This window comes from Nycticebus coucang, chromosome 12 (assembly GCF_027406575.1).
Source record: "Nycticebus coucang isolate mNycCou1 chromosome 12, mNycCou1.pri, whole genome shotgun sequence".
Classification (NCBI taxonomy): domain Eukaryota; kingdom Metazoa; phylum Chordata; class Mammalia; order Primates; family Lorisidae; genus Nycticebus; species Nycticebus coucang.
In genome coordinates, this window is record NC_069791.1 from 51,782,612 (window position 1) to 51,906,677 (window position 124,066).

At 43.0% G+C, this 124,066-nt stretch overlaps 1 protein-coding gene across 4 annotated transcripts; it reads right to left on the reverse strand.

Moving 5' to 3' along the window:
- Positions 1 to 428: 428 nt before the first annotated feature.
- On the reverse strand, positions 429 to 110,511 carry SLC2A3 (solute carrier family 2 member 3). Of its 4 annotated transcripts, none has more exons than XM_053556703.1 (11): positions 110,385 to 110,511; positions 107,845 to 107,918; positions 15,706 to 15,798; positions 14,983 to 15,143; positions 12,560 to 12,800; positions 12,117 to 12,279; positions 11,343 to 11,530; positions 8,025 to 8,129; positions 7,551 to 7,652; positions 6,166 to 6,369; positions 429 to 2,940 (listed from the first exon to the last, which is right to left on the reverse strand). In XM_053556703.1, exons 2-11 carry the CDS (start codon positions 107,863 to 107,865, stop codon positions 2,728 to 2,730), a joined length of 1,491 nt encoding a protein of 496 aa, XP_053412678.1. In that variant the 5' UTR covers positions 107,866 to 107,918; positions 110,385 to 110,511; the 3' UTR covers positions 429 to 2,727. The 4 variants fall into 4 exon arrangements, with proteins under 4 accessions (XP_053412678.1, XP_053412679.1, XP_053412682.1 ...); XM_053556704.1 differs by lacking the exon at positions 110,385 to 110,511 and adding an exon at positions 110,109 to 110,291; XM_053556707.1 differs by lacking the exon at positions 107,845 to 107,918 and having other exon boundaries at positions 110,385 to 110,474.
- Between the last annotated feature and the right edge of the window lie 13,555 nt (positions 110,512 to 124,066).

Consider the following 124,066-nt stretch of genomic DNA (forward strand, 5'->3'; position numbering starts at 1 on the left):
AAAGCAATGCATGAATGCTTTTCCATTTAATCTTTATAATAAACACATATTGTTATTTTCTACGTATGAGACACTATGAAACTTTCTCAAGGGTTACAACAGGTACTAAGTAAACCAGGATTTAAAGTTGATTTGTTACAGGCTGTACACCAGTAGCTCAGCGTTTAGGGGGCCAGCCACATACATCGGAGCTGGCGGGTTGGAATCCAGTCCAGGCCTGCCAAACAACAATGACAACTACAACCAAAAAATAGCAGAGTGTTGTGGCAGGCGCCGGTAGTCCCAGCTACTTGGGAGGCTGAGGCAAGAGAATCACTTAAGCCCAAGAGTTGGAGGTTGCTGTGAGCTGTGATGTCACAGAATTCCACTGAGGGTGACATAGTGAGACTCTGTCTCAAAAAAAAAAAAAAAAAAAGAAAAAGAAAAGAATGCACCTATGATGTCATATGTATGTCCAGAATTTTTATTTTTAAACAGAACCACCGTAACATTAATAATAGAAAATTCATACAGAAACATTCACAATCTGGTCACTGAGAAATAGGAAAACTTCCACCCTGCCTTACAGCCAACCCACAGTTTGATGAGCCAAATGTAGAGGTGCAGTTAGAGGAAAGTCACCTTTTCCAACAAAACCTCGCTCCATTGTGAACATGAGTTTTTATCCAAAGGCTCAACGACCAGAGGGAATGGTGAGAACTGAGGAGTAAAATACTGTTGCTGACAAGGTTTGTCTGAAGGGTCTGGAATATAAGCACCAAGGAGGGGAAAGGGAGCTCAAAGACATATGAAAATGGGAAAATGGGAAGAGAGGGTGAGAGTCATCAGGGTCCCATCTCCATTTATAAAAACATGACTGTTGAGGTGTCCATGACCTGTGGCAAGAGTAAACTCCTCTGTCTCCTCTAACTCTTTGAAAGGCTCCAGAGTTAGAAGCCTCTGTTTCTTATCCCCTTGAAAGAATGCCTCCCACTGCCCCTCCCTGTGTCCCCCAAAAGGCCAATGCTCTGATCTCATGTTTCCTATTTCCCTTGTCCGAATCTGGAGTGAGGCTGAGCCCTCCACTCTCAACCTCAATATTTGCAAAGTTCTTCCCCCAGTTTCCAACAGGGAAAGGAAGCCAGCTGAGTCTGAATTCTGAAGTTCTGGATGTAAATACCACCCAGCAGAGGCAGTGTTATTTAAATACGTGGAGAGGGGTGAGTTTTAATAATTCTATTCAAAAGGAGGCTATAGGAACAGAGCAAACAAATTACAACAAACTACTTCCACCCAGAGCAAAGTGACAGTGCACATACATTCATACTCTCAAGTGTGGGCTACACTGCACACTGACTCACACTACCTCACATGTGGTCTATTGGAAAGATTCCAGTCCTCTAAGGAAGGGCACGTGGCATGGTACCACAGTAACGCGGTAACACAAACAAGCATGCCACAACCCTAAAGCAAGAACATACTTAAACTAGATAATAATCGTTCAGGAAAAACCCTCTCCCAGAGCAGAGGTTACAAATTCCAAGTTAGCTATGACATTCACCCCTGAATTCCTAAACTATAGGTTAAAATAAAACAAAAACTAACACCTAAATCTTCTAAAGAACAAAATGGAGAAATATTGAACCTCTCCCAAGAACCATTTATTTTAGGTTTACCATTTGGAGGGCTCTCCCACCAGATGGGTGATGGGATTGCTTAAAAAACATTAGCCCACTACAAGGGGAAGGAGCTGTTTAGTCCAGTGGGAGGAGGCTTTCTAGAAATAATTTTCCCTTTTCTGGACTCTATCCAAAATTAAAACTCATCCACCGCCAGTAACTACAATGCCCATCTTAGTTACTCCTAGATTTCACGTAATACTACAGATAAACTATAATCTTAAAAGAAAAAAATTCCAAAGAAAATCAGTAGCTTTTTTTTTTATATATAGGCACACGGACTTGAGAAATCAAACTTAAAAGAGTTTCTATTTGAAGGACAGAAATTGTTAAGGGGCAACACACAAACCTCAGGCACCACCTCACATACCCTCCAATAGCGACCGATATTTTCCCCTAAATTCTTCCTTTCTGAATGTATCTTACCCTCTCTAGCATCAAATCTTCTCCTCTATAACCTCTTTTTCAACACCTCCCTCTCACCTCAATTTCCTAACGTTTTCATTATTTGGTAAAATTACTTTACACTTAAAAAAATAAATATTTATGTAATCAAACCAGAAGGTAAAATAAATAAAACTCAAGTTAACTTGCGTGTGAGCTGTACAGAAGTGAGGAAGGTGCTCTTATTTGATCCCCCTCTGCCTTCCACTCTTATGTACATCTCCTTCCTGGTAAGTCTGAGGTTGGGGGAATTGCAGCTTACTCTTCCTCTCCTGTGTGCCCTAGTGGGGCAATATTAGAACCTAAGGGAGGAAAAGCTGGCAAAGTTGTCATATGCCAAGTGGCCAATACCTCCTGAAATGAAGGTAGGTTCACTTGGTCTCTCCTAAACAGGAGAGAATGTCTAAGAAATGAAATATTTAAAAAGCCATTGAGAATCCAACTAACCCCAGCATCTGGGGCGCTCATGGAGTGTTCATCTGAGTGCTCATGAAGTGTGTGGGATGAGAAAGGAATCAAGTAGCAGCATTCAAAAGCAGTCCTGGGTTCATCCTGATGAGGTCTCTCCCTCAAACAGGGAGAGGTTGCTTTTCCATGTTGGGAGGGAGGTGGAAGGAGGCATGACTTAGACAGGGGTAGTAGACTGCTTAAAAGGCTGCATGCTGTTCATTTCCATGTTGGAGCCTTTCCCAGATCTATCTCCAGCTTGCCCTTCAAAGGCCCGTGTAATATCCTCAAAAGTCCTGCCACGGGTCTCAGGGACTTTGAAGAAGGTGAAGATCAAGAAGATAACGAGGAAGGTGGAGAAGATAATAAAAACGTAGGCTCCTAAATAAGACTAGTAAAAGGAAAGAAAAAAGCAAAGTTAATATAAAAATCCGGTAATTGACAAACAACCTATCACTGAAAGTGAGGGAGAAAATCTGGTTTAAACCCTTGATATCTGATCGATTCTTCATTATGTGTCAGTAACTATAAACATAGTCTCCCCTTGGGCGGCGCCTGTGGCTCAGTGAGTAGGGCACCGGCCCCATATACCGAGGGTGGCAGGTTCAAACCCAGCCCCGGCCAAACTGCAACAAAAAAATAGCCGGGCATTGTGGCGGGCGCCTGTAGTTCCAGCTGCTCAGGAGGCTGAGGCAAGAGAATCGCGTAAGCCCAAGAGTTAGAAGTTGCTGTGAGCCGTGTAACGCCACGGCACTCTACCCGAGGGCGGTACAGTGAGCTGTCTCTACAAAAATAAATAAATAAATAAATAAAATAAAATAAATAAACATAGTCTCCCGTTGTCTGTGGTTTCACAGTCTATGGTTTTAGTTACTTGTGGTCAAAAAATATCAAAGGAAAATTCCAGAATTAAACAATTCATAACTTTTGGGTCTTTTTTGAGATAGAGTCTCACTTTGTCACCCTTGATAGAGTGGTCACCCTTGATAGAGTGCTGTAACATCATAGCTTAAAGCAACCTCAAACTCGGGCTCAAGCGATCCTCTTGCCTCAGCTCCTGAGTAGCTGGGACTATAGGCGCCTACCACAACGCCCAGATATTTTTAATTTTTTTAGAGATGGGGTCTCACCTTTGCTCAAGCTGGTCTTTAATTCCTGAGTTCAGACAATCCACCTTCCTCAGCCTCCCAAACTGCATGTATAAATTGCATACCACTATGAGTAGCATAACAAAAATCCTGCACCATCTAGCCTGGAACATACTCCCTTTGTTCAGTGTATTGATGCTGTGTATGCTACCCACCTGCCAGTCACTTGGAAGCTATCCTGGTTATCAGATTGACAGACCACAAGAAAAATCATGAATATAATACAATAAAGTATTTGGAGTGGGGGAGACACATCCACATAACTTTTATTACAGTATAACTAACTGTTCTGTTTTAATCTCTTACTGTGCCTAATATAAATTAAACTTTGTTTGTTTATTTATTTATTTATTTATTTATTTGCAGTTTTTGGCTGGGGCTGGATTTGAACCAGGTGCCTTTGAGCCACAGGCACCACCCTATTTATTTATTTATTTATTCATTGGAGACAGAGTCTCACTTTGTCACCTCCATTAGAGTACCCTAGCGTCATAGCTCATAGGAATCTCAAACTCTTGGGCTCAAGTGATTCTCTTGTCTCAGACTCCCAAGTAGCTGGGATTACAGGCACCTGGCAGGTGCCTGCCACAATGCCCAGCTATTTTTAGAGACAAGGTCTCACTATGCCTCAGGCTGGTCTCAAACCTATGAGCTCAGGCAAACCACCCACCTCGACCTCCCTGAGTACTGGGAGTACAGGTGTGAGCCACCATGCCTGGCCTCTTTATTTATTTAGTTTTTGAGACAGTCTCACTCAGTCCCCCTGGGTAGAGTGCTGTGGCATCATAGCTCAGAGCAACCTCAAACTCTTGGGGGCTCATGAGATTCTCCAGCCTCAGCCTCCCAACTAGCTGGGACTCCAGGCATTGGCCATGACACCTGACTAGTTTTTAGTAGAGACAGGATCTTGATCATGCTCGGACTGGTCTCAAAATCCTGAGCTCAAGAATCCACCCACCTCAGTCTCCCAGAGTGCTAGGATTACAGGTGTGAGCCACCATGCTCAGCATAAATTAACTTTATCAGAGGTATATATTTATAAGAAAAAAGTACATGCAGGGTTCAATACTGTCCAAGACTTCAAGCATCTACCTCTGGTCTTGGAATGACATTCTTCATGGACTTGATCTGCCTTATCCTGGGGGATATGTCCCAAAACTCCCAGTGGATGCCTGGGATGTGGATAGCACCAAAGCCTGTTTTTGTCAATTGGAATGTTTCTGTTCCTGTCTTCCAGGCATACCTTTAATGACTTTTCCATCTTAACTAAGCTTCTATCATATAACATGGCCATTACTTTTGCAGTTTGATGTGTGAAAGCAAAACTAGCACAAATTTTTTCTTCCTTACAATTTTATGGACAGATGATTTAGATAGATCCTAGCAACCTCAGCTCTGGTTGTTTTTCTTTCCTTATTAAATCGAGAATTTTCACTTAAAGAAGCCCTTTATAGCTTCTTTGGCATATCTGAATTGCCAACATCCCCACTCTTGTGGTTTGGGGGCATTATGAAGTAAAATAAGGGTCACCTGGATGCAAGCACTACAATACCATGACAGCTGGTCTAAGAACCAAGATGGCTACTAAAGTGACTCACCAGGGCAGTGCCTGTGGCTCAGTGGGTAGGGCACCAGTCCCATATACTGAGGGTGTGGGTTTAAACACAGCCTCAGCCAAACTGCAACAAAAAAATACCCAGGCGTTGCAGTGGGTGCCTATAGTCCCAACTACTTGAGAGGCTGAGGCAAGAGGATCGCCTATGCCCAGGAGTTGGAGGTTGCTGTGAGCTGTGTGATGCCACAGCACTCTACCAAGGGTAGAAAGTGAGACTCTGTCTCTACAAAAAAATAAATAAATAAAGTGACTGACGAGTTGGGGATTGCAGATAGTATGGATTTGCTGGACAAAAGGATAATTCAAATCTCAGGCTAGATGAAAGAGATTTCATCAGGCTACTCAGAACAGTGCACAATTTAGCACTTATGCATTGCTTAATTCTGGAATTTTCCATTTAGTATTTCTGGACCATGGGTAACTAAAACTGTAGACAAGGGGGAACTACTGTTATTAACTACTATTATTACTACTTAATAATGCAACTATTACTGAGTTGCATTTTATTTTATTATTTTTTCTGAGACAGAGTCTCACTTTGTCACCCTCGGTAGAGTGCTGTGGCATTACAGCTCACAACAACCTCAAACTCCTGGGCTCAAGTGGTTCTCTTGCCTCGGCCTCCCAGGTAGCTAAGACTATACGTGCCCACCACAATGCCTGGCTATTTTTTTGAGACAAGGTCTCGCTCTTGCTCAGGCTGGTCTCAAACTCATGAGCTCAGGCAATCCACCCGCCTCGGCATCTCAGAGTGCTAGAATTACAGGTGTGAACCACCATGCCTAGCCCTTAAAGTGTATTTTAAACATGCTAGTTAAGTGGGTCAGTTTTAAGATAAGTTGAGTATACTTACTGCAGCAGACGGGAAGAGCAATCCAACTAAAAAGTTGGAGGTCCAGTTGGAACAACCAGCCACTGCCATTGCAGCTGGGCGGGGTCCCTGGCTGAAGAGTTCGGCCACAATAAACCAGGGGATGGGACCTGGCCCAATTTCAAAGAAGGCTACAAAGACCAAGATAGCCCCAATACAGACAAAGCTCATCCACGTATAGTGATCCTATAAGAGGAAGGAACAGAGGAAAGTTAACATTGAGGACAGTATGACCTAGAATCCACCTCCTAGATGAGTGCTAAACAAACGGCAAGCACACTTTGCCCTGTGGTACTCTGCAAGTACTAGCCTCGATGAAAAACTTTGGTCTTGGGCGGCGCCTGTGGCTCAGTCAGTAGGGCGCTGGCCCCATATACCGAGGGTGGCAGGTTCAAACCCGGCCCCGGCCAAACTGCAACCAAAAAATAGCCGGACGTTGTGGCGGGCGCCTGTAGTCCCAGCTGCTCAAGAGGCTGAGACAAGAGAATCGCTTAAGCCCAGGAGTTGGAGGTTGCTGTGAGCTGTGTGAGGCCATGGCACTCTACCGAGGGCCATAAAGTGAGACTGTCTCTACAAAAAAAAAAAAAAGAACTTTGGTCTTCTAAATCCTAGCTATGTCATCTCACATATGTCATCTTGCACTGAGACACTTCATCATCTGTAAAATGGGACCTCAATATTCTAAGAATTATATTAGATAAATTATTTTATAAGCTATAACAGTATATAAATGTAAGGATTGTGATAGTTTATCTGCTTCTGATAATAAAACTTGTCTTTCTTTTTTTTTTTTTTGCAGTTTTTGGCCAGGGCCGGGTTTGAACCCGCCACCTCCCGTATATGGGGCCAGCGTCTTACTCCTTTGAGCCACAGGCGCCCCTCCCTCCCCCCCGCTTTTTTTTATGAGACAGAGTCTACCTCTGTTGCCCAGGCTAGTGTGCATGGTCAGCCTAGCTCATAGCAACCTTAAACTCCTGGGTTCAGGGAACCTCTAGCTTTATCCTCCCAAGTAGCTGGGACTACAGGAACCTGCCACAACTTCCAGCTAATTTCTCTATTTTTATTAGAGGAGGGGTTTTGCTTTTGGCTCAGGCTGGTCTTGAACTCCTGAGCTCAAGTAATCTAGCCTTGGCTTCCCGGAGTGCTAGGATTACAGGAGCCACAGGGCCAGCCAATAAACCTGTCTTAAGAAAGCCCTGGCATCTTGTTGCTTCTGAGTTTGACTTTATTTTATTATTATTTTTTTTGTGAATTTGACTTTATTGATGATCTCCAAACTCAACAGTCCACCAGCTCTGTCACAGAGAGTCAACTCTAACCTCTCTTTTCTTCCTTCCTTTCCTTTTCTTTACTCAAAGACCACTCACCTTTAATAACAAAGAAACAGTCATGAGTATGGAACAAAAAGCCATCCCTCCAAGGCCTATCATATGTAGAGTCCTTCTTCCTGCCTTTTCCACCAGGAACAGCTAAAGGAAAAAGAATATAACATGAAACTTCTAATTTCCAGCCCATGAAAACACTGTATAAGCTACCTGAAATCTACCTCACCCATAGTAGGGTACTTGTTATAGTCAGACCTCTTCTTCTTCAATTCAAAGTGTAAAGCATCTGGTATAAGCTCTTCTATACATTCCCTCTTCCCACCCATTCCATACTTGTTTAAAGGGTGAAGACTTACACCCACTATTCAATGTATCTTTTTCCCAAAGAGGAATTAAATAACAGAAAAGTCTTAAATAATGATAGAGAGACTAAAGGTCATGCTATCCATCTTTGAACATCTGTAATAAGAATTCTTTTCTGTCCTCCTCCCCAAATTATCAAACCATTCAACTTACAGAAACTACAGTGAAGACAGTGTTAACCACACCCGCACCAATGGTGGCGTAGATTGGCTCCTGAACACCTGCATCCTTGAAGATTCCTGTTGAGTAATAGAATACCTGATAGGAAATAAAAGACACAATTTGACACAACTGTGAATACCAGTTCAACTAACTACAAAAAATAAACTTACAAGTCTTAGGAGGTGGGCTGGGCACAGTGACTCTATCACCACTCCACCAAGGGTGACAAACTGAGACTCTGTCTCAAAAAAAAAAAAAAAAAAAAATTGTCTGGATGTGGTTTTCATGCTTGTAGTCCCAGCTACTTGGGAGGCTGAGAGGGCAAAATCACTTGAGCACAGGAGTTCAAGATTGCAGTAAGCTATTATGGTGCCAGTCTCCAGCCTGAGTGACAGGTTAACTTCTGTCTCTTAAAAAAACATAGACTTACGCCAGGCGAGGTGGGTTATGCCTATAATCCCAGCACTTGGGAGGCTGAGGAAGGGGGTTGCCTGAACTCACAGGTTTGTCTGAGATCAAACTGAGCAAGAGCGAGACCCCGTCTCTAAAAAATAGCTGGGCACTGTGGTGGGCGCCTGTAGTCCCAGTTACCTGGGAGGCTGGGGCAAGAGAATCGCTTGACCCCAAGAGTCTCAGGTTGCTGTAAGCTAAGATGGCACGGCACTCTACCAAGGGTGACAAAGGGAGACTCTGTCTCAAAAAAAAAAAGAAAAGACTCAGACCTCAAGGTAACAAGGTAACATTATCTAGATCACCCAGGTTCAGTTTATCTCATCCAGAATATCTGCCTCCACAGCAACATTATCAGTGTTTTTGATGAATATATAACTCTACATTGAGATTTACCTTCTCAAAAAACAAGTCTTCAAATTTCTATACAAGTTTCTAAGATAGAAACTATGTATATTGATACTTTCTAAAATAAGATTACAGCTGTACTTTTGAAACAGAGAATTATACAATCATTCTCATTGAAAACTGATGCTCAAGAGTGAATTAAAATTATTAAAAAAAATCTCCGTAATATTTTATGATGACATGTACCTTGTAGGACATCTGGTGAGTTAAAAATCAGCCACGTGGCTCAGTGCCCACAGCACAGTGGTTAGGGCGCCAGCCACATGCACCGAGGCTGATGGGTTTGAACCCGGCAGGGGCCAGCCAAAACAACAACTGCAACAACAACAAAAATAGCCGAGTGTTGTGGCGGGTGCCTATAGTTCTAGCTACTTGGGAACTTGAGGCAAGAGAATCACTCAAGCCCAGAGTTTGAGTTTGCTGTGAGCTGTGATACCACAGCTCTCTACCGAGTGCAACATAATGAGACTCTGCCTCAAAAAAAAAAAAAAGTCAGCCATGTATAGGTATGCCAATTCTCTTCCTTATCAAAACATCTACACATCTCAGGCAAACCTATTTTTTTTGAGATAGTTTGCTCTGTCTCCATAGATAGAGTGCTGTGGCACCTTAGCTAACAGCAACCTCAAACTCTTGGGCTTGAGCAATCCTCTTGCCTCAGCCTCCTGAGTACTTGGGACTACAGGCACCCATCACATGTCTGGCTAGTTTTTCTATTTTTAAGTACAGATGGAGTCTCATTCTTGTTCAGGCTGGTCTGGCAACTCCTGAGCTCAAGCAATCCACGATTTGGCCTCTTTGAGTGCTAGTATTACAGACATGAGCCACCACATGGCCACCACTCCTGGCCTCAGGCAAACTTCTTATGGTAAATTACTTTGCTATCTAGTACCAACAAGTTTAACAAGCTAACCCCTATATCATTTCACTTCAAAGCCATTTACTCTCCTCGCTAAACCCTATCCAACCTCTTACCTGTCCGCCATTAAAGGAAATTAGAAAACTATCCAACCTCTTACCTGTCCGCCATTAAAGGAAATTAGAAAACACAAGTAGGCTGGAAAAGTGATTTCTATGCCTGCTGTGCATCACTTTTTTTTTTTCCTTTTGAGACAGGGTCTAAATCCGTTGCCTAGTTCACAGCAACCTCAAAATCCTGAGTTCAAGTGATCCTCCTACCTCAGCCTCCCAAGTAGCTGGGACTACAGGTACCCACAACACCCCGCGAATGTTTCTGTTTTTGGTAGAAATGGGTTCTTCTTTTTGTTCAGGCTGGGTCTTGAACTCCTAAGCTCTTCAGCTCAAGTGATCTTTTTGTCTTAGCCTCCCAGAGTGCTAGGATTACAAGTGTGAGCACCACTGTGCCCAGTTTGTTTTCCAGGCCCCTTATAGGAGCCTTCTTTCCCTTCTCTTCCTTCCTTTCTTTTTTTGGAGACAGATTCTGTGCCCTTGAGTAGAGTACCATGGCGTCAGCCTAGCTCACAGCAACCTCAAACTCTTGGACTCAGGCTGGCCTTGAACTTGTGAGGTCATGCAATCCACCTGCCTCGGCCTTCCAAGTGCTGGAATTATAGGCATGAGTCGGTGTGCTCGGCCTTTAAACTAATTTTAGACTGTAAAGTCCTGGGGAAAAGTCAAGGCAAGTAAAATGTAAGACTTAGGTTGTATGGCCTACATTATGATTGATGAGAGCATATAAGATTAGAGTTAAAAAGGACTGAAAATAAAAGAGTGGTTAAAAAAAGAAGTAATGAAAATATGAGAACAAATGTTAACATACATAAATTCCAAGACTAAGGGTGATTTAAATTTTTCCTTTTATTCACTTTTTCATTTTCATAGTAAAATATGTACTATAGCTATAATTTTAAGAAAAGGAAAACAGGACGGCACCTGTGGTTCAAGGGAGTAGGGCACCAGCCCATACGCCAGAGGTGGCGGGTTCAAACCCAGCCCCGGCCAAAAACTGCAAAAAAAAAAAAATGAAAAGAAAAACAATACCAGGCGTGGTGGCTCGCACCTATAATCCCAGCACTCTGGGAGGCCGAGGCAGGTGGATTGCCTGAGCTCACAGGTTCCAGACCAGCCTGAGCCAGAGTGAGACCCTGTCTCTAAAAAATAGCAGGGCACTGTGGCGGGCACCTGTAGTCCTAGCCACTTGGGAGGCTGAGGCGAGAGGCTTGAGCCCAAGAGTTTGAGGTTGCTATGAGCTATGATACCATGGCACTCTATCAAGGGCAGCAAAGAGAGACTGTTTCAGAAAAAAAAAAGAAGAAAAGCAAAGAAAAACTTATATAATCAATACTTTCTGAGTGGCTGCTATGTGCCAAGCGATTTGAGGGACTTTGGACTCTGTATATACAAGGTGAGCATAACGAATGCCACTCACTTCTGGTGAATGCTTTAAGTGAAATACTATGGGATGCCCATGACCCCAAAGTAGATACTCACAGCATTGATTCCAGAGAGTTGCTGAGACAGCTGCAGCACAATGGAAATCATGATGGGCTGCCGGTAGTTGGGGGCTCTAAAGAGCTCTAGTACTGTGACTCGCTTCTCTTGTGCCATCCTGGCACTCTCATCTTTCATCTCCTGCATGTCCTGGGACACATCCTGGGTGCCCCACAACTGCTGGAGAGCTGGTGAAAAGAACAAAGAGGAAAAGATAAAGGTAATGTGCCACCCCAAATTCATTTTTCCTATAAGAAGCTGGGAAGATGGCTCGGGGCCCGTAGCACAGTGGTTTCGGCCCCGGCCACATACACCAAGGCTGGTGGGTTCGAACCCGGCCCGGGCAAGCTAAACAACAACAACTGCAACAACGCGAACAAAAAAACAGCCGGGCGTTGTGGTGGGCACCTGTGGTCCTAGCTACTTGGGAGGCTGAGGCAAGAGAATCACTTAAGCCCAAGAGTTTGAGGTTGCTGTGAGCAATGATGGTACAGCATTCTGCCGAGGGTGACAAACTAAGACTTCGTCTTAAAAAAGAAAAGAAAAGAAAGCTGGGAAGAAACCACACAAGATGTGGTGATCAGTGAACATCTGCACTTGTACTTGTCTTCTACCTCGTTCTTTGGGGTTGAAAGTTCAATTCAAGAGTCATCAGAAAACTCTCTACTTGGCTCTGAGGGGCAGGGAAAGTGAATGACAAAAAATAGATACAATACCCTCAATCCTTAAACCACAACCCTGAAATTCCTATAGTGAAGTATGGAAGATACTCACTCTCCTTAGCCTTTTCTTCTTCCTTTCGATTAATGAGCAAGAATCTAGGACTTTCAGGGCAAAATGGAAGAGCTACACTTTGTAGGACAGCTGGAATGATGGTAAAGCCTAATAGCACAGGCCATAACTCTTCAGATCCCAAGATGACTTCCAGACCAAAAATCTAGGGACCAGACAATGATAATGGTATTAAAACCCACACTCCATAAGCCACAAGTTCATTTAAAAAAAAAGTTAATGAAAATCATCCCTTTTTTTACTATAGGAAAAGATAAACAGATTGTGCTTCTTTTCCTTTCTCTATCCTGTCCGCTGCTTTATCTGTAAGCTATAGTAACAATATCTGAAACTTTTACATGTGATGGAATAATGCTTTACCCATGTTAACTCTTTTAATGAGCACTGAAACTAATACTCATTAAGCATGAGAAATTCTAGAGTACCTGGGCTATCAGGATCCCGATGACAATGCCCAGCTGATTAAGAGTACCAAAGGCACCCCGTAGGGCAGTAGGAGAGATCTCTCCAATGTACATGGGGACAAAACCAGTGCAGAGTCCGCAGAAGAGGCCAATAATCAATCGGCCCAGGATCAGCATTTCAAACGATTCAGCTAATTTACAGAACCCCATGAAGCAGCCACCAGCAATGGCCAACAGGTTGACAATAAGCATTGAGTTGCGCCTGTAATGGTTAATCAAACACAAAGTGAGGTTAGTGAAATGATAAGATCTCATTGTATCCTTTTCTTTCTTCATTATTCTGCTCTTTTTGGCTCCTATCTTCTCCTCTTTTGGTGTAACTTTTCCTTTTCACTTTCTATTATCAGAACATTTCTAGTTGGGAGGATCACTGAGTCCAAGAACATAAAAAGACCTTTGTCTCTTTAAAAAATAACAATAATAGGTTCAGTGCCCATAGCACCGTGGTTATAGTGCTGGGCACATGCACCAAGACTGGTAGGTTCAAATCCAGCCTGGGCCAGCTAAACAGTGACAACTGCAACAACAAAAAAAAATAGCTGGGCATTGTGGCGGGCTCCTAGAGTCCCAGCTACTTGGGAGGTTGAGGCAAGAGAATTGCTTGAGCCCAAGAGTTTGAGGTTGCTGGTAACACAGTGAGACTCTGTCAAAAAAATAAATAAATAAACAAATAACAATAATAATAAACATTATGAAATAAAATAGGTTGCCTTATTAATTTTTAAATTGAATTCCTTTTACATTTCTACAACATCTAATTGCGAACTAAATGGTTTCTTCATCTGTCATTACTGAAAGGGATATTCTATCCTCCAAAATATATTAATAAGCTAGTATAGAATGAGAAAATTCAGTTTTCTTTTTTGGGGAAAAAAATTCAATGCAAGGCTGGGCGTGGCAGCTCATGCCTGTAATCCTAGCACTTTGGGAGGCCAAGTGAGGGAAGATTGCCTCAGCCCAGAAATTTGAGCTTGCAGTGAGCTATGATGACTCTACTGCACTCTGACCCAGGTGACAGAGACAGTGTCTCGGAAAAAAAAAAGGGGGTTGGCGCCTGTAGCTCAAAGGAGTAGGGCGCCGGCCCCATATGCCACAGGTGGCGGTTCAAACCAAGCCCCGACCAAAAACTGCAAAAAATAAATCAGGCTGGGTGCAGCGGCTCAAGCCTAGTAGGAGACCAAGGTCAGAGGATTCGTTGAACTCATCACAAGTTCGAGACCAGTCTGAGCAACAGTAAGACCTCCATCTCTACTGAAAATAGAAAAATGAGCTGGGCATTGTGGTGGTGGGTGCCTGTAGTCTATCCTGGGCAACAGAGTAAGACTCTGTCTCAATATAAAAAAAGAAGAAGATAGCCGGGCGTTGTGGTGGGCGCCTGTAGTCCCAGCTACTCAGGAGGCAGAGGCAAGAGAATCGCTTGGGCCCAGGAGTTGGAGGTTGCTGTGAGCTGGGTGAGGCCACAGCACTCTACCAAGGGCCATAGGGTGAGACTCTGTCTCTACAAAAAAAAAAAAAAAAAGAAGAAGAATTCAATTTAATTATTTGGCCATTAGTCACATTTGCCATAGATCAAGAATTAGAAAAATATTTCCTACTAATCCTATGTAAAATAATGAAAACATTTCTATGAAACCCCAGGATCTTTTAGAAAAGTAAACAACTTTAGACCTTATATATGAACTATGTTTCTGGGAAACTCCACAGTTAAGCTTACTAGAAAATAACTCTGGGCCAGGTGAAGGGGCTTACACCTGTAATCCTAGCATTCTGGGAGGATTAAAACAACCCGGTGGATTGTTTAAGCTCGGGAGTTTGAAACCAGTTTGAGCAAGATCAAGACCCTGACTCTAAAAATAGAAAAACTAGCCAAGGGGGCGGCGCCTGTGGTTCAAGGCCGTAGGGCGCCGGTCCCATATGCCGGAGGTGGTGGGTTCAAACCCAGCCCCGGCCAAAAAAAGAAAAACTAGCCAAGCATAGTGGTGCATGCCTGCAGTACCAGCTACTTGGGAGGCTGAGGTAAGAGGATTGCTCAAGTCCAAGAGTTTGAGGTTGCTATGAGCTATGATGCCAAGGCACTTTACCCATGGTCTCACTCTGTCCTCCCAAAAACACCAAATAAACAAACAAACAAAAACCTCTGAACTAGCCTAAGCTGGACTGAAAAGGCCAGTCATTCACTTCTACCATACCGAGGTTGGTAGAAGCTATGTACAGTAATTGGGCTCCAAGAAAGAGTAGTCATACTCAGGGCTAGTTGGACTAGGTTTCCCTTGATTCAAATCTGAAGTGTTCTCTCAAATGCACCATCAATCAATCAACCTCCCTGCCCTAACTCTCTATATTGTCTTCAATGCAACCAGCACAGCCCACTTTCTGGTCAATACCTGCCAAAGCGGTTGACAAATAGTCCAACGGAAAAGGAGCCAATCATACCACCAACAGAGAAAATGGCCACAGACAAGGACCAGAGGGATGTGAGCAACTCCTTCGAAGGAACATTGTCTAGCCTCTCTTCCAAAGTGTAATTGAGAAAGTCCTTTATGATCTGCAACATAAAACGGTTGGTGGGAGGATAGACTGTTAACCATTGGATGAGAACAAAAGATATTAGGAATCATTTCCTTCCTAAAAGAAGAACTTTACCTTTACTTTATAGGTAGAGGATCAAAGGCATGACTAGAGGGGGATAGAAGGGACAGATGACATATTGGAGTTAATATTACTATCTTCAAAGGCCAGTTTTTATTTAATCTTGAAAACCCCAGTAGGTGGCAGCACTGATGTTCACTGTCTACCATTGCCCTTTCCTAAGAGAACCCCCTTCTTTGTAACTAGCCCTTAAAGAATAATATGGGAAGTGTACCACAGTGAGGAGAGGAGAGTGGGGGAGAGGAAGAACAGGTAAGATCTAGAGTACAGCAAGCAAACGGGCCTTCTGCTTGCATTAAATGACTCCACTAGATTTCCCCACCAATATTCTCTCCCTCTTCCATCTTAGCCAGGCTGGATATAAAGTTTGTCTTTCATTCTGAATTCTTGAAATCCTACTTAAATGAAAGGAATAACGTCCCTATTCCAAATTCTAACTATCATTGCCTAGCACTTACCATTTCAGGAGCATTGATGACTCCAGTGTTGTAGCCAAACTGGAAAGAGCCAATTGTAGCAATAGCAATGGCGAAGATCAGAGATGGAGTGACCTGAGGAGAGGGCAGAACAGGGAGGAGAGAAGAAGCACTCCTTAAAACTTTGATTGAGGGTGCCTGTGGCTTAGTGGTTAGGGAGCTGGCCACATGCTCCAGGGCTGGTGGGTTCGAACCCAGTCCAGCCAGAACACAGCCCAGCCTGGGCCTGCTAAACAAACAAACAAAAATAGCCAGGCGTTGTGGCAAGAGCCTGTAGTCCTAGCTACTCAGGAGGCTGAGGCAAGAGAATCACTTGAGCCCAAGAGTTTGAGGTTGCTGTGAGCTATGACCGCAGCTCAATTTACAATCGTCAAAATGTGGAAACAGCCTAAATGCCCACCAACCCAGGAATGGATTAACAAGCTGTGGTATATGTATACCATGGAATACTATTCAGCTATTAAAAAAAATGGAGACTTTACATCCTTCGTATTAACCTGGATGAAGTGGAAGACATTATTCTTAGTAAAGCATCACAAGAACGGAGAAGCATGAATCCTATGTACTCAATTTTGATATGAGGACAATTTATGACAATTAAGGTTGGGGGGGAGGAAAAGCAGAAAGAGGGACGGGGGGGGGAGGGGGGTGGGGCCTTGGTGTGTGTCACACTTTATGGGGACAAGACATGATTGCAAGAGGGACTTTACCTAACAATTGCAATCAGTGTAACCTGGCTTATTGTACCCTCAATGAATCCCCAACAATAAAAAAAAAAAAATTAATTAAAAGAAAAAAAAACTTTGATGATTACCTCTCATTGATTATGGAGCTATATTAGAGAATTTGACCTATGAGTGATATGAAATGGACAAAAATCTAATGACACTTAGGTAATGAATGAGAAACACAAAGGTATAGGTTATACTGAAGAACTTATCTGGACATAAGAATCTGGGTCAACCTGGGAAAAGTTGTAAGAAAATTAGGGAAGGGAGAAGTTAAGAGAAAAGGGATAGTCATTTTGGAAATTTTTAAAAACCTATATGAGGATAAAGGTAAGCATAGGACTGTGAGCAAGAACTGGGAGGGCAGAGGCAAAGACAGCCTTAGGGAACATTCCTAAGAACTGATTGTTTCACAAACAGCTACATCCAGTGTACCTCAGACTCACAAAAGCAGGGCTGGTAGTGGTGGTAACTGTTGTCTTTGAGTCTTTTTCTCTCTCCACCCACACTACGTTCTAGCGGCATTTGAAAGTCTTCCCATTTTCTGAATAACGTTAGATATAATCCCAAACCAACATCTAGGAAACATTTCTTAGTGGAGGGGGATCAAAAAGTCGTCTCTTTCAGCCTGAGCTAGAGCGAGACCCTGTCTCTATAAATAGCCGGGTGTTGTGGCGGGCGCCTGTAGTCCCAGCTACTCCGGAGGCTGAGACAAGAGAATCACTTGAGCCCAAGAGTTTAGAGATTGCTGTGAGCTATGACGCCACCACACTCTACCGAGGGCGACAAAGTGAGACTCTGTCTCAAAAACAAAAACAAAACAGAAAGTCATCTCTTACCTTGCTGTGAATAATTGAAAGAGGCAAATGGGCATTACTTTAGATTTTCACCTTGGGGCACCTCACTTTCCATCCCTGAGAACATAATCTATGGCCTCTCATTCCCTTCAGCCTTTCCTATCACAGACTCCTTTCGTGTCAGCCAGTGTAGCAGGCCAGGAGCTTCAACTGGGGAGCTGACCTCGCCTACTCCGTCCAGCCGAGGCCTCGCAGTCCCACCTAAGTATCAGCACTACAGAAAGTCCTGCCAGTATAAAGCTCTTCCGGCTAAATTCTTTTTCTTTTTAGTAAAAAAAAAAAAAAAAATATTCATTCTACTTTCATCATTCACATCTTGGAGGGCCTTTTACTCTTCAGTCCCATTTTTCCCCCATCCATTCTCTTATTTCCCTTTATTTTCAAACAAATTTATCCTGGTGAAAATGCATGTCTCCCTCCAAAGACTGTATATACAAGACACAAAAGTATATTAACACATCCTGCACTCAAAAGAATAACCACAACAGGAAGAAAAACTGGCACCCACGGCATCCTATAGGATTTAGAACAGATGGCAGGACAATGACCTGCACCCCAAACATCCCCAGTCCTTTCAAGGTCTAATGCTTCCAGAGAAGTCTACATGGCCATGGCGCCCACACTTGTAATCTACACAACCAAGCAGCCCCTGATCCTCTGAACACTCACTCGGTCGCCTCCTGTCCTCAATAGCGTATAGTTTACATAAAATAAATCTGAGAAGCAAACTCAACTTCTCCAGGTGACTTCCCTACAATAACGAGGTGAATGGCATTGGGATAAATCCTTCATTGAATATGGCATTCAAAGAGAACTAGTGAAACCACAGCACTGCAGGCTGAAGAAATGCAAAGGCCTTGAGATGGCCGGGTGACTCAGGAGAAAATAGAACGAGGCAATCGCCATTAAAATGTGCCTTTCTGAGCGTACCCCAAACAAGCAAAAATAACCAGTAATTATAACATTCTTACCTTTTGTGTCCCCATGGCCCTAACCTAGTTCCTTTCAAATCTTCAAGAAAGATTTGGGAGTGGGATTCCAGAGACACCTCTTCCAGCCAACAAAACCTTCAAAATGTCCTTGCGGGGAGCAAGTTTCCCTCAGGTCCTCAGAATCGCTCGGAAACGCACGCTCACCATTACAGCATCTCTGGCCCCGGCTGCTCTCCCGCTAGTTATAATCTCAGCAAAGGGTGGAGCCTGCAAGGGCGACAAGCCCCCAGCCCCACCCCACACCCGCCCCCAATAATCTCGTGACCTCTCGGAATTTTGTGTTATCAGAATTCAGAACACCCCTCCCTCCCTGCCCCTCAACCAGCAGGCAATAACGCCCCCCCCTTTAAAAACCACATCCTGTCACTCTCCACCAACCCCTTTTTAAAAGCTCATCCTTTACTTCTTCCCTCTTCGACTGCAGCTACAACCTCTTAGTTTCACAGATAAAATGCTACCAGAAAAGCCTTGAGGGAGGGCAAATACACTACTTTTTGCTTTTGCGTCGGTTCGGGATTGATTAAATCTGCTTTTTAAAAGGCAAAGTCTAGTGAGTGCTACCTACCATCAAAGATGCAAGGTTGTTTAAGGAATGTTAGCAGGAACGATTCATAATCCTATGAATTCACAGCGGCTTTTTTATTCTAGGTAGAGTTCGAAGGGGGAAGAACTTGGCTAGTTTTTGGCTCTACTAGTCTTTTGATTAGCATAATATCGCCTGGGGGAAAGGACACCCGATTTTCCAGGAGCCAGACTAACTCGCCCAGCGGCAGGAAGGAGAAGATCAACTGTCTATGGGATACAACCCAAATTCCTCTTTGGCATTCACCATACCTCCCACTCTGAATACCGCATGACTGTGCCACCAGTCTCAGGCTTAGAGAAATGCAATAAATTTCCAATTCAATTAAACAGGTATTTACTGAGCACTCCCTACATAACAGATACTCTCCAAGAAGTCAGTGATTCTCCAGTGAACTAAAGTTTTGAACCATAAGGAATTTATAGTGTTTCTCTTCTTCCACTTAAAACATGAAGGGATTGGGTCGGTGCCTGTGGCTCAAGCCGCTAAGGCGCCAGCCACATACACCTGAGCTGGCGGGTTGGAATCCAGCCTGGCCGCCAAACAACAACGACGGTTGCAACCAAAAAAAAAAAAATAGCCGGGCGTTGTGGCAGGCACCTGTAGTCCCAGCTACTTGGGAGGGGGAAGCAGGAGAATCGCTTGAACCCAGGAGTTAGAGGTTGCTGTGAGCTGTGATGCCACCGCACTCTACCCAGGGTGACAGCTTGAGGCTCTGTCTCAAAAAAGAAAAAAAAAAAAAAAAGAAATAAAGGAAGAGAGCAACTGATTCTCACACAACTAAGAAGGATCATTAATATCCTATTGGTTATGGACTATGAGTTTCTTGAAAGAAAAATGTGAGATACCTTACCTAATTACTAAATCATGGAAGAAAATGGAACAAGGTCAGTAGAAAAACATAGTAAGAAAAATGAGAACTGAGGAAATGAAGGATAATGAGGGCAAGAGAGAAGTGGCTCCAGTGTGAGAGTAAACAAAGCAAAACAATGTGGTTTGTGTTTAAACAGTTGGGTAATTGGGAGATAATATCAAGGCTTTGTTAGAGGAAAAATATCAACTGTTGTCCCATTCCTTAATGTCCAACCCTGGAGTGGGGCGGGGCGAAGGAAGCTCAATAAACACATAAATTTTTCTCCACAGTGAGTTCGAGGAACTAATTTTCCTTGCATGGGTGTCCAATCTGTGGCCTGTGGGCCGCATGCTCGTATTGTAAGGACTTTTTTTGCTTATTTGTGGTGTTGGATATCATGAAAATCATGCACAGACTTTTTTTTGCTCATCGGCTTTCATTAGTTTTTGTGTATTTACTGTGTGACCCAAGATAAATTTTCTTTTTCTAATGTGCAGTAGAGAAAGTAAAAAGGTTGGACACCCCTGCTAGGTTTTGCTTGAGAGTATAGAATCCAAATTGATACTACTGAAACAAACCAGATTACTTACCTTGTCTCTTTTCCTTAAATGAAGGTATTTTCTAAACCTGATCTGATGACACTTCCCCTCCTCCATCTCACTCTCCCCTTCTAGGAAACACAGAGCCAGAGGTCCCTTTAGTACCAGAGCAACTGGATTTAGCAGCCAAGCCAAAAGAAAAAAATCACACAGGGCAATAGAAAGGTAATGCAAGCACATCACGTTACATTTTCTAGTAGCTACACAAAAATTCTAAAAGAAGAAAAACTAATTTTAATAATTATTTTATTTAATCCAGTATATCCAAAATAATATCATTTCTGCATGGACTCAATGTAAAAATTATTAAAATAGTTTACTTTCTTTTTTTGTGCTAAGTCTTTGTAACACAGTAAATTTTTAGGTTGAGGTGATATGTAGTCTTACCAAAACAACATAGTTGTATTTAACAGAAAAATATTTTAAGCTGCATCAATTTTATCTTTTTTGGAGATGGAGTTTCACCCTGTTCTCCCAGGCTAGAGTGCCATAGCATTATGTCTCACAGCACCTCAAATTCTTTGAGCTCAGGCAATCTTCTTGCCTTAGCCACTGGACTAGCTGGGACTATAGGCTTGGGCCACAATGCCCTGGGTAGTTTTTCTCTTTTTAGTAAAGACCGAGTCTTTCACTCTTGCTCAAGCTAGTCTCCAACTCCTGAGCTCAAGCAATCCACCAGCCTCAGCTTCCAGAGTGCTAGGATTATAAGCATGAGGCATTGCACCCGGCCTAAACTGCATCAATTTTAACGTTTATTTATTTAGAGTCTCACTTCATCACCCTGGGTGGTGTGCCAGGGCGTCATAGCTTACAGCAACCTCACACTCTTGGGGCTTAAGCGATGCTCCTGCCTTAGTCTCAAGAGTAGCTGGGACTACAGGTGCCCTCCAAGATGCCCAGCTATTTTTCTATTTTTAGTACAGACCAGATCTTTATCTTGCTCAGGCTGATCTTGAACTCAAGCTCACACCTGTAATCTTAGCATTGTGGGAGGCTGAGGTAGGTGGATTTTTAGAGATAGGAGTTCAAGCCTGAGCAAGAAAGAGACCCTGTCTCTGTTAATAATAGAAAAACTAGCCTAGCGGGTGGCGCCTGTGGCTCAGTCAGTAAGGCGCCGGCCCCATATACCGAGGGTGGCGGGTTCAAACCCAGCCCCGGCCAAACTGCAACCAAAAAATAGCCGGGCGTTGTGGCGGGGGCCTGTAGTCCCAGCTATTTGGGAGGCTGAGGCAAGAGAATCGCCTAAGCCCAGGAGTTGGAGGTTGCTGTGAGCTGTGTGAGGCCACGGCACTCTACCAAGGGCCATAAAGTGAGACTCTGTCTCTACAAAAAAAAAAAAAAAAAAAGAAAAACTAGCCTAGCACGACTGCAGTTTCCTGTAGTCCCAGCTACTGGGGAAGCTGAGGCAGGAGGATCCCTTGAGCCCAAGAGTTTAAGGTTGCTGCCATAACGCCATGGCACTCTACCCAGGACAACAGAGTGAGAGTCTGTCTCTAAATAAATAAATAAAGTGTGGGCAGCGCCTGTGGCTCAAGGAGTAGGGCACCGGTCCCATATGCCGGAGGTGGCGGGTTCAAACCCAGCCCCAGGCAAAACCCACAAAAAAAAAAAATAAATAAATAAAAAATAAAGTGTGTTGAACTTATTGAGAAAAACACTCATATCAGAAGCTCCCAACACAGTGGTTCTCAACCTTCCTAATGCAGCAATGTATTTTCATCGTTAAAAAGGGGTTGTGGGGCCGCGCCTGTGGCTCAGTCGGTAAGGCGCCAGCCCCATATACCGAGGGTGACGGGTTCAAACCCGGCCCCGGCCAAACTGCAACCAAAAAATAGCCGGACGTTGTGGCGGGCGCCTGTGGTCCCAGCTACTCGGGAGGCTGAGGCAAGAGAATCGCTTAAGCCCAGGAGTTGGAGGTTGCTGTGAGCCGTGTGAGGCCATGGCACTCTACCGAGGGCCATAAAAGTGAGACTCTGTCTCTACAAAAAAAAAAAAATAAATAAAATAAAAAGGGGTTGTGTTGGGTGGTGCCTGTGGCTCAATAAGTAGGGTGCCGGCCCCATATACCGAGGGTGGTGAGTTCAAACCCAGCCCTGGCCAAACTGCAACAACAAAAAAATTAAAATAAATAAAATAAACTTAATTAAAAAGGGGTCGTGACCCACAGGTTGAGAACCACTGTCCTAACAGAAACCAGTTCAGCACTGGCCTTGTTCCCACAGTAACAGAGATGGTCAAGTTAAATTAATTCTTACCCTGGGCAATATAGAATGGTTGCTCAAGGAAACTATTTGTTGATGTATTTGGGAGATTGGTTAATGGGGTCTTTGGGAGTTTGGGAAAAACTGGGTGTAGTCACAGTCATAGCTCTGGTCAGCAATCATGACAACAGTAAATATGCCAGGGGGGAACAGCAAGGCCTGGTGGTCGAGTCATTCAACTCCTTATGACATCTTCCTCTATTTTTACTGAAAACAAAAGGAGGAAATGTGATAGTACATTTCAAAATAGAAGATGTGGGGAAGGAATGTTATGAAATTTACACTTAATAGTTTAATGCAGGTCTGCTTAGAAGAAAGGGAATGAACAGAGTACTTATCTGAGCTCTTTCAGTCCCAAATCAGAAGGTAAATCTCAATCCTAGCTTCATTCAACTTTGTGAGATGGATGTTTGTTAGTTTGATGACCAAGTAGAAAACAAACAAAAAGGGGGCCAGGCGAGGTGGTTCACACCTGTAATCCTAATGCTCTGGGACTCTGAGGTGGGTGGATTACTTGAGCTCAAGAGTTCCAGACCAGCCTGAGCAAGAGTGAGACCCTATCTCTAAAAAATAGCTGGGTGGCAGTGCCCATAGCTCAATGGGTAGGGCCTCCTACACTGAGGCTGGCGGGTTCCAACCTGGCACAGACCAGCTAAAAAATGACAACTGCAACAACAAAACAAAAATAGCTGGGTGTTGTGGCAGCCCCTATAGTCCCAGCTACTTGGGAGGCTGAGGCAGGAGGATCCCTTGAGACCAAGAGTTTGAGGCTGTTCTGAGTTATGATACTACAGCACTTTATTGAGGGCAGCAAAGTGAGACTCTGTCTTAAAAACAAAGACAAAACAAAAAATCCTAAAGTTAGGGAATACAGGGCTTTTTTTTTGAGACAGTCTCAAGCTGTCGCCCTGGGTAGGATTACAGGGTGTCACAGCTCACAGCAGCCTCAAACTCTTGGGCTTAAGCGATCCTCTTGCCTCAGCCTCCCAGTCAGACCCCATTAACCAATCTCCCAAACACATCAACAAATAGTTTCCTTGAGTACAGGCGCACACCACGGTGCCCGCCACAACACCCAGCTATTTTTTGGTTATAGTATCATTGTTGTTTGGTGGGCCTGGGCTGGATTCGAACCCACCAGCTCTGGTGTATGTGGCTGGTGCCCTGGCCACTTGAGCTATAGGCACCAAGCCGGGAATACAGCGTTTTGAACACATTGAGACAAAGAGAAGAAAAACTGTCTTTCATAAAATAACATAAATGGTATTTCAAAGTACACAAGAAAGCTAATGACTGCTCTAAGACTTTGCTTGCATTCATAATATTTATTCCTCATAAAGAACAACGTTTTTGGCTCGGCGCCTATAGCTCAGCGCCTAGGGCGCCAGCCACAAACACCAGGGCTGGCGGGTTTTAACTCAGTCCAGGCCTGCCAAACAACAATGGCAAATACAACAACAACAAAAAAATAGCTAGGCGTTGTGGTGGGCACCTGTAGTCCCAGCAATTTGGGAGGCTGAGGCAAGAGAATTGCTTAAGCTCAAGAGTTGGAGATTGCTGTGAGCTGTGATGCCACAGCCCTCTACCAAAGGTGACATAGTAAGACTCTGTCTCAAAAAAAAAAAAAAAAACTTTGGTTAAAGCCTGTTATTTTTAAATCTTTATTGTGTTAGCTATAGGCAGAGTTCACTTTGAATCTGAGGACACTGTAGAAAGAAGTCCTCAGGGTGAAGAAAGAAAAATTTGAGAAATGTTGATTTTCCCGTCTAAACTGGGTTTAAACCATTCATCATTTCTATTGATCCTGAAGGGCCTAATCCCAGCCCTCAGGCCCTTATCACTTTCTAAGGGGTCTTCTCTCCGATTTATTCTTCAAAAACTAGCCTGTTCCACACAAGGAATGCCAGATAAATTATTCTAAACCAAAATTCTAACCATAACAACTTCTTTTCTTTAATTTCAGATTAATATGAGGGTACAAATGATTAGGTCCCCATCTTTGCATTTGCTAGGTAAAGTCCCTGTTTTAGTCATAACAATTTCTAACTCAAATGTCTTCAATGAGTATTGAATAAAAGTCTAGATCAGTTCTGTCCCTTAAAAATACAATGTAAGTGACATATGTAATTAAAATTTTTCCAGTAGCCAACATTATAAAAGCTAAAAGAAATGGGTTAATTTTAATATATCTTTTTTTTTTTTTTAGACAGAGTTTCACTTTGTCGCCCTTGGTAGAGTGCCAGGGCATCATAGTTCACAGCAATCTCAAACTCTTGGGCTCTGGTGATTTTTCTTGCCTCAGCCTCCATAGTAGCTGGGACCACAGGTGGCCACCACAATGCCTGGCTATTTTTAGAGATGGGGTCTCACTCTTGCTCAGGCTGGTCTCGAACTTGTGAGCTCAGACAATCCACCTGCCTTAGCCTCCCAGAGTGCTCGGATTACAGGCGTGAACCACCAAGCCTGGCCTAATATATCTACTGTAACTAATATACTTCCAAATTCTTATTTCAACAAGTAATATAAAAAATTATTAATGAAATATTTTATTCTTTTTTTATATTAGGGCTTCAAAATCCAACATGTATTTTATATACTTAAAGCATGTCTTTTTTTTTTTTTGCAGTTTTTGGCTGGGGCTGGGTTTGAACCTGCCACCTCCAGTATATGGGGCCAGCACCCTACTCCTTTGAGCCACAGGTGCCCCCCTTAAAGCATATCTTAATTGAGAAACTAAGTTTATAATGGATCAAGGTGAATCGTAGTCTTATTAAAACAATAATGCTGTGTTTAATAAAAATATCTTACACTGCTTCCATTTTTTTCTTACACTACTATATTGCCCTACCACCACACTGCTTCATTGTTGAATATGAACTTAAATGAGGCTGAGTGCGGTGGCTCATGCCTGCAATCCTAGCATTATTTGAGGCAAAGATGGGTGGATTGCCTCAGCTCAGGAATTCAAGACCAGCCTGAGCAGAAGTGACACCCTGTCTCTAAAAATAGCTGGGTGTTTTGGAGGTCACCTGTAGTCCCAGCTACTCGGGAAGCTGAGGCAAGAGAATGGCTTGAGCCCAAGAGTTTGAAGTTGCTATGAGCTACGATACCATGGCACTCTACCAAGGGCAACATGGTGAGACTCTGTCTCACAAACAAAAAAATCTATTTCATTCTAGTTTGCACAAATCCTTTCCATTCTTTAAGCTTTAATTATAATGTAAAATCCTCCTGGACGAAGGAAATACACTTGAAGATTATAAATATTTATGATACTCCATTTTATCTTGAATTTGAGGCACCTTGGTTGGAACTCTGTGGAAGCATGATCTGCTTAGTTGTTTTGGTAGGACCCAGGATAGAACAGGTTCCCAACACATATTAGTTGAATCAATAGATGGTTGTATGCAGAAGCTATAGAAGTATGTGGAGTAGGGCGCCAGTCCCATATACCGAGGGTAGTGGGTTCGAACCTGGCCCCAGCCAAACTGCACCTGTAGTCCCAGCTACTTAGGAGGCTGAAGCAAGAGAATCGCCTAAGCCCAAGAGCTGGAGGTTGCTGTGAGCTGTGATGCCACAGCACTCTACCAAGGGCAACAAAGTGAACTCTGTCTCTTAAAAAAAAGAAGTATGTGGAAGATGCAAGGGTGATGGAAAAGCTGATGAAGACCTCTCAGGAGGACACAGGGTCCAGACAATGGAACACCACTAGGAACGCCTTAAAATTAGGTTTTTTTTTTTTTAAGGCAGAGTCTCAACTCAGTTGATCTGGGTAAAGTGCAATGGTATCATAGCTCACAGCAACCTCAAACTCTTGGGCTTAAGCAATTCTCTTGCCTCAGCCTCCCAAGTAGCTGGGACTACAGGCACCCACCACAACACCTGGCTATTTTTGTTCTTGGTGTTGCAGTTGTCATTGTTGTTTTAGCTGGCCTCGGGCCGGGTTCAAACCCACTAGCCTTGGTGTATGTGGGCAGTGCCCTACTTACTGAGCTATGGGTGCCACCCAAGTTTTCCTATTTTTAGTGGAGACAGCTCTCACTCTTGTTCAGACTGGTGTTGAACTCCTGAGCTCAAGCAATCCACCAACCTAGGCCTCCCAGAGTGCTAGGATTACAGGCATGAGCCACTGTTTCCCGGCTCCAGCTTCAACTTTTTTTTTCTTTTCTTTATTTATTTTTTACATATACATGTGTTTATTAGGTTTCCACTTTTTGCCTTCACTCCAGCTTCAACTTTTAACTGAAACATCATCTCTCCTCTGGAAAACTGATTTTTCACAATCTTTTAAGAGCAGGGATTTTGTGTTTTCTGTCTGTTCCCAGCAGCTTCACATAGTGCTAGATAGTGAATAAACAGCTGAATGATATGTCGACCTAAAGGAAGAAACTGAGACAAAATCAACTTAGGTGGAGAGTTTATTTGGACCAATGTTGAGGACTGAAGTCCAGAAAACACTAGGAAGGACTCCAGAGAAGAAAGGAGAAGCTGAAGTTTTTAAAGAGATAAGGACACTCAGGAGATCGGTGATTATAAAAGTTGCTTTTCAGGAATTCCCATTGGTTTACAGAAATAAGACTGATCAGTGATTGGCAATATATACATTGCTGAACTAGAGGGTATGAGTTATGGTGTCCAGATTATGGCATTGTTAGGTTCACTTTTTTCTTTTCTTTTTTTAGAGACAGGGTCTTGTTACATTGCTCTATATCAAGCGATTCTCCTGTCTCAGTCTGCCAAGTAGGCTAGGACAACAGGCATGTACCACCAACTCATGTTAGGTTAATTTATAGCAGTTAGTGGTGATAATGTAGAGTCCACACAGGAGGCCACTTCAAAATGATTACTTGACTCAAAGGAGGTGGGACGTGACTGTAGTTTCATTTCAACTGGGACTGATAATTTAAAGGGGCTCGAATTCCTCAGATAAAAAGTTTCTTTTCTTTCTTAGAACAAATGAACAAACTAAAACTTATCAACACTTGAGTTCCCACTGCAGCGTTGGCTTAGGAAGGTCATAGAGTCATACTTCTAGGTAACGCAGACAGGACAAGGCTGGCAGTGGAAGCAAGGTGAGTGAGTTCATTATTCCATAACCATGTATATGGGGTTTTTTTTACTCTATTCTACATGTTATTATTGAATACATAATAATAGTACTACTAAAAACTCAAACCACAAACTCATCATGCTCATAATTGACATATTAAAAATCATTCCAAGTAGAATGATGATTACCAGAGACTCAGAATGGGAGATAAAGGAATGGGTAATTGAGTATAGCGACATTAGACAAAATGAACAGGATCTAATATTTGATAGCACAACAGGGTGAATATTATAGTTGACGATAAGTCAATTCGTATTTAAGAATAATTAAAACTGTGGAACTGGAATGTTTACAAAACAAACTAATGATAAATGCTTGAGGTAGTGAATAACCCAGTTGACTGATTTGATTGTTACACATTGTATGCCTATATCAAACATCACATGTACCTCATAAATATATACTACTATTACGTACCCATAATAATTAAAAATAAGACATTTTTGCCAGACCCAGTCTAATTAGACCCACACCTCTAATTCCAGCACTCTGGGAGGCCAAGGTAGGCAGATCACCTGAGCTCACCAGTTTTAGACCAGCTCGAGCTAGAGTGAGACCCCGTCTCTAAAAAACATCCAGGGGTTGTGGCGGGTGCCTGTAGTCTCAGCTGCTTGAGAGGCTGAGGCAAGAGAATCGCTTGAGCCCAAGAGTCTGAGGTTGCTTTGAGCTATGACACCACGGCACTCTGGGGATGGGGAGCCACAAAGTGAGACTCCTGTCTCAAAAAAAAAAAAAGACATTTTAAAAAAGAAATAAAATCATTCCACGTGGTCTGAAACTGGGACAAAACATTGAAATCAGAGTTCCCTTGGAAAATATGGATATCTAGTCATTGTATAATATAGTTTTCTCATCAACTGGGTAATTTTTTTTTTTTTTTTGTAGAGACATAGTCTCACTTTACAGCCCTCGGTAGAGTGCCGTGGCCTCACACAGCTCACAGCAACCTCCAACTCCTGGGCTTAAGCGATTCTCTTGCCTCAGACTCCTGAGTAGCTGGGACTACAGGCGCCCACCACAACGCCCAGCTATTTTTTGGTTGCAGTTCAGCTGGGGCCGGGTTTGAACCCGTCACCCTCGGTATATGGGGCCGGCGCCTTACTGACAGGCGCAGCCCAACTGGGTAATTTTTAAATTTTTAAAATTTGTAAGTGCTAGCACATAGAAAAGTTTACTAGTTCCTGAATTAATTATAGAGCATAAAAACAATCTGTGGGTGGCCCCTGTGGCTCAGTGGGTAGGGCGCCAACCCCATATACCGAGGGTGGTGGGTTCAAACCTGGCCCCAGCCAAACTGCAACAAAAAAATAGCCAGGCATTGTGGTGGGTGCCTGTAGTCCCAGCTACTGGAAGGCTGAGGCAAGAGAATTGCCTAAGCCCAGGAGTTGGAGGTTGCTGTAAGCTGTGTGACACTACAGCACTCTACTGAGGGAGATAAAGTGAGACTGTGCCTCTGCAAAACAAACAAAAAACAATCTGCATCTTTTCTTATGATAAATTGCAGTAGGACTTCAAATCTGCCAGCCATAAGTCCTTTCATTTTATAATAGCCATCTGTGTCACTCATAGGCCTTAAAACATGGTAATTGCACAAGTAGAGACCCCATCTCTGCTCTGTCATATATGTATTGCCTAAGCAATCCTCCTCCAAGCCCCCTCCCTCTCCCTCTTTCTTGAATTTAATTATATTTTTCTCTAGAATGGGCCTGTAGTTGTTGATCACTAGTTTCAGAGTACTGAGTACATGGAATGCTTGCTTTTCCATTCTTTACTTTACTTTCCATTCTTTACTAAGTAAGATACTTTACTTAGGAGAATGTTCTCCAAGTCCTTCCAGGTGAATACAAAAGATACAAAATCTCCATCTTTTTTATGTCTGAATGGTATTCCATGGTATACATATACCACATTCAGGGGTTGATGGACACTTGAGATGTTTCCCAACATCTTTGTATTGGTGAATTGAGCTACTATAAACATTTGAGTGCAAATGTCCTTATAGTAAAATAGTTTTTTTTTCTTCTAGGTAGATTCCTAGTAGTGGGATTGTGGGATCAAATGGGAGGTCTATTTTTAGTTTTTTGAGGAGTCTCCATACTTCTTTCCAAAAAGGCTGTTCTAGTTTGCAATCCCAACAACAGTGCATAAGTGTACCCCTCTCTCCACAGCTCCTCAGCCAGCATCTACAGTTTTGGGACCTTGTGATGTGGCCTATTCATACTGGTGGTAGATGATATCTCAAAGTGGTTTTGATTTGCATTTCTCTGATACTGAGGGACGATGAGCATTTTTTCATGTGTTTTTTAGCCAGGCATCTGTCTTCTTGGGAAAAAGGTATGTTTGTGTTGCTTGCCCATTGATTTATGGGGCTGTTTGTTCTTTCTTAATGATTTGCTTGAGTTCTTTGTATATTCTGATCACTAGCCCTTCCTCTGATTTATATAATGCAAATATCTTTCCCCCTTCTGAAGGTTGTCTATTTGCTTTTTTTTTTTTTTTGTAGAGACAGAGTCTCACTTTATGGCCCTCGGTAGAGTGCCGTGGCCTCACACAGCTCACAGCAACCTCCAACTCCTGGGGCTTAAGCGATTCTCTTGCCTCAGCCTCCCAAGTAGCTGGGACTACAGGCGCCCGCCACAACGCCCGGCTATTTTTTTGGTTGCAGTTTGGCCGGGGCCAGGTTTGAACCTGCCACCCTCGGTATATGGGGCCGGCACCTTACCGACTGAGCCACAGGCGCCGCCCTATTTGCTTTTTTTTTTTTTTTTTTTTTGTAGAGACAGAGTCTCACTGTACCGCCCTCGGGTAGAGTGCCGTGGCATCACACGGCTCACAGCAACCTCTAACTCTTGGGCTTACGCGATTCTCTTGCCTCAGCCTCCCAAGCAGCTGGGACTACAGGCGCCCACCACAACGCCCAGCTATTTTTCTGTTGCAGTTTGGCCGGGGCTGGGTCTGAACCCGCCACCCTCGGCATATGGGGCCGGCACCTTACTCACTGAGCCACAGGCGCCGCCCATATTTGCTTTTTTTTTTTTTTTTTGTAGAGACAGAGTCTCACTTTATGGCCCTTGGTAGAGTGCCGTGGCCTCACCCAGCTCACAGCAACCTCCAACTCCTGGACCGGAGCGATTCTCTTGCCTCAGCCTCCCGAGTAGCTGGGACTACAGGCGCTCACCACAATGCCCGGCTATTTTTTGGTTGCAGTTTTGGCCGGGGCGGGGTTTGAACCAGCCACCCTCGGTATATGGGGCCAGCGCCCTACCAACTGAGCCACAGGCGCCGCCCAATATTTGCTTTTTTTTTTTGAGACAGAGTCTCAAGCTGTTGCCCTGGGTAGAGTGCAATGGCATCACAGCTCACAGCAACCTCAAAACTCTTGGGCTTAAGCGATTCTCTTGCCTCAGCCTCCCAAGTAGCTGGGACTACAGGTGCCCGCTACAACGCCCAGCTATGTTTTTATTGTTGTTGCCATTGTTGTTTTAGCTGGTCCAGGCTGGTTTCGAACCCTCCATCCTCCAGTGTATGTGGCCAGCGCCCTACCCACTGAACAGTGGCTCCACCCCATTTGCTTTGTTGATTGTGCCTTAGCTAGGCAGAAGCTTTTAAATTTAATCAGATCCCACTTATTTATTTTTGTTGTTGCTGCAGTTGCCAATGGGATCTTCTTCATGAATTCATTCCAAGAGTGATACCATTAAGAGTTTTCCCCATACTTTGCTCTAGTGTTTTTTCTTTCTTTTTTTTTTTTTTTATTATTAAATCATAGCTGTGTACATTAATGCGATCATGGGGCACCATACACTGGTTTTATAGACCGTTTGACACATTTTCATCATACTGTTAACATAGCCTTCCTGGCATTTTCTTAGTTACTGTGTTAAGACCTTTACATTCTACATTTACTAAGTTTCACATATACCCTTGTAAGATGCACTGCAGTCCTCTAGTGTTTTTATCATTTCATGTCTTTGATTTAAATCTTTTATCCAGCATGAGTTAGTTTTTCTAAGTGGTGACAGCGTGAGTCCAGTTTTAGTCTTTTACATGTAGCTGTTTAGTTTTTCCAGCACCATTTATTAAGTAAGGATTCTTTCCTCCAGAGTATGCTTTTGTTTGGTTTGTCCAAGATTAAATGGTAATATGGACTAGTTTCATTTCTATGTTCTTGATTCTGTTCCATATTATTTATTTTCTTTAAAGACTCAGGGTCTCACTCTGTTGCCCAGCTGGAGAACAGTGACATGATCATAGCTTGCTGTGATCTCTAATTCTTGGGCTCAAGAGATCCTCCCACCTCACCTCCTAATGAGTTGGGACTACTGGTGCATACCACTGTGCCCGCTTTTTGAATTTTTTTTTTTTTTTGAGACAGAGTCTCAACTTTGTCACCCTTAGGAGAGTGTTGTGGCATCATAGCTCACAGCAACCTCAAACTTCTGGGCTTAAGCAATTCTCTTGCCTCAGCCTCCCAAGTAGCTGAGACTACAGGCGCCCGCCACAACGCCTGGCTATTGTTTATTTATTTATTTTTGAGACAGAGTCTCACTTTGTTGCTCTTGATAGAGTGCCGTGGCATCATAGTTCACAGCAACCTCAAACTCTTGGGCTCTTGCCTCAATCTCCCGAGTAGCTGGGACTACAGATGCCCATCATTAACATCCAGCTATTTTTATAGACGGGGGCTTGCTCTGGCTCAGCCTGGTCTCAAACACGTGAGACCAGGCAATCCACCTATCTTGGCTTCCCAAATGCTAGGATTACAGGCATGAGCCACCGCACCTGGCCTCCTTCTTAATTTTTTTTGTAGAGACCAGGTATGTTATTTTATTTATTAATATTAATAGTATTAGTCTCTAATACCAGGATCTGTGGTGAGCTCTCATTCACAGAGTGGGGTAGCAATAGTGAATTTTTGGGATAACAACATATTTGTATTATTGGAGATTCACTCTTATACTCTTGTATCTCCAATATCTTTCCTTTTTCTTTTTTTTTTTAGAGACAAAGTCTCACTTTATTGCCCTCAGTAGAGTGCTGTGGCGTCACACAGCTCACAGCAACCTCTAACTCCTGGGCTTAGGCGATTCTCTTGCCTCAGCCTCCTGAGTAGCTGGGATTACAGGCGCCCGCCACAATACAGGGCTATTTTGTTGCAGTTTGGCCGGGGCTGGGTTTGAACCCACCACCCCTGGTATATGGGGCCAGGGCCCTACCCACTTAGCCACAGGCGCCGCCCTCCATTATCTTTTCCAACCTTCTGACTCCTGCTTATACTTCAATAACTATCATCTCCTCTTCTTTGTGAAAAACTATCCCAGAAAAATGTAAGATCTGATTTCTTTTGTGACACCATCTATTTCAAACATATCCATAATATAGTACTTATTAAATCCCATGACAATATTTTCTTACTTCTCCAAACTATGAACACTCTTAGGACAGAGGATTGAATTTACCTATCTCTAGATCAGTGGTTCTCAACCTTCCTAGTGCCGCAATCCTTTAATACAGTTTCTGTGGGTCACGACCCACAGGTTGAGAACCGCTGCTCTAGAGCCACAATGCCTAATAAATAGGTGATCAAAACACATCTAATTAGCCAGGCATGATGACTCACACCTGTAATCCTACCATTCTGGGAGGTTGAGGCAGGTGGATTGCCTGAACTCAGGAATTTGAGACCAGTTGAGCAAGAGCAAGATTCCTTCCCTCTCTCTCTCTCTTTTTTAAAGCCAAGGATGAAACAAAGTTTACTGAGGAAGAGAAAGGTTCACAGAGTAAGAGCAAGGTATAGAGCAAGGTACATTCAGTGAAAGGGCGAATTTCTTTTTTTTTTTTTTTTTTTTGTAGAGACAGAGTCTCACTTTATGGCCCTCAGTAGAGTGCCGTGGCCTCACACAGCTCACAGCAACCTCCAACTCCTGGCTTAAGCGATTCTCTTGCCTCAGCCTCACCGAGTAGCTGGGACTACAGGCGCCCGCCACAACGCCCGGCTATTTTTTGGTTGCAGTTTGGCCGGGGCCGGGTTTGAACCTGCCACCCTCGGTATATGGGGCCGGCGCCCTACCGACTGAGCCACAGGCGCTGCCCGAAAGGGTAAATTTCTATTTTAGAGATGGAATCTCTTCACCTCTTTGCCTACTTGCTTTGGTAATGGGGGAAGCAAGTAGGCAAAGAGGTGAAGAGACTCCATCCCTAAAAATAGCCAGGCGAGGGCGGCGCCTGTGGCTCAGCGGGTAGGGCGCTGGCCCCATATGCCGAGGGTGGCGGGTTCAAACCCAGCCCCGGCCAAACTGCAACAAAAAAATAGCCGGGCGTTGTGGCGGGCGCCTGTAGTCCCAGCTACTTGGGAGGCTGAGTCAAGAGAATCGCCTAAGCCCAAGGATTTGGAGGTTGCTGTGAGCTGTGTAACGCCACTGCACTCTACCGAGGGCGATAAGGTGAGACTCTGTCTCTACAAAAAAAAAAAAAAAAAAATAGCCAGGCGATATGGCAGGCACCTGCAATCCTAGCACTCTGGGAAGCCAAGGCCTGTGGATTGCTGAGCTCAGAGGTTTGAGACAATCCTGAGCAAGAGCAAGATCTCTAAAAATAGCTGGGCATTGTGGGGAGTGCCTGTAGTCCCAGCTACTTGGGAGGCTGAGGCAAAAGAATCACTTGAGCCCAAGGTTGCTGTGAGCTGTGGATGCCATAGCACTCTATCCAGGGCAATAGAGTGAGCCTCTGTTTCACAAAAGAAAAAAAAAAGACACATCTAATTAGCTGAATAAAATGTGTCCAAAATATTGGACTGTTGAATATCTAAATACGTTATACCTAATTAGATAACATGACTATAGAAAAATTTATTAATAAAGGTCACGAGTTACATAAATCTAAAAAAGGACCTTAATTAAGTGAATTCTTTTTTTTTTTTTTTTTGTAGAGACAGAGTCTCACCGTACCGCCCTCGGGTAGAGTGCCGTGGCGTCACACGCTCACAGCAACCTCTAACTCCTGGGCTTCCGCGATTCTCTTGCCTCAGCCTCCCTAGTAGCTGGGACTACAGGCGCCTGCCACAACGCCCGGCTATTTTTTTTTTGTTGTTGTTTTGCAGTTTGACAGGGGCTGGGTTTGAACCCGCCACCCTCGGCATGTGGGGCCGGCGCCCTACTCGCTGAGCCACAGGCGCCGCCCTAAGTGAATTCTTTTTTTTTTCTTGAGACAGAGTCTCAAGCTGTTGCCCTGGGTAGAGTGATGTGGCATCACAGCTCACGGCAACCTCAAACTTTGGGTTTAAGTGATTCTTGCCTCAGCTCCCAAGTAGCTGGGACTACAGGTGCCTGCACAATGCCTGGCTATTTTTTGTGTTGTTGCAGTTGTCGTTGTTGTTTTAGCTGGCCTGGGCCAGGTTCAAACCTGCCAGCCTTGGTGTATGTGGCCTAAGCCCTACCCACTGAGCTACGGGCATTGCTGACAAATAAGTAAATGAATTCTTTTAGCGATGTTGATGGATGGAATATGATAACCCAATAAGAAGATCCAGTTTTCTTTATTTCTCAAGCATTGTTCCTTACTATTCACAAGTATCCTACCACCTTAAAGTTTTATTTTTTTATTTTTCTGAGGCAGAGCCTGAGTCTCTCACCCTGAGTAGAGTGCCATGACATTATAGCTGACAGCGACCTCAAACTCTTGGGCTCTAACAATCTTCTTGCCTCAGCCTCCTGAATAGCTGAGACCACAGTCACCTGCCACAATGCCTGGCTAGTTAGTGTTTCTATTTTTGGTAGAGACAGGTTGGTTTGAGCTCCTGAGCTCAAGCAGTCCACTCGCCTCAGACTCCCAAAGTACTAGGATCACAGGCATGAGCCACCATGCTTGCTTTAAAGCTTTATTTTATTTTATTTTTTTTTTGGTTTTTGGCTGGGGCTAGGTTTGAACCCACCACCTCTGGCATATGGGACTGGCGCCCTACTCCTTGAGCCACTGGCGCCACCCTTAAAGCTTTATTTTTAATTAGGAAAGTATAAAGCTAATCAGTCTTTTTTTTTTTAGAGACAGAGTCTCACTCTGTCACCCTCGGTAGAGTGCCATGGTGTCACAGCTCACAGCAATCTCCAGCTCTTGGGCTTAGGCGATTCTCATGCCGTAGCCTCCCCGAGTAAGCTGGGACTACAGGCGTCCACCACAATGCCCAGCTATTTTTTGTTGCAGTTTGGCTGGGGCCGGTGCCCTAGTCACTGAGCCACAGGCGCTGCCCAAAGCTAATCAGTCTTTATCTGTTTTCTCCAACCATCATCTCTGAAGTTCTGTCTGATCAGATCAATTCTCTGCTTGACTTATTTTTTTAAAACACTCTAGTAATAGTCTATAGCTAGTTAGTAATACAGAAGTCCTAGGTTATGATGAGGTAGGTTCTATAGGTTTGTTCTTAAGTTGACTTTGTATCTAAGATGGAATAGGCACATTTACCTATTACCTCTAATAGCCACTGTTCATAAGTACAAGTTGTACATAAGTCAGATGTTTGTACCTCAGGGACTTACAGTAATAGTCTTCATTCATAAGTGGGAGTTGTGCATAAGTTGGATGTTTGTAACTTGGGGACTACTTGTATTTGGTAAGCACATACTGCTAAGGGTTTGTTATACTTAGTTCTTTAATTTTTAATGCTATAAGGCTACATATATATATTTTTGAGACAGTGTCTCACTTTGTCACCCTTGGTAGAGTGTCATGGCATCATAGCTCACAGCAACCTCAAACTCCTGGGCTTACGTGATTCTTCTTGCCTCAGCCTCCGAGTAGCTAGGACTATAGGTGCCTACCACAGCATCCAGCTAATTTTAGAGATGAGGTCTTGCTTTGGCTCAGGCTGGTCTCAAACCTGTGAACTCAGGCAATCACCCACCTCAACCTCCCAAGTGCTGGGATTATAGGCATGACCTACAGTTCCTGGCTTTTTTTTTTTTTTTTCAGACAGAGTCTCACTCTGTTGTCTTGGAGATAGAGAGCCATGGCATCAGGCTCAAACTCCTGAGTTCCAGTGATCCTCCTGCCTCAGCCTCCAGAGTACCTGGACTACAAGGGTGCACTACACGCCTGGCTAATTTTTCTAATTTTAGTAGAGATGCTCTTGCTCAGGCTGGTCTCGAACTCTTGAGCTCAAGCAATCCTCCTGCCTTGGGATCCAAAGTGCTAGGATTAAAGACATGAGCCACTGTGCCTGGCTATCTTCTTAATCTTAAATAGATGACTTGGAATGTGTGGTTTTGATCAATAACTTTAAGTCTGTTGTCAATTTCAAAGTGGATATTTAAAAATATATTTAGCGTAAACAATTTATCACCATGCCTATACTATTGTGTATTTAAGAGACAGAGGGAGGGAGTCTCACTATGTTGCCCAAGCTGGTCTGGAATTCCTGGGCTCATGCAATCCTTCTGCCTCAGCCTCTAGAGTTGCTGGAATACAGTCATTAGCCCCTGTACCTGTCTATGTCCTTATTTAATACTGTCTCTTGGCTTGATGCCTGCAGCACAGTGGTTTCGGTGCCGGCCATGTACACCAAAGTGGCAGGTTCAACCTGCCCTGGCTAGCTAAACAACAATAACAACTGCAACAACAACAACAACAACAACAAATAGTTGGGTGTTGTGGCAGGTGCCTGTAGTCCCAGCTACTTGGGAGGCTGAGGCAAGAGAATGGCTTAAGCCCAAGAGTTTGAGGTTGCTGTGACCTGTGATGCCATGGCACTCTACCGAGGGCCACATAGTAAGACTGTCTCAAAAAAAAATACTGTCTCCTTAGGAACTTCATTTCATGCTTTTAAGTCTGCTTGTCAATTTCAATTAATTACTTATATAGTTTTGAATTAAGTACTTTTTTTGTTTTGTTTTTTGAGACACAGTCTCACTTTGTTGGCCTTGGTAGAGTGCCATGGCCGTCACAGCTCACAGCAACCTCAAACTCCTGGGCTTAAGCCATTCTCTGCTCAGCCTCCCAAGTAGCTGGGGACTACAGCACCCAAGGCACCCAATAAAAAATCACCCCATACACACAAACTCCTGGCTATTTTTTGTTTTTAGCTGGCCCGGGGCTGATTCGAACCTGCCAGCCTTGGTTTTTGTGGTTGTGCTGTAACCACTGTGCTATGGGCGCCGAGCCTGATTAAGTACTTTTTAATAGTTGTCAGAGATTAAATTGATTCTACCATGCTATAGTATCATGTAAGTAGTACATACAGTTAATAGTATGTAAGAAAATGCTCTTTAAAAATATCTAGAAAAGATCAGTAAGTCATTTTGCCCACATAGTTGACAAAGAAGATCTAAGGGAAAAGGAAGAAGCAAGTTACCAAAAGGGGGAAGTGTCTATGTCACAATTCAAATACAAAAAACCACTACTGTATACAAAAGCATCCCACAATTCAGCCCCACACTTTCCCCAACCTATGTTTGCCAAACGAATTCTGAAAGACTGGCAGCACAAAGAAAAAATCTCTTTGTGTTATAGATTCTCTCCAGTTTTTCATAACTGATTTGCTTCCAGGATTAGAGAAACAAGTGACACTTTCCTTGCAGAGCATCTCAGTGCTTCCCGAAATGAGCACTTATCCTAAAGCAGAAGCTCCATCTCTGACATCTTCTTCCCTTACTGATCACAGCTGCCAGTTACCTTGGGTGGGGCTGGCACAGAGGTTCTTCTTACTCATTGTATATCCTGTTTAACACCAGCAGGATGTAAAAGATAAGAGATCCTCTGAGACTAGGCATTATTACTTTATCAAGTACCTCTTATTATCAACACTAGAAAGAACAGATAGGAGAGAGAATTATTACAGTTTTGTGTAGTTGACTAAGCAGAGAATCTTAAGCCAAAAGAGTAAAATCTGAGGCCCAGCTCTGGAATATGAACTAGATTTCAGAAATTTGAACAAATCATTTAACTTCTCTATATCTCAATTTCTGTATTTAAATTAGAGGTCATAATACCCACCCCATGGAATTACTGGGAAAATTAAATGAGACAATGTTAGTAGAATAAAAGAGCTAATAAACTCTAAAGCCCAAGTGAACATTCATTCATTCATTCATTTTAGTCATTTATGCATTTTTCATCAACTGTTTATTGAATACCTCCTATATGCTAGATACAGTTCTAGGTGCAGAAAATAAAATGTCAGTAGAACAAAGTCTCTACCCTCATAGAGCTTAAATTTTAATATGGAAGATATATGTAATGTTTCACTTTATGTGTCAACTTAGCTGGACCACAGTGCCCAGATACTTGGTCAAAAATTATTCTAAATGTTTATGTGAGGGTATTCTGGGTAAGATATTTATTTACTTATTTATATATGGCAAGCATGAAACAAAGTTCATTGAGAAAGAGAAAAATAGGTTTATAGGGTAAGAGAGTTTATAAAGCAGGATACATTTGCCACAGACAGTGAATGGGTCTCCATTGCCAAGGCAAGCAGGCAAAGAGGATATAACATTTATATTTAAGCCAGGCATGGTGGCTCATACCTGTAATTCTAGCACTCTGGGAGGCTGAAGTGGGTAGATCACCTGAGCTCAGGAGTTCAAGACCAGCCTGAGCAAGAGTGACACCCTGTCTCTAAAAATACTTGAGCATTGTGGCAGACTTCTGTAGTCCCAGCTACTTGGGAGACAGAGGCAAGAGGCTTGAGCCCAAGAGTTTGAGGTTGCTGTGAGCTATGATGCCATAGAACTCTACCTAGGTTGACTGAATGAGACTCTGTCTCAAAAAAAAAAAGAAAGAAAGAAAAAGAAAGATTGTTGTTAGGAATATGGACATCAAAGATGATTCTGGTGAGTTCTCAGATGGAAATGAGGAACATGTTATTGGAAACTGGAAGAAAGGTCTTTTTTTGTTTGTTTGTTTGTTTGTAGAGACAGAGTTTCACTTTATTGCCCTTGGTAGAGTGCCGTGGCATCACACAGCTCACAGCAACCTCCAACTCCTGGGGTTAGGCAATTCTCTTGCCTCAGCCTCCTGAGTAGATGGGACTACAGGTGCCCACCACAACGCCCGGCTATCTTTTTGTTGCAGTTTGGCCGGGGCTGGGTTTGAACCCATCACCCTCAGTATATGGGGCAGTGCCTTACCCATTGAGCCACAGGCGCTGCCCAGAAAGGGCATTCTTATTGGCTCAATATCACTCCAGTGTTTTATGGAAAGAACTTGTTTATGGACAAGTGCAGTGGCTCACTCCTGTAATTGTAGCACTTTGGGAGGCCAAGGTAAGAGGATCACTTGAGGCCTGGAGTTTGAGAAAGTCCAGGGTAATTACAGGGAGACTCCCATCTCTACAAAATAATAATAATAACAATAACAACAATAATAGAAAACCTGGTGGTAATGCAATGGATACTTAGCTGAGACAATTTCTTTTTTTTTTTTTTTGTAGAGACAGAGTCTCACTTTACCGCCCTTGGGTAGAGTGCCATGGCATCACACGGCTCACAGCAACCTCTAACTCTTGGGCTTATGCGATTCTCTTGCCTCAGCCTCCCGAGCAGCTGGAACTACAGGCACCCGCCACAAAGCCCGGCTATTTTTTTTTTGTTGCTGCAGTTTGGCTGGGGCTGGGTTTAAACCCGCCACCCTCGGCATATGAGGCCGGCGCCCTACTCACTGAGCCACAGGTGCCGCCCGAGCTGAGGCAATTTCTAAGCAAAATGTTGAGGGTATGGCCTAGATTCTCCTGGTACTTATAGTAAAATATAAGAGGAAGGAGATAAATTTAAAGCTGGATTATTAAGCAAAACAGAATCAGAAATCAAAGATTTGGAAAATTCTTGGTCAATACATATCACAAAAAACACGTGTTTTGGGGGAGAGCATCAAGCAAGTGGTTGGAAAATCATTTGATAAAGATACAATGAGTGGGCATGGCACGGTGGCTCATGCCTTATAATCCTAGCACTCTGGGAGGCCAAGGTGGGTGTATTGCTTGAGCTCAGAAGTTCGAGACCAGCCTGAGTAAAAGCTAGAGCACATCTCTACTAAAAATAGAAAAACTGAAGCTGGGACAGTGGTTCACGCCTGTAATCCCAGCACTTGGGAGGCCAAGTTGGGTGGATTGCCTGAGCTCACGCTATCGAGACCAGCCTGAGCAAGTGTGAGATCCGGGCTCTAAAATATAGCTGGGAGTTGTGGCAGACACCTGTAGTCCCAGCTACTTAGCATGCTGAGACAAGAGAATCACTTGAGCCTAAGACTATGAGATTGCTGTGAGCTATGACACCATAGTACTCTACTGAGGGTGATAAAGTGAGACTCAGTCTCAATAAAAAAAAAAAAAAAGAAAAAAAGAAAAGAAAAAAAGTAAAACTGAGGCAAGAGGATCGCATGAGCCCAAGAGTTGGATGTTGCTGTCGGCTATGATGCCACGGCATTCTATTCAGGGTGACAGCTTGAGAGTCTGTCTCAAAAGTTAAAAAAAAGATATAATGGGTGAAACTCATGGATTTAATCAGCCATCTCAGCATAAGTCAGGAATAGAAATGGGATTATAAAAGAAGCAGCATTGCCAGCTTGGATTAAAAGAGACAGAGATAGGACAAAATGAAAGAAGGCTGATAGACTTCTGGGATTCTACAGGATGGGGCAATATAGGTATTGGGCTAAGAATATGCTCTATCTTTCAAGGAAATAGAAAGATGATTATAAAGTGAGTCACAATTAGCAGGGCTGCCACAGACCCAGGGGCAAGGCTGTCCCTTCCTCAGTTTCAGTGGGGTCACCACACAGGGGGAAGGGGAAGAGGATGATGCTGCACCACACTGGGCCTGGAGGGCGGATCATTCAACCAAAACAATTTTTCTTCTTTTTTTTTCTTTGAGACAGTCTCACTTTGCTGCCCTTGGTAGAGTGTACTGGCGTCATAGCTCACAGCAACCTCAAATTCTTGGGCTTAAGATTCTCTTGCCTCAGCCTCCCAGGTAGCTGGGATTACAGGTGTCCACCACAATGACTGGCTGTTTTTACAGACAGGTCTCACTCTTGCTCAGGCTGGTCTTGAACTTGTGAGCTCAGGCAATCCACTGGCGTTGGCCTCCCAGAGTGTTAGGATTACAGGTGTGAGCCACTGCACCCAGCCTCAAAACAATTATTCTTGAGCCTTAAAATCTAATGAAAGAAACACTGATTCTTGGATATGATACCAAAAGTACAGGCAACAAAAGCAAAAATATATAAATGGAATTACATAGAACTTACAAACTTTTGCATTTCAAAAACTATAACCAAGAGTGTGGTGCCTGTGGCTCAGTGAGTAGGGCACCAGCCCCATATACCGAGGGTGGCGGGTTTGAACCCGGCTCCGGCCAAACTGCAACAAAAAATAGCCACGTGTTGTGACGGTCGCCTGTAGTCCCAGCTACTCAGGAGGTTGAGGCAAGAGAATTGCCTAAGCCCAGGAGTTGGAGGTTGCTATAAGCTGTGATGCCACAGCACTCTACTGAGGGCAATAAAGTGAGACTCTGTCTTTAAAAGAAAAAAAAAAGGGGCAGCACCTGTGGTTCAAAGGAGTCAGGAGCTGGAGGTGGCAGGTTCAAAAAACCCAGCCCCAGGCAAAAACTGAATTAAAAATATATATATATATACATATATTTATATATATATATATAACATAGGCTGTAGGCTGTATTGTTATATATATAACCAAGAAAAAGAAAATACAGCCTACAGAATGGGAGAGATATTTACAAATCATATATCTGAGAGGGGCTTAATAGTCAGAACATATAAAAAACTTCTATAGTGTAACAACAAAAAATCAAATAACCCAATTAAAATGTCAATCAAAGGACTCGATAGACATTTCCTTAAAGATGATACACAACTGGCCAACAAACATATAAAAAATGCTCAACATCATTGATAATGAGAAATGCAAGTCAAGGATGGGCCTGCTGGCTCACACATATAATCCAGCACTGTGAGAGGCTGAGAGGCAGGTGGATCACCTGAGCTCAGGAGTTTGAGACCAGCCTCAGCATGAGCCCCATCACTATTAAAACTAGAAAAATTAGAAGGCCAGGCGTGGTGGCTCACCCCTGTAATCCCAGCACTCTGGGAGGCCCAGGCGGGTGGATAGCTTAAGCTCATGAGTTGGGAGACCAGACTGAGCAAAAGCGAGACCCTGTCTCTACTAAAATAGAAAAACTGAGGCAAGGCTCTGGGCCTGTAACCCAGTGGTTACAGCGCCGCCGCATGCACGATGGCTGGTGGGTTCGAACTCGGTCCAGGCCAGCTAAACCAATAATGACAACTGCAGCAGACAAAAAAAAAAAAAAAAAAAAAAATAGCAGGGCATTGTGGCGGGCACCTGTAGTCTCAGCTACTTGGGAGGCTGAGGCAAGAAAATCACGTAAGCCCAAGAGTTTGAGGTTGCTGTCAGCTGTGACGCCATGGCATCCTACCATAGGGCAACATAGTGAGACTCGGTCTCAAAAAAATAAAAAAAGAAAGAAAGAAAAAGAAAAACTGAGGCAAGAGGATCACTTAAGCCCAAGAGTTGGAGGTTGCTGTGAGCTATGATGCCATAGCACTCTACCCTGGGCAATAGCTTGATACCCTGTCTAAAAGAAAAAGAAAAAGAAAGAGAGAAAAATTAGCTGGGCGTGGTGGTGCAGAACTACCACTCAGCTATTTGGGAGGCTAAGGCAAGAGGATCGCTCAAGCCCAGGAGGTTGAGATTGCTGTGAGCTATGATGCCATAGCACTCTACTCAGGGTGACAAAGTGAGACTCAAAAAAAAGCAGGCAGCATCTGTAGCTCAAAGGAGTAGGGCCCCAGCCCCATATGCCAGAGGTGGCAGGTTCAAACCTAGCCCTGGCCAAAAACTGCAAGAAAAAAAAAAAAGAGAGAGAGAGAGAAAGAAATGCAAAACCACAACGAGATATCTCATACCTGTTAGAATATCTACTGTCTAAAAAAAACCTAACAGAAAATAAGTATTGATGAGAATGTGGAAAAGGAAGAAATTGATACCTCTGTGCACTTGTTAGTGGGATTGTAAAATGATACAACTGCTACGGAACTGTATAGAGGTTCCTCAAAAAAATTAAAAATAGAATTACCATATGATCCAGCCATCCCACTTCTGGGTATATTTTCAGAGAATTAAAGCAGAGTTTAAAGAGATACTTACACATTCATTATTGTGGCAGCACTAGTCACAATAGCCAAGAGGTGAAAACTACCTAAATGTCCACTGACTCACGAATGGATAAACAAACTATGGTGTATACATATAATGGAATATTTTTCAGCCTAAAAAAAGGAGGGAAATCCTATTTCATGCTGCAACATGGCTGAACCTTGAGGGTGTTATACTAAGTGAAATAAGCCAGTCACAAAAAGACAAATACTGTATGATTCCACATATTATAAGGTATCTAAAGTACTCAAATGCATAGAAACAGAAAGTAGAATGTTGGTTACCAGGGACTGGGAAAGGGGGAAAAGAAGAGATATTTACGAGGTAGAGTTTCAGATTTGCTAAATGTGAACATACTTAACACTACGGAATTGTTCATCTAAAAATAATGTATTAACTTGATTTTGAGTGATAATTATTTCACAATATGCATGTGCATACCTCAAATATATATAGTGATATTTGTCAATTATACCTCAATAAAGCTGAGAAAAATAAAAATAAAAATGTCTGTAATAGAATAAATGTAAGATAAAAAAATGAAGTATTAAAAAAATGGGTTAAGATGCAGCTGGGTGTGGAAGCTGGCACCTGTAATCTTAGTACTCTGGGAGGCCAAAGCAGGAGGATCACTTAACTTAGGAATTTGAGACCAGCCTGAACAAGAATGATACCCTGTCTCTACTAAAAAATAGAAAAATTGGGCGGCGCCTGTGGCTCAAGGAGTAGGGCGCAGGTCCCATACGCCGGAGGTGGTGGGTTTGAACCTAGCCCCGGCCAAAAACCAAAAAAAAAAAAAAAAAATAGAAAAATTAGCTGGGCATGGTGGTGGGTACCTGTAGTCCCAGCTAATCAGGAGGCTGAGGCAGGAGGATTGCTTGAGTCCAGGAATTTGAGGTTGCTGTGAGCTAGGTTGACGCCATAGCACTCTAGCCTGGGCAACTGAGCAAAACTCTGTCCAAAAAACAAAACAAAACAAAACAAAAAGGTCGGGTGATGCCTGTGGCTCAAAGGGGTAGAGCGCAGTCCCCATATGCCCAAGGTTGTGGGTTCAAACCCAGCCCCGCCCAAAACCGCAAAACAAAAAAACAAAAGTAAGATGGTAATCATTTTTACATTATATGTCTTTTTTACCACAGTTAAAAAACAAAAGAGACTAATGGATTTTGCCTTGCTAGAATTCTGGACTTTCTTGGAAGACAGCCACTCTTTTTTTTTTTGGAGACAGAGTCTCACTTTGTCGCCCTCAGTAGGTGCTGTAACGTCACAGCTCACAGCAACCTCCAGCTCTTGGGCTTAGGCGATTCTCTTGCCTCAGCCTCCCGAGTAGCTGAGACTACAGGTGCCTGCCACAACGTCTGGCTATTATTTTGTTGCCGTTTTGCTGGGGCGGGTTTGAAACCGCCAACCTCGGTATATGGGGTGGGTGCCTACTCACTGAGTCACAGGTGCTGTCTGGAAGACAGCCACTCCTAACTCACTTACTTCCATCTTTTCAGATGGAAATGTCTATTCTCTGTCTGCCCTAGCATTATATTTTTGAAGCACACAACTTGTCTGTTTCCCAGGTTTCCAACTGGAAAAAAATTTTTGTCTCAGTATTAATCATACCCCGAGTCTCAGCCATACCTGATTTAGATGACATTCAGATGAGGCTTTGGGTTTGGAATTGAGGTTGGATTGGGTTAGGACTTTGTGGGCTGCTGGCTTAAGGAGAAAGTATTTTTTATTTTTTTAATTTCTCTCCATACTTTTTTATTTTTATTTATTTATTTTTTTGTGGTTTTTGGCTGGGGCTGGGTTTGAACCCGCCCCTCTGGCATATGGGACCAGCGCCCTACCCTTTGAGCCACAGGCGCCTCCCAGGAGAAAGTATTTTGTACATGAGAAAGATGTGAATTTTGGGGGACCAGAGGGCAAAGTGTTGTGGACTGAATTGTGTCCTAAAATTTAGATGTTTAAGCCTCGACCTCCACTATCTTAGAGTATGATTGCATTTGGAGATAGGACTTTTGAAGAGAGAATTAAGGTTAAATGAAATCATAAGGGTATCCTTATAAAAAGAGGAAGAGGCATCAGGCAAGTGAACAAAGGCCACGTGAGGACACAGTGAGGAGGCAACTATCTGTATGCCTCAGAGGTCTCAGGAGAAACCCAACCCAGCCAGCACCTTGATCTTAGAGGTCCGGCTTCCAGAACTACGAGAAAACAAATTTCTCTTGTTTAAGCCACCTGTCTGTGGTATTGTGTTATGGCAGCCTTAGCAGACTAACACAACAGACAATAACCAAATGTTTAACGTCAAGTAATGCTAATGGGGAGCACTTTGAAGAATAATATAGCAAGGTAAGGTGCTAAGAAGTTGGGGGTGGGGAATGTTATTTAAGATAGGTTATTTAAGATAGGTTGCTCTCTCAGTACAGATGACACTTGAACAGAAATATGGGGAAGCAAGGCTTGAGGATATTTGTGAGAACAGTTTTTCAAACAGAAGGCATTTCAAATGCAAATACACCAAGAGGAGGATTCCTGGTTGGCAGAAGGCTCATTTGACAGGAGTGGAGTGAAGCAGGGACGGAGTGGTAGGAGAAATGATGTTGGTGTGATGTCTAGGAGTCTGATCAGGCAGCGCATTGTAAGCAATGGTGAATGTTCTGGGTTTTATTTATTTATTTATTGCAGTTTTGGGGCGTGGCCTGGTTTGAACCCACACCTCCGGTATATGGGGCCAGCACCCTACTCCTTTGAGCCACAGGCGCCGCCCTATTTATTTATGTTTTTATACATTTATTTGAGATAGAATTTCACTATGTCGCCCTCGGTAGAGTGCCGTGGCTTCACAGCTCACCGCAATTTCAAACTCTTGGGCTTAAGCAATTCTCTTGCCCTAGCCTCCCAAATAGCTAGGACTGCAGGCACTGGCCACAACGCCCGGCTAATTGTTGCAGTTGGCATTTAGCTGGCCTGAGCGGGGTTAGAACCCGCCAGCCTTGGTGTATGTGGCTGTGCCCTACCCACTGAGCTATGGGCGCCGCCTGGATTATATTTTAAATATGATAAAAAGCCAGGAAGCTACAAAGCCTTTTTAGGTTTTTGAGAAAAGGCATAACATTAGTTGATTTGTGAATTTTTAAATAGTATTTGTTAGTCAGTGGAGACGCTGAAGGAGAGTGTTAGGATTTGAATAAGTGTTACCTCAAAAGTTCATGTTGAAAACTTATCTTCATGGTGGAAATATTATGATATGGGGCTTTTGGGGAAGTGATTAAGTCATGAGGGCTCTTCTTTCATGAATGGATTAATGCCATTATAAAAGAGGCTTCAGAGGGGGTTTGCTATTGCTTTGTTTGTTTGTTTGTTTCAGTTTTTGGCCAGGGCCGGGTTTGAACCTGCCATCTCTGGTATATGGGGCTGGCGCCCTACTCCTTGAGCCACAGGCACTGCCCATGGCGTTTTTTTTTTTTTTTCCTTCTACCCTATAAGACACAGAGATCATTATCTCTAGAGGATACAGCAGTGACGTATGGAAGCAAAGAGAGCGGCCCTCCTCTGACACCAAACCTACAGGCACCTTGATTTCCAGCTTCTCAGTCCCCAGAACTGTGAGAAATAAATTTCTATTACTTACAAATTATCCAAGGCCAGGAATGGTGGCTCACATCTGTAATCCTAGCACTCTGGGAGGCCAAAATGGGTGGATTGCTTGAGCTCAGGAGTTTGAGACCCCATCTCTAGAAACTAGCTGAGCATTGTGGTGGGTGCTTGTAGTCCTAGCTGCTCTGGAGGAGGAGGCAAGAGGATTGATTGCTTGAGCCTAGGGGTTTGAGGCTGCTATGAGCTATAACTTTACCATGGGCAACAAAGTGAGACTCTGTCTTAAAAACAAACAAAAAACTAAATTATCCAGTCTGTTGTATTTTGTTATAGCAGCACAAATGAACAAAGACAAAGAGCCGAGGTAGACGCATAGAGACCAGATAGGAGGCTGCTGGTCCAGGTAAGAAATAGCAGGGGCTTAGACCAAGGTCTTAGTGAGTTGTTGAAATATATTTTCAGAGTAGAGCCAATAAGACTAGCTGATAGTCTAAGTGTTGGGCATTAGAAGAAATAAAGGAGTTAGGAATGATCCTAATGGTTTGACTTGAGCATCTGGAAAACTGGAGTTGAAATTTACCATAATTAGCCGTGCTCCATGGCTCACACTGTAATCCTAGCACTCTGGGAAGCTGAGGCAGATGAATTGCCTGAGCTCACGGGTTGGAGACCAGTCTGAGCAAGAGTGAGACCCCATCTCTAAAAAATAGCCAGGCGTTGTGGCAGGCGCCCGTAGTCCTAGCTACTTGGGAGGCGGAGGCAAGAGAACTGCCTAAGCCCAAGTGCTGGAGGTTGCTGTGAGCTGTAATACCACAGCACTCTACCGAGGGCGATATACTGAAACTCTGTCTCAGAAAATAAAAAAAATAAAAAATTACCACAATTAGGAAAGTGGAGAGAGGTTTGAGGGGTCAAATCAAGAGTTTTGTTTTAGATGTGCTAATTCTGAGATATTGTTAGGATATATGTTAATAATAGTCGAATGCTCTTTCATCCCCAGATTCTGGGAACATAAAGATTTAAAAAAAAAAAGATCCCTGCCTTTAAGGTCTCATAGTGGGGAAGGAGATGGAAAGAGACATAAACAAGTGCTTTGCTTTGTTTTTTTCATTAATATCTTTTATTTTAAGGGAGCAGTTTTAGGTTTATAGAAAGATTGAACAGAAAGTACATGGAGTTCCCATACACTCCCTTTCTTCCCCATCATCGGCATCTTGCATTAGTGTGGTACATCTGTTACAGTTGATGAGCTAGTGTTGATACACTGTTATAACTGAAGTCCATAGTTTATATTAGGTTCATTCTTTGTGCTGTACATTCTATGGGTTTTGATAAATGTATAAAGACATATCCACAATTACAGTATCATACAGAATAGCTTCACTCCTCCAAAAATTCCATGTTTTACCCTTCCTTCCCTCCCTCTACAACCCCTGGAAACCACTGATTTTTTTTTTTTTTTTTTGAGACCAAGTCTCACTGTGTGGTGAGTAGAGTGCTATGATGTTATAGCTCACAGTAACCTCAAACTCTTGGGCTCAAGTGATCCTCTTGCCTCAGCCTCCTGAGTAACTGGGACTATAGGCACCATCCATGATGCCCAGCTAGTTTTTCTATTTTTAGTAGAGACAGGGTCTCGATCTTACTCAGGCTAGTCTAGAACTCCAGTGCTCAAGCAATCCCCCCACCTCGGCCTCCCAGAGTGCTAGGATTATTGGTATGAGCCACCGCTCCCAGCCCACTGATCCATTTATTATCTCCATGGTTTGCCTTTTCCAGAATATCATACAATTGGAATCACACATGTTTCAGGTCCCTCCATGTCTTTGTGTGACTTGATAGCTCATTTCTTCTTATCAATGGAATGAAGTGATATTCCATTATATAGGTGTGTCACAGTTTATACATTTGCCTATTAAAAGGCATCTTGGTTGCTTCTAAGTTTCAGCAATTATGAATAAAGCTATTATAAACATTCATGTGCTGGTTTTCTTTCTTTGAGACATTCTCACTCTGTTGCTGTAGATAGGGTGCTGTGGTGTCATAATAGCTCACAGCAACCTCAAATTCTTGGTCTCAAGTCATCCTCTTGCCTCATCCTCCTGAATAGCTGGGATTACAGGGGCCCATGGCGATGCCCAGATAGTTTATCATGTTTAGTAAAAATGGGTCTTGATCTTGCGCAGGCTGGTCTCGAACTCCTGAGGTCAAGAGATCTACCTACCTTGGCCTCCCACAATGCTAAGATTACAGATATGAGCCACTGGGCCCAGCCTATGTGCAGATTTTCAGGTGATAAAATACCAAGCAAGGTGATCGCTAGATCACAGACAAAGCTTTTTTAAAAATGTCAATTCTTATACAAATGTCAATAGGGAATACAGAGTGTTGTTTGCATGATATAAAGTGGGTTATTTGAGTTCCTTAAACTTACTCCAGCAATGCTGTAAAACTATAAATGTTCTTCCTTTTTTGGACAGCTACGAGATGGACACTCTCATCAAGATACTCCTGCTTGGCTCACTGACAGGAAAACTGCTACACAATGACTGAAGTGCTCTCAGGCTGATTCACATCCACCCTTTCAAAAAACCACATGCCAGGGCTGCACCTGTGGCTCAGTGAGTAGGGCGCCAGCCCCATATGCCGAGGGTGGCGGGTTCAAACCCAGCCCCGGCCAAACTGCAACAAAAAAATAGCCGGGTGTTGTGGTGGGCACCTGTAGTCCCAGCTGCTCGGGAGGCTGAGGCAAGAGAATCGCGTAAGCCCAAGAGTTAGAGGTTGCTGTGAGCCGTGTGACGCCACGGCACTCTACCGAGGGCGGTACAGTGAGACTCTGTCTCTACAAAAAAAAAAAAAAAAAAAAACAAACCAAAAAACCCCGCATGCCAGTCTGTGGACACTTTTCAATGTAATGTTTCATAATTAAACGTCTATGTTTTTTTTTTAGACGTCTATGTTTTTTTAACAGGGCTCTTCCTTAATTTTGTTGACCCTTCAGCCACCCCAGAGTTTAATGTCCCAGAAAATATTCATGATACAGACCAGAGGCTGAGGCAGGAGAATTGGTTGAATTTGAGACTGTAGAGAGCGATCTATGATTGTGTTAAAAAAAAAAAAAAAGGTACAAAAGGAAAAAAAAGGACATGTAAACACACACATTAAGTTCTCTGGGGAAAAAGATTAAAGCTCCAAGGTTGTGGGTTATTAACAAGAGGTTTTCAGATGGAGTAGGCAAATACATACATAACCCTCCCCCCAAGTAAATGCAAATGTTGTATTTCAGTGTACTTTTTTTTTTTCTCGGGAGGGAGGCCCACAATCTTTTTTATTACAGTCTCAGAGAACAGCAGGGTGGCCAACCATTGAAAGAGGTAGGAAGGGGGAGGAGAAGAATCCATGCCTCCTGGGTCATCACAGGACCCACACTATGGAAACTCCAAGTGGGGGCTGCTCCCACAGCAGTTCCCTCCCCACTTTTAGGGACTGGCTGAGCTCCAGGTGGAGTCACAAAGGGTAAGCTCTTTTCAAGCCAGAGGCTCCAATTCTTTCCAGGCAAAAAAAGGTTAAAAGCAAGTGGTCCTCTCTGAGTGTAAGAATAATTGTGCCCCATTAGAGTACTTAAGCAAAAAGTACTACAATCCTCAGAACTAGAGACTAAAATTCTTCATTCACCTTCATTGTTTCAAGCGCTCACTGGAATATTTAGCAATTGCCTTTAGCAGCTCAAAGAGAAAGATGTGAAGCAGCAGAGGCGAAGCTCTCTTAGGCTCTGAGAATCACGTACTCATATTCTCTTTATCAAACCTTCCATACTACATGCATTTAACAAATTTTATCCAGTGCCCATTATGGGCTATATGATGTTCTAGACATTGTTTATTAGTAGTAAAAATATAATTTGATGCCTATTCTACCATATATGCTTCATTTACAAGCACCAATTAATCTTTCTATGTAGTGAGAAATCGGCTTTCTTAACTTACACATCTTTTTCACAAATAACAGGCTGCCGACCTTCTTACTTTCAGCCTCCAGTAGGACCGGACAGTCACAGAAATATTTGGATGAGGCGGGCCCAGGAACCAAAGAACCTCTTCCCGTCTGTGCCTACCCGGTAGGTTAGCCCCGCCTGCCTGCATTTGTAAGAGGCTGCGTAAGCGAGTGCAGACGTGAGCTGTAGACCGTCCAGAATCTCCAAAGTGACCAGCTCCATCACTCAAAGCCTCCCTCTTCTTTATTCTTCTACTTCTCTCTTCCACCTCCTCCTCCTAAGGAATTTATTTTCATGTTGATGCTACCTAGGGATACAGACAATATCTTTACCTCCCTCATTGTCCTATTTTCCTTCATCCTCTTTGGTTCACTTTCTCTATTTGGAATGATGGAATGCACTCATGGGAGTGCAGAATCCTGAGAACTTCTTGCATGGCTTGATGCAAATTTACTAAATGAGTATGTATCTATCTAAAAAATGGGTGCAGGCTGGCGTGGAGGCTCCCGCCTGTAAATCCTAGCGCTGGTGAGGCTGAGGCAGGTGGATTGCTTGAGTCCATGAGTTTGAGACCAGCCTGAGCAAAAGCAAGACCCCGTCTGTATTAAAAATAGAAAAACTGAGACAAGAGGATTGCTTGAACCCAAGTTGGAGGTTGAACACATCAGTAAGAGGAAGAAAGACAAATGGCCTGATAAATCCCCAGTAGATATTGATCAGTGTTCATTTATTTATACTGATCTACAATGTTGCCAGACCCAATTTTATAATAGACAGTGGGAGTGCTCTTGCAGATGAGGGAACAGAAGCACAGTAGGCTGAATGACTTTCCCAAGACCACAAAATGTAAGTGGCAGAGCTAAGACTGAATATTTCAGAGAAGAGTATTTCTGTTATGATTTGTTTGACCTCCTAATATATAATTGGAGAATCTTTGGAGAATGTCAATTTACATCCTTAAAAAGAATGTGGAGTGAGGAAATGGATATTTAAACTTTAATCCATGACTTGCAATAACTTCCATATCTCTGAGCATATATTCAGCCATGAATTAAATGGATATTTGTATTATTTTTTAATGCGACACTTGCTGTATACCAGGCACTATGAACTGGTAGGGGAACTCTATTCCCTGTTTGCATGGAGCTTAAATTCTAGCAGTTGGAATTATGTATTAATTTTTTACTTTATTTATTTTTTAATTTTTTCTGCAGTTTTTGCCGGGGTGGGGTTTGAACCCACCACCTTCAGTATATGGGGCCAGCGCCCTACTCTTTTGAGCCACAGGCGCCGCCCCTAATTTTTTACTTTTCATTTCTCTCTCTTTTTTTTTTTTTTGTAGAGACAGAGTCTCACTGTACAGCCCTCGGTAGAGTGCCGTGGCTTCACACGGCTCACAGCAACCTCTAACTCTTGGGCTTACGTGATTCTCTTGCCTCAGCCTCCTGAGTAGCTGGGACTACAGTCGCCCGCCACAACGCCCAGCTATTTTTTTGTTGCAGTTTGGCCGGGGCTGGGTTTGAACCCACCATCCTTGGCATATGGGGCCGGCGCCCTACTCACTGAGCCACAGGTGCGGCCTCATTTCTCTCTTTTTTTTTTTTTTTTGTAGAGACAGAGTTTCACTTTATTGCCCTCGGTAGAGTGCCGTGGCATCACACAGCTCACAGCAACCTCCAACTCCTGGGCTTAGGCAATTCTCTTGCCTCAGCCTCCCGAGCAGCTGGGATTACAGGCGCCCGGCTATTTTTTTTTTTGTTGTTGTTGCAGTTTGGCCAGGGCTGGGTTTGAACCCGCCACCCTTGGTATATGGGGCCGGCGCCCTGCTCACTGAGCCACAGGCGCTGCCCGTCATTTCTCTTTTTAAAAAAATTATTTTAAAGCAAGTGGCAAGCACACAGATTGTGAAGCCACATGTTCCAGATTTCAATCTTAGCTCTGCCACTTACATTGTGTGGTCTTGGCAAAGTCATTCAGTCTCCTGTGCTTCTGTTTCCTTGTCTGTAAAATGAAGGTTATAATAGAATCTACTTTACGAGATTTGTTAATAGATTAAAGTAAATACGTTAATATGTATAAAGTACTTAAAATAGTGCCTGGTATACAGCAAGTGACACATTAAGTTTCACATTAAAAAATAAAACAAACATCCATTTAATTCATGGCTGAATATATGTTCAGAGATAACGGAAGTTATTACAAGTCATGGATTAAAGTTTAAATATCCATTTCCTCACTCCATATTCTTTTTAAGGATCTAAATTGATATTCTCCAAAGATTCTCCAATTACATATCAGGAGGGCAAACAAATTATCACAGAAATATTCTTCTCTGTAGTGATAGTAATAGTAGGTACTTGATAAATTAGAGCTGTTATTCAGTGTCAGTTTCTTATGTTACCTCATTTACAATTTACAGCTATATTTTACATTTGGTATTACCATCCTTATTTACCCCAAGAAATCTAGAAGTAATTTGTTCAAGGACTCACAATTTGGGGCAGAACTAGTTGTCTGACTCTACTGCACTATATTCCTATAGATTAAAAGAAAGATATAGTCACTTAAGTTTATGAGAAAAGTATCAGGGATAGCCAGAGTTTCCCCATCTCTAACCACAGCCCCTTTATCCTTAGAAATGAGGCCTAGTTTTGCTCCCTTCTTAAGTAGCTTATCATAAACAGGAAGCATGGCTTGGGTGCAAGAAATCTGGAGGCTGATGATAAGTGGCTGTTAAAGGGCTGTAGGAAAAAGGAGGCATCCTCCCTCACTGGTTCAGTAAAGACCCTATTCTTAGGCTCTATACAGAAGACCCTTATAGGTGAAGGGAAGAGGAGAATGGTAGGCAGGGAGACTTGGGGGAGGGGAGAGCTTTTGCTACTTATCAGTGTTCTCTGTACCAATGAGAAATATCAAAGAGAAAAAAGGGTGAGTGCCCTTTGCAGAGTTGATTACCTTTCTATTCATTTAGACCAAAGGTCGACAAACTATGGCACTGGGTCCAAATCCAGTCCAACACCTGTTTTTTTAACAACTCATGAACTAAGTATTGTTTTTTGTTATTCGTTTGTTTGATTTTGAGACAGTCTCATTTTGTCGCCCTCCCCCTTCCCCCCACCCAGAATGCCATGGAGTCATTGAAGTCACAGCTCACAGCAACCTCAGACTCCTGGGCTCAAGCGATTTTCTTCCCTCAGCCTAAGTAGCTGGGACTACAGGTGCCTGCCACAACGCCCGGCTAATTTTTGGTTGTAGTTGTCATAGTTGTTTGGCAGGCCTGGGCTGGGTTTGCCTGCCAACTCCAGGTGTATGTGGCTGGCGCCCTAGTCGCTAAACTACAGGGAAATGAGATACTGTCAATAGCTGCTTTTGCACCATAATGGCAGATTCGGTAGTTACTGCAAAGAGTGTGTGGCCCCCAAAGCCAAAAACATTTGAAGTTTGACTTTTTTTTTTTGAGACAGATTCTCACTGTGTCACAGTCGTAGAGTACTGTGGCGTCTCAGCTCACAGTAACCTCAAACTCTTGGGCTCAAGCGACTCTCTTGCCTCCGCCTCCCAAGTAGCTGCGACTACAGGCGCCCGCCACAACGCCCGGCTATTTTTTTGTAGCAGCTATCTTTGTTTGTTTACTGGCCCAGGCTGGGTTCGAATCCGCCAGGCTGGGTGTATGTGGCTGGCGCCCTACCCACTAGACTATGGGGGCCGCCTGACTTTTTTCAAGACAGTCTCACTTTGTCACCCTTGGTACAGAATCACGGCGTCATAGCTCACAGCAACCTCCAACTCTTGTGCTCAAGCGATTCTCTTGCCTCAGTCTCCGGAGTAGCTGGGATTACGGGCGCCCACCACAATGCCTGGCCATTTTTAGAGATGGGATCTCGCTCTTGTTCAGGCTAGTCTTGAACCTGTGAGCTCAGTAAATTCACCTGCCTCAGCCTCCCAGAGTGCAAAATAAACTATGTGTGAACCTTGCTTTTTCTCCATTTCTCCATACAATTCTTCTCTTATTGGACCCTTCAATTATTCTTACTGCCTTTGCATTCCCAGTCTTGCCATACCTTTTTCAGAGTCTTGTTTAGTTTAAAATAGTCCTTGCTTTTTCTGGGTGCTAGCTCCGTCCACCTTTGCCTGCAGCAGTACGCACAGGCTCTCCCTTACTCCAGTCATTTTATTCTAAGCCCTCCCTATATATTTGCATTTCCATCCTTTTCATTTCACTCTCTCCCTCCGTCCAATTTAGCCCAACTTAGCCCGAGGTAGAGAACAGGAGCAGATACTGAAGAAAAATGTTGGGCAGCCACGTGGTCGGGGAGGAGCAGAGCGAAAGCAGCAGCGGGCCGGGCTCTGGGCTGGGGCTGGACCGCGCCCGGATGCGAGCGCGGGCGCCGTGCCAGGCAGCACGTCCTCGCCGCCGGGAAGCCGCGCTCGCCGCCCCTCCGCGGCGCGGGATGCGGGGCGGGGCCGGGGGCGCGCCCGCCCCGGATGGGCTAGACCCCGTTGCAAGTTTCAGGAATCCTCTGACTCTCTGGGGAGCTGCGAAGGTTATACAAAGATGTTGCCTTAAAGGCAGATGTTTTGTTCTGGGCAGCTAATCCTCAGAGGTCCCTCTCAGCGTCACACCACCGGTCCTGTCTCAGTCCCCGGTCCCTCTTTCTCACTGACAATAGTGCCTTTGTAGCGGGTCTTTCTTCCACTCCCACCCCCCGCCCCGCCTTTCTTTTTCTTTTCCACATTTCACAGTCCACATTGCTTCGTATCTTTACGAACACTTTCCCCTCGTAATGTCCCTGCAGCAAGTTGATTGTTGTTTGTAAGGTCTATTTTATTTATGTATAAAACGTATACAATAAAATTTGCACATTTTAGGTGTACAGGTCTATGACTTCCGGGAGACGCGCACACCCATGTAACAATCAGCATATAAATTTCTTCTCAGAAAATTCCCTCAGTACCCTGGTTTTTGCTGTAGTTACTCTTTCGTTTTTCAGTCATACTTTTCATACGTTTTTTTCCCTCATACATCCACTATTTCCATATATTGGCAAATATTTGTTAAATAACTTGTAAGAACTAAACAATAAGAAACTAGGGCAACTAGCTTAATGAGACGCATACTTTTGCAGTCCCTCCACCGACAGTTTTTGTTTTTTAAATTTGGGCCGGGTGCTGTGGCTCACGCCTGTAATCCCAGCACTCGGGGAGGCCAAGGCAGGCAGACTGAGCCCAGAGACCGGCCTGAGCAAAAGACGCCTCTCCCCCACAATAGCTGGGAGTTGTGGTGAGTGCCTGTAGACCCAGCTACTCCAGAGGCTGAGGCAAGAGATCACTTGAGCCCAAGAGTTTGAGGTTGCTTCTGTGAGCTGTGATGCTACAGCACTCTACCAAGGGCAACAAAGTGAGATTCTGTCTGAAAAAAGAAAATTAGGTGCAGATGGACCTTAGCACAGGAATATTAAAGACAATGGCCAAGAAAGAAATTAAGAGGGCAGAAGTCCAGAAATGTATTTCACATGGCCAGCTAAAAACAAAGCAGACCAGTTAGGACTAATCTTAAGAAGATAAACATTTCGAATGATAAAAACATTAACAAAATGAATAAAGCTTTTGTAAATATACAAAGGGAAAGTCTCATAATATACAAAAAGCACACTTTTCAAAAGGCCTTTCTCTTGAATCTATGCAGAAAGAATTGATTTCTCAGCAGGGTCATGAAAGCCAAACCAGTTAATGTTGATGAAGCTACAAGATTAATGGGTCAGTTTTAATACAGTAGTGATGCATCTAATTCCCTCAAAAGACCAATAATTATCTTAGACAATTAAAAACAATTTATTTTTTTATTTGTTTTTGTAGAGACAAAGTTTCACTTTATTGCCCTCGGTAGAGTGCCGTGGTGTCACACTGCTCACAGCAACCTCCAACTCCTGGGCTTAGGCGATTCTCCTGCCTCAGCCTCCTGAGTAGCTGGGACTATAGGCACCCGCCACAAAGCCCAGGTATTTTTTTGTTGCAGTTCGGCTGGGGCTGGGTTGGAACCTGCCACCCTCGGTATATGGGGCCGGCGCCGTACCCACTGAGCTGCAGGCGCCACCCCTAAAAACATTTTTAATTAAAAGACTCTCCCCTTCTCTTCCCTGTATTTAGCTTATACATTTCTGATAATCCCTAACCCTCACCTTTTTAAACCCTTAGACAACTTGGTCAACTGACTCACTGATCCTTCCTGAAAAAATTGTTTTCTTTGTTTACGTTTTCCTGAGGAAGGCTGAAGGCACATGAAACACATCATACTCAGAGTTTACCAAGTAAAAAGTTGGTGAGGAAATTCTCTTTTTTTTTGTTAGGAAAAAGAATTTCCTGGCAACCTGGGAGGGGCATGCTCTAACGAGAGTGAGGGGAAAGCTGCAGGCACTATTTCCTGGATAAAGGCTATTGAAAGACTCCTTGGGCAGCAGACAGGATGTGAACCCTTGGAATAGACTCATAAAAGAAAATGTCAGCCCAGATCATTGAGGTTTTTTTTTTTTTTTTTTGAGACAGAGTCTTACTTTATCTCCCTCTGTAGAGTGCATCACAGCTCACAGCAGCCTCCAACTCCTGGGCTTAGGCCATTCTCTTGCCTCCACCTCCCCATTGCTGGGACTATAGGCGCCTACCACAACACCTGGCTAGTTTTCTTTGTTGCAGTTTGGCCAGGGCCTGGTTCGAATCTGCCCACTGGCACCCTACCCACTGAGCAATAGGTGCCACCTCCCACCCCCCACCCCATCTTTGAGATTAAGAGACGTATTAGAAAGGATGGGAAAGTTGGCTACTGAAGAGAGTTGAAGAAAATTTGAAGACCTTCTCCTCCCCAAAGGCATAGTCAAAAATCAACCTAAGAAAGGTAAGAGGAATGAGAAACAAAGATGAAAATAAGAAAAGAGGAAAAAAAAACCCAAACAACCCAACGCAGATTTTTTGCAATGTTAATGTAAACCTGGTCCTCTTCCTGAACCAGTGACACAACACGGGGTTTCCACTTCTCTTTACTGCCATGTTGCTCAAGTCTAGAAACTGATATATGATTGTCAACTCTGAATAAGGACATGACCTCTAAATTCATTCATCAGAAGTTCAAATTAGAAAACTGAACCTCAGGCAGCGCCTGTGGCTCAAGGAGTAGGGCACCGGTCCCATATGCCGGAGAGGTAGTAGGTTCATAACCTAGCTCCGGCCAAAAACCACAAAAAACAAACAACAACAACAAAAAAAACTGAACCTCTTTAATAGTGCTGAAGCTGGCAGAATTGAAAATTTCAAGAAAAATGATTTGTCTTGTAGGGGTGTTAGAATTGAAAGTAAGTTTTTTTATTTTATTCCTGTCTTTTATTTTTCTTTTTTTCTTTCTTTTTTGACAGAGTCTCACTTTGCCACCCTTGGCAGAGTGTCATGGTGTCATAGCTCACAGCAACCTCAAACTCTTGGGTTCAAGTGATTCTCTTACCTCAGCCTTCTGAGTAGCTGGGATTACACGTACCCGCCACAAACCCCAGCTATTTTTATTTATTTATTTTCTTTTTCTTTTTTTTTTGGCCGGGGCTAGGTTTGAACCTGCCACCTCCGGCATATGGGACCGGCACCCTACTCCTTGAGCCACAGGCGCCGCCCTCTTTTTTTATTTTTTAAACAGAGCCTTAAGCCCTAAGCTGGGTAGAGTGCCATGGCATCACAGCTCACAGCAACTTCCAGCTCCTGGGCTTAAGCAATTCTCTTGCCTCAGCCTCCCAAGTAGCTGGGACTACAGGCGCTTGCCACAACGTCCGGCTATTTTTTGGTTGTAGTTGTCGTTGTTGTTTGGCCAACGGGGGCTGGATTCGAACCCGCCAGCTCTGGTGTATGTGGCTGGCACCTTAGCTGCTTGAGCTATAAGTGCCAAGCCAACCCCAGCTACTTTTAGAGACTGGGTCTCCGTCTTCTTTAGAATGGTCTCAAACTCCTGAGCTCAAGCAATCTACCTGCTTAGGCTTCGCAGAGTGCTAGGATTACAGGTGTGAGCCACCTGGCCCAGCCTGTTACTTTTCTTTTCTTTTTTTTTTTTTTTTTTGTGGTTTTTGGCCAGGGCTGGGTTTGAACCCGCCACCTCCAGCATATGGGACTGGCGCCCTACTCCTTGAGCCACAGGCACCACCCTTTCTTTTCTATTGAAGTACACATAACAGTAAAGCAAGTAAAAATACACTAATCTTGGGCGGCGCCTGTGGGTCAAGGAGTAGGGCGCCGGTCCCGTATGCCAGAGGTGGCGGGTTCAAACCTAGCCCTGGCCAAAAACCAAAAAAAAAAAAATAAAATAAAAAAATAAATAAAATAAAAAAAATACACTAATCTTAAATCTATACCTGGGTAAATATTTCCATCTATATTCATCTTTATAACTATTACCTCATCAAGATCTAGAATACTTGTAGCTCCCCAAAAGGTTTCCTTGTGCTAGTTCCAGTCTATAGCCTCCTTCCCCAGAGGGCACCACTATACTGACTCTGTGATCAATGGATTCTGTTATTCTTTTGGGGGGGGGGCTTAGAAGTTTGAGACCAGCCTGAGCAAAAAGCAAGACCCCTGTCTCTACTAAAAATAGAAAAACTGATGTAAGAGGATTGCTTGAGTCCAAGAGTTGGAAGTTGCTGTGAGCTGTGATGTCACACACTCTACACAGGATGACAGCTTGAGACTTTTTGTATAAATTAATTAATTAATTAGTGTGGTCTTTGCTTTAAACCTTTATGTATAAAACTGTGATTTTGGAAATGGAAAAACGGAACAGTCTTAGAGAGGCTACTCTCACTGTTCTCCACAATCACTGAACTTCTGACAAAGTTTGGTGGACCTATCCCCATCTCTGCATATTGGCTGACAGTGACAGGCAGCTCAACTCTCTTCATTTGGTAATATCACTGCTCCACTTGACTAGCCTTAAAAAACAAAAGAGGGAAAAGAAAGAAAGAAAAAGAAACTATACATGTATAAGAATGATGAAACCTAGAAACAGAGAGAAAGAATGGTTAATATAGATCACAGGGAAGGGGAAAACAGATGACAGGTTAACATACAACAGACAGGGTTTGGTGGCCAGGTGAGGTGACTCATGCCTGTAATCGTAGCACTCTGCAAGGCTGAGGCAGATGGACTGCTTGAGTTCAGAAGTTTAAGACCAGCCTAAGTAAGAGTGAGAGACCCCCGTCTCTGAAAAATAAAAAAAACTAGCCAGGCATTTGGTCAGGTGCCTGTAGTCCCAGCTACTTGGGAGGCTGAGTCAGTCTCACTATGTCGCTGTTGAAAGAGTGCTATGACATCACAGCTCATGGCAACCTCTAACTCTTGGGCTTAAGCAATTCTCTTACCTTAGCCTCCCAAGCAGCTGGGACCACAGGCACCCGCCACAACACCCGGCTATTTTTTTGATTCAGTTGTCAATGTTGATTAGCAGACCTGGGCTGGGTTCGAATCTGCCTGTCTCAGAGTATGTGGCCAGCACCCTAACCACTGAGCTACAGGTGCCGCTGAGCCCAAGAGTTTGCGGTTGGTGTGGGCTATGATACCGCGGCATTCTACCCTGGGCAACAGAGTGAGACTCTGTCTCAAAAAAAAAAGAAAGAAAAAAAGAAATGAAAAGAAAGGATTTGCTAAATGAGTTTAGCCAGCAGGGAGTGGATTTAGACTTGCAATTTGTGTTCCCTTGGGTTTTTGTGGTAACTTGACTGTTATCAATCTACATTGTTTGTCTGTACTCTATTCCAGTAATAAATTCAAAAGGTTACCCTCCAACTTCAATCCAGTTTCTCTTTGCCCATCTAGTCTTCCTCCCTCATTTCCTTCCCTCATTCTTCCCCATAGAGAAACTGCTATGGGGATGGCACTGTCATAGATGACGATAGAAAGAAGCAATGACAGAAGCAGAATGGGAAAGAGTGCAGAAAGAAAAATAAAAGATTAAGGCAAAAATAATAGGCACAGATATAGGTAAGAATTGAGATGGTCAAAAGAACTACACAAGCGAGAAAATGTGATCAATAAATTTACTTACAGAAATGGATGGAGGCAAAAAAGGAAAAAAAAAAAAAGAAATGGTTGGAGGCCTTGCCCACAGTTACGAGGAAGAGAGTAGAAGAACCAAGGCAGCAGACAAGGCAACAACTCAAGTACGTGAAATATCTGTAGAAACACAGGAGACAGACCCTGTCAGATTATGAACCAGATCACATGGGATTCTGCAGAAAGCAGCTGCGGATCTTGGCTGAGACAGAAACATTTCCAAGGAAGTGTTTACCCTCATCTGTCTCCCGGAGTTACTTCTGTTTCCAAGGAAGGGAGGTTACAAAGAGGATACCTTCACTTCTATACTGTTTCTACTTCCTTTTCTTGTCTGTGGTCTTCTTTTATGAAACATTACATTGAAAAGTGTCCACAGACTGGCATGCGTTTTTTTTTTTTTTGTAGAGACAGAGTCTCACTGTACCGCCCTCGGGTAGAGTGCCGTGGCGTCACACGGCTCACAGCAACCTCTAACTCTTGGGCTTACGCGATTCTCTTGCCTCAGCCTCCCGAGCAGCTGGGACTACAGGCGCCCACCACAATGCCCGGCTATTTTTTTGTTGTTGCAGTTTGGCCAGGGCTGGGTTTGAACCCGCCACCCTCGGCATATGGGGCCGGCGCCCTACTCACTGAGCCACAGGCGCCACCCATTGTCTGTGGTCTTCTGACAGGCATGGAAGGGAACCTCCCCAAGACAACCAAAAACTAGGAATTTTTCCCTTAGATATGACCCCAGGTCTCGACTGTTCTCCTTCTATCACTTCAGTGTTTTTATGGCAAAATTTTTATAATTCCCTTTCTTGTTCTTTTCCTCTTTTTCCATTTTCCCTAGTTTGTAAGTGACCAACTTAAAGTTCCTCGTGTCTGTTCTATTCTTTTTTCAGTCTCTTCTTTTACCTAAAGTCATCCTTATCCCCCATATCCTAGCCAGAAGTTTTGCTTCTTTTAATTCCATCCTCTATTTTCACCCATCAGTTGAGTTTTTTTTTTTTTAACTTTTTTCTTTTTTTTTCTTATGAGACAGTCTCACTCCACTGCCGTGGCATTTGAGTGTGCGTTAGCCTAACTCACACGCCTGAGCTCAAGTGATTCTCTTGCCTCAGCTTTCCCAATAGCTGAGACCATAGGCACCTGCCACATCATCTGGTTAAATTTTTTTTCTTTTTGATACAGAGTCTTATTATGTCACCCTTGGTACAGTGCCATGGCATCACAGCTCACAGCAACCTGTAACTCTTGGGCGTAAGCAATTCTCTTGCCTTAGTCTCCCAAGTAGCTGGGACTACAGGCACCTGCCACAACATCTGGCTACTTTTTTTTTTTATTGCTGCAGTTATCATTGTTGTTTAGCAGCCCCGGGCCAGGTTTGAACCTGCCTGGCTTGTTATATGTGGCTGGTGTCCTAACCACTGAGTACGGGCGCAGAGCCCAATTTCTGTTTTTCTTTTTAAAATTTTCTTTCTTTCTTTATTTTTTTTCTGAGATAGAGTCTCACTCTGTCACCATGGGTAGAGTGCTATGGCATCCTAGCTCACAGTAATCTCAAACACTTGGGCTCAAGCAATCACCAGCCTCCCAAGTAGCTGGGCCTATAAACACGCACAGCAATGCCAGGCTAGGCTTTTTTTTTCTTTTCTTTCCTTTTTTGCAGTTTTTGGGCCAGGTCTGGGTTTGAACCTGCCACCTCTGGCATATGGGGCCAGTGCCCTACTCCTCTGAGCCACAGGCACTGCCCATAGGCTTTTCTATTTTTGTAGAGACGGAATCTCACTCTTGCTCAGGCTGGTCTTGAACACCTGAGCTCAGGTGATCCACCTGCCTCAGCCTCCCAGGATTGAGGAGGTGTAAGGATCGCACTGCTAGGATTACAGGTGTAAGCCATTACCGGCCTCATTAGTTGAGTTCTTGGAGTTTTCAATCTTTCGACAAAGTAACATCTTAATAAAAACAGTAAGAAACAATTGTTTTCAAAATTCAGGAAGATTTGAATACTATTTTTTTTTTTTTTGAGACAGAGTCTTACTTTGTCACCCTGGGTAGAGTGCCCTGGCATCATAGTTCACAGCAACCTCAAACTCTTGGGCTCAAGTGATTCTCTTGTCTCAGCCTCCCAAGTAGCTAGGACTACAGGCACTACAGGCACCCACCACAACACCCGGCTATTTTTTAGAGACAGGGTTTTGCTCTTGCTTGGGCTGGCCTGGAACCCATGAGCTCAGGCAATCCACCCGCTTTGGCCTCCCAGAGTGCTAGGATTACAACGTGTGAAACATCACGCCTGGCCCAATTTGAATAAATTAAAAAAAATTTTTAAAGGCAATGTTGAATACATTAAAACATATGCATACATGATATATCAAGAAAGCTTACAAAATGCATAGCACTCTGCTGAACATAGGAAACCTGAAGTCCCTGTCCACAAATTATAATCTGGTCATGGAAGGGACAAGATAAAAAATGCTGAAAAAAGCCAGAGTCAAGAGATTTTATGTATGTGGGGTCAATCCAGAAAGGCTTCTTGAAGTTCATATTTGGAATGGATCTTGAAAGATGGGTAGGGGCTCGGTGCCTGTTGCTCAGTGGCTAGGGCACCAGCCACATACACCAGAGCTGACAAGCTTGAATCCAGCCCCGGCCTGCTGAACAACAATAACAACTACAACCAAAAAATAGCTGGGAGTTGTGCCAGGCACCTGTATTCCCAGCTACTTGGGGGCTGAGGCAAGAGAATCTCTTAAGCCCAAGAGTTTGAGGTTGCTGTGACACCATGGCACTCTACCAAGGGTGACATAGTGAGACTCTCAAAAAAAAACAAAAGAAAGGCCAGGCATGGTGGCTCACGCCTGTGGTCCCAGCGCTGTGGGAGGCCGAGGCAGGTGGATTGCCTGAGCTCAGAGGTTTGAGACCAGTATGAACAGCAGTGAGCCAGAGTAAGACCCCGTCTCTACTAACATCAAGAACATCGCCAGAGGAAGAAGAAAATGAACAACAAAAAAGAGTAGTTCAAACGAAGAAGAATGAAAAAGGAAGTTGAAATTAAATAAATAAATAAATAAATAAAAAAGAAAAATGGGTAGGTTAAGGGATAGGAGATGAGAATCAGAGAGGGACATTTCAGAAAGGTGGAATGGCCTGGGCAAATGCATGGTGGTAAGAAGTTTGTAGGAAAGGTTGGGGAATAGTTCTTAGTAGCATTTAACTGAGGAATAAGGAAGGCACTTATAGGATTCTTGTAAAAGATAAATAATGGGGTGGGGTGTGAGGGGGTAAGCAAGTCTAGACTATCCTGCAGCAGTCTTTGAATACCAATGGTGTTAATTTGAATGTAGGTCCTCAGGTGAGGAATGAAGTAAAATCTTATCGCATTTTTTCTTTTTGATAGTACCCACATGCTACTTATATTCCAGATATGTCAAATGTGTCACTTTTATCTTAAATGCTTTGCCTCAGTTAAAATGGTTTCTCCTTGGTCTGTGCTTTTTCTAATCTCACCTTTCCATTGCTTCTCTCAACCCCTACCCTGAACCGCAATTTGGTTGCTTCAGAAAGCTTTTTGGATAGAAACCAACTTGGTACAATGGAGGAAAGTGTTTTCTGCAAATAATCTTCTCTCACTTCCATTTTTGGAACAAAGACAAGGTTGAAAGTTAGAAAACTAAGGTATCAGCATGGACTGTGGTATTGACTTGTTATGTTACAGACTGTGCTAAAGTTTTTGTTAAGTCATTGAACCTGTGTCTCAGTTCGCTGATGCTAAAAGGCAATCTTATAGCCATAAGAGAGGGGCTATTTTATTCTCTGCAATCTTAAAGGTTCTATGGACACACTGCCCGTACAATTATGTGATGATTCATACATGTAAAGCCATCATTACCTCTTGACAGAAAGGTGAAAAATTAAATAAATGTTTCAGCTATTAATGAGGCATTCACTTACCATTCCTCTTTAATGTACATATTTGCAATTTCCAGATTTTTGGAACCTTTCCCTGGTTCATATATGTGTTTTGTACAGAGAGACATAATCAAATATTTGCTTTGACTGATGGAATGACCCTCTAGCTCTAAACATAAAGGTACTGGGGAGAGATTATTTTTGCCACTAGCTTCTGACTGGTAATAATGTTGGAGTTTGAAAAATTAGAAGCATTTGCAAACAGCTGCCTACTTGTTTCTAGCTGAGGCTGAGGAAAAACTTTATTTCTCCCCTGTTGTCTTCTACTCTCCATCAGATCTAACTCCTTTCATGTAGCCTGAGAATGAAACTATTTACTTCTGTCTCATTAGTTCCTCTTTGATCTTGACAGCTGCAGTCAATACAAAGAGATAGAACAGCCCCAGGAAAGGACTCGCACGTTCCCACCGTGGAGAACGAGGAGGACGTGGAGGACGTGCAGTGAACAGCATTATTCTTCGCACCCCACAGCTCTACCTCCAGTGCACCAGTCAGGACAGTGACTTATGCTCGCACCTCTCTCACCAACAAGTAGCCAACATTACCAGTACAGCCACATGCCACAATAGCTGCATGCCTCACGGGCCCCTGAAAGATAAGGGAACAGAGCTTGTGGCTTGTGGTATTTACCTAGTTTTAAGAAAAGCAGGATTGTTTACCATCTCCTTACAACCAAAATAAATGAATACAAAATATAGGGAAGAGAAACTAAAGGCCAGAAAGGACAATACGATAGGTGAGAGTATAATTTTGCTTTAAATAACAGCATGTGGAAATAATGTCCAAAAATCATGGAGACTGGGAGAGATGACAGAAAAATGAAAACGTTTTTTAAGTGGGAAAAAAGTTTTCTACTAAATTCTAGAAAGATGATTAACAGACAATTGATGGAATAAAAGGAGAGAGCAGTGATTAGTTGGAAGCAGTATTTGTTATGTTTATAGTGTCAAACCTTTTCCAATAAGGTTAATAAAATACCATAATTCAGGGTTTCTATATCTAGGTATTACTTAAATTTGGGGGCTGCTAATTCTTTGTTGAAGGAGCCTGTCTCCTACAGGTAGAATGTTCAGCAGAATCCCTGGCCTCTACCCACTAGATGCCAGTATGTTTTTTGCCACAGTAATGACAATAAAAATATCTCCAGAAATTGCCAAATATCCCTGGGAAGCAAACTCACTGCTGGCTGAGAACAACTGCCTTAAACACAGAGCACTTTGATTTTGGCAAGGCATCTGAGAAAATTTCTAATGGGATCCTTGTGGAAAAGGCTAAAATACCTCACCCATCTAAAACTCAACTATTTGGAAACGATTTTATTTTATTTATTTTATTATTTTATTTTTACCCTGGATAGAGTGCCGTGGTGTCATCATAGCTCACAGCAATCTCAAACTCCTGGGTTACAGAGATCCTTTTGCCTCATCCTCCCGAGTAGCCGGAACTATAGGAGACTGCCATAATGCTCAGCTAGTTTTTCTATCTTTTTTTTTTTTTTTTAGTAGAGACAGGGTCTCACTCTGCTCAGGCTGGTTTCGAACACCTCAGCTGAGGCATCCTTTGTCTATGTCTCCCAAAGTGCTAGGATTACAGGCGTAAACCACCGTGCTCAGCCAACTCACTTATTTTAAAAAGGTTCTCTCACTAGAGTACAAAGTTCTATTCATAGGAGGGTTCCTTTGGCTCCTCTCAGGAACCACATACTCTCTTTTTTAAGTTATGACAAAATATCCCAAACATACAAAGCAAAAGGTTAACATCTGATGCAGAGCTTAAGTTGGTTACTTTTTTCTTAATTTTTTTTTTCTTTTTTGTTGTCCTCTAGGCCAGAAGGTTATTTAATTTCCAAATACAACAGATTAGAAAGTTAGAAACAATAGTGTATCACAGGTAGAGACTCTGACACGCTAATGACAACAAGAAAGAAAACAGTTACATTATAAAAGGTGAGTGTATTTCTGAAACAGCAAATCTGAGGGATAACAGTCCTACATTTTGTGTGTGATAGTCGGCTCATGTTAGCCCTTGGCTTCCTGCCCTAACATTGATATGGTCAGGGTGATGATGTGTCTGAGAACAGAGTCCTGAGAAACAGCTGAGGAAAACTAGGATTAAGTTTAGCTTAGACAATAAGAGATGTGGGATGAGTGACGCCTGTGGCTCAATAAGTAGAGTGCCGGCTCCATATCCCAAGGGTGGCGGGTTCAAACCTGGCCCTGGCCAAACTGCAACAAAAAAACAGCCGGGTGTTGTGGCGGGCGCCTGTAGTCCCAGCTACTCAGGAGGTTGAGGCAAGAGAATCGCCTAAGCTCAAGAGCTAGAGGTTGCTGTGAGCTGTGATGCCATAGCACTCTACCGAGGGTGACAAAGTGAGACTCTGTCTCTAATAAATAAATAAATAAATAAATAAAAACTCAGTGTCTTAAGACATTTTTATGTCATTCATTATGTTGTGATTCATAGATTTGTGATGGTTTCAGCTGGATGGCTCTACTCTGCTTCACAGGGCATTAGGTGGGTGACTTGCCTAGAGCTGGAGGATCTGTGTCCAAGGTAGCTCATTCACATGACTATCAAATTACCTTTGTGTCACAGTCCAACTTGGCTCCCTGGCAGCTTTGTTTTGTTTGTTTGTTTTTGGCCAGGGCTGGGTTTGAACTCGCCACCTCCGGCATCTGGGACCGGCACCCTACTCCTTGAGCCACAGGCGCCCTCACTGGCAGCTTTATCACATCCACCTCTACTTCTCCACATCTAGGGCTCTTTGCTAGGAATTACTACAGGAGGTGTTGGGGGATAGGGGAGCAAAGGGTGGTGACAATAGTGGCTTCTCCCACAAGGGCCTCTTTGTGTAGCATTGCAGCTGGGTTCTAAGAGAGTTTCAAAAGCCTGGAGCACAAGCTACAAGGCTTCTTATAAACTACGAAGACCTAAGTTTTATAAGTATTATACCACCAATTCTACCACATTATATCTGTATTAATCAACAAACTCTGGGTATGGTGGCTTACTCCTGTAATCCTAGTACTGTGGAAGGCTGAGGCAGGTAGATCAGGAGTTTGAGACCAGCCGGAGCAAGAGTGAGACTCTGTCTCTAAAAAATAGCCGGGTGTTATGGCAGGCGCCTATAATCCCAGTTACTCCAGAGACTGAGGCAAGAGGATTTCTTGAGCCCAAGTGTTTGAGGTTGCTGTGAGCTAGGCTGGTGCCATGGCCCTCTACCGGGGGTGACAAAGTGAGACGCTGGAAAGTCAAGGGAAGGGGAGGAGATGGGAAGGAACGGGAAGGAAGAAAAGAAAAGAAAGTCACTAAAGCAGGTGCTGACTCAAGGGGATGCTTGACTTTACCTCCCAATAGTTGAAGAACCGAAGATTTTGTCATCTTTAATATACCCATAGAAGCCAATCAGATTGGAAATTTGAATGCAGTTGATAAATAACCAATTTTAAAATGTATGCTATGTTGTAAAGAAGATGGGGCAGGAAAAAAAAAATGAAACATAGGCCATGGAGAGTTTATTATGATTTCTTTTCTTTCTTTCTTTCGTTCCTTTTTTTTTTTTTTTTTTTTGAGAGTCTCACTACAGGTGCCTGGCTAGTTTTTCTACTTTTATCAGAGACAGGGTCTCACTCTTGCCCAGAGTGATCTCCAACTCCTGAGCTCAAGCAATCCTCCACCTAGGCCTCCCAGAGTGCTAGGATTATAGGCATGAGCCAAACACTTGGCCTATTATGGAGTTTCAAAACAGGGACATTTTAAGGTGTGTCTATTCTGGTTCTATTCTTTTTATCTGACTGTTTCTGAGAGCCCTGATGGTAGAGAAGAGATCATAGCTATGTGTTCTGCATTAGAATAAATACTCTTCTTAATTTATTAATACTACTAATTTTTTCCTCAGTCAATAAAATTTTAAGAGAAAATCTATAGTTCAATAATCAATTACTTATGGAGGGTTAAATGCAGGAAATATGACATCTCTTTAAAGAAGCACTACTCAGGCTCGGCGCCTGTGGCTCAAGCAGCTAAGGCACCAGCCACATACACCTGAGCTGGCGGGTTCGAATCCAGCCCAGGGCCCGCCAAACAACAATGATGGCTGCAACCAAAACATAGCCGGGCATTGTGGCGGGCGCCTGTAGTCCCAGCTACTTGCGAGGCAGAGGCAGGAGACTCACTTGAGCCCAGGAGTTGGAGGTTGCTGTGAGCTGTGATGCCAAGGCACTCTACCCAGAGTGACAGCTTGAGGCTCTGTCTCAAAAAAAAAAAAAAAAAAGAAGCACTACTCAACATGAGTATGAAGAAAATATTGCATCCACAGGGACAAACCTTTTTCCAGCCTTTGAAACTCCAATCCCATCCTCATTCCCCCATCACCCAGATGACCAGACCGTATGCTTCTACAGAAAGTAGTTTTGTTAACTTTTTTTTTAGAGACAGAGTCTCAAGCTGTCGCCCTGGGTAGAGTGCTGTGGCGTCACAGATCACAGCAACCTCAGACTCTTGGGCTCCAGCGATTCTCTTGCCTCAGCCTCCCAAATAGCTGGGACTACAGATGCCTGCCACAACGCCTGGCTATTTTTTTTTTTTTTTTTGTTGTTGTTGTTGTTGTCATTCTTGTTTAGCAGGTCCAGGCTGGGCTCAAACCCACCAGCCTTGGTGTATGTGGCTGGTGCCCTAACCATTGAGCTATGGGCACCAAGCCTAGTTTTGTTAACTTTTATTCCTTAACTTTAATCTAGTCATCCTGCAGTCCTTTCTGTTTTAGAAGTTTCTGTCCTCCCCTCCCCAGCTTTTTATCCCATCTATGCTCCAGGACATTATTGTACCCATTATTTCCATTTCTACCTAAATCTCTCACTTTCTGTTGGTCCTTTTCCTGCTGTGATGGGACTGTAAAGGATCCCCATCCTGAAATACTCTCAGTCTTCTCATGTTTCTGCTTCCCATAAAGTCTCTGTCCTTCACTCTCAAATTCCTTCAAAAAGTGAGCTACACTGACTGCTTCCATTTCTTTCCCTTCCGTTCAGCAGCAACATATTTCAGGATATGTAGTGATTCAGACAGAAGTTCAGACTCCTATTAGAAAATTATATACTAGGGCAGTGCCTGTAGCTCAGTGGATAGGGCGCTGGCCCCATATACCGGAGGTGGCGGGTTCAAATCCGGCCCCGGTCAAAAACTGCAAAAAAAAAAAAGGAAATTATATACCAGCTGCTAATAATGTTTTTAGTATGACTGGAATTATTCATTTTATTGAAACCATGATGATCCACCTGTGAAAGCACCCTTGTGTGAAAGCATGATTTCTACGAAGAAAATTGTCATTCCCATATCTGGAGAAAAGAGGTGAGTCCACACAAAAAACTCTAGAACTCTTAAATATATGTGTAAGCAAATTGGACATTGCTACCTTAGACTCTGAGTTTAGATGAGTGAGGACCTTCCAAGAGGTACAAGGTGAAGCCTGGCCTCTGACAAATGGCAGTAGGCCAAGAACTTCTCAGGGAGGCAATCCTGTAGAGAACATTCTCACTAAAAGAGAAATATCTATTACTTGTAACTCTTGTGACATTCTGTTTTCTTCTTTTATCACCTAGTTTTTTTTTTTTTTGAGACAGAGTTTCACTTTGTCGCCCTTGGTAAAGTGCCATGGTGTCATAACTCAAAGCAACCTCAAACTCTTGGGCTCAAGCAATCCTCTTGCCTCAGCCTCCTGAGTAGCTGGAACTACAGGCACAAGGTGGGGCTAGTTTTTTTTTTTTAGAGATAAGGTCTTGCTTTTGCTCAGGCTGGTCTTGAACTCCTGAGCTCAAGCAATCCACTTGCCTTGGCCTCCCAGAGTGCTAGGATTACAGGCCATGAGTCTTCAATCTTGTTACAACATTCCAGGCTTAGCTATATTACATACTAGAATACTGAGCTACATTTAAAGTTAAAGATAAGCACTCTGTCCTCCTCTTTTCCTTAGGCTACCAAGATGGTAGTTATGGTTTTCAGTGATAATTTCCCATGCCTTTTGTTGGAAGGTTCAAGCATGCTTCCCCACATTCCACTGCAACCTTTCTATCAAAGCTTTAGTTGCAAAGGACATCTGAAGGAAACTGAAATATTTCACCCTAAAACATCCTTCTTTGACATATTTAGAGATGGCATGTTTTGAGATGGCCTCTGCAGAGGGCCTGCAGACAGAAGTAGCCCCGCAAAGCTGTCTTCTGTTGGGGAGTTTTGCATTTGTAGAGAATCTGCATTGATACAGCCAAGTTTTTTTCTGAGGCCTTCCCTTGTCCAGATGTAGAGAAGATTAACTGAGAGTCTCACATCTTAAAGATCTAAAATAAACATTTACCACCTATTCTTTCTGAGGGGCTACTACCTGTTAAGTTTCATGTATATACTAAGTCTACCTTGGCAATACAAATCTTTTTCTCTTCCTCCTATTACGTATCTTCCCACTGTAAACTGTTTTTGACTGCTGAGTGCCTCCATTCTTTCTGTAACCTCAGGATAGCATATAAACTTCTGTACTGCACTGAGAGGTTGAAGCAATCATTTCATGATTTTCTCTCTGTGTATAGTAATAAATTTGTATGTCATCTTTCTTATTAATCTACATTTTTGGGTGGCGCCTGTGGCTCAAAGGAGTAGGGTGCCAGCCCCATATGCTGGAGGTGGTGAGTTCAAACCCAGCCCCTGCCAAAAAAACTGCAAAAAAAAAAAAAAAATCTACATTTTTATCAGCTTATTTTTCAGTTAGCCTTCAGAGGGCAAAGAAGTAAATTTCCTTTGTTCTCTACACATCAATGAGCTAATTGCAAAACTAGTAACCTGCTAGACTATTATCTAATTCCATCTCTCATTATCATTTACACTATTAATAGGCCCCTATCCCAAATTCTTAGGGCTTCCACACCATTCTCTATGTGTTCTTCAACTTCTTTAACTCCTGATTCTAGGCCAGGCACAGTGGCTCACGCCTGTAATCTCAGCACTTGGGAGGCCGAGGTGGGAGGATTGCCTGAGCTCACGGGTTTGAGGTGGGAGGATTGCCTGAGCTCACGGGTTTGAGACAGAGCGAGACCCCATCTCTAAAAAAAATAGCCAGGTGTTGTGGCGGGCACCTGTAGTTGCAGCTACTTGGGAGACTGAGGCAAGAGGATTGCTTGAGTCCAAGAGTTTGAGGTTGCTGTGAGCTATGACACCACAGTACTCCACCAATTGTGACAAAGTGAAACTCTGTCTAAAAAAAAAAAAAAGGGTGGCGCCTGTGGCTCAAGGAGTAGGGCACTGGTTCCATATGCTGGAGGTGGCGGGTTTAAACCCAGCCCTGGCCAAAAACCACAAAAAAAAAAAAAAAAAAAAAAAAAAACCCAACAACTCCTAATTCTATTTATCTTTCATTGGTTCTTCTTCCTCAATGACTCTTAAATGTTGAGTTCATCTTTGGCCAGATTCTCAGTGGTCTCAATTTCTCCCATAGAAGGAAAATCCTAAATCTATAGTTTTGACCTTAAACTTTCTTTTGAATTCCAGACCAAAATTATAATTGCCAGCCATAAATCTTAATCTGGATATCCTGTAAGCACCTCAAACATAAACATAACATGCCCCAAACTGATCTTCCAGTGTTTTTTGTTGTTGTTGTTGTTGTTTTGCGGTTTTGGCTGGGGCTGGGCTTGAACCTGCCATCCCCAATATTTGGGGCTGGTGCCCTACTCCTTGAGCCACAGGCGCCGCCCCTTCCAAAGTTTTTCTGGTATTTCTTCTTCAATTGATTTGCCCACTTTTGTTAATGGCATTACTAGTTACTAAACTTCCTAAACTAAAACCTGTACTTCTTTGTGTAAAATTTCAAAATATTAATGGAGAACAAATGTTTTTATTACGTGAATTCATTGTATGCAGTCAGGGCTTTACCTGATAGGTTAAGTTTTTATTCCTCATCCCCCCATGTAACCTCCCTCTTCTTGTCCTTTAATGTCTCTTTGTGCCCATGTGTACCCATCTTTTGGCTCCCAGTTGTTAGTGAGATCACGTGGTGTTTGTTTCTCCATTCCTGAGATACTTCATGTTGCTGTGAAAGACACTGTTTCATTTCTTTTTGTGGCTGAGTAGTATTCCATGGTATTTATGTGTGTGTATATATACACACATCACATTGATGGGATTTTAGGTTGATTCCATGCTTTGCAACTGTGAATTGTGCTACAATAAACATTTTAGTGCAGGTGTGTTTTTGATAAAATAACCTCTTTTCCTTTAAGTAGATACCCAGCAGTGGGATTAGTGGATCAAATGGTAGGTCTACTTTTATTTCTTTGAGGAATCCCTGTACTGTTTTTCATAAAGATTGTACTGACTTGCAGTCCCACCTCAGTGTATAAGCATTCTTTTTTCTCTGCATCCAACACTAGCACCTATTGTTTTTTGAGTTTTTAATAATGCTCATTCAGAAAGGAGCATAGTAGTAACTCATTTTGGTTTCATTTTATTTTATGGTTTTTTTTTTTTGAGACAGAGTCTCAAGCTGTGGCCCTGGGTAGAGTGCTGTAGCGTCATAGCTCACAGCAACCTCCAACTCTTGGGCTCAAGCGATCCTCTTGCCTCAGCCTCCCTAGTAGCTGGGACTACAGGCGCCCACCACAGTGCCTGGCTATTTTTTGGTTGCGGTTGTCATTGCTGTTTAGCAGACCCCAGTGGGGCTCGAACCCGCCAGCCTCAGTGTATGTGGCTGGTGCCCTACTCACTGAGCTACGGGCATCAAGCCTGCTTGAATTCTTTGTAATAAAATCTATAATTCTTTTAATCTCCTATCTCCTTCACTTTCTAGCTGTCAAATCCTCTCAAGTTTGCTATCAAGTTTTATTACACACCGGACTAGTTAATGAAAGATCAAATTTTGTTTTGAAAATGGTGTTGTGACAAGTGGATATCTACAAGCATAAGAATGAAGTTGGGTCCTTCCTCATACCATCATAAAAGTTAATTCAACATGTATCACAGATCTAAATGTAAGTCATTGGGACCTTGGGTTAGACAAAACTTTGTTTTGATATGACATCAAAAGCATAAACAACAAAAGAAAAGTCAAGTCATTAAAGTTAAAAACTTGAGGGTGGGCGCAGTGATTCATGCCTGTAATCCTAACACTCTGGGAGGCCAAGGTGGAATTGCTTGAGCTCACGGGTTCAAGACCTGCGTGAGCCAGAGTAAGACCTCATCTCTAAAAACAGCCAGGTGTTGTATTGGGCACCTGTAGTCCCAGCTACCTGGGAGGCTGAGGCAAGAGAATCGCTTGAGCCCAAGAGTTGGAGGTTGCTGTGAGCTATGATGCCACAGCACTCTACTAGGGTGACAAAGTGAGACTCTGTCTCAAGAAATATATATATATACATCTATATATGTATACATAGCCTATAGCATTAAAAACTAAAGAACTAAGTATAACAAATCCTAAGGCAAGAAGATCACGTGAGGCCAAGAATTTGAGGTTGCTGTGAGCTGTGACGTCACAGCATTCTACCAAGGGTGACATAGTGAGACTGTCTAAAAAAAAAAACAAAAAAACAGGGCGGCTCCTGTGGCTCAGTCGGTAGGGCACCGGCCCCATATACCCAGGGTGACGGGTTCAAACCTGGCCCCGGCCAAACTGCAACCAAAAAATAACCGGGTGTTGTGGCGGGTGCCTGTGGTCCCAGCTACTTGGGAGGCTGAGGCAGGAGAATCGCTGAAGCCCAGGAGTTGGAGGTTGCTGTGAGCCGTGTGAGGCCACGGCACTCTACCGAGGGCCGTAAGGTGAAACTCTGTCTCTACAAAAAAAAAAAAAAAAAAAAAAAAAAACTGAGCCAAGGCAATGCTTGAGCCTGAGAGTTGAGGTTGCTATGAGCTATGATGCCAGTGCACTCTACTTAGGGCGCCAGAGTGAGACTCTGGGGATAGAATATCTTCTTCAAAATATGTTTGTGAAAATCTTCTCCCAGGATAGGAAATCTGGGCCCTTCCACACTAGAGAGGAGGAATGAAGAAGAAGGGAAATTGGAGATGCTACTATCGTCAAAGCATGAGTAATTGTCTGCTGATGAAGATCCCCAGACTGCCAATGCCTCCTCAACTCTCGGGAGCTAGTATACAAAGTATGGTACAAAGGAATATACAAGTGGTCTTTGCTTTATAAAAGGATATTTGGGGCAGCGCCTGTGGCTTAAGGAGTAGGGTGCTGGTCCCATATGCCGGAGGTGGCGGGTTCAAACCTAGCCCCAGCCAAAACACACACACACACACACACACACAAAAGGATATTTGTAGGCTCAGCGCTGTAGCACAATGGTTAGGGTACCGGCCACATGCACCGGTGCTGGTGGGTTTGAACTGGCCAGGGCCTACTAAACAACAACAACTACAACAAAAAAATAGCTGGGTGTTGTGGCAGGCATGCGTAGTACCAGTTATTTGGGAGGCTGAGGCAAGAGAATCACTTAAGCCCAAGAGTTGCTGTGGGCTATGATGGCACAGCACTCTACCAAGGGCAACAAAATGAGACTCTTATCTCAAAAAAAGAATGTTTCAATAGCTCAAAACTGGAAATAATGTATTTATCAGTAGATGAATGGATTAATGTGGTATATCATAAGTAGAATGCTGGTCAGCAATAACAAGGAATGAACTAATGATACACACCACATAATAATCACAGACACTATGCTAAGCGGAAAATAAAATCTTAGCACAAAAGAATACATGCTATATGACTCCACATAAAGGTTAAGAACAACAGAATTGGCTGGGCCAAGGCAATTGCTTGAGCCCAAAAGTCAAGGTTGCTGTGAGCTACGATGCCAGGGTACTCTACTCAGAGCACCAGAGTGAAAGGCTCTGTCTCAAAAAAAAAAAAAAAAAAAAGAAATACTATGTTACTAAAAAGAATGAAATGTAGCTATATATATTGATTTGAAAACATCTAGGTATATATTTCTTGTATTTTTAAAAAATTTAAACTTTTTTTTTTTTTTTTTTACAGATAGGGTCTTGCTGTATTGTCCAGGTTGGTCTTGAACTTCTGGCCTCAAGTGATCGTCCTGCCTCCCCCTCTCTAAGTGCTGGAATTACAGATGTGAGTCATCACACACAGCCACTATTTCTTATATATTTTTAAAATTTACATATATTCACTGAAAAAAATTCAAAATGATGCAGATGTAAAAATTAAAAAATTAAAGACATTCACAGAATTCCTATTTAAACTGAAGTTTAACCATGGTTAAAAACTTTGGGTGTATGTATACACATATATTAGCACATGTACATATATACATAATAGGTGAATATGTGCATACACTCTACACTTGTATACATACATTATTTTACAAAATGGCATTCATCATATAAATACATGTATCATTTCAGCATTCTGTTATTTATTTTTCATCTAACAATATATCATGGACATTCTTTTATATCTGTACATTCATATATGCTGCACAGTGATCCATAATATAGTAGAGGACATCATAATTTATTGTCCATTTAGGTTGCTCTGCTGTTACAAATAATGCTGCAATAAACATCATTGTGCCATTATCATTTCTGAGGGTATTTTGTAGGAAAACTTTGGAGATATGAAATTCCTGGTTCAAAGGTACACGTATTTTAAATTTCAAAAACGATTGCTTGCCTGTAATCCCAGCAGTCCGGTTGGCTGAGGCAGGTGGATTTTTTTTTTTTTTTTTTTATTGTTGGGGATTCATTGAGGGTACAATAAGCCAGGTGGCAAGTGGATTTTTTAGAGACGGGGGTCTCGAGAGACCAACCTGAGTAGAGTGAAACCCTCATCTCTAAAAATATAGCCTACTTTGGAGGCTGAGGCAAGAGGCATCATTTGAACCCAAGAGTTTGAGGTTGCTGTGAGCTGTGATGTCACTTCACTCTACAGAGGGTGACAAAGTGAGACTATCCAAAAAAAAAAGAATAGCTAGATTGCCCTCACTAAAAGTACTAGTTTTTATTCCCACAAATTATATAGAGTGCTTTTCTTGGTTATATCTCCACCAAAATTGAATATTAATCATTCTTTTCCATTTTCCTTTTTTCTTTCTCTCGCTCTCTTTTTTTTTTTTTTTTTTTGAGAGTCTTGGGTGGCTCCTGTGGCTCAGTGGGTAGGGCGCGCCAGCCCCATATACCGAGGGTGACAGGTTTAAACCCAGCCCCGGCCAAACTGCAACAACAACAAAATAGCTGAGGGCAGCTCCTGTGGCTCAAAGGAGTAGGGCGCCGGCCCCATATGCCAGAGGTGGAGGGTTCAAACGCAGCCCCAGCTAAAAACTACAAAAAAAAAAAAATCTGGGCATTGTGGCTGGCACCTGTATTCTCAGTTTACTCTGGAGGCTGAGGTAAGAGAATCGCCTAAGCCCAGGAGTTAGAGGTTGCTATGAGCTGTGTGACGCTACGGCACTCTACTGAGGTTGAGGGCGATAAAGTGAGACTCTGTCTCTACGGAAAAAAAAAAAAGAGAGAGAGAAAGAGTCTCACTCTGTCACCTCAGGTAGGGTGCCTGGGCATAATAGCTCACAGCAACCTCAAACTCTTGGGCTCAAGAGATTCTTTTGCTTCAGCCTTCCAAGTAGCTGGGACTATAAGCTCTTGCCACAAAGCCTGGCTCGTTTTTCTGCTTTTAAGAGAAATGAGGTCTTGCTCTTGCTCAGGCTAGTCTTCAACTCTTGAGCTCAATTGACCCAACCACCTTGGCCTCCCAGAGTGCTGGAGATTACAGGCATGAATTAACACATCCAGCCTCTTTTTATTTTTATTTTATTTTATTTATTTATTTTTGAGACATAGTCTCAAGCTATTGCCCTGGGAGAATTACCATGGCGTCAGAGCTCACAGCAACCTCCAACTCTTGGGGTCCAGCGATCCTCTTGCTTCACTTTTTCTATTTTTAGTAGAGATGGGGTCTCAGTTTTTGCTCAGGCTGGTCTCGAACTTGTGAGCTGAAGCAATCCACCCACCTCGGTCTCCCAGAGTGCTAGGATTACAGGTGTGAGCCACCATGCCCAGCCTATTTATTTCTTTATTGAGACAGAGTCTCACTTTGTTGCTCTCTGTAGAGTGCTGTAACATCATAGCTCACAGTAATCTCTCTCTCTCTCTCTCTCTTTTTTCATTTTATTTATTTATTTTTGCAGTTTTTGGCCAGGGCCAGGTTTGAACTGGCCACCTCCAGTATATGGGGCCGGTGCCATACTCCTTGAGCCACAGGAGCCACCCTTTAAATTTCTCTCTTTCTTTTTCTTCTTCTTTTTTTTTTTTTGCAGTTTTTGGCCAGGGCTGGGTTTGAACCTGCCACCTCCGGTATATGGGGCCAGCGCCCTACTCCTTTGAGCCATAGGAGCTGGCCCAGCTCACAGCAATCTCCAACTCTCAGGCTCAAGCGATCCTCCTGCTTCAGGCTCCCAAGTAGCTGGGAGTATAAGCCAGCATCTTTTTAATTTTTCTAATGTCATAGGTGAAATCGAATATCATTTCTATGTTATAATTAGTGAAATAGAGTATATTCACATATGGTCATATATTTGTTGTGGTTTATGATATTTGCCTCCTCATACAAGATACTCATTACTTTAAAAAAGGCTACGGCCTAAAAAAAAAAGGCTGTCTGTCTGACGTTGTGGCAGATGTCTGTAAGTCTGACGTTGTGGCAGATGCCTGTAAGTCCCAGCTACTTGGGAGGTTGAGGCAAGAGGATCACTTGAGCCCAAGCGTTTGAGGTGGCTGTGAGCTATGACACTACAGCACTTTACAGCCCAAGAGTTTGAGGTTGCTGTGAGCTGTGATGTCACTGCATTCTACTGAGGGTGACAAAAATGCGACTCTGTCTCAATTAAAAAAAAGAAAAGTTGGCAGCACCCGTAGCTCAGTGGGTAGGGTGCCGGCCACATATACCAAGGCTGGTGGGTTTGAACCGGCCTGGGCCAGCTAAACAACAATGACAACTGCAACAAAAAAAATAGCTGGGTATGTGGTGGGCACCTGTAGTCCCAGCTACTTGGGAGGCTGAGGCAAGAGGATCACATGAGCCCAACAGTCTGAGGTGACTGTGAGTTATGACGCCACAGCACTCTACCCAAGGCAACAGAGTGAGAGTCTGTCTCAAAAAAAGTAAAAACTAAAAAAACAAACAAACAAAACACTTTTAAAATAAATAAAATATAACTTTTATAAATAAATAAAAGGCAGTAGCGAAAGTGTTTAGAGTCATCTCATTCCTCTAAATTAATGAACTGTATAGAAACACACATGCACTTGTATACAGGAAAAAAATAGAGAAGTATACCAAACTGTTAACAGTGATTAACTAGAGTGAGTAGGACTATAGAAGTTTTTCTTTCTTTCTTTCTTTTTTTTTTGAAGCTATTTTTAGAGATGGGGGTCTTTAATCTGGTCTCAAACTCCTGACCTCAAGAAATCCACCTGCCTCACCCTCCCAGAGTGCTAGGATTACAGGTATGAGTCACCATGCCCAGCCAGCATGCTTTGTTTTTTTTTTTTTTTTTGGTTATGTTTATTTATTTATTTATTTATTTTTTGTTTTTGGCCGGGGCTGGGTTTGAACCCGCCACCTCCGGCATATGGGACCAGCGCCCTACTCCTTGAGCCACAGGCGCCGCCCCATGCTTTGTTTTATAGTAAAATATAACATTGTGTGAAAAATATGCTTAAACACAGAAAGGATTATATCACTGTTGTGCTCAAAAGTCTTCCATGGCTTGCCGCCAACAGAATAAAATTCATAATGATTAATATAGCACTCAGGGCTTTACATAATTTATCTTAATTTCCATTTATTCACTATCTAATCTGGTTAACACCAAACTACCTCTGCATTTTTTCTTGTGATTGCCTCTGCTTGAAATATGTTATTTACCTTTCCTGCCTGTTGACACACTCTTCAAGGTCCAGCTCCAATGTCCCTCTGTTCTTGCTCTTTCTAACTCTCAGAAACAATCATGCTTTCCTGCGTGTTTTTACAATACCTTTTTCTTACACTCTATTGGAGAGGAAAGCAAAGGAGACTTCTACCACTCATAAACTCCTGTAGGGGACATTGCAGATGTAATAGGATTGTGCTTCTGACTGAATGCACATCAGAATTTATATGATTGGTATTCCTCAGATCTGGGCAGTGCATGGGGGATGTGTAAGAGAGACACATAATTTAGGCAGGAGGTAGGGGTATGGTAGTGTATGTTGAGAAAGACTTGAAGATTCAGTAGCAATTACTCTGACAAAGTAAGAGGGAGGGAGATCAGATAAAATAATGTTCTAAGTTGAGGGTAAGGGCTTGCAGGACAGAATATGGCGTATTTGTGATCCTACAAGAATTTTAGGACAGCTGTGGGTGCAGAGTGTCAAGGCATGACAGAAGGCCAGAGGGTAAACAGGGATCCTATCATAGTGGCCAAGCATACCAAGATCACCAGGTCAAGGATTTCAGAGTACCACAGAGAGCTAATAAGGTTAAACACAGTAACAACGTAATCAGATTCAAATTTTAGAAAGATCATTGACTAAACTATGGAAATTAGCAAGGAGGCTGTTACATTTAGGGATGATGATGACTTCCCAGTACTCAGGTAGTGGCAGTGGGCTCAGAATATCGGGTACCAAAAGCACTAAAAAATATATCTAATGCACAACTCAGTTTTCTAGTAAACTTTCTGGAGAGGCAGATTTTATGATTTCTTGTATGATTTTGTTTTTTCTCAACAAAGATGGGAAAAATAAACCATAGACGTAGTTATGACAAAACAAGAAAAGTTACACAGAACCTGACCTTGGAGTATTCATTCAATGAACATTTAATGATCAACTACTATATAGTGGGCCTTCTTGGCACTATTCTTTTTTAGGATACATCCTATTTTTATGACTTAAAGTCACCAATAAGTTTCTAGATATGTGCTATTTGGTCACGGTGGCCCTCCTTAGAGAAGGGAGCAAGTCCTTTAGAAAATTTTTCAGCTAACTTAAGTTTGTTTATCCAGAACAGAAGCAAGGGTATGTATTCATTAGAAGACTGGGTGTTGACTAACTTGGCATTTGTTCCTTCCTCTTTAGCATTCTTGACCTTGAATTCTACGTAGTCTTAGAAGAATAACTTGCTGTCTATCCCCTGCAAGAAACTTGTTCCTTTCCCTCCTTTTCTCCCATGTTGGAATGAGCTATTGTTTTCTAGGCGTGTCATAATTTTCACCACAGGGGTTTCTCCGCATCTGGGGCATGTTTATATTCATCTCTAATTGATCCATATCATTTTTCCTCTCCTGCTTAGGTTTTATCACCTCCACTTTGGAGTCATAGATAAGACTTTAATACCTAAGAAAAACAGGAGAGGTATGTAAGAAGGAGCATAGGCAAGACAAAGGGAAAAGTGAGGTAGGTGGACAACCCCCACACAGTAGATACCAGAATCCATGTCTACAAAGCCCACTCATTGGAGTTAGGTTCTGGGAACTCTAGGAATTAGATAATATCCAAGGTCCTTTCTAATTCTAAAATTCCATAATTCTCATTACAAGCTATCATCAACATGTCTATTCATTGGTTGATTTGTAAAAATAAGTAAACATTCTTTTTTTCTTTTTGAGATAGAATCTCACTCTGTTGCCCCAGGCTAGAATGCCCTGACATTAGCCTACCAGCTCATAGTAACCTCAACTACTGAGTTCAAATGATCCTCTTGCCTCAGCGTCACAAGTAGCTGAGACCACAGGCACCTGACACAAGGCCCAGCTAAATTTTCTATTTTTAGGAAAGACAGGGTCTCTTGCTCAGGCTGCTCTGGAACTCATGATCTCAAGTGATCCTCCCCTATCTGCCTCTACGTCTCAGAGTTCTAGGATTATAGGAGTAAACCACCGCCCCCAGCCAACAATTCATAATTAAAATTAGGATTAAGAATCAAGTTGGAGGGTGGCGTCTGTGGTTCAGTGGATAGGGTGCCTGCCCCATATACCAAGGGTGGCAGGTTCAAACCCAGCCCCGGCCAAACTGCAACAAAAAAAATAGCCAGGCATTGTGGTGGGTGCCTGTAGTCCCAGCTACTCGGGAGGCTGAGGCAAGAGAATCGCCTAAGCCCAGGAGTTGGAGGCTGCTGTGAGCTGTGACGCACTCCACCAAGGGCGATGAAGTATGACTCTGTCTCTAAAAAAAAATAAAAAAAAAAAGAATCAAATTGGATAGCTAATGCCTGCAATCCCAGCAATCAAGGAGGTAGAGGGGACAGGTTTGCTTGATATTAGGAGTTCAAGACTAGCCTGGGAACCGTGGAGAGAGTTCCTTGCTACAAAAAAATTTAAAACTTAGCCAAGTAGGGCAGCAGCTGTGGCTCAAAGGAGTAGGGCGCCGGCCCCATATGCCGGAGATGGAGGGTTCAAACTCAGCCCCGGCCAAAAACTGCAAAAAAAAAAAAACTTAGCCAAGTGTGGTGGCTCATGCCTGTAGTCCCAGCTACTTAGGAGGCTGAGGCAGGAGGATCACTTGCTGCAGGAGTTTGAGGTTGCAATGAGCTATGATGACACCATTGCACTCTAGCCCCAGCAAAGAGTGAGACCCTGTCTCAAAAATAAAAGAAAAAATTGGTTGAGGACTTGAGACTCATATATAAATCTAGAAACAGTAGAAGTTAAATTTATGGGATTTATCCTACAGGTTCTTCAGCAGATTCCTGGAAAAGCTATTCAAAAGAGAGGCTCTTTGTGGCTCAATCCAAACATCATCAGTAAGACAAGAGAGCATTAGCTAGGCAATTTAAGTTGTGTAATGTGTTTTGAAGAAAAATAACTTCTTAACGTGATACATAAAAGAAACAGGTAGGGTTGACAGATGTAGCAAAAAACAAACAATTTTATCTGCTGTAATCATCCTAACAACCTATGGGGTAGAACAGAACTTTAGCAACATCTGTTTGAGATTGCCAGATAAAATAGTTTTTAGTATAAGTATGAGTCAAACATTATGTGGGGCCAATTTAAGCTTTAAAAAGTATTCACTGTTTTTATGAAATTCAAATTTTAACTAGATATTTTGTTTGCACAGGATGAAGCACAATTGGGAAAGAAAATCTGCTAATGGACATTGAAAAAGTCATAAATTAGGCAGTTTGGTCATAAAATAATATCCCTTAGCACAAATAATTGGCTTTACATTGTGCAGTTTTGCGGGGTAAATAGAAGCTGAAATATAGCTGGCAATCCACTGGCTAGACTGCTCCTCAGCCAGAGGAAGGGGCACCATTTTCTTTTCACAAGAGCACCATTAGCAGAAAATGCATTTTCCCAGAGAAATACCTTTTTTTTTTTGAAACAGAGTCTTACTTTGTAGCGCTCAGTAGAGTATAGTGGCATAAGAGCTCACAGCAACCTCAAAATCTTGGGCTTAAGTGATTCTCTTACCTCAGCCTCCCAAGTAGTGGGGACTACAGGCGTCCACCACAACACCTGGCTATTTTTAGAGATGAGGTCTTGATCTGGCTCAGGCTAGTCTCGAACTCGTGACCTCAGCCAATCCACTTACCTAGGCCTCCCAGAGTACTAGGAGGAATACCTTTTCCTAACTTGCACAAAAGTACTGGGAAGGTAATCATAGACTCTGAGAGCATGTATACCATATATTAGACAGCAGAAATCAATCCCTGGAAGCTATTTAAAAATAAAAAAATTTTTTTTTTTAGTTGCAAACTTAAAAATGCGTAAATATTGGGCGGCGCCTGTGGCTCAGTGAGTAGGGCGTCGCGCCCCATATGGGGGTGGCGGGTTCAAACCCAGCCCCGGACAAACAGCAACAAAAAAAAAATAGCCGGGTGTTGTGGCGGGCGCCTGTAGTCCCAGCTGCTGGGGAGGCTGAGGCAAGAGCATCGTGTAAGCCCAAGGGTTAGAGGTTGCTGTGAGCCGTGTGATGCCACGGCACTCTAACCGAGGGCGGTACAGTGAGACTCTGTCTCTACAAAAAAAAAAAAAAAAGCGTAAATATTGTATATAATCTTTGGAAATTATTTTGGGAGCAAACATAAACAAGCAAAAAAAAAAAAAAGAACATCATTGCTCCTATCTTTCTTATTGTTGCCCAGTGCTTATTCCTCCCCTTACAATGGTCCCCAACCTTTTGGACACCAGGATGAATTTCACAGAAGATAATTTTTCCAGGCACGAGGGTGGTGGGGGCAGGCGGAGATGGTTTCAGGATGATTCAAGCACATTACTTCTCCACCTCGGATCATCAGCCATTAGATTCTCATACAGAGCATGCAACCTAGATCCCCTGAGCAAGAAGTTTACAGTAGGGTTGGAGCTGCTATGGAATTGAATGCCTCCGCTGATCTGACAGGAGACAGGTCTCAGGTGGTGAGCAGTGATGCAATGCACAAGCAATGGGGAGTGGCTATAAATATAGGTGAAGTTTCACTTGCTTGCTTGCCTCTCATCTCCTGCTGTGCAGCCTGGTTCCTAACAAGCCACAGTTCACCAAAGAGCAGTACCAGGCCACGGTGTGGAGGCTGGAAATCTCAGCCTTACCTTGCAAGCCTCTTCCTTTCTCTTTGATTCTTTTATCCTCTTCTAAAACAACTGATAATCAATTTAATTTATTAAATAGCTGGCTGGGTGCAGTGGCTCACACCTATAATCTTATCACCCTGTGAGGCCACCACAGGAGGACTGCTTGAGGTCAGTTCAAGATAGCCTGAGCAATAGCGAGAACCCTGTCTCTACAAAAAATAAGGGAAAAAAGCCCAGATGTGATGGTGCAGGTCTATGGTTTTAGCTACTAGGGAGGCTGACCCAGGAGGATCACCTGAGCCCAAGAGTTTGAGGTTGTAGTAAGCTATGATGGTGCCACTGCACTCTAGCCCAGGCCACAAAGTGAGTTAGTTGCAAAAATAAATAAATAAATAAATAAATAAAGTTGATTTAAGCATCTGCAGTGGTGATCAGTCTCAACTTATGGCTCCATACTGAAGAAAGCAATCTGTTTAACAATCTAAGTCTGTGCAAGTCGGTGAGTCACTTGTACATTTTAGTCTGAAAATAATCCTAAATCCTAGAATCTTCACAAGGCATTTTTCCTGTAGTGATTCTCATTTTTTTTTTTTTTTTTTTGAGACAGAGTCTCACTTTGTCGCCCCAGTAAAATGCTGTGGCATCATAGCTCACAGGCTTAAGTGATTCTTTTGTCTCAGTCTCCCAAGTAACTAGGATTATGGGCACAACACCCGGCTATTTTTAGAGATGGGGTCTCACTCTGGCTCAGGCTGTTCTCAGACTCTTGAGCTCAGGCCATCCACCTGCCTCAGCCTCCCAGAGTGCTGGGATCACAGGCCTGAGCCACCAGGCCTGGCCTTTGATTCTCAGATTCATTATTATTTTTTTTTTTTCTAATTCTCAGATTCTTGATAGGCATCTCAACTGGTCCTTGACTGTGAGACTTTCCTTTGTGCCTTTGATTAAGTCAGCACACACATTCTCCAAGGAGTTTACATTGTGTCTGGTTAGTATAATCCTAATAAGGTAAATTGTCACCTCTGGTCCAAGGTTTTTTTCAGTGACTTTCAAAGGCCTGGCTGCCAGGCATGGTCCAGACCACCTATTAGTCAGGAAGACACAGGGTCTCCCTCCAAGAGCCTGCCTCTGCTTCTAAGACCTCATCATACCTCACCCTGACACCAGCTGCCTTTCCTTTCATCCAACCTCTGATCTTTTCCCTAAATGTTCCCAAATTTGTTCTTCTCTCCCTGGGACTTTGCCTCTTCAAGCCTAACTAGATACACCAATCCACATGCCACTGGCTTCACTTCAGTTATACCTATGTTAATTCTCATTTCCAGTTTTTCTCTAGGGCCATATAAACAGCCTGACCCAGGAGTGGGGTTGCCACAAAGATATACACTGCCATCTGGTGGCCTGCTGCTAACAGATCAGGCAACAGCAAGGATCCTGTTAACACCATGGTAACAGACCATGGTAACAGGCTCAGGAGGTGGATTCCCAAAAAGCACCAGACGTGGGTGGAAAATGACAGACAGCTCCTTCTTTGGTAATAGCTTTTTCTCTGCCTAGAATTATCTTTCCAAATCGATTTTTCTCAAAATTCTTTTCATTTTTTAAAGTCCAGCACAAATGCCACTTTTTCCAGGATGCCCTTCCTGATCTTTCAAATTAAAGTATCCCACTCATCTGAAAGAACTGCAGAGTAGGTTCTTTTTTTTTTTTTTTGCACAGTAGGTTCTGCATTTCATTTATAACTCTTATGGTACTCCTCATTGTCGATTCCAGACTGTTTCTCATTACATCGTCCCTCAAAAACTTAGCTCCTTTGAAGTATGTGCCATTAGGGTACTGTAATCATTGGCTGATCTCCAGGGTCACTTCCCCCTCATTCTGGGAAGATTTAAAAACCTGAGTCATTCTCTTCACTTACGCCACTCCTATAGTCATGCCACTCCTATAGTCATCATTCCTGGTGACTCTATCATCCCTGGAGACCATTTATCCACTATGCCAGCCTCTCAGCTGCTTGTCCACTCATTTCCAGTCACCTTCTTTTCCAGCCCACCTCAGTCACTTATTCCTATGGTAACACCCTAGGACTGGTCATTAATAATGAATGTACCCCTTCCAAAATTTCTACTTCTTATATCTTATACTGACTATCACTTCCTCTTCAAAAGTTTCTCTCTCTTCCCCCCCACCCCCTTTTTTTTTTTTTTTTTTAGGCAGAGTCTTTGTTGCCCTGGGTAGAGTACTGTGGCATCATTGTAGCTTACAGCAATCTCTTGGGCTTAAGGGATACTCCTGCCTCAATCTCCCCAGTAGCAGGAATTATAGGCATCTGCCATGCTGCCTGGCTAGTTTTTCTATTTGTAGTAGAGACAGGATATCGCTCTTGCTCAGGTTGGTCTAGAACTCCTGAGCTCAAGCAATCCACCTACCTTGGCCTAGGATTACAGGTGTTAGTGACAGTGCCTAGCTCTAAAAGTTTTTGATAGAAACAGAATCTCTAAACTATTAGCCATTGTTCACTGACATCTGTTTTTACATTCCACATCACCGAATTTACATTGATTCATTCCTCTAAACCAGGAGTCCTCAAACTGCGGCCTGCGGGCCACATGAAGTGGTGTGAATTGTATTTGTTCCTGTTTTGTTTTTTACTTCAAAATAAGATATGTGCAGTGTGCACAGGAATTTGTTCATAGTTTTTTTTTTTTAAACTATAGTCCGGCCCTCCAAAGGTCTGAGGGACAGTGAATTGGCCCCCTGTTTAAAAAGTTTGAGGATGCCTGCTCTAAACACTTCCTCACATAAACTGGCAACTCCTGAGCACCTCTTTCCCTAATGTCACATTTCCTGGATAAAACCCCAAGCCTTAACTAAATCCGGCTCTACTAACTCTGCTTGCCTGTACTCACTAGCATAATACACAACTGAATCATTTTATCACAAGGACCATTTACACTAGAATGTTTATTGCAGCTCAGTTTACAATCACCAGGATGTAGAAATAGCACATGTGTTCTTCAACACATGAATGGATAAACTATGGTATATGTAGACCATGGAATACTATTCAGCCATAAAGAAAGATGGAGACTTTACATGTTTGATATTTACCTGAAAGGATTTAGAGAACATCTTCCTAAGTATCACAAGAATGAAAAAGCAAAGGCCAGGCACAGTGGCTCATGCCTATAATCTTATCACCTTGGGAGGCCCAAGTGGGTGGATTGCTTGAGCTCAGGAGTTTGAGACCAGCTTGACCAAGAGCAAGACCCCATCTCTACGAAAAATAGACAAACTTGCTGGGTGTTGTGGTGGGCACGTATAGTCCTAGCTACTCAGGAGGCTGAGGCAAGAGGATCACTCAAACACAAGAGTTGGCAGTCCTCTATCCAGGGCTGCAGAGAGAGGCTCTGTTTCCAAAAAGAAAAAAAAAAAAAAAACAAGCATTCAATGTAGTCAATACTAATATGAAACAAGTAGATGAACAACTATAGGCCCTCATGAAAGAAAAACAAATCCAAGAAGAAGGGAGAAGGAAGGAGAGGGATTGGTTGCTCTCATTTAACAGGCACAATCTAGGGTATATGGCACACTTCCTGGGGGAAGGGCCCTACTACAACTTGGACTTTACCTAACAAATGCAAACAATGTAACCTAACCATATGTACCCTACCCTTATATTAATCCTAAATAAAAAAATATATAAAAAATAAATACAGATAACTGAAGAAAAATCCAAAACCATGCTAACTGATCTTATGTTAAAATTAGCATACAATCTTTTTTTTTCTTTTTTATTGAGACAGGCTCTCACTTTGTCACCCTCGGTAGAGTGCTGTGGTGTCATAGCTCATAGCAACCTCAAACTCTTGGGCTCAAGTGATCCTCTTGCCTCCGCCTCCCAACTAGCTGCCACAGCTTGCTGGGCTATTTTTAGAGACCGGGTCTTGCTCTAGCTCAGGCTGGTCTCCAGCTCTTGAGCTCAGGCAATTCACTCTCCTCAGCCTCCCAGTGCTGGGATTACAGGCTTGAGCTATCTCGCCCCACCTTGGATACAATCTTAAATGAGCTTTAAGCTCTGCTCTGCAAAGCTTTGTTTTCCAAATCAATTCACTTCCTATTACCCAAAACATTTCACACCTTTTCCTTTCTACTATATTTCCATCTCCAAGATTTTTTCTTCCTTTTTCACTCTCAGCTGATAATCTCATTTATATTTCATTGAAAAAAATATAAGCAAAAGAAGAAAGAAATTCCTCATCTTCCTACTTCACTACCAAATATGCTATTTTAACTGTATCAGTATCCATACTCAGTAGCCATACCACGTTAGAATGAATTGTTTCCTGTTGCCATCTCCTAAGTCCAGCCCCTTCACTAGAGAACTAGATCTTTTCCCGTTACCTACTTTTTCCTACTTTAAAAATTTTTTTTGAGACAGAGTCGCACTTTGTTGCCCTTGGTGACACAGGTTGCCCTCACAGCTCACAGCAACCTCAGACTTTGGACTCAAGCAATTCTCTTGCCTCAGCCTCCCGAGTAGCTGGGACTAAAGGGAGCTTGCCATTTTTTAGAGATGGGGTTTCACTCTTGCTCCAGCTGGTCTTGAACCCGTGGCCAATCCCTCGCCTTGGCCTCCCAGAGTGCTAGGATTACAGGTGTGAGCTACTGTGCCCACCCTCTTCCTTACTTTTGTCCTGAAAAATATTTTCTTTCTTTTCTACTAGATCCATACCAATATCTTATGACATGACTTTCTCTTATGATAAACACTCAAAAAAGTAGATACTTCTGGGATGGCTAGAACCTAGAGGAGAATCTTACAATACCTATAAAATTCTGTTTCTTAAGCAGAGTAGTGGATATCAAAGAGTTTATTTAAAAAAAAAAAACTTTGCCTTGGGCGGCACCTGTGGCTCAGTGGGTAAGGAGCCAGCCACATACACTGAACCTGGCCCGGGCCAGCTAGAACAACAACTGCAACAACGATAACAAAAAAAAATAGCTGGGCGTTGAGGCAGGTGCCTGTAGTCCCAGCTACTTGGGAGGCTGAGGCAAGAGAATCACTTAAGCCCAAGAGTTCGAGGTTGCTGTGAACTGTGACGCCATGGTTTTCTACCCAGGGCCCCAGCTTGAGACTGTCTCAAAAAAAAAAAAATCTTGGCCAGTGCAATGGCTTATGCCTGTAATCCCAGCACCTTGGAGGCCAAAGAGGGAGGATCATTTGAAGCCCGAAGTTCACCTGGCCAACAAAGTGAGACCCCCATCTCTTTATAAATTAAAAAAAATTACAGTTGGCCACGGGGGCTCACGCCTGTAATCCCAGCACTCTGGCAGGCCGAGGCAGGTGGATTGCTTGAACTCAGGAGTTTGAGACCAGCCTGAGCAAGAATGAGACTTGGTCTCTAAAAAGAGCCAGGCATTGTGGCAGGTGCCTATAGTCCCAGATACTTGGGAGGCTGAGGGAAGAGGATCGCTTGAGTCCAAGACTTAGAGGTTGCTGTGAGCTATGATGCCATTGCACTCTACTCTGGGGGACAAAGTGAGACTCTATTCAAAATAAATAAATAGGCTGGGCGACCGTAACTCAGTGGTTAGGATGCCGGCCATATGCTCCGGGGCTGGTGGGTTTGAACCTGGCCTGGGCCTGCTAAACAAACAAGAAAAAAATAGCCGGGCATTGTGGGGTGGTATCTGTAGTCCCAGCTACTAGGGAGGCTGAGGGAAGAGGATTTCTTGACCCCAAGAGTTTAAGGTTGTTGTGAGCTGTGATGCATGGCACTCTACCAAGGGCAGCATAGTGAGATTCTGTCTCAAAAAGATATAAATAAATAAATAAATAAATAAAAATTAGCCAGGCATGATGGTAGACACCTGTAGTCCTAGCTACTCAAGAGGCTGATGAAGGAGGATTCCCTGAGGTCAGCAGTTAAACGCTACAGTGAGGTATGATTGTGCCACTGGACTGTAGCCTGAGTGACTGAATGCCATCTTGTTTTAAAAATAAATAAATACACAAATGAAAATTTAAAAATTCTTGGCTCGGCGCCTGTAGCTCAAGCGGCTAAGGTACCAGCCACATACACCTGAGCTGGTGGGTTCAAATCCAGCCAAACAATGCTTGGGCCTGCCAAATGACAACTATACAACAACTATAACCAAAAAAATAGCCGGGCGTTGTGGCAGGCGCCTGTAGTCCCAGCTAGTTGGGAGGCTGAGGCAAGAGAATCACTTAAGCCTAGGAGTTGGAGGTTGCTGTGAGCTTTGATGCCACAGCACTCTACCCAGGGCGACAGCTTGAGGCTCTGTCTCAAAAAAATAAAAATTCTTATGACATATATATTCTTTCCTAGATATTAAAGAAATAATTCTTATCCTATTCTTATACCTCTCTTAATATGAGTACCCAATATCTGTGCCCCCTTTTATTTATTTATTTGAGACAGAGTTTTACTCTGTTGTCCCAGGCTAGAGTGCTGTGGTGTAATAGCTCAAAGCAACCTCAAACTCCTGGGCTCAAGCAATCCTTTTGCCTCAGCCTCCCAAATAGCTGGAACTATAGGCATGCAACCCCATGTCCAGCTAATTTTTCTATTTTTATTTTATTTTATTTATTTACTTATTTATTTATTTATTTTGAGATAGAGTCTCACTATATCACCCTCAGTAGAGTGCTGTGTTGTCACAGCTCACAGCAACCTCACACTTGTGGGCTTAAGCGATTCTCTTGCCTTAGTCTCCCGAGTAGGAGAGGGTAGCCTGGGACTACAGGTGCCCGCCACAATGCCTGGCTATTTTTTGGTTGCAGTTGTCATTATTGTTTTAGCAAGCTCGGGCCAGGTTTGAACCTGCCAGCTTCAGTGTATGTGGCTGGCACCCTACTCACTGAGCTAAGGACGCCAAGCCAATTTTCCTATTTGTAGTAAGGAGCAAGTCTTGCTCTTGTTAAAGCTGGTCTTGAACTCCTCAGCTCAAGCAATTCACCCGCCTTGGCTTCCCAAAGTTCTAGGATTACAGGGATGAACCATTGTGCCAGATCTGTGCTGCCTTTTAATGCAAAATTTCTCCGTTTCCCTAGATCATTCTCTATTAAACACACACCAGTAAGACTTTTTCCCCTCCTCCCTATTTGAACCACTCCTGTAAAGGTCATCACCAAACTCTACCTTACCAAATCCAATGGCCAATTCTCTACTCAAAAAATCTGACAAAACTGATCATTTCCTCCTTGTTCAAATAAATTTCTTCACTTAGCTTTTAATGCACCAATCTGTCCTGGTTCCTACTTCATCAAAACATTTGTAAATGCTGGCGTGTCCTCAAGTTTCCATCTTCAAAACTCTTTTCTTGGACATTCACTCCCTTGCTTATCACTTCCAGGAACAGTTTTAAATATCCATATCAAACCTCAGGCTCCAACTTGGACCTGGTCTCAGCCATAGACTCAGACGTCTCCAGCTGTACAGCTAATAGGAATCTCAGCTAAAGAGCGTTCCAGGCTCCTGATCTAATCCTCCACTCTGCTGTTCTTTCTCCAGTTCTCCCACCACAATTGCTTAAATCAAAAACAGAGGTACTAGCGTTGATTTCTGTGTTATATTCTCAGTCTATGCCCAATTCATTAACAAGCCTTGCCTGCTGAATCTGACTGCTTGTCCTTCCCCTGTTACCAACACACTTGCCCAAGTCACCACCATTATCTCTACCCTCGGTTCCTAGGATAGCCAATAACTGATCTCTCGGCTTCTGTGTTTGCACCAGTACTGTGTTCTCCAAACAACAGCTCTTAAAAACAAACATGATTGTATTTCTTGCCTGGTCAAAAGCCCTTCTGTGGTCTTGCATCATATTTTGAATCAAAAGTTAAGCACCTCATCATGGACTACTAGATGCTTACATGACCTTGGTCTAGGCTGCCTCCCCAACCTCATTCCCTACAACTCTTTCTCTTGATGTACCTACCATACTGCCTCCTTGCTGTCATTTAGTCTTAATAGGCAAACTATAGTCTGTGGGCCCAATGCAGTCTGTTTCCCACCTTTTTATTTTGAGATAGTTGTAGTCATATGCACTCGTAGGAAATAATACAGAATTCTCAAATACTGTTCACCCCGTTTGCCCTAACAGCTGCATCCTGTATAATATAGTATAATACTATAACCAGGAAACTGATATTGATATAATCCACCCACATCATTCAGATTTTACCAGTTTTATGCACACTTGTGTGTATGTGTATGTTATTTAGTTCTGTGCAATTTTATTACAAGTATAGATTCATATGACCACTATCACAGTCAAAACACAGAACAGTTCCATCAGAAGGATCTATCACGCTTCCTTTATAGCCAGTTGTCTCTCCACCAGTCCCAACCATTGGCAACCACTAACTTGTCCTCCATTGCCATAATTTTGCCATTTTACAAATATTATATAAGTGGGGTGATATGGCATCAAATCTTTTGAGATTACCTCTTTTCAATGAGCATAATTTCCTGAAATTTGATAAGAATTAAGGATAAAGGCTCAGTGCCTGTGGCTCAAGCGGTTAAGGGGCCAGCCGCATACACCTGGTTAGAATCCAGCCCGGGCCCGCCAAACAACAGTGATGGCTGCAACCAAAAAATAGTTGGGCATTGTGGCGGGCGCCTGTAGTCCCAGCTACTTGGGAGGCGGAGGCAGGAGAATCGCTTCAGCCCAGGAGTTGGAGGTTGCTGTGAGCTGTGATGCCACAGCACTCTACCCAGGGCAACAGCTTGAGGCTCTGTCTCAAAAAAAAAAAAAAGAATTAAGGATAAAGCTTAAACGTGTTTGTTCCTGTTATTACTGGAAGTTAGAAACAATGATTTTACTATTGATAAGGCCATTTTGACATAGATACAAATGGCCAGGAAAAACCATCCAATTGCCTTTCCTGTCTCAGTACGTCCTAGGCCCTATTTCTTCTCCCAATTTAGCTTTCTTTCGGTTGTCAAATACTATGAATTTATCATGTAGTAGGCATGAAAGGTAATCTTCCACATTCCTCTTCCTTATACTTCCTAATTCCCTAAATGAATTTAGCTTGCTTATGTTAATTTTTTTCCTTTTTTTGGAGATAAGAGTCTCACTTCGCCCGCCTATGTCTAGAGTGCCGTTGCATCATAGGTCACAGCAACCTCAAACTGTTAGGCTCAAGTGATCCTCTCCCCTCAACCTGCCAAGTAGCGGGGACTACAGGCGTCCACCACAACACCCGGCTGTTTTTTAGGGATGAGGTCTTGCTCTTGCTTATGGTGGTCTCGAATTCCTGAACTCATGCAGTCAACCCACCTCAGCCTCCCAGAGTGCTAGGATTATAGACGTGAGCCATAGTGCCTGCCCACTTATATTAATTTTTAGCTGAAAAGAAAAAAAGTTTCTGTATTAAAAAAAAAAAGAAGTATAGAAATCAAGAAGTATTAGGACAGGCTCAGCGCCTATAGCACAGTGGTTATGGTGCTGGCCATAAACACAGAAGCTGGCAGGTTTGAACCCGGCCAGGGCTAGTTAAACAACAATGACAACCACAACCAAAAAATAGCTGGGCATTGTGGCGGGCGCCTGTAGTCCCAGCTACTTGAGAGGCTGAACAAGAGAATCACTTAAGCCCAAGAGTTGGAGGTTGCTGTGAGCTGTGACACCACAGCACTCTACCAAGGGTGACATAGTGACACTCTGTCTAAAAAAAAAAGTATTAGGAGAAAAAGATGATAGTATGAGAATAATAACCTATATTATCAATTGCCCACTGGATTTTTTTTTTTTTTTTTTTTTGAGACAGAGTCTCACTTTGTCACCCTTGGTAAAGTGCCAGGGCCTCATAGCTCACAGCAACCTCAAATTCTTGGAGTCAAAAGATCCTCTTGCCTCATCCTCCCAAGTATCTGGGACTACAGAAGCCCACCACCATACCTACCTATCTTTAGAGACAGAGTCTCACTCTGACTCAGGCTGGTCTCAAACTCCTGAGCTCAAGCAATCCACCTGTCTCCGCCTCCCAGAGTGCTAAGATTACAGGCATGAGCCACCTCACCTGGCATGCCCATTGGGATTTTAGTTCTGGTCAAGAAGGGATCAGGAAGGAGTACAGAGTTTAAAACAAAGCTAAAAACATCCTTGTTCCCTAGCTGTTTGCAATTTCTCAGCTTAGTGTGTTGGAGAATAACTCCAAGTAAATTGATAGATAAATATTACTTATACAAATCATGTTTTTTTTGAGACAGAGCCTCAAGCTGTCCCCCTGGGTAGAGTGCCATGGCATCACAGCTCACAGCAACCTCAAACTCCTGGGCTCAAGCTATTCTCCTGCCTCTGCCTCTCAAGTAGCTGGGACTATAGGCTCCCACCACAATGCGTGGCTATTTTGGGGTTGCAGCCATCATTGTTGTTTGGCAGGCCCTGGCTGGATTTGAACCCGCCAGCTCAGGTGTATCTGGCTGGTGCCTTAGCTGCTTGAGCCACAGGCACCAAGCCAGACATACTGTTCTTTTTATTCATGTATCCTTCCTCTAACAAAACAATTTACAGGGTAATAAGTAGCATCGTTGCTGGAAAGATCTAGTAGTTCTCTGTGACTCATTTATCCCCTCAAATATTTCTTAAGTATCTATTACATAACACACTATTGGTGCCTCAGACAGCCCTGACTGAGCTTACACTCTAATGAAGGAAGTGATAAACTCCAAGAAGAAAAATAAAACTTAAGTAAGGGGATAGAAAATGGTGGAATTGTAGCAGGAGAGGAGTTTGTTTACTCTAAATATAAGTGTACTTCAGAGGTATTGCAGTTTCAGTCCAGGCCATCACAATGAAGCAACTATTGCAATAAAGCGAATCATACAGGCTCAGTGCCTATAGCTCAAGCCACAACGCATATACCAGAGCTGGCGGGTTTGAATCCGGCCCAGGCCTGCAAAACAACAATGACAACTACAACCAAAAAATAGCCAGGCACTGTGGTGGGCACCTGTAGCTCCAGCTACTTGGGAGGCTCAGGCAAGAGAATCACTTAAGCCCAGGAGTTGGAGGTTGCTGTGAGCTGTGATGCCATGGCACTCTACCCAGGGCAACAGGTTGAGGCTCTGTCTCAAAAAAAAAAGTGAATCACATAATTTGTTTAGTTTTCCAGTATATATAAAAGTTATGTTTACACTAGTTTATTAAGTGTGCCCTAACATTATGTCAAAAAAATTTATACACCTTGATTCAAAAATACTTTATTGCTAAAAAATGCTAACAATCATCTGAGCCTTCGACAAGTTATAATCTTTTTCCTAGTGCAGGGTCTTGCCCGGATGTTGATGGCTACTGGACTGATCAGGGTGGTGGTTACTGAAGACTGGAGCAACTGTGACAGTTTTCCTTAAAAATAAGGCGACATGGCTCGGCACCTGTGGCTCATTGGCTAGGACGCCAGCCACATACATCGGAGCTGGTGGGTTCGAACCAAAAAATAGCCAGGTGTTATGGCAGGTGCCTGTAGTCCCAGCTACTTGGGAGGCTGAGGTAAGAAAATCTTAAGCCCAAGAGTTTGAGGTTGCTGTGAGCTGTGACACCACAGCACTCCACCAAGGGCAACATAGAGAGACTCTGTCTCAAAACATATATATAAATAAATAAAATAAGGCAACAATAATGTTTTGCCACATTGATTGACCATTCTTTTTGAGAAAGATTTCTCTGTAGTACCTATGATGGTGTTTGATAGCATTTTACCCACAGAAAACCTCTCAAAATTGGAGTCAGTCCTCTCAAACCCTATTGATTTATCAAATATGTTTATGTAGGAGGTGGAGCAAGATGGCGGCCGAGTAACAGCTTCCCTGCAACTGGGCACGGTGAGTCTGGGGAGATAAGACTCCAGGCATCTCTGGCTGGTGGGATCTGCCTATAATCATCCCTTTGAGGATACATGGAGTCAGCAAGGGACTTCTGGACCCCAAGAAGAGGAAAAAAACAGTGGAAAACTGGCAAGTGGTTGTGTGTGTTCGATCAACCTAATCCCGCCGGCAGGCATAAATACAAGCAGCAGTGAGACCGCAAACTGGAAAGGCCTTACCTGTGAACTGTTTCAGTGTTTTTGGACTTGGCACTCAGTTGAACTGCCCTGGGGAGAGCTTGAGCAGGAGTGCAGAGAACTTTGGGCATTGTCTAGGGCCCCAGACTGAGCCGCTGAGCCAGACGGAGCTAATAGTGTTTGGCTGTGGGCCACAGGGAGCCATTGTGAGAGAATTGCCCCAGCAAGCTCCACCCTCAGGGTTGCAGAGCAAGGATCGGCTGGGAGCTAGTAACCTAGTGACAGAGCAGCCTAGAGGTGGGGGCTGAGCTGCCTTACAGCCTTAACCCTCAGGGGCAGAGTGAGACCGGTTTTGGCACACTGGAGCCTCAGGCTGTTGCCCTGGGTAGAGTGCCGTGGCGTCACAGCTCATAGCAACCTCAAACTCCTGGGCTTGGCCCCACCCAGACCTCCATAAGAGCTGTGTTGCGACTCCCGACCCCTGACCCGTGCCCGCTGGGCCTCCACATGCCCTAACTAGGAACTGTGGGAGCTGTGCAACCCTGCGTCCTCCTTCGTGTACCCTCCCTGCCCCCACACTAGCCCACTCGTCTGGCCAGGGACTCTGGTACCTGCGTGCCCCCGGGAGCCCTCCCTGCCTCTGCACAGAGCTCTTCTCCTGGCCAGAGACTGCTGGAGCCTTGGGCACTCTGTGCTAAAGTCACTGGGCGCCAGGCACTCCCAGAACCATGTGCACCACCTCCTGCCCTGTTGCTGGATCCGGGTGTGTCACACTCCGGAGCTGCTTCCACAACCAGAACTCCCTGGCTGGGGAAGCCCCAGAGGAACTACACAGGGTCATTCCCTACAAAAATACAGCAACAGTAGAGTGATCCCGTTGGGGTCTAATCTTGGAGAGACACCTCCCCAACTCTGAGGACGGCCAGAGGCAACGGTGAAAAACAATCATGAGGTGAAATCAACAGAAAAACTCTGGCAATATGAATAATCAGAGTAGATCAACTCCCCCAAGGATCAATGGGGCAGACACAGCACAAGATCTCATGCACAAACAAATAGCTGAAATGTCAGAAATCGAATTCAGAATCTGGATAGAAAATGAGATGGAATTAGAATTCCAAGCAGTAACCCAAAAGATATCTCAAGAATTCAATGACAAAATGACCAAAGATTTTGCCACATTGAGATAAGAAGTTGCAGCCCTCAAAGATCTGAGAAAAACAATAACAGAATGGAGCAAGCAGAAGAAAGAATTTCTGACATTGAAGACAAAGCTTTCGAATGCTCCCAAACTCTCAAAGAGGAAGAGAAATGGAGGACAAAAACAGATCACTCTCTCAGAGAGCTCTGGGATAATTTGAAGAAAACCAATATTCGTCTTATAGGGATCCCTGAAAGCGACAAAGTGGCTTCACAAGGCACAGAGTCTCTTCTCCATGAGATTATGAAGGAGAACTTTCCAGACATGCCAAGAGATTCTGAAATTCAGATAGCAGACAGTCAGAACTCCAGCACAACTCAACCCAAATAAGACATCCCCCAGACACATCACAATCAATTTCACTAAGGTTAATATGGAGAAAATTCTGAAAGCAGCCAGATGAAAGAAAACCATCACCTTCAAGGGTAAGAATATTAGAATAACTGCAGATCTCTCTGCTGAAACCTTTCAAGCTAGAAGAGGATGGTCATCGACTTTTAATCTCCTAAAACAAAATAACTTTCAACCCAGGATCCTGTACCCAGCTAAACTGAGTTTCATTTGTGATGGAGAAATTAAATACTTCAATGACATTCACATGTTGAAGAAATTTGCCATAACTAAACCAGCTCTCCAGGATATTCTCAGACCTATCCCCCATAAAGACCAGCGTAATCCTCCACCACAAAAGTAAACCCACCCAGAAAATTTTGATCAAATTCCACCTTCCACAGTCGCAAAAGGATGAAAAATGTCCACCGGACTCTCGAAAGGCTTATCAATATTCTCAATTAATGTGAATGGTTTAAATTGTCCTCTAAAGAGGTACAGGTTGGCTGACTGGATACAAAAACTCAAGCCAGATATTTGCTGCATACGAGAATTGCATCTTACATTAAAAGACAAATATAGACTCAAGGTGAAGGGATGGTCCTCTATACTCCAGGCAAATGGAAAGCAGAAAAAAGCAGGCGTTGCAATCTTATTCGTAGACACAATAGGCTTTAAACCAACTGAAATAAGGAAGGATAAGGATAACAAATACTTCATATTTGTTAAAGGTAATACTCAATTTGATGAGATTTCAATTATTAATATTTATGCACCCAACCAGAATGCACCTCAATTTATAAGAGAAACTCTAACGGACATGAGCAACTTGATTTCCTCCAGTTCCATAGTAGTTGGAGATTTTAACACCCCTTTAACAGTGCTGGATAGATCCTCCAAAAAGAAGCTAAGCAAAAAAATTTTAGATTTAAACTTAACCATTCAACTTCTGGACTTAACAGACATCTAAGGAACATTTCATCCCAACAAAACTGAATACACATTCTTCTCATCAGCCCACGGAACATACTCCAAAATCGACCACATCCTAGGCCACAAATCTAACCTCAGCAAATTTTAAAAAACAGAAATTATTCCTTGCATCCTCTCAGACCTTCATAGAATAAAAGTTGAACTCAATAACAACAGGAACCTACATACCCGTACAAAAACATGGAAGCTAAACAACCTTATGCTGAAGGATAGATGGGCTGTAGATGAGATTAAGAAGGAAATCACCAAATTTTTGAAACAAAACAACAATCAAGACATGAATTACCAGAACCTCTAGGATCCTGCAAAGGCAGTCCTAAGAGGGAAATTTATAGCACCGCAAGCTTTCCTCAAGAAAACAGAAAGAGAGGAAGTTAATAACTTAATGGGAAATCTCAAGCAACTGGAAAAGGAAGAACACTCCAACCCTAAACCCAGCAGAAGAAAAGAAATAACCAAAATCAGAGCAGAATTAAATGAAATTGAAAACAAAAGAATTATACAACAGATCAATAAATCCAAAAGTTGATTTTTTGAAAAGATCAATAAAATAGATAAACCTTTGGCCAACCTAACCAGAAAAAAAAGAATAAAATCTCTAATTTCATCAATCAGAAATGGTAACAATGAAATAACAACAGACCCCTCAGAAATTCAAAAAATCCTTAACAAATACTACAAGAAATTCTACTCTCAGAAATATGAAGATCTGAAAGAAATCAACTAATACCTGGAAGTATGCCACCTACCAAGACTTAGCCAGAATGAAGTGGAAAAGTTGAACAGGCCTATATCAAGTTCTGAAATAGCATCAACTATACAAAATCTCCCTAAAAAGAAAAGCCGAGGACCAGATGGCTTTATGTCAGAATTCTATCAAACCTTTAAAGAAAAACTAGTACCTATATTACTAAACTGCTTCCAAAATATAGAAAAAGAAGGAATATTACCCAACACATTCTACGAAGCAAACATCACCTTAATCCCCAAACCAGGGAAGGACCCAACAAGAAGAGAAAATTATAGACCAATATCACTAATGAATATTGATGCTAAAATACTCAATAAGATCCTAACAAACAAAATCCAACAACACATCAAAAAAATTATACACCACAACCAAGTGGGATTTATCTCAGGGTCTCAAGGCTGGTTCAATATGCGTAAATCTAGAAATGTAATTCAGCAAATAAACAAACTAAAAAATAAGGACCGTATGATTCCTTCAATTGATGCAGAAAAAGCTTTTAATAATATCCAGCATCCCTTCATGATCAGAACACTTAAGAAAATTGGTATAGAAGGGACATTTCTTAAACTAATAGAGGCCAACTACAGCAAACCCACAGCCAATATCTTATTGAGTGAAATCAATTTCACTTAGATCAGGAACCAGGCAAGGTTGCCCATAGTCTCCATTGCTCTTTAACATTGTAATGGAAGTTTTAGCCATTGCAATTAGGGAAGAAAAGGCGATCAAGGGTATCCACATAGGGTCAGAAGAGATCAAATTTTCACTCTTCGCAGATGATATGATCATATATCTGGAAAACACTAGGGATTCTACTAAAAAACTTTGAGAAGTGATCAAGGAATACAGCAATGTCTCAGGCTACAAAATCAACACCCATAAATCTGTAGCCTTTATATATACCAACAATAACCAAGCCAAAAAAAAACAGTCAAACACTCTATTCCTTTCTTTTTCTTTTCTTTTTTTTTTTTTTTTGCAGTTTTGGCTGGGGCTGCATTTGAACCCACTACCTCCGGCATATGGGGCTGGCACCCTACTCCTTTGAGCCACAGGCGCCACCTGACTCTATTTCTTTCACAGTAGGGCCAAAGAAGATGAAATATTTGGAAGTATACCTAACAAAGGACGTGAAAGATCTCTACAAAGAGAACTATGAAACTTTAAGAAAAGAAATAGCTGAAGACGTTAACAAATGGAAAAACATACCATGCTCATGGCTGGGAAGAATCAACATTGTTAAAATGTCTATACTACCCAAAGCAATATATAATTTTAATGCAATTCCTATTAAAGCTCCATTGTCATATTTTAAAGATCTTGAATAAATAATACTTCGTTTTATATGGAATCATAAAAAACCTCGAATAGCCAAAACATTACTCAGCAATAAAAACACAGCAGGAGGAATCACGCTACCAGACCTGAGACTGTACTATAAATCGATAGTGATCAAAACAGCATGGTATTGGCACAAAAGCAGAGAAGTAGATGTCTGGAACAGAATAGAGAACCAAGAGATAAATCCAGCTACTTACCGTTATTTGATCTTTGACAAGCCAATTAAAAACATTCAGTGGGGAAAAGATTCCCTATTTAACAAATGGTGCTGGGTGAACTGGCTGGCATCCTGTAGAAGACTGAAACTGGACCCACATCTTTTACCATTAACTAAGATAGACTCTCACTGAATAAAAGATTTAAACTTAAGACATGAAACTATAAAACTACTTGAAGAAAGTGCAGGGAAAACTCTTGAAGGAATCAGCCTGGGTGAATATTTTATGAGGAGGACTCCCCAGGCAATTGAAGCAGTATCAAAAATACATGACTGGGACCTGATCAAACTAAAAAGCTTCTGCACAGCCAAGAACATAGTGAGTAAAGCAAGCAGACAGCCCTCAGAATGGGAGAAAATATTTGCAGGTTATACCTCCGATAAAGGTCTAATAACCAGAATCCACAGAGAACTCAAATGTATTAACAAGAAAAGAACATGTGATCCCATCTCAGGGTGGGTAAGGGACTTGAAGAGAAACTTCTCTAATGTAGACAGATGCACGATCTACAAACACATGAAAAAAAGCTCATCATTCTTAATCATCAGAGAAATGCAAATCAAAACTACTTTGAGATATCACCTAACCCTAGTAAGAGTAGCCCACATAACAAAATCCCAAAACCAGAGATGTTGGTGTGGATGTGGAGAAAAGGGCACACTTCTACACTGTTAGTGGGAATGCACACTAATACGTTCCTTCTGGAAGGATGTTTGGAGAATTCTTAGAGACCTAACAACAGACCTGCCATTCGATCCTATAATTCCTTTACTAGGTTTATACTCAGAAGACCAAAAATCACAATATAACAAAGACATCTGTACCAGAATGTTTATTGCAGCCCAATTCATAATTGCTAAGTCATGGAAGAAGCCCAAGTGCCCATCGACTCACGAATGGACTAGCAAATTGTGGTTCATGTATACCATGGAATATTATGCAGCCTTAAAGAAAGATGGAGACTTTACCTCCTTCATGTTTACATGGATGGAGCTGGAACATATTCTTCTTAGCAAAGTATCTCAGGAATGGAAGAAAAAGTATCCAATGTACTCAGCCCTACTATGAAGCTAAATTATAGCTTTCACATGAAGACTATAAACCAACTATAGCCCAAGATTATGAGGAAAGGGCCAAGGAAGGGGAAGGGAGGGGGGAGTGGAGGGGGGAGGGAGGGTAATGAGCGCTGCCACACCTATGGTGCATCTTAGAATGGGTATAGGCGAAACTTACTAAAGACAGAATATAAATGTCTACATACAATAACTAAGAAAATGCCATGAAGGCTACGTTGAACAATTTGATGAGAATATTTCAGATTGTGTATGAAACCAGCACATTGTACCCCTTGATTGCACTAATGTACACAGCTATGGTTTAACAATAAGAAAAAAATAAATTACAAAAAAAAATATGTTTATGTAATATTCTAAATATTGTGTTGTAATTTTTACAGTGTTCACAATATCTTCACCAGGAGTAGATTGTATCTCAAGAAACTACTTTCTTTGCTTATCCATAAGAAGCAACTCCTCATTTGTTAACGTTTTATCATGAGATTATACCAATTCAGTCCTATCTTTAGACTCCACTTCTAATTCTAGTTCTCTTTATTCATTTTATTTATTTTATTTTTTTGAGACAGGGTTTCGGTTTTGTCCCAGGATTACAGGCGTGAGCCTCTGTGCCCTGTCTTAATTCTAGTTATCTTAATATTTCTACTGCATCTGCAGTTACTTCCTCCACTGACATCTTGTATCCCTCAAATTTATCTATGAAAGTTGAAATCAACTTCTTCCACACTCTTGTTATTGTTGATATTTTGACCTCTTCCCATGAATCATGAATGTTCATAATGGTATCAAGAATGGTGAATTCTGTCCAGAGGTTTTCAATTTACTTTGCCCAGATCTATCCAAGGAATCACTGTCTATTGCAGCGATAGCCATATGAAATATATTTCTTAAATAATAAGACTTGAAAGTTAAAATGACTCCTTGATCCATGGGTCACAGAATGGGTGTTGTGTTAGTAGGTATGAGAACAACATTAATCTTTTTATGCATCTCCATCAAAGCTCTTAGGTGTCTAGGTGCATTGTTGATGAGCAGTAATATTTTGAAAGAAATCTTTTTTTCTGAGCAGTAGTTCTCAACAGTGGGCTTAAAATATTAACAAAATCATTCATGAACAGATGTGCTGTCATCCAGGCTTTATTTTTCCATTTATAGGTCACAGGCAGAGTAAATTTAATGTAATGGCTAAAGGCCTTAGGATTTTTGGACCGATAAATGAATACTGGCTTCAACTTAAAGTCACCAACTGCATTAGCCCCTACCAGAGAGTCAGCATGTCTTTTAAAGTCTTGAAGCCAGGCACTGGCTTCTAGCTATGATAAAGTCCTAAATAGCATCTTTCTCCAACAGAAGGCTGTTTCATCTACACTGAAAATGGTTTAGTGTGGCCACCTTCATCCACCGTCTTTTGCCAGGTCTTCTGGATAACTTGCTGCAGCTTCTGCAATACATCAGCAATGGCTGCTTCACCTTGCACTTTTTCCTTAAACCTCATGAACCAATTGCTAGCTTCTAACTTTTATTCTGCAGCTTCCTCACCTCTCTCAGGCTTCATAAAATAAAGTTAGGGCCTTGCTGAGGATTAGGCTTTGGCTTAAGGGAACGTGGGGGTTCGTTTCATCTACCCAGACTACTAAAACTTTCTCCATATCAGCAGTAAGTCTGTTTTGCTTTCCTATTATTTGTGTTTTTATTAGAGTATCACTTTTAATTTCCCTCAAGAACTATTCCTTTGCATTCATGACTTGGGTAACTGGTTCAAGTGGCCTACCGTTCAACCTATCTGCCTTTCCTTACCAAACATAATCATTTCTACCTTTTGATTTAAAGTGAGAAACATGGCCTGGTGCTGTGGCTCACACCTGTAGTCTTAATACTCTAGGAGGACAACCTGGATGGATTGCTTGAGCTTAGGAGTTTGAGACAAGATTGAGCAAGTGGGAGACCCTATCTCTACTAAGAACAGAAAAATTAGCCAGGGCGTTTTGGTAGGTGCCTGTAGTCCCACTACTTGGGAGGCTGAGGCAGGAAGATCACTCAGCCCAGGAGTTCGAAGTTGCCGTGAGCTAGGCTGACACCTTAGTATTCCAGCCTGGGGTGACAGAGTGAGACTCTGTCTAAAAATAAATAAATAAAATAAAATAAAATAAAATACTGACCAGGTGCAGTGGGTCACCCCTGTAATCCTAGCACTCTGGAAGGCTGAGGCAGGTGAATTGCTTGAGCTCAGGAGTTTGAGACCTGCCTGAGCAGGAGTGATAACTCGTCTCTAAAAATAGCCAGGCATTGTGGTGGGTGCCGGTAGTCCCAACTACTTGGGAGGCTGAGACAACAGAATCATTTGAGCCTAGGAGTTTGAGGTTGAGGTAAGCTATGATAGGAGGGCACTCTACCCAGGGTGACAGAGTAAGACTCTGTCTCTAAATAAATAAATAAATAAAAAAATAAAAATAACGTGCTAAGGCAGAGCAATTGCTTCCCTTCCCCCAGCTTAGCTTCCCTAAGTATAACTATTACAATGTTTGAGAGTTTGAGGGGCCAGCCATCTGAGACGTCAGTGAATTCCCAGAACACAAGGTGTATGATCACATGTGTAAACCCCTGACTTCAGGCGATATACAATTTAATCACAAGATGCCTATCCTACCCCCACCCCATTCCAGAGGTTCTTATACTTAATACCTTTTTTTTTTTTTTGGAGACAGAGTCTCACAGTCGCCCTGTATAGAGTGCCCTGGCGTCTTAGATCACAGCAACCTGAAACTCTTGGGCTCAGGCTCCCAAGTAGCTGGGACTACAGACGCCCACCACATGCCCAGCTAGTTTTTTCTATTTTTAGTAGACAGGGTCTCACTCTTGTGCTTAGGCTGGTCTTAAACTCCTGAGCTCAAGCAATCCACCAGCCTTGGCCTCCAAGAGTGCTAGGATTACAGGTGTAAGCCACCATGCCCTGCCTTATACTTAATACTTTTTGTGGATCTTTGTCACAATGTTCAAGTAATATGACTCAGTTACACGCCATTTTTGTTTTTTTTTTTTTTTTGAGACAGAGTCTCACTTTGTCACCCTCAGTGCCGTGGCATCACAGCTCACAGCAACCTCCAGTTCTTGGGCTAGGGCGATTCTCTTGCCTCAGCCTCCCGAGTATCTGGGACCACAGGTGCCCGCAACATGCCCGGCTATTTTTTTTTTTTTTTTTCAGTTTTTGGCCAGGGCTGGGTTTGAACCCACCACCTCTGGCATATGGGGCCCGGCGCCCTATCCTTTGAGCCACAGGCGCTGCTCCCAGCTATTTTTGTTCCAGTTGCCACTGCTGTTTTAGCTGGCCAGGGCTGGGTTCGAACCTGCCACCTTCAGTATATGGGGCTGGTGCCCTTACCCAATGAGCCATAGGCACTGCCCAGTTACACGCTATTGTCCACTCTATAAGAATAGTAACTTTTTTTTTTTAAAGATAGTGTCTCGTATTATTGCCCAGACTGAAGTACAGTGGTGTGATCAGAGCTCACAGCAACCTCAAACTCTTGGGCTCAAGTAATCCCCCTGCCTCAGCCTCCCAAGTAGCTGGGACTACAGGCACACGCCACCACACCTGGCTAACTTTTTTATTTTTAGTAGATATATGGTCTTGCTCTTGCTTAGGCTGGTCTCAAATTCCTGAGTTCAAGTTATCCTCCCACCTCAGCTTCCCAGAGTGCTAGGATTATAGGCAAGAGCCCCTGTGCTGAGCCACAAGAATAGTCATTATAATTGTACACATTCATATACTATAGAACCTTCATAGTTGACCAAATCCCTACATTGACCACCTCCTTAAGTTGACCTAATTTTCAAAGATTGGACATGTACCACATTTATGTATCAGTATAGTAGTCCTAGTTCCTTATGTTGACACCTCCATATGTTGACCAGTTTGTTATAGTCCCTTGGGTGGTCAACTTACAGATGTATTGCTCGACATTATTCTTTGTTTTTTTTTTTTAGAGACAGAGTGTCACTATGTCACCCTTGGTAGAGTGCTGTGGCATCACAGCTCACAGCAACCTCCAACTCCTGGGCTTAGATGATTCTCTTGCCTCAGCCTCCCGAGTAGCTGGGACTACAGGCACCTGCCACAATGCCTGGCTATTTTTTTTTGTTGCAGTTTGGCCAGGGCCGGGTTTGAACCCACCACCCCTGGTATATGGGGCCAGTGCCCTACTCACTGAGCCACAGGCACCACAGAGCTTCACATTTTTCTTCACATCAATATAGCGATGACTCTTTTTAAGGAGATCCCCTCAAAACCAGGGGTATATAATTTTTAGTAAGCTTGTTTGCAATTATAATGCTGAATATGAATATTATTGTTATTAACTTTTTAAGAAAAAGATAGGGGTCTTACTATATTCCAGGCTGGATTGAAACTCCTGGGCTCAAAGGATCCTTCTGCCTTAGCCTCTCGAATAGCTGGGGTGCGCCACAGCACCCCAATTCACCATGAATACTTTATTATTCTTAATGTTTTTGATAATATTAAAGCACAAAATGCCACAAATGGTATTTATTAATTATGAATAAAAAGAATTTGGGAATATACCAAATCTATTCTTAGCATCAATCTCTCCCATGACCACATATGTATGTTGCACATTATCAAGACAAGAAAAGACTAGCAAGATAAGTATTGTGATCATCAATATAACCATGACAGACCAACTTGATATCTGACATCGGTTCTTTTTTTTTCTTTTTGTTGCAATTTTTGGCAGAGGCTGGGTTTGAACCTGCCACCTCCAGCATTTGGGGCCGGTGCCCTACTCCGTTGAGCCACAGGTGCCACCCCTGACATTGGTTCTTAATACTCACATTGTGTTTGTCGCTCTCCATCTTTCGTCTATACTAAGAATTGACTCTCCAATTCCTCTTCAAGATACTGCTTCCTGTAAATTGCAATTGGCTAGTTATTTATTCACTTCATCTACTGAAGTTCCTTGAGGGAAGAGGCCCTGTGATTTAGCCCCTGGACAACATGCACTCTAGTAAATACTTATGAAAGGAAGAGAAACCTCATACAACCCCCTTCTACAGATGCCTTTTTTTGTTTTTGAGACAGAGTCTTACTTTGATTCTCTTGGTAGAGTGCCATGGCGTCATAGCTCACAGCAATGTCAAACTCTTGGGCTCAAGTGATCCTCTATGCCTCAGATTTTCATATTTAGTAGAGACCGGGTCTTAGTCTTGCTCAGGCTGGTCTCAAACTCATGAGCTCAAGCAATCCACCTGCCTTGGCCTCCCAGAGTACTAGGATTACAGGCATGAGCCACCTTGCCAGGCCAACTGCTGTCTTAAGTTAACTAATTTCTGGGGTCTTCACAAAGCTCTTTCTACTTTTATAGTAGCCAGTGGGAAGAATTTTGCCAAGTTAAGTGTACTGGGGAGAGAAAAGGGTAAAGCAGCTAAATACAATAAAAACAGGTCTTTATATTTTGAGTCATTTCTCTGTCACCAACTAGCAGTTTTCTCATCTGCAAAATGAGTGGAGATTGGACTAGGTGATCTTGCTGTCATAAAATTCTGTGACTTAATGTGGCTTACCTTGCCATACAAAAAGTAAAATATTTGAAACAAGCCGTCTCCTTATAGCTTCACCTTCTCCTAAACTGCTTCAACGAGCTGCAGTAAAATAAAAATATCATGATTTTGCTCAACTGGTTACCAAGTCTGAATCTGTTTCTTCTACCAGCTCTCCTGATTTGGATGGATAGTTCTGAAAATTAGCTGAGATAGAATATGTTGAAGCACTAGTATTATTTCTTGAGCTTATTAGGAGGAGGAGAAGAATTAGGACAGATTGTCCCTCCAACTATTCCTCCTTTTACCTTTTCCTCCTCCATTCTGTTACCTTCCCCACTCCCAGTCTCGTCTTTCTTTGTTCCAAAGAACAAACTAGTCCAAAGAAAGAACTGTGGGCTAGTTCTTTTCTGGTTCATTTGGGGAAAAACAATAAAGAAAAACAAAATGAAACTGCCTCACAATTCTTTTAATTCAAAGAAATATACTTTTCTTAAAAAATGAGGTACTGGCTCAGCACCTGTGTCTCAAGCGGCTAAGGTACCAGCCACATACACCTAAGCTGGCAGGTTCAAATCCAGCCAGGGCCCGCCAAACATCAATAACGGCTGCAACCAAAAAATAGCTGGGCATTGTGGAGGGTGCCTGTAGTCCCAGCTACTTGGGAGGCAGAGGCAGGAGAATTGCTTGAGCCCAGGAGTTTGAGGTTGCTGTGAGCTGTGATGCCACAGCATTTTATCCAGGGCGACAGCATGAGGCTCTGTCTCAAAAAAAAAAAAAAAAAAAAAAATGAGGTACTATTCATTTTTGTGTGAAATTAACTCAGATGAGCTCTTCTTGAAAACCAATGGAAATTCTAAATTTAGTGTATTAAACTGAGACCAAACTAATAACAGTGTTTTGCCAAGGGTACTGGCCTTACTCTCTTTCTGCCACACTTCACAAATAAAGCATGGAATAAACGCAATGAATGCATGAACGATCCACAGTTTCCTAAGAAACTTCCAATTTTCATCTTGCAAAAATCTACAAAGCCAATCTCATCTACATAGTACTTAAACTAGAAGACTTCTTTCAAGGCCAATACAGGTCCTACCTCCTTAGTCCAGTTCCCTCCTTGAGGGCTCCCTCATTCCTGTCAGTTTTCTAGTCCAAAGACAATTCCTCATAAAGACCTTCTCAGAGTTCCCCCACCCAAACTTGATATACAGCCCCCTCCCCATTTCCTAGCCCTCCTGTATGCTTTTTCTTGAGATTAATCACTGTCCAGGCATTTTCTTATGTATCTTAAAGCCCCTTATATTCTGTCTCTTCCCTAGAATACAGGGGCCAGGAGGGCAAGGTCTTTGTCTGTCTTATTTACTGTGGGATCCCTGTATCTAAGAGGGGTCCAGGACATAGTAGTTGCTCAGTAAATAGCAGATATCCTCTTCAAACTCCAAGGCTACAGTTTCTCCAGATCCTTAAGACCCCTTCTCCCTCAGCCCAGCCCAATCCTGAGTAACCTCCGCCCTCCACCCGGCCCCAACTTCGATGCAGGCACATCACTGCTCACCCACCTCCCAGACCCGGCGACTGCGGTTGGGCCCTGCGGCTTCGCTCAACCGCCCATCTTCTGGGCCACCCGTGCCGCGGCGGTGCTCCCAGGCCGCCACTGCGCCCGGAGTCTGGGGGACCACGCCACCGCGCTTCTGCCCGCCACGCTGCGCAGCCGTTAGGACCCCCACGCTGCCTCGAAATGCCAAGGATTCTACTTTGAATGATCCGTTGAACATGGTGGTAAAACGTTTGACTCTGTTAATCCGGCTCCCTCCATAAGTGAAACAGGCACTCACCTACGGTCCGAGCAGGCGTCCCCGATCACGGTTCTGGCCACCTGGCCCCCGTCCTACTTTTCAATTACACACCACACAGGCCAGCGGGGGCAGCCGCCTGGGGTCCCTGCGGGCGCCCCCTCAGGCGTCTGCTACTGTCCTACCAAAGAGGGGCGGAGGTGGGCAGGGGAGGAGGAGCGGTTAGAGGGGGATGACAGTTTACGGGGAAACAGTTCTGGGCCCCACCATCTTTAACGCCACTGTTAAGAGGGTGTTAACATTTCTGCTTTAAGAGATACCCGCGCCCCTCATCGCCTCCTACCCGGGAGGCAGTGCCCCTGATATCACAGCCGGCGGCCCAAGGCTGGGCTGGTGAGAGGCTGAGGGCGCTGTCTGCTAGTTTTTTCGGACTCAGTAGCTCTTGTTTGATGAAAAGCCCTGCGAAGTCTTTCTGTTCAACTCCTGTAAAGTTTGGGGGTAAAGTCATAAGATTGTCCCTGCTGCCTTGTTAGTGCTGTCCAGGGGAGGGCCCCTACAGACAGAGCACGGGATATTTTGGAGAGGTTGTGATCCCCCTCCCCCACACACACCACAGAAGACTTAACTCGGAATTACTTGCAGAGGCAGCATGATGGCATGGCCTTTAGTAATAGTAAAATGTTGAGTCAATAGCTGACAAGGTTTTAAAAAAGATCTACTTTGCCCTTTTCAAAAGAGGCTGACCTAGTGAACAGAAACCCGAGAAAAGGTGTGGGACTGAATTGGTCATCAGGGAACATAAAATTAAAACCACATGAGATAGCAGGACACTCAAACCAGAAAGGCTAAAATAAAGGGCGGAGGTGAGACGGTGAGGAGGAGGAAGAAAGAAAAAGAGAATAGAATGCCAGGGAGGACAAGGGTGGACTGCTTGAGCTCACAGGTTCAAGACCAACCTAAGCAAGAGGGAGATCTCTGTCTCTAAAACATACCTGGGAGTTGTAGCGGGTGCCTGTAGTCCCAGCTACTTGGGAGTCTGAAGCAAGTGAATTGTTTGAACCCAGGGGTTTGAGGTTGCTGTGAGCTATGAGGCGTCCGTACTTTACCCAGGATGACAAAGTGAAGCTCTGTCTCCAAAAAAAAAAGAGAGAGAGAGAATGCCAAACATGGGAGGGAATGTGGAACATCCAGAACTATCACAGATTGTTAATGGGGCTATAAACTGATAAATTATTACAACCACTTTGAAAACTGTTTGGCAGTACCTATTAGAACATATGCTGCCCTATGACCCAACAATCTGATTCCCAGGTATATATACTGAACAGAAATGAATATGTGTTCATAAAAAAAGAATAATAATAATAATAAGTAGTAGTAGTAGTAGTAATAGTACTAGAATGTTTATTTGAGCAGCATTCATAATAGATCCAAGATATAAATAATCCAAATGTCTATTAGCAGGAGAATGAATAAATGCATTGTGGACTATGCACATAATGGAATAGTATACAGCAATGAAAGCAAATGCATTGCATGCAATGGTCTGGTCAAGCGTCACAAATATAAAATTGAAAGAAATCAGGTGCAAAAGAGGACACATTGAATGATTCCATTTATATAAAGGTCAAAAACAGGCAAAACTAATCTATGGTGTGGTAAGTCTAGATTGTGGCCACCATTTGGGAGTTTGTGAGAGGGAAAGGATACAAGTGCTTCTGGGATGTGTTCTGTGATTTGGCTTGGATACTTGTTCATTTTGTAAAAACAGTCATGCAACTGAACATTTTTCTGAACGTGTTTTACTTAAAAAAGTTTTGGGTTTTTTTTGTTTTTGAAACAGAGTCTCACTTTGTCGCCCTCGATAGAGTGCTGTAGTGTCACAGCTCACAGCAACCTCCAACTCTTGGGCTTAGGTGATTCTCTTGCCTCAGTCTCCTGAGTAGCTGGGACTATAGGCGCCCACCACAAAGCCCTGCTATTTTTTTTGTTGCAGTTTGGCCGAGGCCAGGTTCAAACCCGCCACCCTCAGTAAATGGGGCTGGAGCCCTACCCACTGAGCCACAGGCACCACTCGCTGAAAAAGTTTTTTATGTTTGGGCAGTGCCTGTGGCTCAGAGGAGTAGGGTGCCGGCCCCATATGCTGGAGGTGGCAGGTTCAAGCCCAGCCCCAGCCAAAAACTGCAAAGAAAAAAGAAAAGTTTTTCGTATTTTTAATTTGTTTTATTTTTTCTGAGACAGAGTTTCACTATGTCGCTCTCTGTACAGTGTTGTGGCGTCACAGCTCACAGCAACCTCAAACTCTTAATCACTTAAGTGATTCTCTTGCCTCAGCTTCCCAAGTAGCTGGGACTAAGGCGCCCACCACAACGCCCGGCTATTTTTGTTGTTGTTCTCGTTGTTGTTTAGCAGGCCCGGGCTGGGCTAGGTTTGAACCCACCAGCCCTGGAACATGTGGCCGGCACCCTAACCACTGAGCTACAGGTGCCAAGCCTTAAAAAGTTTTTTAATTATGAAAAAAATACCTGAAGTGTTAATGTGTGCAAGTTTCCCTCAATTCAATTCAACATGCATTTGTTTAGTAATCATTATAGGAAGCTCTGGTAGGTATTGTGGAGACCTAGAAAGATAGCTCTGCCTTCCAGGAGTAGGAGCTGGCATAAAAATAAAAGCCATAGAGAATAGTCTTTGATCCTATGCTAATTGTTGGAGAAGTCCAAAATACTTACCTTGGAAGAAGAAAGTTGGAAAAAAAAGAGTATGGGCCAGGCTCAGTGGCTCATGCCTGTAATCCTAGCACTCTGGGAGGCTGAGGCAGGTGGATGCCTGAGCTCAGGAGTTCAAGACCAGCTGAGCAACCGTGAAACACCCCCCTCCCCAGCATTGTGTCAGGCACCTGTAGTCTCAACTACTTGGGGGGCTGAAGCAAGAGGATTGCTTGAGCCCAAGAGTTTGACATCGCTGTGAGCTGTGATAATCACTGCACTCTGTTGAGAGCAACAAAGTGAGACTCTGTCTCAAAAAAAAAAGAAAGAAAGAAAAAGAAAAAAAATAGTATGAAGCTAAGCAGAATTCCTGAGTTACAAGGAGTCTTAAGATCTTCATAAGCTCTTGTGGGCTGGTGGGTAGGGTGATCAACTGTTTCCTAGAGCTGAGAGTTTTCTCAGGATGTGGGGACTTTTAGATAGTCCTGGGCATGGTTAGTCACCCTTGTAGGGATTGAGCCTGATTCCTCTTTGAAATTTGTTGAAATGTCTAACATAAAATCCAGCATATAAGAGATGCTCAACAATCTCCATAGATATTTGTTAAAATGAAATGGTAGGCTCAATGCCTGTAGCTCAAGTGGCTAAGGCGCCAGGCATATACACCAGAGCTGAAGGGTTTGAATCCACCTGAGCCCGCCAAACAACAAAGACAACCACAACCAAAAATAAATAAATAAGTAAATAAATAAGTTAAAAAAAAAACCAGAAATGGTAACAGAAACAAAGGCACTCATTCTGGTGATGCCAGTCATTTTGGGGGGCCAGGGAATAGTTAGATATACAGATTAGGACCTGGTTGGAGGGGGCCTTGAACACCAGACTGAATAGTATGAATTATATTTTATTGAAAATTGGTAGCCATAGAATGCTTTTGAACAGGAGTGACATTAAAAAACAAACTAACAAAAAAACCCCTTGGTCACTTGTTAAACCTGGGTCTTTGAATGGTATAACTTAGCATACGTAGAATCTACAAGCTGAAGGCTAGGTAAAAGACCATTATAAGAGTCTAGAAAAATACAATAGACTTTTAGAATTTTTTTTAAGACAGAGCCTCAAGTTGTCACCCTGGGTAGAGTGCCATAGCATCACAGCTCACAGCAACCTCCAACTCCTTGGCTTAAGCGATTTTCTTGCCTCAGCCTCCCAAGTAGCTGGGACTACAGGCACCGAGCCAGACTTTTAGAATTGTAAGGGAACTAAGAAGTCCTCTAATCTAATGCTTTTTCTTACTTTTTTTTTTGGACGGGGCTGGGTTTGAACCCACCACCTCCGGCATGTGGGACCAGCGCCCTACTCCTTGAGCCACAGGCACCACCCCCTTTTTCTTACTTTTTAATTAACCAATTTCATTATATTTTAGAAACTGTGCTTCCAAACCTTTTCTTCTTTCTTCCTAAATGTTAATATTTATTTGTAGTTTTAATTTTAGTTTGTAACCAATGAAGGCCTAGTTAATATTTATTTGTAGTTTTAATTTTAGTTTGTAACCAATGAATAAGGTAGTAAAGTACCTTATTCAAGATTGTTCAGCAAGGCTTAAGCAGGGCTGGGCAAGAAGCTAAACTTCCTCCCTGGTAAGGCAGTGATGTGGTACTACCTCAGTGGTTGCAAAGCCTGACATCCTGGAACAAAGTGTTTCCAGAGAAAGCAAAGGACAAAGTAATATTTTTCTGGATGTTAAATTTATTCATTTTTTAAATTCTAAGACTATAGTCTTCCTACCTTTTTAGTGTTAAAAATGTTAATTCTGGGGTGGCGCCTGTGGCTCAGTGAGTAGGGTGCCGGCCCCATATGCCGAGGGTAGCGGGTTCAAACCCAGCCCCGGCCAAACGGCAACAAAAAAATAGCCGGGCGTTGTGGTGGGCACCTGTAGTCCCAGCTACTCGGGAGGCTGAGGCAGGAGAATCGCGTAAGCCCAAGAGTTGGGGGTTGCTGTGAGCCGTGTGACGCCACGGCACTCTACCCGAGGGCGGTACAGTGAGACTCTGTCTCCACAAAAAAAAAAAAAAGAAAAAAAATGTTAATTCTGGGCGGGATTCGGTAGCTCACCCCTGTAATTCTAGCCCCCGGGAAGCTGAGGCAGGTGGATTGCTTGAGCTCACAGATCCAAGATCAGTAAAAAGCAAGACCCCATCTCTACTAAAAAAAAAGAAAAAAAACTGAGGCAAGAGTTGGAGGTGGCTGTGAGCCACTCTACCCTGGCCGACAGCTTGAGACTCTGTCTCAAAAAAAAAGAAAAGTTAATTCTTTTTATGAACTGATGAACACTATGACTGTAGTTTGCAAATGTCTTTACGTGACAATATAAAAAAAAAGCATGCTCTTCTTTATTTCCCCACTAGTTTATAAAGTAAAAGCGTCTAGAACAGACTTTTGCTCCATTCTTGTGCTGCTCCTGGCTCAGAATCCTTTTCTTTCATTCTACTTGTTACCAAGGGGATCTTTTAATTTATTTATTTTTATTGTTGGGGATCCATTGAGGATACAAAGAACAAGGTTACATTGATTGCATTTGTTAGGTAAAGTCCATCTTATAATTGTGTCCTGCCCCCCAAATGTATGTCATACACCGTGACTCCCAGCCCTCCCTCCCTCTCTTCGCTTTCCCCTTCCCTCACCCCCACGGTGTACGAGTTCATTAATTGTCCTTATATCAGAATTGAGTATATAGGATTTTTTTTTTTTTTGAGACAGAGTCTCACTATGTCACCCTTGGTAGACTGCCACGGTGTCATAGCTCACAGCAACCTCAAACTCTTGGGCTTAAGCGTTCTCCTGCCTCAGGCTCTCAAGAAGCTGAGACAACAGGTGCCTGCCACAAAGCCCAGGTATTTGTTTGTTGCAGTTGTCATTGTTGTTTAGCAGGCCCAGGCTGGGTTCGAACCCGCCAGCTCTGGTCTATATGGATGGCGCTCTAGCCACTGAGCTATAGGCGCTGAGCCAGTATATAGGATTCTCTTGCTTCTTCATTCTTGTGATGCTTTACTAAGAATAATGTGTTCCACACTTTTACACTGCTGTAAACTAATAACTGCAAACTAATACAACCTTTTTGGAAGGAAGTATGGAGAACCCTCAAAGAATTCAAGCTAGACCTCCTATTTGATCCTGCAATCCCATTACTGGGCATTTACCCAGAAGAAAAATAAATCCTTTTGCCAGAAGGACAATTGCACTAGACTGTTTATTGCAACTCAATTTACAATTGCCAAAATGTGGAAACAGCCTAAATGCCCACCAATCCAGGAACAGATTAACAAGCTGTGGTATATGTATACCATGGAATACTATTCAGACATTAAAAAGATGGAGACTTTACATCTTTTATATTAACCTAGATGGAAGTAGAACACATTCTTTTTTTTTTTTTTTTGTAGTTTTTGGCCAGGGCCAGGCTTGAACCTGCCACCCCCAGTATAGGGGGTCATCGCCCTACTCCTTGAGCCACAGGCACCACCCCTACATTTTTCTTCTTCTTCTTTTTTTTTTTTTTTGTAGAGACAGAGTCTCACTTTATGGCCCTCGGTAGAGTGCCGTGGCCTCCCACAGCTCACAGCAACCTCCAACTCCTGGGCTTAAGCGATTCTCTTGCCTCAGCCTCCTGAGTAGCTGGGACTACAGGTGCCCGCCACAACGCCCGGCTATTTTTTGATTGCAGTTTGGCTGGGGCCGGGTTTGAACCCGCCACCCTTGGTATATCGGGCCAGCGCCTTACCGACTGAGCCACAGGCGCCGCCTCTTCTTCTTCTTTATTTTTATTTTATTTTAGTTTTTTATTGTTGAGGATTCATTGAGGATACAAGAAACCAGGTCACACGGATTGCATTTGTTAGGTAAAGTCCCTCCTATAATTGTGTCCTGCCCCACAAAAGTGTGGCACACAACAAAACCCTCTATCCCCCTCCCTTCTTCCCTCTCTCTGCTCTTCCTTTTCTCCACCCCACTCCCTCCTTCTCTCTCTCTGCTCACCCCTTCCCCCTCCCCCACCATGTACTAGGTCATTAATTGTCCTCATATCAACATTGAATACATAGGATTTGTGCTTCTCCCTTGTGATGCTTTACTAAGAATAATGTGTTCCACTTCCATCAAAGTTAATACGAAAGATGGGAGGTCAAATGGGAGGTCTAGCTTGAGTTCTTTAAGGGTTCTCCATACTTCCTTCCAAAAGGGTTGTATTAGTTTGCAGTCCCACCAGCAGTATAAAAAGTGCTCCCTTCTCTCCACATCCACGCCATATTCTGCAGTTTTGAGATTTTGTGATGTGGGACATTCTCACTGGGGTTAGATGGTATCTCAGGGTGGTTTTGATTTGCATTTCTTTAACAATTAGGAATGATGAGCATTTTTTCATTTTTTTAAGACAATGTGGGATTTATTAGATAGTTGATGAACATTTTTTCATATGTTTGATAGCCATTCATCTGTATTTTTTAGAGAAGCTTCTATTCATCTCTCTTGCCCATTCATATAAGGGATTCTTGGCTTTTCTTCATGTTAATTTGAGTTCTCTATAGTTCCTAGTTATCAAGCTTTTGTCCATTCAAAATATGCAAATATTGGGCAGCGCCTGTGGCTCAGTGAGTAGGGTGCCGGCCCCATATGCCAAGGGTGGCTGGTTCAAACCCAGCCCCGGCCAAACTGCAACAAAAAAATAGCCGGGTGCTGTGGCGGGCACCTGTAGTCCCAGCTACTCGGGAGGCTGAGGCAAGAGAATCGCTTAAGCCCAGGAGCTGGAGGTTGCTGTGAGCTGTGTGATGCCACGGCACTCTACCAAGGGGCATAAAGTGAGACTCTGTCTCTACAAAAAAAAAAAAAACAAAATATGCAAATATACTTTTCCATTGTGTAGGTTGTTTATTTGCTTTGGTTTTTGTCTCCTTAGCTGTACCAAAGCTTTTCAGTTTAATTAAGTCCCATTTGTTTATTTTTGTTGTTGCTGCAATTGCCATGGAAGTCTTCATAAAGTCTTTCCCCAGGGCAGTGTCTTCAAGTGTTTTGACCATACTTTCTTTGAGGATTTTTATCATTTCATGCCTTAAATTTAGGAATCTTTTTATTTTTATTTTATTTTATTTTTTTCTGAGACAGAGTCTCCCACTGTTACCCTGGGAAGAGTGTCCTGGCTTCTTAGCTCACAGCAACTTCAAATTTTTGGGCTAAAGAGATTCTCCTGCCTCAGCCTCCCCACTAGCTGGGACTACAAATGCCAGCCACAACACCCAGCTACTTTTAGAGACAGGGTCTTGTTCTTGTTCAGGCTGGTCTCAAACTCAAGCTCAAGCAATCCCTGGGTCTCCCAGAGTGTTTGGATTACAGGTGTGAGCCACCACACTCAGCCAAGGATATCTTTTTAAAGTAGATACACGTATGCTTATAGTAGATATGGATGACTCCATATTCTATCTCCTTCCCCCCCTCCACCTTTTTTTTTTTTTTGCAGTTTTTGGCTGGGGCCAGATTTGAACCCACCACCTCTGGTATATGGGGCTGGCACCCTACTCCTTTGAGCCACAGGCGCTGCCTTTTTCTTTTTTTTTGCAGCAAGAGTCTCATTTTGTAGCCTTCAGTAGAGTGCTGTGGTGTCACAGCTTACAGCAACCTCAAACTCTTGGGCTCAAGCAATCCAGAGTAGCTGAGACTACAGGCATCTACCACAACACCCAGCTATTTTTGGAGACGAAGTCTCAGTCTGGCTCAGGCTGGTCTTAAACCTGTGAGCTCAGGCAACCCACTCACCTTGGCCTCCCAGATGGCTCTATCTCCTTTCATATGCCTTCCTGTACTGCAGAGGCTGGAAAACCAAAAACTATATTTCCCAGGTTTTATTGCAGGTAGGATTCTAGTTGTAAATTATGATTTATCTACAGTTTGCATACATGAGCGTTGAAAAGTGTAAGCAAGGCAGGGGCCATCTGTGGGCTGGTTTGGCTGTTGCTGCTGGCCAGCATGGGATGTTGTTTTTTTCTATAGTAGTGTTCCAGGGTTTACTCACTAGTTTCATGGCTGGTGAAGGCTTTTGAAGCAATATGAGCAATAGCAGCAACTTCCTGATTCCTGGGTCACAACTTTAGCAGTGTGTTCTTGAATCCAACAGTTTCAGCAATCTATTGTTACTATTATATTATTTTTGGTAATACAGTCTTGATTCTTCACCTTTCTGAAGCTTGCTTGGTAGGTCGGTTTAGAGGCCTCATTCTTGGAGCCGTTTCTGGGACACAGAAAAGACCCTACCCCTACCTCATGTCCAATATTTTGTAAACACGTAAGTCCCTATATTAAAACCTTTTCTACTTAGTTTCTGTTTAATCAATCTGGACTGATATTTAATCCCTGACTAGGCAAAAGTAAGTAAGTACAGTGTCCCTTCTATGACTCTACCAGCTTTTCTTATTACCTTGTTTCCCCTTTTCCTCTTCTTTTCATAAATGCCAAATGCAGTACGACCTGGTGCTTTTGTCTTTGGTCTTTTGAGGTCTTATATCTGTTTCTTTGGCCTTCAGAGATGAAAGAAATAATGATTAACATTGTTTCAGAAGGGCAGGCAGCCAGGTTTCAGGAGATTGAGGATTTTAGTAAGGCCCAAGGTTCTATCAGATCCAGTATCTCATGTTTTCATGAATTATACCAAACCTTTACATGTTGGAGGGCATGGATCTGTGATGAGAAACAATAACAGTGGCCAGGCACGGTGGCTCATGCCTGTAATCTTAGAACTCTGGGAGGTTGAGGTAAGTGGGTTGCATGATCTCAAGGACTTTGAGACCAGCCTGAGCAAGAGCAAGACCCTATCTCTACTAATGTAAAAACCCAGAAAAACTAGCATCACCCAGAAAAACTAGCTGGGTGATGTGGCAGGTGCATGTAGTCCCAGCTTGTTGTGAGGCTGAGGCAAGAGGAACTCTTGAGCCCAAGAGTTTGAAGTTGCTGTAAGCTATGACATCATAGCACTCTATGGCACTTTACCCAAGGCAACAGAGTGAGATTCTGTCTCAAAACAAAATAAAACAGGGCAGCGCCTGTGGCTCAAGGAGTAGGGCGCTGGTCCCATATGCTGGAGGTGGCGGGTTCAAACCCAGCCCCAGCCAAAAACCACAAAAAAAAAAAATAAATAAATAAAAATAAATAAATAAAATAAAACAAAAAAAACCCATTAACAATGTTTTTCTTCTTTAAACTTGATGCTGGACTTTAGGTCTCCTTGAGACGATTTCTTCTTTGGCTTATTGGGTATCATCAAAAGGAAAATGACAGTGCTATAGGTTTATGATTATTAACCTAAAATAATTTTTTTTTTTTTGAGACAGAATCTCCCTCTGTCACTCTGAGTGTTATGGTGTCATAGCCTACAGCAACTTCAAATTCTTGGACTTGAACAATCCTCTTGCCTCAGCCTCTCAAGTAGCTGGGACTACAGGTGCCTGCCACAACACCCAGATATTTTTTTAGAGACAGGGTCTTGCTCTTGCTCAGGCTGGTCTCAAAGTCCTGAGCTCAAGCAATCCACCCACCTTGGCCTTCCAGAGTGTTGGGATTATAGACATGGGCCTGCCTTAAAAGTTTTTTGTATGTTTTGAAATGATTTATTTAACATTATTAGGAACAAAGTACACTTTTCTTTCAAACACAACTCCTGAAAAGTTTAACATCTCCCCTCCTCTTTTACTATACAGTGTAAGTAACATATATTTTATTATGACAGAATTATTTATAGTCTAGTAATAATTTTCCCATGGTATTTTTGTTATTGCAAATATTGAAAATATAGCTGCCCCCTGTTCCTCATCATTGTTATCATGATACCGAGAGCCAGAAAGGTGTACATTCTTTTTTTTTTTTGTAGAGACAGAGTCTTAATTTATTGCCCCTCGGTAGAGTGCCGTCATGTCACACACCTCACAGCAACTTCCAACTCCTGGGCTTAGGCGATTCTCTTGCCTCAGCCCCTTGAGTAGCTGGAACCACAGGTGCCTGCCACAACGCCCAGCTATTTTTTGGTTGCAGTTTGGCTGGGGCTGGGTTTGAACCTGCCACCCTCGGTATATAGGGCCAGTGCCCTACCCACTGAGCCACAGGCACCGCTGAATGGTGTACATTCTTGCAAACCACCTGACCTAGAAGATCCTTGAAAATCAAAGTGATAGGATCCCTTTGGAGAAAAAGAAAATATCTGTTGGAGCATCTTGACCATAGCTCTGGTAGGATCCTGTGCTGGATACAAAGGAGGAAATTCTTGCACAGTTCCCTCAAGTTCAAAACACAATTTTTAGACATTCTTAAAGTATTGCTGAAATCTAGCTGTAAGAATAACTCTAGACTAGAACAAAAGTGTACATTCATGCTGGGAAGCAAATGATTTCACAATTAACAATAATACAGATAATATCTCTCAAGCTCTCAAATAGTAAATTCTTCCCAGCCTCTAACTTCAAATTGTAGGTTAAAGACTCACTGGAAATAGAGGATATTTTCCCACTAATTCCATCTACATTTTCAATTTTACCAGAAAAGATAGATGGGATTAGATTGAGAGGAAATCTGCTTTCAAATTTTAAAGGCTTTAGGGGGTTAAAAAGAAAATAGTGGCATTTTCCCAGGTTGGAAGCTTTTCAGGCAGGTCGTCTCATTTTATGGCTGGATTAACCTACATGGTGAGTGACACTGAAACACTTTTTCAGGGTCATAAAATTGGCATGTTAAACATATTCTAAAAGTCTGGCATCTTTTGGATATGTCAGGTATACTGTGTTAAGGTCTTCTCCCTTTGACTTGGTTTAGTTCAGCAGTTTACCATCTACTGTGTATCCAACACTGCGATGAATAAAATTGAGTTCCCTACCCAGGAAGGCTTTTATATGTGATTAACAACCTTCTTTCAGACAAAACTTTTACAGTTTTCATAGCCTCCATCCATCCTCTCCAACTATTATGCGAATGGTTTCTTTGGTAATCCACCTGCGTGGATTATCACGACCCAGGAACAGTCTTCAGCTTTCTAATCCTAGAACTTCAGTTTCCCTATTCTTCTTTAAAGGCAGGGTTACATTCCACATTCTATGCTTTTTCTTTCTCTCATTCATTCCCTTACGTGACAAGTACCTCCGAAGTCTGGGACAAAGGCCTCGTAATTTAATTATCCTATACCTCCAGGGTACTCGCAGACTTCGAAGTAGTAAACAGGGAACTACCGATCCCATGCAGGAAATGACCTTATTTGAGAGCAAGGAAGGAGCTGCGGATTTAGAACTTTTTTTTTTGTTGTTATTGGCCAGGGCTGGGTTTGAACCCGCCACCTCTGGCATATGGGACCGGCGCCCTACTCCTTGAGCCACAGGCGCCACCCAAGAGCTGCGGATTTAATAATTTTTCTTCAGTTTTCTTCTAAACTCATTTCCGGGTTTCAATTAATTTACTCTTTCCTTACAATAACAGAGCGGGACCGGCTATTCCCAGTCCCACCCTAGACTTCGTCTGAGAGAATGGCCAATAGGCCGTTCGCTTCAGTAGACATTTTTATGCCTTATTTTACATCGCTGCAAACCTCAACCAATCAGTGTTGGGGGTAGGAGGTACCAAAATAATCTTCACTTCCTCCCCTAAACAGCCGCTCCTCGCCTGCGTCATCCGGTGATAGATTTCTTACGTAGCCAATTAACACGCAATCGTGGGCACGGCCTGGCCTATACCCAACCAATCAAAAAGAACACAGAAAATTAGGGCGGAGAATGGAAAACTTGCCCCCTCTTTTGGACATTTGAAGAGCTAGGTCTGGAAAGAGGGAAGTTACAACTTTTTGCTAAGGGTCACTGTAGACTATATGCCTCTGGTATCTAGTTATGCTGCCCTTTGGCTCCACCCCGAGATGGGGCCCACTGTTGCACTTCTCCCTAGCACAGGTTTCAGTAGAACCTAGGTTTCCTCGGAAAGGAACCCAACCCCAAGAGCTCGTGCTCCACTAGCTCCTCTGTGCTGGTAAAATTAGGGGAAGGAGAAACCTGCTGCTTGTAGTGGCAGTCTTTCCATTCAGTGCGTCTTTCCTCCCTTCCCCACGTTCCCGGGCCGAAGCTGACACGGGGGTGGGAGGAGCTGAGTGACTGCTCAGTTTTGGGCAGAGGCTAAAGCTTCTTAAGGTGGAACAGAATTGTTGGGTGCCTGGGCCTTGCAACTGGCATGTGACGCCGCCTGCCTGCCAACCTCGCATCCCGGAGAGTTTTTCATCTCTAGTTTCCTAGCCTTGGTTCTAGTCTTTTTTTTTTTTTTTTAGGGAGAATTAAACAGGTTGGGTAGAGGATACAAAATTAATACAGAAAACGTTAAATAATAAACAGCTTTGTAAAGGAAATACAAACTACGCAGAGTTTTTCTTTAGATTTGATCTCTTCCCTTGTGTTTTTTTCTCCCCAGATTGCCTTTTAAAGTAACAGTTGTTGGGGGAGGTGGCTCGGAAAACTCTCACCTAAAGGGTACAAAGTAGGGGTATATGGCACACTTCCTGGGTGAAGGACTCAACTACAACTCGGACTTTACCTAACAAATGCAAGCAATGTAACCTAACCATATGTACCCTTATAGTAATCCGAAATAATAAATAAATAAGTAAATAACCTAGCACTTAGAATTTTTCTCACGGGCAAATGGGAGCTCATATTTTGTCTGATAAAAGTATCTGAATCATTTGTAAGTTGATTTAGTCTCTCCACTAGACCTCACTACAGCCATTAAAAGTAGCAAGAACTTTGTGTCTAGTGGCTGCAGGTTACCCCCTACTCCCTTCGGAGGGGGCATATTGCAAGGCCTTGTGGTCTTGGCTCTGGTTCAGTCTTCTCATTTGTAAACTCAGGTAATAACTCCCAACCTCCAAGGTTTAGTATGAATACTAAAAGATGTAGTGTAAATGAAAACACATTGTAATGTGAAAAGTAAGCAAACATTAGGTAATGTTATACCTGCAAA

Excerpts from the sequence above, each read along its gene's own strand:
- SLC2A3 (XM_053556703.1), bottom strand. The coding sequence starts at position 107,865 with ATGGAGAGCGACAAACACAAT. Across the intron at positions 11,531-12,116 it reads AGAAGAAAAGGCTAAGGAGA|CTCTCCAGCAGTTGTGGGGC; the intron begins GTGAGTATCTTC and ends TCTTTTCACCAG. Across the intron at positions 7,653-8,024 it reads CTGTCTTCACTGTAGTTTCT|CTGTTCCTGGTGGAAAAGGC; the intron begins GTAAGTTGAATG and ends TTTTTCCTTTAG.